Below are 144,179 nucleotides of genomic sequence, written 5' to 3' on the forward strand. Positions count from 1 at the left end.
GCATAGACAAGGACCGGTCGGAAGAGAGAACCTGGTGAGTCCAGAGCTTGGGAAAAGGGGAAACAAGGCTGTGCATTTGACGGCCGTCGGGTGGATGAACAGGCCCGGACTCCCACAGTGGAGGAGGGGAGAGAGTGCCTGCCTAGGCCTCACTCCCCTTCCAGTCCTTCCACGGCTGCCCATGCCTGGGGAGATCACCTGCATGGTTGGCCCGCGCGATTTTGGCCAAGTCCCTTCCCATCTTTAGGCCTCAGTTTCCCCATCTGCAAAAAGAACGGGATGAGCAAATGTGATCTCGCAGGACCCCTCCCAATATAAGCACTTTGCCTCCTTCAGAAGCACGCCATTCCCTGTGGAATATGTTTCTCTCCAGGCACATGTTCTGCCAGAGCCCCTGAGAACAGGCCTTTCCTCATCCCTCTTCTCTCCGAACCCGGGGTCAACTCCAGCCCATGTCATTTTTTGGTCATAATTGAGCCCCCACCTTCACTGCTTCCGGCATTGTGGAAAGCCTTGACCTTGGGCTAAAGTTCAGGAGGTGGGCCCCATGCCTGGGCAGGAGCCAAGGTGGGAAAGGAGGGGGCGGAGACTGGCTCCCCAAAGAAAAGAGCAGAAAAGGTCAGCAAAGGCTCCCTGGCTATTGGTCACATTTCTGTAGCCCAACAAACGTAGGCTGAATTGAACTAAATCCAGAGAGTTGATTAAACTGAACTGCGGGGATCTGGGTGTCTCGGCGGGAGTCATTCCCAGCGAGAGGCGCTGGGCTGGGTGTTTGCTGGGAGAACATCACCATCTAGTGGTCACTTCTGTCCTGAGCCCTGAGCCAGCCCTCCCAGGACGTGTTGCCTGGCTGCCTGGCTACCGGGCAAGGGGTTCCCTCAGGCCTCCTTTCTCTCCCACAGGTGATGGACAGCTCAATGCCCTTGATCGGAGAGCACGTGGAAGAGGACAGACAGCTGATGGCCGACCTCGTTGTCTCCAAAATGAGCCAACTCCTGATACCAGGGGGCACAGTGCCCTCGCCCCTGAGGCCTTGGGTAAGGTTCTCGGGAGCACAGGAGACTTTGTACCCGTGAGAAATGCTGGGCTGTCTGGGACCGGGGAGCCTCTGGATCCAAAGGAGATAGTCCTAGAATGGAACCAGCCTGGGGAGAAGGGAATGGGGTGTCGCTGGAGGCTGGGCATGCGAGCTTGCACCCCTGCTCCGGACAGGGGAGTTTGGGAGGCTCTGAGACCTTCCTCCTTCCATCATAGATAGAAAAACCTTGTCTCGACTGCACTTGCAGGCAGAGATTATTAATGTAAGAAGTCAGTTGTCCCTTCTGTGCCCTCCGTCCTAGGCCCGAGCAGGGCGCAGCGGGTGCGTGTGGGTGTGTGTGTATGGCCGTGTGCATGCACTCGTGGGCGTGTGTACGTGCACGCGTGCCCTTTGCGTGTTCCCAGGGCACCAGTCAATAGGGACTATTGTGTCTTCTGTCTCTCCATCCCCCAACCTCGACAAGCTCCCACATAGCTCCTCCCTTCCACGGCGCTCACCACAGATTACCAGATCGTTCTCCAAAGAATTTGCTAGCATGCAGCTTTCTGGAAAAGCAAGTCTCAAAACCTGCTCCCCCCGCCCCCCACAAGAACAAATCTATGATGATAGCTGTCGGAATGATGGTTATACTTGAGGGGGTTGCTGGCTGGGAAGGGCGTGGGGCAGCCTTCTCGCCTGGAATGCTCTGGCCTGATCTGGGTGGTGGCTACACAGATGTATACGCATGTAAAAACTCATGACGGTGTACTCCCACTAACTGTGCGCCTTAGGTAATACGTCTTACCTCCGTGATAACAAGATCTAAGTCCTGCCTTCCCACGCAGGAAGCGGAGGGCTGCGGCAATCACGACAGGCTTCTTTCCTCTCCTGCTCTAGGCTGCACACACTAAACCAGCGAAATCCCCGGGGCCGGCCCAGCTGGGGCCTCTGCTTGGACAGCCACAGTCACGGCCGCCCACACAAGGTAAGAGCCACAGGTCACCAAGGGAAATCAGACAGGGAGGATGCTGAAATGCCCTGAGGGGTCTATGGGTGCTCTCCAGAAGGCACTCTGGGAAAATCCGCCGCAGTGCTGTGTCCACAGAATACGTGCACTCGCTCTGTGGGCCGGATGGATGAGACTGTGATGTCTGTCACCCCCTTCAACTCAGGCAGGAAGGACGGGGAGATAGGTGACTGCTGAGCACCTCCGCCGTGCCAGGCACCGGGCAAGGGACTTTCTCATCTACCCCCCCCCCCCTTTATTTTTCTTCTTTGTCTCCCAAGCACTCCCCAGTGAAAGCATCAGTATGTCCTTTGTCCAGAGGTGGCCATGGCACAAGTACAAAATGCAGGTTTATACATGTGGCTTTTCAGATCTTTGAGAAAGTGTCTTGTTTCTTAGCCACTAGTGGTGCCTAATTATGGATTTATGAGCCAAGCAGCCAGACAGAGAGAGAAAGAAACACAGAACATTGATAAGACTTCGTCGATGGAAATTCTCCCTCAAAAAATATTCCAGCATTGCTGTGTAAATGCTGACACTTAGGAGAGAACGGATAAACTCGTGATGACAGGAGGGAGCCATGGCAATAACTAACTTTCTCATGGAACTTCGCCACCTCTGTGTTGTCCCGCGCAGGCCTGGCGGGGGACACCGCATGCCGCCGCCTCGCTCAGCTCACTCGCAGCCAGAACCTTCCAGATGCGCCCCCTGCTCTAGCACCAGCTTGGAGCTTCCGTGCAGCTCTGCATCAAGAGGCCCCACCGGCTGGTTTCATGACAATCTTCTTAAGAATCTCCTTAGAACCTGTCAGAAAGGAAAAGCTTGACTCACGTTGTGGCCTTTCCAGTTGCTTTGATTAAAGTGACATATTCATGGTTTCTTGGGACAATCCGGCCTTGGGCATTAAATGGCATCGTCTTCCACGGGTCTCGGATAAAGGGCCCAGTCCATCTTTCTTGTGTCTGCGTCTCTTCTCAGAAAAGCAGAAAGTATTCAAGAAAAGGGAGATTGCATAACTTCGTAACTGTGTGCATGGACGTCGGGATTCTTCGTGAGGCAGATAGACGTGTTTTTGAATCCTCCTCCTCATCTCAGTACTCTTAAGTCTTAGGCAGGTCTCGTCGTTTCTCCGAGGCTTGGTCTCCCCAGGGATATAACCGCTGCCCTGGGTAGTTATGGGGAGCTGTCCATGGGCAGCAAGGTGCCCGGCGCGGGGGTATCGCCCAGGAGGTGCTAGCTCAGTTTACTAGGAATAACTATCTATATAACTTCCACCGTTAAAAACTTACACACAATAACATGTGTCTTATTAACAATTAAAATATCCATGTTGTTCTTAATGATCATTACCGTTAACCGTCCTTAGAAATAAAGCAGCCCCACTACCCTCCTGCCTAGAGGTAATTCTATCATTATAAATGTTCAAAAATGATTTATTCATCCCCCTGCCGGGCTCCTGGCTGTGCCTCTGCCCTGCCCTGCCCTCTCCTTTCCCGCTCTGCCCCAGGACTTACTTTTTTAAAACACATTTGAACCGAGCACTTTTTAAAACAGAGAGCTACTGTATTCTGGTTTCCTCTCCGGCCCAGAGTACAGACATGCTTGATAAAGAGATATTATTTTAAGGGACACGGGGCTAAACACACTTTTTAGTGAGTTGAAAAACAATTAATTTAAAACCAATTAAGATAATTAAAGCAAATGCTCATTGAATTAACATTCAGATTAAAAAATAACAAGGCTAATTAAAAAACAATGCTTTCATTGAGTTCCCAAAATAACAGGATCACATTATTAACTTGTTTGTTTGAACTCACCATAAAAAGTGAAGTTTTCTTTTAACGAACCTCATAATTTTTTAGCACCAATCCTGGTGCTTAGGCAAATACTTTCTATATATAAGTTAATGGGTTTTTGTATGTGCTGAAATTAAAAATACTAAATTGTTTGCTTTGCCAAGACACTGAAAGAAATGAGTGTCTCTTGAGGAAGCCCAGGTGTCTAAGGGATTCGACAAATTGTTAATAAATAAATGAATGAATGAGGATCCAGATTTTTCCAAGATATTATTGGCCCCGGGGTAGGGGAGGAGACGGGAAGACTTGAGCTAAAAGTAGAGAACAGAGGTTTTCTTTGCCCGGAAGTGGGTTTAAGACACACAAGAGGAGGCCAGCATTTAGAAATCAGGAGCTTTGGCACAAATACCTCGATTTCAAGTTCTCTGGATAGAGCAGAAGCTCTGGAAGCCAGGGGCTCGGGCTCCTCCTCAGCAAGTGTCCTCTGACAGTCCCAGCGGCTCCCTAGGACAGCAGGACTCCGCCATTTGCCTCAGGCCCCGCTCCTCCCTATTGTCACCCTACTTCCTTTAGCTTGCACCTCTTTAGAGAAAGAGTTCTCCGAACTATGTTTTTATCTCAAGGGAAAATTTTTTTTTAATTTAAAGTAGCAGTCTGCTTGGGCTGCCATGATTTTTGGGACACTTGCCTGCTTCATTTATTTCGGCGTTTGGGTTGGAGATCACTGGGCCCTCTGAACCACCAGGACAGACCGCGACGAGGGCGGTGCACAGCAAATCAAGGCCATGTGCAATCACTTGCTAAATCTTGGCTGCCATTCAGTCCAGCGTCGGAAGTGCTGCCCGGGCTCCCAAGAACGTCCACACTGGGAGGGATGTGGAGGGTCTGCTCCGAGGGCCTCATTTTACAGACAAGAGTCCAGAAACCCCGAGAAAAGTGACTTACTCACTCGTGGCCGCAGAGCAAGTTAACGCGAGACTGGAGTTAAGACCTGGGGCTCCTGGTGCTGCCAGACATGCAGGTCGTGCCCTCTGCAAAGGTCCCGGCTGGGATGACGTTGGAGGGCAAAGGTCAGCTGAAGCCTCGGCCCAGCTCCTCTTGCACCTGGCTCAGGGCAGCCACCCCGGGAGGAGAGCACCTTTTCTTCATTTGCACAAAGATGTGAGGACTCAGGGCAGCCCTGCATGGCATAGTTTCGGGGGTTTGTTTTTTGTTTGTTTGTTTTTTAAGGAAAAAAGAGAAAACGAAACAGAGCTTTTGAGTCAAAGAGATGTAGGTTTGAATGTTGGCTCTCCCCCTTATTAAAAGTGACAGCTCGAGCAAGTCGCAGTATATCTGGGACTCAGCTTCTTTGGAAAAATGGGGACATTTGTGGGGATCATGCCTAACCCGCAGCGCGATGCCAGGCTGCCCAGCCCTAGGCTGGGGGTGTAGTGTGCTCAGTAAGACCCGGGGAGGGCAGATGAGCGGAAGCCGCGTTAGGAAAGGGCCCCGGAGACGGGCCCCAGCCCCTTTGAACTCCCAGTCTCCTCACCTGTCTGAAGTGATCTCAACAAAGCCAGGCGAGGACAACTGTGCTGCAGGCCCCCATCTGTTTGGGCAAAATGCAATTCAGTCAGCAGCCCCGACACTCGGGCTTCAAGGATGAGGAGAGAGCACCTTGCTTGCCCGGGGCCTTGGAGTTCCACTCAGTCATTTCTGGGCGGCTAAAATGTCCCCAAGTTTATGATGCCCCTTTGCTTGTTGGTGAAGGCCCACATGCTCTGTGCAGTGAGAGGGAGAAGCCAAGACCCCGTGAGCTTCCTGTGGCTACGCCTTCTAGTTGGGAGACCTTGGGGAGGCTCAGTGTGCACCTCTCCGTGATGAGAAGGATGGCATCTTCCCTACCAGCCCCTCTCTAGATCAAATGACATATATGCCTTTGAAAGTTCTTAGAAAAGTGTAAAAAGCTATTGAAAAGTAAGGGATAATCCATTGTTTTGAAAGGAATACATCTTCGGTGTGGAAAACATCAGTGAGCCAAAGGAAGAGAATTAACCCCACCACTTTAGTAATCATGAGCCGTGGCTCGTTACTCAAAGCGCGGAGAGCAGAAGCATCACCTGGGAGCTTGTTAGAGATGCAGAACCCCAGATCCCCCCGGTAGGAGTCTGTGTGGGCCGCCATAACAAAATACCATAGACGGAGCAGCTTCGACAAAAGACATTTATCCTCTCTCTGTCCTGGAGGCTGGAAGTCCAAGGTCAAGGTGCCAACAGGACTGAAATTTCTCCCCATGGCTTGTGGACATCACCTTCTCACTGTGTCTTCATGTGGCCTTTCCCCTGTGTGGCCCCTGGGGTCTCTCTCTCTCTCCTAAGGACACCAGTCCTATTGGATTAGGGCCTCACCCTCATGACATCATTTAACAATAATGAGTTCCTGGGGCGCCTGGGTGGCTCAGTTGGTAAGCGTCTGCCTTCGGCTCAGGTCATGATCCCAGGGTCCTGGGATCGAGCCCCGCATCGGGCTCCCTGTTCAGCGGGAAGCCTGCTTCTCCCTCTCCCACTCCCCCTGCTTGTGTTCCCTCTCTCGCTGTGTCTCTCTCTGTAAATAAAGAAAGAAAATCTTTAAAAAAAAAAAAAATTTTTTTTTAACAATAATGAGTTCCTTTAGGGCCCTATCTCCAAATGCAGTCACCTTGAGGGTGAGGACTTCTAAATATGAATGGGGGGGTGGGACACAGTTCGGTTCACCACACTCTCCCTCCCGTACCTCCTGTATCAGAATCTTTATTTTGACAAGATCCCCCAGTGATTCGTGTGCACATTAAAATTAGAGACACGCTGGTTTGAGGGGACAACTTTCCAGTCTTTATGTTTTACATAGCTACATACGTATGTGCTAAAATGGAATAAACCGGGCGCCTGGGTGGCTCAGTTGGTTAAGCGACTGCCTTCGGCTCAGGTCATGATCCCGGGGTCCTGGGATCGAGTCCCACGTCGGGCTCCCTGCTCTGCGGGGAGCCTGCTTCTCCCTCTTCCACTCCCCCTGCTTGTGTTCCCTCTCTCGCTGTGTCTCTCTCTGTCAAATAAATAAAATAAAAAATCTTTTAAAAAAAAATAAATAAAATAAAATAAAATGGAATAAACCTGTACGTGCTATTTTGTAAGCTGCCTTTTTGTTCAGCAGTATATATTTAGCACATATTGTCAACAATATTCTGTCATTTACTATGATTCTGCCATATCATATATGATGGCCACAGCATATTCCATTATATGGATGTATCTTAATGTTCCCGATCAGTTCCGCAATTGGGCATTTATATTGTTTTCAGCTTTTCACTGTTTAAAAAAACACTGTAATGAACATCCTTGAAGCAATATTTGTGCACAGCCATGTTTATCTTAAGAAAAACTTGAACGTCATCACTTTTCCCCCTCTAGGGGGCCCTCGCCAAACTCCGACTCAGCAGCCGGCGCGATCTGGAAGCCCGTCCCAGCAGAGGCTCTCCCCCCAGGGCCAGCAGCCCCTGAGCCCCCCATCTGGATCTCCGCAACCGCAGAGATCACCAGGCTCTCCGCAGCTGTCCCGGGCATCCAGTGGCAGTTCTCCAAACCAGGCCTCCAAGCCAGGCGCCCCCCTCACCTCCCAGCCCCGGCCCCCCGTTCAAGGCCGGAGCGCCTCCCAACAGGGGGAAGAGTCCAAGAAGCCAGCACCGCCCCACCCTCATCTCAAGTAAGTGCTCTGGGGTTGGGCAGGGTCAAGGGTGGAGTTGGGCTGGGGCAGAGCTGGGCTGACTCGGGACAGGGACTCGGAGACAAAGGGCCTCACCCAGATTTTAAATGGGTAGGAGGCCTAGAGGATGGAACTTGGATGACTGGCAGGGCTCAGGAGGTCAAGAGTATAGGGTAGATCCCACCACCATCCTCCAGATACACACACACCAGTTATCTCTTGCTGCATAAGAAACCTCCCTGAAACAGTAGCTTAAGAAAACAGCCATTTTTTTCGTTCAAAATTTTTTGATTCAGCAATTTATGCTGAGTTTGACTCACCTGGGAGATTCTTCGGCTGGTCTCTCCTGTAGAGTTCCCAGATAAGATACAGGATGGCCAGTTGGATTTGCATTTCAGACATGTGATGAATAATTTTGAGTATAAGTATATCCTCAAATATTGCATGGGCTATACTTATACTAAAAAAGTATTTATTTTTCATCTGAAATTCAGATTTAACTGGGTAGCCTGTATTTTTATTACTAAATCTAACAGCCCTACTCTGCTGGGATCGTGATATGGCTGCAGTCATCTGGCATCTTCACTGGCGTTGGATGGCCCAAGAGGGCCTTACACACAAATCTGCTGTCAGCTAGGCCTCTCTCTTTCATGGGCCACAACCTCCTTCAGGCTGGGCCCCACCTCCTCACATGGTAGAATTCCATCCCCAAAGAGCACAGGTAGAAGCTTCAAGGCCTCTTGAGGCCCAGCTTTGAAGGCACACAAGGTCATTTCATCCCACCACATGCTTTTGGTCAAAGCAACTCACATGGCCAAAGAGACCCTTGGTAGGAGGACCTGCAAAGCCACACTGCGAAAGGCTAGACCCCAGGCACAGGAGGAACTGTGGCCGTCATGCCATGTTTGTAAACGACCCATCACGATACACACACTCGTCCCCTTTCCTCTCAAGCCCATCTCTCGGTTTGAGGTCAGAGAGGTCCCAGATGTGTTTTCTTGGGAAAGCCCCTCCCTTCCTGCAATGCCAAGCACTAATATCGATAAGCATAGTCTCACTCCCAGCATCCCGTGTCCACTTACCATGTGCCAAGCACTTCACCTAGTTGGGGGTTTTCGTCAATTCTCACAAGCTTAGGAGTTAGTAACTATTATTATCTGCATTTTACAAATGAGGAGGAGATGAATAACTTGCCAGAGTTCCCACTGTTGGTGAGCGGAAGAGCTAGGATTGAGCACAAGGCATCCAGTCCCTGGATCGGGCTAACCATAATGTGTTTGAATGGTGATCCATTCACATGGCCCCTCTGATATCTCCTCCTCTAATATCTAAAAGATATTAACAATACCAAAGATACACAGTAAAAAACCTTCCTCCTGCCTCATTCCTATCCAGTGCCTTCCTGCCCCCCTGCTCCCCAGAGGTGACCACTCTTGTTAGTTCCTTGTGCAGTCCTCCAGTGTTTCCTTGCACAAATACAAAAATATATGTTGGTTCCCTCCCCCCACTTTTTACAAAAGGTAGTACTTACTATCCACCCCATTCTCCTTGCTTTTTACATTTAACGATAAATCCTGAAGTTCTTCCATCAGTTCACTGAAATTTTCTCCTTTTCACAGCTGTATTATATTCCTTTTTAAAATTTTATTATGTTAGTCATCATACATTACATCATTAGTTTTTGATGCAGTGTTCCATGATTCATTGTTTGCGTATAACACCCAGTGCTCCATGCAGAACGTGCCCTCTTTAATACCCATCACCAAGCTAACCCATCCGCCCACCCCCCTCCCCTCTAACACCCTCAGTTTGTTTCCCAGAGTCCATAGTCTCTCATGGTTCGTCTCTCCTTCAGATTTCCCCCCCTTCATTTTTCCCTTCCTTCTCCTAATGTCCTCCATGCTATTCCTTATGTTCCACAAATAAGCGAAACCATATGATGATTGTCTTTCTCTGCTTGACTTATTTCACTTATACAGCTGTATTGTATTCCACTGTATAGCTGTACTATAATCTAACTCATCCGCCACAAACAGAAATGTGGTTTGCTCATGCAGAGAAGGCTGCCATGAATAACCTTGCACACACACTCTTTCTCACGTGTGCAGGATCAGCTGTAGAGAAGATGCCAGCAAGGGTGTTGTTGGATCCAAGGGGAAAGGCATTGTGAATTTGATAGGTATTAGCAAGAGGTCCTCTGGGCAATATGGTGCCGTGGGTCAGAGCCCAGACTCCAGAGTCAGACCACCTGGTTTCAAATCCCAGCTCTCCCACTTAAAAGCTGGATGACCTCAGAAACATGACTCAACCTCTCTGTGCTTCTACTTCCTCACATGCGAAGTGGGGACAGGAGGACTTACCCCACAGGCTTCTTATGAGGATTAAAATGAGTTTATGCACAGTTAGCGCTTAGAATGCTACTGGCAATTTATAGGTGTATCTGAGACAACCTCTCCCATGTGAAGAGGTGCAGCCCAGCTCATCCCAGGTCAGGAGAGGGCTTTGGAATTTTGGATAGTAAGTACTGACCCTATAGTAATCCAGCTAGAAACACTTAAATCTCCTGATTTACTGCTTTGAAGTATTATGTGGTTCAGTTCAAGTAAGCAGGTGTTTATCAGATCCCCAATCTGCACCTAGTCCTGGATAAGGCCCGTGCGGAATAAGCAAGGGGTACAAGATGGTCCCCGTTTGGGAGAGGATTTGGGTTTTATGGTGATGACAAGACTGTGTGGGGCTTTCTTACACTTGTGGCCTTTTGACAGCATCTCTTCCTGTGTCTGTCACCTCCACCAGAGTGCGAGCCCCCTGAGAGCAAGGGGATTCATCTCCACGGCCCTGTCACCTAGCGCTAGGCCGGCTCAAACAGCGGGCGCCCTGAGGATCCCAAGGCGGGTCGGAATCGGTAGTAAAGGCTTCAGGGAAAAGGTGGGGATTGAAGCCCCGAGTGGGAGAGAAGAGGCCCAGGGGTGAGCTGGACCGGCCCGCCCTTTTACCGGTGAGGTGAAGGAGGCCCTAAGCCGTGACGCACTTGCCGAGGCCAGAGGGGGCGACAGCAGAGCGGGGTCCGGAACGCGGGCCTCCTGACTCCCAGACTAGTGCCAGGAAGGGCAGGAGGAGGTGCCACAGCCCGAGGCTGATACAGACTTCACAGGTGACCTGGAGGCAGGAGACTGGGCCAGTTGCCGGCCGGTAACGCCTGCCCTCTGAGCAGCCCAGCCTGGTGGGCACTCCCCTGTTACTTGGTGTGAGCCCCAATTTCTGCACCTAAAAATGGAGGACACCGATAACCACCGTGCAGGTGAAAGACTGTGTGTGATGCATTTCGCATCACGTAAGCATTGGGATGCCTGGTTTCCGGTCATCACATCCTCGTGATGACTGGGCTCGCCCTGCCGGCTTCCAGGCAAGCCCTCTCGACTGTGTCCCGGGCCCTGTCGCCCCCAACCCCCCTTGCCTTTCTGTTTCAGCAAATCCCAGTCCCTGACGAACAGCCTCAGCACCTCCGACACCTCCCAGCGCGGGACCCCAAGTGAAGATGAGGCCAAGGCCGAAACCATCCGCAACCTGAGGAAGTCCTTTGCCAGCCTGTTTTCCGACTAACCTGGCCCGGGCTGGAGCAGGGGGTGCTCCATTCCACTCTCCCTTCTCCTGCCTCATCTTCCTTCTCAGCCTTGGTTCCCGATGGGAACAGAATGGAGGGCCTGAGAATATACTCTCTAAATGCCTTTGACCCAGGAACTGAGTATCTATCTATACGTGCTCCCCCTCCCTTCACCATGACATTCCAGCTCATCCAACTCAGTGGTGGGCCTTTGACAGCCTCCGGGTTCCTCAGTTCAGGCCCTAAAGGCATCACATCTCCTGCCCACCCAGATGCTTGCTCCCCTGCCTCAGATAACCAAGTGAAATGTCTGTGTGTGGCTAGTTTTCACATTTCTTGTTAGTGTTTTGCTTGCCTTCGGGTGAAGGCCCCAAGCCTCCCCTCCATCAGGTGCAGGCACTGGGACCTCAACAACATTGGAGGCAATAATCTTTCGACAGTGTTTTGCAAACAGAAGGAGAAAAGCCCAGCCAGGGGCACCTACTACCTACCCATGCTAGCTCCATCTAGGCTCGAGATCACCCCCCAGGCCAGACAGGCTAAGCCCCATCCCATGTGGCCACCGGTGGGATCCTAAGAACCGTGGAAAGAAATCAGATCCTGTGTGAAAAGTGGGGCCTTCCAGAACACAACAGAAACAGAGGGGATGTCCTGAAGTGCTGCTCACGCCCGGACTGGACGGCCACGGGCAGACCACGGATTCTTTGACGAATCATCACTAGCTCCCAGAGGAGGAGGATGCCCTCAACTTCCCAAAGAGGGAGTCAGGTTAGGGCTCCTCCAGCCATTCTGGGGTGTCACCCCACAAGGAACTCTGAATTCCCACCAGGAAGTCTGTCCCCTCCTCCAGGACAGAGGAGGAGCCAGAGAGAGTCTGAGGCACGGGCTGAGAAAGGGCCATGACAGGGACTTCGAGGCTGGCATGCCACGGACTGTTGCCAGCAAGGCACGGGTAGGTTACTCAGTTATAAAAGGTTCCCATGGTCAAACATGTTTAGGAAACACTGTTTCTATTTCTTGTTTTGAGGTTGGTAGTGCGCATTACATGTCCAAGGTCCTCAGGCTTCCTGCGGTAAAGAAATGAGCTTTCACCTTGCTTAACCCAAACTTATTAGACGAAACAAGTTCCCTGCAGAGCTGGCAAATGTCCCGACTCCCTTTCCAAAGCCTGCTCCCTCCATCAGACTGCCTCCCGTGATCAGACAGGGTGCAGGGCTGCCCCGAGTCAGCACGCACCCGGTGCTAGAAACATTGTAGGTGCCAGAACCAGCCTCCTGGGCTCGTTTCGAGCCCAGGACGTTAGAACATAGCCACCACGCTCTCCCCTTGCAGCCATTCTAAGTAGAGGAGAGAAAGCTCCTAGGACAGGGTGTAACACCACGAAGCCCATGTGTTTGGGGAGATCAGGAACACAGAAAACACTCAAGGCAATCATCCCTTCTGCATGGGAGATTAGGATCGGAAAAAGTCAATCTCACTTGGTTCTCAGTAATAAAATGCAACCCAAAACACACAACAGAGCGGTCACAGGCCCGACAAAGTTTCTCAAAGTGTGGGCACAGCTAGCTTCATTTCAGACCAAAGGAGTCTGGATTTCTGGTCATAAGGCCCAGACCTGTAGGTTGGTCGGTCTCCCCGAGTATTCTGCGCGCATATTGAAGTCAGACCAGCCGCCCTGCGCTGAGCGGGGAGGGAAGGCCACGCTGCGAGAACAGTACTGATGTGGACGCTTTCCAGCCAGGGACCCGCTCCTTTGCTGAGCAAAACTAGTGGCTTCATAAACTGTGTGGCTGAAATGTTCCCACTCCCTATAATCCGTCCTAAAACATCTCACATCCAAGCTCCATCTCCCACATACTCCAGCTACAGTAGCACAGACTTCCTTCATCAGGCCAGGCATCCTGATTTCTGGAACCACGCACACGTGATCTATGACATAACACAATAACCGGCACATTGCAAGAAATGTTCCCACTGGTCTGCATACGAGCGTCGAGACCCAGAGTGGTCTTGCAGAGAGCACGGATCCCCAAAATGGACTGTTTTCTCACATGGGTAGCATGTGTTCCTTCCAAACATTTCACCTTTCATAGCTGTGACATTTTTGAATGGGAAAGGACAAAAAAGAAGCGAGGAAGGGAGTCACTCGGCAGAGGTTCTGAAGGGTTGTTTGTTGTTTTTTGCTTTGTTTCAACACAACTTCGACCCAAAGAAAGGCTAGCATTTTCCTTCCAGGCTGACTGGGTGAGGCTGAAACACGGTGAAGAGCCATTTGGTTTGTGCTAAGGTGGGGCACAGTGAATGGGGATTGAAGGATGTCGCCTCGGGGGACACTGCCACCCCGGTCTTCCTCCTGTCACCATGGTAAGCTGGTACCGTAGCTGAGCTAGGTGTAAAGTCAGCTTTCCAGGGACACTGAATATACATATCCTTCTCTTCCATTACCCCTGTGTTCTCTTCATCATTACCGCACTCCCTCCGAACGTTCATGCCCGCTGAGGAGGCAGGGAGGACGGGCCTTCACTCACATGGCAACAAATACCGGAGCGAATCCCTGGAGCGGCCTCCTGACGTTCCCCTTTGGAGTCTGCCGGGCAAGGAGCTCGCGGGGAAAGCAAGCTGGTGCAGGTCGCTCGTGGATGAGCTACGTGAGTCAAGGCAGTCTGATGGAGGGAGCAGGTGTTCAGGACGTTTTAGGAAACTAGGAAAATGTACACAAAGTGTGAAGACTGGAGGAAAAGCCTGTCTTTAAAAGAGTCTCAATGCAAGGAAGTCACTTGCCCAGGAACAGAATCGGAGTCTGAAAGGGAATGGGAGCAGATTCAGGGGGCCAGGAGGCATCCCCCGTGGGACACGGGGCCAGGGGGGACAGGTGGCCACAGGGCCACCAGGGCCGGGAGCCAGGGGGACGAGGTGCCAGCGTCAGGACCAGGCAGCAGAGGCTGTGGCGCGCAGAGAGCAGGACCACGTGCCGCACACCAGAGCCCCGCAGAGCCCCGCAGACGGCTGGGCCCCAGCTGAAGATGTCCCGCAGGTGCTCCGTGTCCCTTTGGAACCTGCCCCTCCCCGCCCCAGGGAGCAGACAGCTCGTGCTTTATTCGGCTTCGCGGAACAGGTCCGTGGCTCGTTCTGCTTCATGTGTTTGGCACCGGTGAAAGCACACAGGTCGGAGTCCGAACTGAAGCCGGTTAAGTCAGGTGGGCGGATGCAGGCAGTGACTGAATCAGATAGGGGACTAGTTCAGGGCCCAAGTGCACTTTTATAGCGCATTTTTCTTTATCCTGGAGAGCATGCCGGCTGATTACTAACTGTGCTGACAAGTGTCAAAAGCTGTCCCCGACTCCCACGCAGTCACTGGTAAAATTCAGAGGTTCGGTCTAGTATTTGGACTCTAAGGGAAAGCAGCATTTGGGGTTTGGTTGGAGACGAATTGGAAGTTTGGGCAACAAGCAAGTCAGATCGGTGCATTAACCAAACACAGAAAGGGCACAGAGGCTCCCTCTGTTTCCGCAGGCAAAATACGCAGCCAAAATAGATGAGACCGGGACTCTTAGATGCTGGGTTCAGAGCTCTCTTGACCAGCCAGAGGAAGAGGGGAATGGCCAGGACGTGATTTCTGAAACCGGGGAGTCATTCCTTTAAGGGAAAACCAATCAAAAACAAAACGTTCCTTCTACAATGCGTATGTGTGAATCCTTTAAATGCCCCTTTGCCTTCCATCGTTTGTGTTCCGATTGGTCCCCCCACTTGTGATTCCCATTTGCAAACTCTGATAGTGTCAGTATCTGCTATCTGTGGTCTTCCTTTGAGTCTAGGGCAGAAGCAAATTAGCACCTGGCAGCCACCGCCCAGGGAAGGAGAAAGGCAAGTCTTGGCGCCAGCCCCGAGCATAGGGAGCAAAGGGAGGAGAGTCCGGCTCCGTCAGAGTAAGAATTACTGAGATCTGAGGCTAAGCAGCGATCTCAGAATTGGAGCGCCAAGCAAGAGTGAGAGGTCAAAATTCAACCATTTTTACAGAGGGAATCACAAAACCTCCCATCAGAAGAAAAGGGTACCTCCCATGATTTGATGTCCAGCCATGCCAAACCATATCCTCCATTTATAAAGAGGAGGAGTGGGGTGGGGGGGTTCCTGGGTGCCTCAGTCGGTGAAGTGTCTGTCTTCGGCTCAGGTCATGATCCCAGGGTCCTGGGATCGAGTCCCGCATCGGGCTCCCTGCTCAGCGGGGAGCCTGCTTCTCCCTCTCCCTCTGCCCCTCCACCTGCTTGTGCTCTGTCTCGGTCTCTGTCTCTCTCAAATGGATAAATAAAATCTTAAAAAAAGTAAAATAAAACTCATTTTAAAAAGAGAGAGAAGGGGGAGAGAAAGCGTGAGCTCCTGTTAGTAAAATTAACAGTAGGGCAAAATACGGGGCCACAGAAAGTCGTGAAGGCTCCAAGCCACTGAAGAACTGAAGTGTTACCAAAACGCTTCCGGTCACGCTACCATCTCGCCTCTGTCCCAATATGAGCAAAGTGATGTCACAAAGTCACACAGTGTGTGCGCCGCCGCCAAACCATCATCTCACTCTCATGACCTACCAGCAATACGTAGGGCTCCGTGGTTTCGGCTGAATGAAAAGAATGTAGGATTTTACAAGCTTCCAACTATAAATTTAGCCATTCAAGAGGAAAAGCTTTGAGGCTGGTTTAAGAATTTAGAATAAACCACTGTTCGAGGACAAATTTAGGCGTATGGCACACCGCCAACATCCTCAACTAAGAGATCTGTCACACTGGCCGGGAAGTCTGATGGGGTGTCGGAGGGAGAGGAGCCCCTGCATCCCTGGGACACCAGCACCCTCCGCGGGCCGCTCGAGGACCCTTCAAAAATGACCGCGTTTTGCAAACTCATTGTTTTATAGTACTTGGTGCTTCTGGTCATCACGATGTCCTCCAGACACACACACACACTGCAGCCTGACACCACAGCCAGCCACAGAGAGGTGTGGTACACACAACACACACACCACAAACACACACACACACAGCCTCACACCACAGCCAGCCACAGAGAGGTGTAGAGAGAAGGGTGTACTTGGACCCACCAAAGCTTCAGGTAATTCTTCAGCCCAGACCCAACTAAAGCCACACTGCATCTAGTGGACACATTTTTTAAAAAGCTGTTCTATAGCTCAGATATCCCAAAATACCACAGAAAGAAATGTCAAGGCCCCAATCCTTTGCCCATATACATTGAGCTACTAGGGGTGGCATGGCCTCTAGAAAATCCTATTATTGACTGAATTTTCTTCACTGTGATGGAAATAAAGACTATACGTGTAGCAAAAAAAATATTTTCACATTTACGTAGGACTCAAAATATTCTTGCAGCATAGAACATTCCAAGCCATTTCCTTATATGCAAAACAGACTGTTTAAAAAAAGCAGGAAGACATTGGCAATATTCCTAAATATTGTCTGCATATACTAAGAGTGTTTTATTCCTGTGTTGTGATTCAGATTTTCATTTGTCACTATAGCATGTTTCTATAGTTGTATGATAAGACAGTTGTGTTTGGCCTTTCTCTTGTAAGACAAATAAATCCTGAATTCTGTGTATTTTAAATCTTAAAAGCAAAATGCTCTTCAAATAATAAGAGACTATCTTTGAAAACAAGTACTTGACCAGCACTTAAAAGCAGTAAAAATTGATGTTAAAAGATGTCATCTACTTAGATTACAAATTAGGCACCAAGTGTTCCAAACACAAGAAAAAAAATCATAACTGCACTCCAGAAGAAGCCAGAAACAAGACTCCCTGTAACCCAACGGTTGTCAAGAACTGCTGCAGAGCCCAGAAGTTTCACCAGAGAACCTGAGAACGAGCTGCAGGGAGAGGAGATGGACTGCGCAGGTGGGTGTCCAAAGCACCCACCCTAAGTCTAGTTCAACCGAACTAGCTTGGCTTTTATTCATGTTATAAGTCAGGCTTCTGCAAACGATTTTGTTTGAAGAAAGGGTGCCACTAAAAAATAATTTTTACAAAATCCCCCGCAACAATCTGATGACACTGAATAGGTTCTCTGATTATTCTGAAACCTCCAAGTAATGTTGTGAAGCTGTTCTATTCATTCTCTATCTTTCTGTAATAAAAATTAAGACTGCCATATGATTTATACTTAATTTTTTTTAATCTGATGCAGAACATTTATCAGTGAACAACCTTCACTCAAGAGGGGAACTCAGAGCGGGGAGGTCAAGAGCCAACTATGTCCCAGGCCAAGCCAGTCGTACAGGACCCTCTGGGCCCTAGCGCCCCTGGAGCTTTGAGTAGATTTACTGAAAGGCCAGTGTGAGTGCATTCCTCACCATCACAATCAGAAAACACTAGAGATCAGCACCCCGACAAGATGACAGCTGTGGTTTTAAAAAAGAAAAACCAAACAAGCTCCAGAAGTGAGATTACAAACCAATCACATGAACGGTAGCCGGCCGTCAGTTGGCCAACCCCTGCTGGGCCGTAGGGGAAATCTGTCACTTGGGCCACCTCGCCCTGGCAAGGTGGGGTCAGGTCCCGGAAGCGGGCCAATTGGATCAAAACGTGGTCTGAGTGGAGGGAACTGGCCTGGTGTCTCCCCAGGCCCAGGGATGAGTGAATTGATGGGGTCCCCAACAAAGGGAAGTGTTAATCTTTGATCATATTCTCCACCAATAATTCCTGGAGGAAGGAGAGAGCTGGGAGGAAAAGGCCTGGGGTGCCAGGGGCCGGGGCCGAATGGGGGGGGGGTGGGGCGGCGATGGCGGGAACAGCACATGGCGCCCTCTCTGAGCTTCTTTTCTTTGTTTGTACCTCTTCCTGTACAGCTGTAGAAACACAAGAACGAGATATGGTAAGTGATCTGGATGTTTCCCTGAAGTTCCAATTTGCCTCCACTACTCTCTCTACACTTTCCTTTTCCCACACTCTGGAGCAGACACAGGAACCAGTGCACACAGAGAACTGTCCCCAGTTTCCATGTGCACGAACAAGTCAGCAGCTGTGAAGACAAGGCCGAACACACATGTACTCTAACCACCGAGCAACTGTGCCGCCCTGGAGAAGCACTCAGGCCCAAGGAAGGACAGCTGAGTGACATGCACTTCCAAGACTGCAGTCTAGAGCTCTCGAACTAATACGCAATTTTAGGTCAGCTTTTCTTGAAAGTGGAAAATTTAAATATCTGTTGAGAATATCATGCCACAAAATATAAAGTTAAGGTCTGGGGGGGGGAGGAGGGACAGCATTTAAATCTACTTTTTCACCTAAATCATGTTCCTAATGGACTCCACTTAAACCACAACAAGAAGGAGATGCCAATTTCAGAGGCTGCCACATCTTCCTAAAGAGCAGTGCTGTGAGCGGAGGACCCAGCTGAGGACTCTTCTCTAGTGGCCGCCCCCCCCCCCCGCCCACCTTTCTCTCAGTCCTGTCAATGTCTTGTACGGTAAGCATCTGCGTGTCAAACAACAGTTATTCTTTTCATAACATATGAGTCTAACGAGCCTAAGAGCTGGACTACTCCACAGAAACTTAAATTTTTTTGCAACAGAGGAAAAGAGAATGTTTTATATTAAGTAAAGGCAAAAAACAATCACTGCGGTAATATCTCTTTTCCTATGTAATTAAGAAAATGAGGACTGAGTCTAAGATAAAAGTTAAAAACACTTTCATTTACTTAAAATTAGCAATAAATTTGATAAAAACAGATTTCATTACATAACAAAAGTGATAATATGCCTTTAACATACTAACTGATTATTTCTGTGTTATATTAACATCAGCCTCGATATCAATACCTACTTCTTTCCAATCTGTGTCTCGAGCTCTAACAGCACCATCTACAAAAAAAAAAAAATAAGGATTTAAAATGCTTCATGCATCCAGCATTAAAGAGCACTTTTGCTTTTGTCCTAAGGAAACTGAAGCTTACACATGAAGCACAAAAAGGAACACGAATCATTTGTTAACCACACACCAGAGGACCTGTACCTTGCACCTGACTCAAACCTCTCTCGCTCTCCCTGCCCCAGCTGTCCCTCACTGCGCCTCCTCCCCTGGTCTCATCTGGGTACGGCCGCTACTTCGAACCAGAGTCTCTGCGACACTGACTGGGTGACAATCTCTGGGTGCGCATTGCAGCCCATCGTTACTGGAGGCAAAGCTGACTTCAGGTTTTCTTCCATATCTGGGTTATTTTCTCCCAACTCGTAGAAGTATGACCGTGACGACTTAAGTATTTTTTAATATACTTATTTACTTGACATATGTGAAATGAGGAAAGAGGGACCCCTTCAACTTTAAGTCTAATGAAGAGTTCAGATAAAAGAGATGTCTTCTTGGGAAGCTATTACATGGGCACGGAAGGAAGATTTTATAAAACTCCAGTCCCATAACATTATGCCCATAGGGAAATTCATTATAAAATCTGAACCCCCAGCTTACAGATAAGCTTGTGGCCCACAGTCTGGAAATGAGATAGAGACGACTGCATTTTGTATCTCAATTTGAATATGTACGTAAAAGGGCTTTTTTGCCTATTTTTAGCACAGCCTGTTTTTCAGCTGGTTCTTCTATATACTTCGGTCATTTTGTCTTCTCTAATTTTTTTTTTTAATTTGAGAGGATACTTGCTGCCTCCTGGAACAAAATGACATTTTGAACTCTGGATTCAGGGGCATAAATAATGTAGAACAAGGACCTTAGGAATCAAGGAGGAGGACAAGGAAAAACCAGGTCATTCACTTCTTACATTCTGAGGTTTTAAAGAGGAAAAAAAAAAAGTTTATCAATCCAAACGACTCTACATAATATTCTCAGTATGAAAAAGAAGGAAGGGGATCTACCTGCTAGATTTTTACAGTTCCCAAGAGGGTATGTTATACATAGCACCATCATTCACTCTTTTTTTTTTCCCTAAGATTTATTTATTTATTTATTTATTTGAGAGAGAGAGAGAGCACAAGAGGGGGGAGCGGGAGAGGGAGAAGCAGATGCCCTGATGAGCAGGTAGCCCGATGCGGGACTCAATCCCAGGACTCCAGGATCATGACCTGAGCCGAAGGCAGTCGCTTAACCAACTGAGCCACCCAGGCACCCCCACTCTTTCTTGAGGGTTCATGAACCACAAATATTTTTTACATTGTAAACCAGTATATACCTACATATACACATACTGAAATAGAAATTTACAACTATTTTATAAAATGCATATGGTTTTTTTTTTAACGACCCATTACATTGATTTCATGACCCACCTCAGGGTCAAACCAGTTTAAAAAAAACACTGACATGCGTAAAAGAAATTCCACCATCAGGCTTCTGGACTTGTATCTGGAAATCTTGATTCACCAAAGGGCTTTTACATTTGGGGTAACGTCTCCTCAGCCCCCGAGATCCACTGTCATCACTGCTACAATCATCACCAGGTCACCATAAATGAGACTGTATGGAAATAAAGCTTCCCCAGCAACGTGCCCCAGGTTGTATACATGAAATGCACCAGACTGCTAAGTCATTCAGAGGATGGTCTCAAAAGAAAGAATAAACCTGAAATTTTTCTATCTTGAAATATTCTACTTCGTCTACTGGGCTACTTGTGTTATGAAGAACACAAAAAAAGACTGGGCAGAGTTTTCAGGATATAGGCAAAAGTAGACAAGGCTTAGAATCTCCTTCCAGCAAGGCTACAGGTTATGATTATTTGCAACTCTTAAAAAAAAAAAAAAAAAAAAAAAACCAAAAAAACAGCCTACAACTAAAAACTTTTGGCAAGCTAAATAATTAAGACCTCGGTAAGAAAGAGATTAACATGGCATCACAACAATCACCTCGAAAATCCCGCAGATACAAACACCTCCACAGCAGCTGGTCATTTGAAGCGATAAGGAGGTCACGACAAACTGCAGACAAAGAAAGAACTGAACGAACATCCAAAAGTCGGAAGATCCGCAGCTTCAGCTCCAACGGAAGGACTACCAACCCAAATACATCTGGCAGGTTCAGTGCTGTAAAGAAAAGAAGAACAGGTGTCACTGAGTAAAGAACATCTAGCTTTCCCCACATATTTAACAAAGTTATCAACTTGTTCCTAAGTGACAAATTAGAGGGTAGTCTCCACTACCCAAGTATGTGACACCTACAACAAACTTTTAACCCCAGGTTGACCAGATGGCTACTACTAAGTCCCTTATTCCCTCTGTTTTAGTGGAAAGACAAATACTTTTTAATACAGGCCAAATGAGTAACTCTGACAACTTCTAAATGTTAGCCCATGGTCTCCCTTGTTTCAAGCAATACTCAATGCAACAAAAACCTCTCTACTGAACTACAGAAAACGGATGATTTGTTGGCTTTTATAACTAGCTCCCAACACTCCCACTTATTAGCTGTGTACCTTTGGACAAGTTACTTAAACTATAATTCAACTTCCTTATCTGTAAGATGGGTGAATAGTACTGCCTACCTCCCTGAGTTGAGAATTAAATGTGTGAATACATACAGAGTGCTTAGAACAAACATTCAAGTGTTAGCAAGTACTATTATTCGCAGTCTAGCAGGCTAGAAAAAAGGGAAGTAGATAAATTTCAGAAGCACGCCAAGAAAGGAAAAGAATAACAACACCTTCCAAAGTCAAATGAAAATGATTTAGTATTAGCCCCTTTAAATAGATGTGATATTGTTCTCCACTCGCAAAGATAACTGAAACCCAATAAAGGCTTTTAAAATTCACATTTTTCTCTTTCATTACCACCACCTAAAGAAGAAAACTATGGTAACAGCAGCCTTGGCCCATGCAACTGGAGACCTAAAATATCTCAATATACAGACAGGAAGTAAAAGCCACATATCTATTTGTGTAATTCTGAAGTTATGTTCCAGCTAAAGGACTGCAGTAGATTAGGATTCTCATTTTCTAGCCTCTAATTACACTTCCCCACCACACTGCCACAGGCTTGGCCATTTTGATTGGTTTTGTGCAGTGAAATGTGAGTAGAAGTGGCATATCACTTCCGAGCAAAAGCTGGAAGAACCAACACGTGGCTGGGCTACAAGAGCATGTCCCGGGGAAGGACCACTTCTTCAGCCACAGCTAACCCCCACACAACATGTACGTGAGTGAGAAGACTAAGTGTTTGCTTTAAGTCACTGAGATTTTAAAGTATTTTTTTTACTACAACATAAGTAAGAGGTAGCTAATGTAAGAATTCTGAATGAATTATAAACCTCACTAAAATAGTTTCATCATCTATAAAATGAGAATAAAATTTCCTTCAAAGTTGTTAGCATAAAAAAAGAATGCATGTGTATATCCACCATACCCAGCATAGAACCCCAGTAAATCATGTTTAAAAAAAAAAAAACTTAAAACCCAATTTACAGGCTATCCATTATTTAGTATTTATTGAACGCCTATTATGGACCAGACCCTGCGTTGGGCCATGAGAACACAAAAGTGGACAAGACCTATTCCCTGATTTCACAATATTTAAAACCTTAGGTGGAAAGAACTCATGTTAACCATTATGATACAGTGGAAGGTGGGCTACAATAAAGATGCCCAAAATGTTGAGGAAATACAAAGAGAAAGTAAATAATGGTTAAGGAATTAACATTAAAGCTTAGTTTTAGAAGACCAGAATTTCACTAGGAGGAGAAAGAGGCAAAAGTCCTATGTCAGAGTCACAAGCATAGGATATAAACTTCTACTCTTCTTTCTAGCTATCTGACCTGTGATCATTTATCATCTCTCACCTTGTCGGGTAAAAGCCAGAAGAGGATACACCAGCTGGTCTTTGAAGAGACGAGAGAGCTTCTGAAGATCTTTGTATATCTTGGCTACATTTTCCCCTAAAATATATTTTTTAATGAAAAATCAAAACACAAAATCAAGTGGCAAAACCTGAAATGGTATTCTCTATTTCCGCCAAACCAAAGTGGTAAATTTTCACAAATAATTCTGACATAGACAGACATGAACCAGAGTCTCTAGCAGATGAAGAAATGCATAGTGTGTGGCTCTGAAAACTAAATCTTAGATGTAAAGCTAAAAATCTCACAGTTTCAAATAGGGCTGTAGGCAACCTATATAGCTCACAGGCTATAATTATAGTAGGAAGAATTCTGGGGTCAGAATTGTACACACAACATGATGTCCTGAGCACCTGCCCAACTGTCCAGGCACTGGGAGTGTCTAGTGGGGGGGCCGCTCTTCCGGTCCCAGCAGAAGGAGAACGGTATCTGTTACGTGAGGACCAGGTGTCAGCAACTTCAGGCTCTCTTTCACATCAGTAGTTCTCCCAAAGTAGGAGACAAATACTCTGACCCCCATTTTAAAAATAGGACAGATACTGAAAGCCCACCCAAGGCCTCACGGTAAGCGGCAGAGCAGGATACACACCTAAGTCTGGCTCCAATGCATTCATTTTAGCCGCTGCCACTCCAAAGTGTGGGTCCCGGATCAAAAGAACAGCCATCACCTGGAAACTTTAGCACGACTGAATCTTGGGCCCTACCACAGACCTACATTTTCATATCGGAACCTGCATATTCCTAAGATCCCCAGATGATTCACCAGCACGGGAAGCATGGCCAAATGCCACCCAAGTCCCCACCACGGTTCTGCTGTAGTTCCACCAGGCATTGAACCATCTGATCCATGCCTGTTTGCTCACCTATTTAAAGGAGATACTACCAGTGCACCAAAGAGTGGTTAAAACGTAAACCTCCACACACAGTGCCAGGTGTATTCCAGATCATCAGTTTATGCGTGCTCCCTCCCCATTCTGTAACTAGGTACTTCACTATCTATAAAAAATAAAACACTCTTGGGCGCCTGGGTGGCTCAGTTGGTTAAGCGACTGCCTTCGGCTCAGGTCATGATCCTGAAGTCCCTGGATCGAGTCCCGCATCGGGCTCCCTGCTCAGCGGGGAGTCTGCTTCTCCCTCTGCCTCTCCCCCCTCTCATGCTCTATCTCATTCTCTCTCAAATAAATAAATAAAATCTTTAAAAAAAAAAAAGTCACAGTTGACTGACATATAAAAAAAAATTAAAAAAAAATAAAACACTCTTTATAATTTGATTGATATCTTCCTTGCATGAACTACAAGCTTGACTTGAAATCAAATATCAAGATATTTAAAAAATCAATTTGGTTTACGGCCTTTTTTCAAGTGTGAAAACTGACTTTAAACAAGCTTTTTCCTGCAATTATCTATGATAGAAGTAATCAGGAACTTATCAGTAAGTATATATTAGGTAATCTACTATAAGCCACAGCAAAAAGTAATTAAAATGACTTGTCAAATGAGCAGCGTTATATAACCCTGCCCAACATAAAAGTACTATATTAAAAATACTTAATATAGTCCATAAACTTACTGTGATATTAATTTTCTTCCTCCCCTTTCACTTCCTTTCTCTTTATTTAACAGAAACCAGATAAGGAGTATGAATCTGAGCTACATTCCTATAAAAGTTGTCTTTAAAAAAAAAAAGGCTTAGGAAGGACGCCTGGGTGGCTTAATCGGTTAAGCGTCTGCCGTCAGCTCAGGGCACGATCCCAGAGTCCTGGGATCGAGCCCTGAATCGGGCTCCCTGCTCAGCAGGGAGTCTTGCTTGTCCCTCTGACTCTCCCCTTTCTTGTGCTTTCTCTCTCTCTCACTCTCTCAAATAAATAAATAAAATCTTTAATAAAAAAAACAAAACAGGCTTAGGAGTCAAATATATTCCAATCCTGAATTCCACCATTTATTAGCTCTGTGACCTTGAAGTAATTTTTAACCTTCTCTAGACCTGTCTCCTAATCTGTAAAATGGGCATAATAACCTCTACTACTGTGGAGTGTAGAGTATTTCTACTCCCCATAGCAGGTCCTCCCTAGTGTCGACAGAACTAAAGTGTTGTGGCCAAGGAATTTCAAGTTTTTCCGGTCCCAATGGTAAGACCATCTTTACAGATTTATCAGTCTAGTTTGTGCACCCTCAGCAGGGGCAGTGTCACCCACAATGGGACAAAAACTGGTTCTCAGAGGGCAAATTAAAAAACCCTAGCTAGACCATTGGTTTGTGACCCTCCAAAGAGCCACAATACACAAATGAAAATACACTATATCTACGGTATTAAAATTTCATGGAAGAGAATGGGTAGGGGGTGAATTTTCTACAAAGGCTCCTCAGGGGATTGATAATGCAAAGAGGGCTGAGAAAACACTGGTCTAGGGTGACGATAAATGTTCAGAGACCATTATAAATACATATCCGGACGTCCCCTTTTCCCATCAGTTTTGGTCTGTGGAAGTTCATGGACCGCAGGGCCTGATGTCTCCAAGGAACCAACAAGAATAAGTCTCTAGGCCTTCAAAGCAAAGACCTAGATCTAGGCAGCCTTCCCTCCAAGACACTGCTGTCAATGCCACCGCCCCACGGCAGCAGGCCATGCCATAGCTGGACTGTAAAACCCTCCCGAGTTTACTAGGAGGGCGAAATGGAATAGCGTCTGTCAAGGTGCAGGTCCAGCACAAAACCAGCACTTCAAGATGCGAGTCCCTGCTCCACCCATCTCCTCTCCTTCAACTGCCTACCTGCTTCTCATACTCTGGATTTAATTGAAAAAAATAAAAAAGAAAATCTGTCTCTGCATCTACTAATAATCTTATAGAACACAAGCAAAACCATGCCTAGAATGCAAACTTCTGATAAAGTTCCAATCTGATCAAACGGCCACCAAATCTATGTCAGTTGAAGCTAACAATTCTGAGTAGTTTTTCCTCCAATAATCTTCAATAATGAAGGCGCACTGTATGGTTTCCACAAAACACAGACCCTCTCCATACTGGTTCAATACGATGCTGGAAAAATCCAAAGATTAATTCAGAAATTAGGAAGCATCGGTATAGCATGGGATGAACTACATACTAGTGTCATTCCATAATGGCAGTACACATATCATCCAGCACTGCAAGAACCTAAGAAAAGCAGGAAAGAAAAAGATACTCTGCAACATATCTTAAATTTGTTTTAATCTCATTCAGAAATTTTCAGTCTCTCAGACATTACCTTTCAGGCTTTCTAAAGTGAACCTCTCAAAGCTTCATCCCCAAAGTTCAATCATGCTTTTCTTACCTGGTTCTGCTTTGCAAATAAATGATCCTGGCAGCAGCTGCAATCTTTTCACACTTCTGAGCTCACTGTTGATCTTTAGTGTAGCTGTAAATAAGCAAAAGAAGACAAATAACTCTTGTCAGTTCACCAATGGCCTTCATGTTTTAGCATGGGCGTGCATTTCCCTGCCCCAACATACAAAGGACGCTTATTTCCTTCCCTCGTAGCGAAGTGTAAACCTGCCACCACATCAAATAAAATCACTCTACAACACCTTTAAAAACTAAAGGATGCACCTTTATATAAAATCCACTAGGTATTACCAACAGCAGCTTATTAGTAATTGAAAGATATGCAACAAGGTTAACAGGAGATAGTTAAACATAATAAAATCATTATTTCTAACAAGGTCCCTAAAAACTCCATTTATTTTTTTTTATTTAACCCTTGGCAAGGAGTCTTCCCTTGTTCATTAAAAGAATCCTGCTAGTTTTCACAACATCATCTCTTTCTAGCCCAAAGGACCACTATCCTTGACATCACCAGAGGGTTCAATTTTAATAATATATACAAAGGCGCACTTCATCTCATTCCATGAAAGAGCCCGTGCTGTGCTTATGCATATGTGCACAGAGCAGGAGGTCCTGGGTGAAGGAAAGACTTAAGGACACACTGCTCCTTTTCAAAGAATCAAGCCTGGAATGGCTGGCTGCCATGCAAGTCTGTGAGGAGCCGATGTGCCGAGAACAGTAAAAAGAAAAAAAAAAAGAACAAGATAACAGAAACAAAGAAACCATCAAGAGACCTAGCAGCCATTCTCTTTATGCTATGTATCCTGAAACCAGTGAATAGAGGCTATTATACATGTTGTCAAAGTGCTTTTGTAAGAAACGGAGGCAAAAATGACCACCTCAGTCACCACTGGGTAGCTTCAGCCTCACGAGTTAGGATGTGATGGAGCAGAGCGACCGGGAGGGGCAGAAACGGCCGCCCCTGCCATGTGTAAGAACGCCCAGCTGGAAGTCTCACGTGCTCACTGAGAAGACAGAGCTAGTCCTTCTGCATCGGACAGCCGCATCCTGACAAACGTGGAATACCACCAAAGCCGTTAAAGCTGTTGAAATTTGAGACTTGAATATTTCAAAGAATCTAGTGATTAAAGGGAAGTAGCAGAAATCACATCACAGGGGACCTAGAACTAGCTTTCATTTCAAAGATCAAGACAGGGTAGGACGGTGGTTTTCAAAATAGATTTTTGCAGAACAAACATTTTCAAACAAAATTTTACAAGGGACCTTGATAAATGCAACAGACGAACATGGTACTGCTCCAGGTTTAAGTGGCAATTCGGGGTCTACTAAGCCTCCTCTTCCACCTCAGCAGAACCAGTAGCTGCTGAGAGCTCGGGGCTAAGGCGTATTGAAGCAACTGCCTTCGCTACACAAAAGGCAAGCTGTCCTGAAAAATCAAAAACGCAGTCATTCCAATCTCATCATACTATCTTATCTAAAGGGAGAAACCTCAAAAATCAAAACAGAGCAGAAAAAGATTCTAGTCACTCCACTGGCTCTCTAGAAGGTGTGATTATGGGACTATTCTGGAGACCACTGGTAGACATATGGACTTCTGGGTGACATCTGAACTAAAAATGAAACGGACTGCCATCCTTGTGAAATTGCCAATATGAAAGAGAAGTAGACAAAGCAACTATTCGAAGTGACTTTCCTGCGGGCGCAAACACGCGCACACACACACACGAAGGCAGTGCTCAGGCGTGTGTCCGTGCATTACCGTTCAGAGACGACGACCCCCGCTCAATCTCACCTCTTACCATCGCTCAGTTCCAGACTTTGGTCAAAAAAATAAACATAAAGTCATCTGCAGCACAAACAGCTCATATGTAATAGATCATCTCACTCCGATGATCGCAACACCCCCTGGAGCAAAAACATCACCAGGTGAAGACAGCTGAAGGGTACCGCTGCCTAAAGAAGCCTGCCGCCGGAACATCAACCCACATCGTCTATAACCTTTCCGACTCCTGTGATCAGCGGCCTAGGGACTAAGCAGAGCTGGGAAAGACTCAACTAGATCATGAGAGCCAATCACCAAAGCAGCTAGACGACATCTGGGGAGGCACAGGTCAGCTCTGGTAAACTGACAACCGTGACTGCGCCATCCAATTACCGTTTATGACAACCAGGGTTCCCAAAGGCACACAGGTGAGAACAGCAGAGCCACCCTCGCAGAGAGGGTGCGTGTACTGCAGCTTATACACACTGCCTGACTTCCAGTGCTCGGGCATGGACAGAGCTTTCGCCTCCGTCCCCTGGGGAAGGAAATCAAAGAGAAACAAATAGTGAGGAAAAGCATTACTCTCAAAAAGACTAAAAACCCAAGAGGCCCCTAACTTGTCTGGAAATAAGCATTCCATACGGACCCCTTAATAAAATTTGTCAAATCATTACTATCGTCATTAATAAAATTTTGACAGAAAAATGTTACAATATATTATCTTCCATCAAAATGTTTGTTCAAGTAGATATAATAATATCTGAGACAGGGATTGATTCTCTCTTCAAAGACTCACTTACTCTGTCCAGCAAAGCCATATCATTATTCAAGACCCATAGCTCAATTATCATTTTGCTTGTGAGGCCTTTTAAAAAAAAATCTCGTTTGGGGACGCCTGGGTGGCTCAGTCGGTTAAGCGGCTGCCTTCGGCCCAGGTCATGATCCCAGGGCCCTGGGATCGAGTCCCACATCGGACTCCTTGCTCAGCAGGGAGCCTGCTTCTCCCTCTCTCTCCCTCTGCTTGTTCTCTCTCTGTCAAATAAATAAAATCTTCAAAAAAAAAAAAATCTTGTTTGTCATTCTCTTTTATCCCCTAACATTCTGTTCATACTTACATTGTTACACACTTCTATTATGTTATAATACATCATAATTTTCTTTTTATTTGTTTCTCTCCCCAACTTACGGACACCTTGGGGACAAGGACTTATCCCAGTATCTTTATATCCTAATTTCTGGCTCAGGGCATGGCATGCTGCAGGTGTACAATGGTCACTGAACTGCTCCACATCTCTGTTACTCATAACATGGCCCAGAGACCAGTAGCATGTCTACGGTGTGGGAGCATGCAGTCTCAGGCTTCACCCTAGACTTATTAAATCAGAATCTGCAGGGGCGCCTGGGTGGCTCAGTCAGTTAAGCGTCTGCATTCAGCTCGGGTCATGATTCCAGGGTCCTGGGATTGAGCCCCCCGTCAGGCTCCCTGCTCAGCGGGGAGTCTGCTTCTCCCTCTCTCCGCTCACACTGTCTCTCTCAAATAAATAAATAAAATCTTTAAAAATAAATGAAATAAATAAATCAGAACCTGCATTAGTAAGATCCCCAGGTACTCTTAGGCACACCAAGGTTTGAGAAACTCTGTTCTCCTCCATGGCTCTCTGGCATCCCATATACATAGGCATCGCTCCTAGAATTTCACCAATACAGTATGACGGACTGTAGACTGTCTCCCTCCCCCACTCCTGGACTATAAGCAACCCAAGAGCAGGGACGAAGCACTGCACCTGTCACTGGTAAATACTTACCAAATGGAGAATGAATGAATGAGTGAAGGGAACAATGTCCCTCTTCCTAACTGAACCTTATTAGATTACTGGCAATTCAAAGCCATTACCATAAAAATCCAGTAAACTATCCATCTAGACATGCCCATCCCACACTCTTGACCACAGTTTACTACATATTATCATACATAATCTTTTGTCTTTAATACAGAAATCTAGAAAACCACAATATCCTAGTGATGTTTATCAATATGCCGTTCCCAACGGGAAACTGAAACCCTAACAAGATGTTTGATTTCTGCTTATAGTCTTACCTGAGGTATGTAACCTGACTCCAACATGAGAAGATGCACCGATACTATCAAGGCGTCATTGGCATTAGAACAGTCCGCTGACTGATACAGGATCTCTAATGAATGTGGCACCTGCCCTTCCACCGCCTCACTGCAGAGCATCGGTTCTGAGGGAAAGACACCTGTGCCCTCTTCCATATCCACAACATCTTGAGCTGAGCCAGCTTCCAAAGTCTGACTAGGCCCCGACTGAAAAAGATAACAAAAACCATGAATTCATTAAATAGACTTTTATTTTTATAGTTTACTTTGTACCCTTTGAACTCCGATTAGTGCTCAAAGCCAAAGCACATTATTAGTTTGTCCAGTATGCCAAAAACCTGGACGTCAACCTAGCCTTCTCCCTCCACCATCCTAAACTCCACCTTCCATGTGATCTGTCTTGCAAGTTCCACGGAATCTACCTCCTAAATATGCCCAAAATCTGCCCCTACTGCTCCCCAATGGTACTTCAGACTCATTTACCTCCTGGCCTCCAGTAATAGCCTCCCCAGGTATCCCTGACTCCACTTTGTCTTCTAAGACATTTCACTTACTGCTGCCAGAGGTTTTGACAATTAAGAATCCAACTATGTCCTATGTCCCAGCTTAAAACTTCCCAGTATTTCCCCAACGCAGATAGCAGCACTTCCCTAAATTGTGCCTTGGACTGCAACCCTAGACGTCCTCGGAAAAAAAGAGTTCTACAATCAATGAAGTTTGGAAAATGCTACTACATGCTCTAGCCACTGAACCCCACCCTCCATATTCACACAATACACTGAGGCATACCAGAGCTCTGAAATTTCAATAATAATAATGTGTGCATAACATTTAGCCAAGAAACACCACCCTCCTTCATCAATGCTCAGCATCCCCGCGTAACACCTACTTACGGTCTCAGAAAAGCAGTGTTTCATAGACAACATGCTGAGAAACGCAGGCCTAGAAAATGAAGTCCAAACTGCTAAACCTCCTTAGCATACAAGCCCTGTATCACTTCATCGGTTTCCTGACTCTGTCAAGCCCACTTCCTGCCAGGCCCTTTCTCCCCATGCCAGCACTCCCCACCTCTGCCGAAGAGGCAGCTCAGACTATCACCCTGCCTTGCAGAGGCCTTGACTACTGCACTTTATCACACTGCATTGCACTTTCCTGATTACACATCTACATCCTACCAGGACCGCAACCTTAGAAAGGAACAGACTCCACGTCACCTACTTTTGTAATCCCGGTACAGGACCTGGCACATAGTAGGTGCTCAACAAATGCCTGCTGAACCAATGTTAAGGATGGTATCTTACAATTTCCTAATGGTTTTGTTTTCAGTGTCTTCTCATTTGCACCATACAAGAATTCTATAAAACAGGCAAGTCAGATGATGTTGCCTTTTTATACATGTTTTAATTGTGACTCAGATTAAATAACATAATCAAGGTTACCAGCTAACAAAAACCTGAAATGAACCAACATCTCCAGACTCGCAGTTCAGGCTTTCAGACACAATACACTGCTTCAGTAAGACTATGTTACCTATACTAATTTTGCTCAGGTTTGTTTCTGACGTACGTGTTCAACTCTTGATGCAAAACACATGGTTCTTCTCTTTAAGTTCATATTTCCATTAAAGAAGGGACAGAGGAAATTAAAAATTATGTAGGACGAATGAAAGGGTGGAAAATATATAAGGGAGCAAGAGGCTGTTCTTCCAAAATCCCTGAGGACCTAGCCCTTATTGGCTTATGGAAAAGATCCAAATTCATTTGTTAAAACTTAGAGGCCAATGACAATTCGCACTCTCCATCATATTTCTGAACAAACAAAACTACCTGTTAAAACCATATAACAGCTATGGGGCGCCTGGGTGGCTCAGTTGGTTAAGCGACTGCCTTCGGCTCAGGTCATGATCCTGGAGTCCCGGGATCGAGTCCTACATCGGGCTCCCTGCTCAGTGGGGAGCCTGCTTCGCCCTCTGACCCTCCCCACTCTCATGCTCTCTCTTTCTCTCTCTCAAATAAATAAATAAAATCTTTAAAAAAAAAAAAACATATTAACACCTAAATTATGAAGTATGTAAGCTCTTTGCTTCTTATTTATCTACTCTACCTAACTTTTGGCTATTTACTACTTACTGACAGTTGCGTGGGAGACAATACATGTGGAAAAAATATTAAAAAAGAGCTACCCTAAACTGATAATGTCATGGAAGTTATCAGAATCCCCTGGTGAGCTTATCAAACCTTACTCCCACTCCATAAGAACCACTGACATTCTGAGCCATTCTGATATGATATGAATATTTATCATGTCCTCCATGCATGTGAAATGGGAAAAAAAATGTTCAGCACCACCTCTCTAAACAGATCATTTGTCACGTCATTTACAAATGATAGGAACAAGTAATTAAAATTCAGTTTAGAGCTAACATTAGGGTCTGTACCAGGTTATCCCCATTTTCCATCAAAGACTCAACAGGTACTAGGAGAATTCCCAAATATATGAAATAAGAAAATTAATTTACACTTAATTACAAGAGTGAAATTTTCCTGTTGTTTCCAGTTTTACCCAGCTATTTTCCCTAAGACTTCATTCTACATTTATTTAGCAGATCATACTGCTTCAAGCACTTACAGCATACTTAAGAGATTTCAAGCTCACCTTCCACACTAAGATTTTACAGTCACCCTATACAAGTCTTAGAATACAAAACAACATGCTTTTAGAACTGAAATGACTAATTTGAAGCAAAATTAATTTGTCAAAATTTTCCACAAGGAAACTAGTAAAGTAACGGTCACATATACTATGGAAAGTTCTTACTGGGCATTTTTACAAATATATAGAAGTAAAAGGATTGGCCCCTTCTACCAGAATCTCTGAATGAGTCTATCAGCAAAGAAGATTCAGAAATATAATTTAAATATGTGGCTAAATATTCTATTTCTTACTCGCTAGATTACTTTCATGAAACAAAAACACAGAGATACATAATAATTTCTTAAAAAAATCATAAAAATACTTTGACCTTTACAAAGCCTTTTTTAAATTGCTTAATCTCTTTGGATACTATTATTAAAAATCTCTGGGGCGCCTGAGTTGGTTAAGCATCCGACTCTTGATTTCAGCTCAGGTTGTGATCTCAGGGTCGTGAGATCAAGCCCCGAGTCGGCCTCCACACTAGGTGTGGAGCCTGCTTGAGATTCTCTCTCTCTCTCTCTCTCTCCCTCTGCCCCTCCTCCCATCCCCCTGCTTGAGTGCACTCTCCAAAAACAAAACAAAACAAAACAAAACTCGACAAAGGTGATTTTCATACTTTACCGATCTTTTAAAAAGCATTTCTTAGTACCTGTCTATACTTGATGTCATGACAGGCACAATGCATACTTACACTCACAAATGTTTAAGCCCTGAAAAAAAAGCTAAGCTGAAATGATATGTATAAACACAAAAAACAATGAACACAACGGCATATACATTAATATTAAAAAATTAAGTAATATATGTGATCACTTGTGCCATACAAGAAATCAAAAGGGTAATAAATAATGAGGTGTTTACAAGGCAATACAGATAATCGATACTAAGAAATTAAAGACAATCATTGGGCTGTGGCTGGCAGGGCCTTGGAAGACAGGCAGAGACAGGAGAGGCAGGAAAGGTGGTGCATTCCAGGCTGGGGGAACAGCAAGTGCGAAGGCATGAAGCAGTAGGTGGGCTGTGTGTGCGCGTGCACATGAGAACGTGTGAATGTGCCGGCTGGTACAGGGAAAATGATATGGAATCTGGTCTGACTGGAGATGAGAGTCTACTGGAGGGAAGAAAAGAAAGTAGCCCTGAAAAGCTTTAAAAACTAAGTACAGGAAGAGAGACAACATTTTCCTCCTCTGTAACATGACAGGGTTAAACTAGAGATAGCTGGTCTTTTTCAGCTCAAAAATTATAAGCACAGGTATATCAGTGACACAAAGTTACTAAATGGAACAACATAATCGAAAACGTATAGGAAATGATGAACCCAGAAAGTAGACGGAAGGACAGATATTGGAAGCCCGGAACAGAAAGGAAGAACTCACACGCCTTGTTAAGGGGTTGGATATAAGGAGTCAAAAATCATTCCAGGGTTTTAAACTCAGTAAAACAGTGGTGCCACCAACAGAAAGGGCAGCTGGCTGGCTTGGGAAGAGGAGAACATTAGTTCGTATTTCCAAATTTATGTCGGCACAGAACATGAGAAAGCAACGCTTAAAATCCAGGTATAAATGTCCTGCAAATAATTTGGAAATAACTGGACTCTGTATAGCCTTAATGAGAGAAGCAGACCAGAGAAGCTAAGCTGGCAATCACGAGCTTAGAGGCAACAGGAGCAGCCAAGGGACAATTTGTCTGAAGGAGTGAATGTCTAAACAAAATAAATACGTAAAAACTGGGTTCTTCAGAATGCCAGTCAAGTACTGGTCCAGGCATTTAGCAGTTTAAAAATTTCAACAAGAATATAATCTGCAATCTACTAGTAATAATTATGCTGACTGATAGAGAATTCAACTGAGGTGTTCAGTATGCTTTATCAACTACCCCATTTCTCATCTTGATATTAACACCTACCATATTGTCATCACTGCAGTCATCAGTTTGGGCTGCCTGTCCTTGGAATGAAGCACTGGGCTGTTCATCCTGTATGCTGGACTGATTGGAGCTGGCGGCCAAAGAGGGTTGGTCATTATTCTGGAGTGAGGAATGCTCTGAATCTGTGGATGAAGGTAAGTTAGGTGCTGGAATGGCATCTTCAAGAATCAAACATATCAAGTCCCCAGAAACAATCCCATATGAAGCCAAGGTCTCTTCATCTCCAGTGAGGGCATCCTTGTTGTTCAATGTGATTGCAAACCGGGTATCAGAACTGCCAAGAAAGATGGATAAGGACAGTAAGAGCTACCTACCATTACCCGCCACCATTTCCCTCAATAACACACTTAGAACATATATATAAGGTACATGGTGTCAGCCTGGAAGAATTAAGTAATGAAAACAAAACAAAAATAAAAAGGAAGCCAAAGTTTTGCAAAAACTATCAAAATTACTTGTTCTTATCACCGAATGCCTTGGTTATAGACTTCTAATGGCTACAATTCTATCCTGGGACGCAGGATACAGTAATTCTCTATCATTAACCCATGTTCTCACCAATTCTAAGGTACACACTTCACATCTTTTGTAATTCTGGTATCTTTGAAACAGGGATGCTTCTTAAAATTGATGACACATCACAGCTTAATTGCCAGCAACTTTAGTGTTACATAAAACGTGCATCTTAAGATTGACAGCAACTTAAGATTCAATGAAATACAGTCTTTTTAAAATACAAACTATGTCACATCATTCCTCTGCTGAAAATCCTCCAATGGCTTCTATTTGAACTCAGAACAGAATCTTTAACATGGCCTCCAACGCCCACCATTTGACCCTTACCCATTTGTCCTACCTCATCTACCCCATCCCCTCACTCACTGTTTTCTATCAATGTAAACTTTCTATCCCTTCCTCAAAACAGATCAACCTCACAGCAGCCTCTGGGCCTCTGCATTCGCTCTTCCTGATCTTCAGAGGGCTCACTCTCACCATTCCGGTCTCAATTCAAATGCCACCTCTTCCAGGATGCCTTCTGCCTGGCCTCCATCACTCTATTCCATTCTCATGTTTTATTTTATTATAACATCACTATTTGAAAATTCCATATTTATCATCTCTTCTCCACCCCACCACTACAATTTAAGTTTCATAAGGTCGGGTATCTTGTCTGTCTAGTTCAAAACTATATCTCCAGCACTTGTCAAATAAAAGTATTTGTGGGATAAATGCAACCAACAAACATTAGTTGGGAAGATGGGAGATGAAAGTGAAATCAGGGCTCCCTAGTCATTGTTTACATAACAGTCAGCTTATGTCTGTTCCAAAACACTAGATCCATGTCCTAGGTAAATATTCACAATCACAATAAGATGAGTATGTAGAGGATCAGTATAAATTCATCCCTCCCACTGTTAAATACAAGGTCACCTTTCTTACTGATGATGTGCGATGTCTTTTATAATGAAAACAGCACAAATCCAAAAACCCACTGCTAAACAAGTTAAGAGCTCAAATTAGCCTGAAGCAACGAACTCTCCCTTCCATATCACAGGCTCTCTGATTTGAGAGAATAACCATCACATAGTGGTGAAGAGTAATTAACAAACCATTGCACAACCTTTTCTAAGGCATTTAGACTCAGCAATGCTGACTTCATTAACTTTTTGAGAGGTCAACCAAGGATGAAGTCCTTTGAAAATCATGAATAAACAATATTCTTGCAATGCTGCATTTTCAAAAGTGCTCAAAATAATGTTTTCTTTCACATGTAAAAACGCTTTTTCTTACCAATTACAGTGTCTCTTGTAGAGAAATTACTGAAGTTTTGCTTATTAGAAAATCAATAGCTATGCTTCTGTTTTCAAACCCTCTGATAAACGTTGAAAATCTGCCAGATGCCCCCCAAAAACACCATCCCAACAGAAAAAGAGAGAAACACCTCAAATGTACTATGTGTTTATGGACCATCCGTCACAGCAAAAGGTTTGGTTTTTTTAACAGTATCTAACAAAATAGTCAAACATCTACCTGTAGAAAAGCTAAAGAATTACATGATTAATAAAAATGTTGGCCTTCCCTCCCCATTTAGAAAAACGGAAGAGCTATTTCTAAAGTAACATAGAGCTTTTCAGCAGAGGGGTTAAAAACTGGTTTTCTGAAACTGAAAAAAAGTTTTTTTAATTCATCAGAAAATGCCATCCTAGAAACACCAGGCCTTTTAAAAATACTTTCAAACCCAGATGCACTTCTCAGTGAAGACACTTTAAAAATAATAATGTCCTATGGTCATTTTAAACTGCCCATGTTTATAAAGTGAAGATACTTTCAGAAGAATGAATTTACTTTCAGAAGCTGAAGCTTACATTCCTTCCAGTTAACCAGCCTCAAAAACAAACCCAAAGGGGAAACTAACTTGGCCTCTTGGATAAAGTCCTTTCAAGACTGCCCCTAATTTAAAATATAATATTAATAAAATACATATACATATATATGAAAAAATCTTTTTTTAAAAAAGTTACTTTTGAAGAATTCTGGTGGGGTAATGGCATCAGCATACAAAACGCTTAGGTTTAACCCCAAGAGATAACAACAAGCATGTCACTTAATACAACGTTTAACAGTTACGTCAATACCCCATTTTTAATTTGGAGAAAAACAGGCTTACTTTTAATATAGTGCCTTAACCTGAAAAATGAAAGGTGAGTTCATAATACGGCCTCATTTTACTCTATTCCCTAAAAATAAAGTCAAGGTATATAAAAGTCTCATAAAAACGGTCCATTTAATTAACAGAAAGGTTTTCTTTTGACGAATTCACCTAAAAAGCTCCAGCGACCTTTTTTTTTCCTTAGCACACTCAGATTCCAAACTCGCTAGTTCAGTACGTGAAGAGGCCCACCCTTATCTCTGTCCCTCTACCCCCAGATTATTGTCCCCAGAAAATACTCTCTGTGGAAACAAAGCAGTCTCATTTGCAGCCCCATAAATTAATAGCGGAATCTGGTCCGTTATTTCTCAACGTCACTGCCCCCAAACTGCAAGCTCTCCAGAGTCATCCCACGGCCAACGTTTATCCTAGTTTTAGCAAAACAGCAACAGCTCGCCCAGGGAAATTGAAGGATCTGAACCACGCCGACACCCCCGAGCGTGTAATACTCTGCGGCGGGTAAGTCAAAGTGCTCCCCGCGGGCCGAGCACGCGCAGACTCAACGCGGCCCGCTCACAGGTGGCCTCGGATGGAGGGCCGGTTTCTAACTTCTAGTTCTAGAACTTTCCTTTTTCCATGGAATACTGCGACAGCTGGAGATGGTGGAGATGGAGAACTTAAATCCCACAGAGCCTGGAAAGGTCTACCCCCAGCCGAACCCCTACGCCCCGGCCTGTCCCTGGTTTCCTCTGCTGCGGAAACGGAAGCGACGGCTCACCCTGCAAAGGAAGGGAGCCCCCGGGACGCCAGGCCATGTCCTCTGCGAGTCGCGAGCCGGCGAGCTGCAGCCCCAGCGTCCGCGCCGCGCCCGGTCTGCGCGCGTCACAGTCCCTGGGACGCCCGACCCACGACGCCCCGCTACCGCCCGGCCTCACGTGACCGCCCGGGGCGGGCGCGCGCTCCCCCGCACTGCTCCCGGGCCCGCGGCGCGCCCCCGCCGCAGCCGCCTACCTGAAGCCCCAAGTGGGCAGCAAGGCCTGGCTCAGGTGCGCGCGTAGCTGGCCCAGCGTCGGCTCCGCGTCTGGCATCTCCAGCGGCCAGGTCCGCTTCTGTAGCCGGACCCGCAGCTTCATGGTGGCGGCGGGAGGGCCCCAGGGGCCCGGACCCGGAGGCGGCAACGGTGACGACGGCGCGGCGGCGGGCCCGGAGCGGCGACTACCGGAAGACTAGCGGAGAGAAGGACCCGCCGCGGCCCCTGCCGGCGGGTCTCTGGAACATGAGCGCCCCGCCCCTCTCTTGAGGGCGCCCCCTAGAGCCCACCCCTTGGGCGGACGGCTGCCCAGCCAGGCCGCTCGGCGTCTTGTGATCGATGGCTCGGCGCGCAACGGCGCCGCCTGGGAGTGAGAGGCGCTCAGTGCGCAGGTGTTGAGACTGCCGCGGGGGGCGGGGGGGCGCGGCTCTGTCGGCGGTGGCGGCTTGTCTGCGGCCGGGGCTGTGCCGACTCCTTCCAGGCGTGCTTAGAGAACGTTAACGCCGAGAGAGAGGCTGCAGAATATGTGACTTGCCACTCCGCAAGCCCCAGGCGTGTCTGGTTCTTAACTCATTTCCTCCGCGGCGCTCCGCTCCAGCCGCAGGCATCTGCTCTGAGAAGCCTTAGGTTGAGCCCAGGCTCTGCTAGTTTCCTCCTGTTACAGCAAAATATGAAACAGCTTGTAGTCCCTGATCTATGTCGGAGAGTATAGTAGTAGTCTGTTACATAGCAATCACCCCAAAGTTTAACGGCTTAAAACAACGAACGTTAGTTGTCCCACAGGTTCTGTATGTCAAGAATTTGGGCCTGGCGTCTCTGGGTGGTTCTGTCTTGGTCTCTCATGAGCCAAGGCTGCAGTTTTCTGAAGGCTTGACTCAGGCTGGAGAACCTGCTTGCTGGAGAGCTCACTCACATGACTGTTGGCGGGAGGCCTGTTTTTCAGGGCAAGGACCTCTCTATGGGGCCAATTGAGTGTGCCCATGACTTAGCATCTGACTTCTCTCATAACACGTGCTCCCAAAGAGACCAAAGCAGAAGCCACAGTGTCTTTTGTGATCAAGCCTCAGAAGTCACATACCATCACTTCTGTCATTCTAGACAACCCTTCAGTGTGGGAGGATCAACCCAAAGGCATGAATACCAATAGGGATCATTGGGAGCCACCTGGAAGGCCGGCTACTATAGAGAGTCTGACGATGATTACGATGAAGATGATGATGATAACTTAGATGAGAGAGGGAATCGTCAAATTTCACCCTTGTATGATAGCCATTGTCCAAATCATTATGAAAGAGTTGAATGAAGTTTCTCCCAGTAGGTGGCAGTACTTGTCCACATCCTGATCTTCATTGGTTAAATAAACATGTATTGAACACCTACTTTGTGCTAGGTATTATTCCAGGTGCTGGGGACTCAAAGATTGAATTCACAGTTGACTGAATCAACTCTTGTAGTAGAGTGTAATGAGTTTTTTGTTTATGACAGAGATAATAACAATTCTGGGGACTGGGGTACACAGAGAAGGGTGGTTGTGCCAGTAGGATTCTTTTTTTTTTTTTAATTTTTTTTATCATGTTATGTTAGTCACCATACAGTACATCATTAGTTTTTGACGTAGTGTTCCATGATTCATTGTTTGCATATAACATCCAATGCTCCATGCAATACGTGCCCTCTTTAATACCCATCTTTAGTGGCAAACAATATGAGATTGAGGAAGGGTGGCAGGACCAGGGTGGCTCAGTGTGGCCAGAGGGAAGGACACAGTGGGTACATCTCAGATAAAGAAGATCCTTGAGCTAAGCCAAGGATTTGAGACACATTCTAGAATGTGTGGGAAGCCAACGGAGAGTTTTAAGCAAGGGATTCTTTATCGGGTTTCTTAGTTCTGAGCAATAGAGACTGACTCTGGCTGACTAAGAAAAGGAACATGTTAAAAAGGATACTGGATAGCTCAGGAAATTCTGGGAAGGACTAAAGAAGTGGTTCCAGGCTAGTTCCGGGAATGAAACTCAGAACCACGCTGAAGAACTGGCCTGATGGGGAAACTAGCCTGAATGACTGGGATTGCCCCACCCTGCCCTGGAGGAGACTGCTGTCTCCCTGACAGGAACCACTGCGGAATGGCGGCCACCTTCAAATGCCACACGTTTTTGCGGCCTCTCATACCAACAAAATGCCAAGCTTCCAAAAGAGCCAGTTTCCTCACCTTGCTCACTTCTAAATCAAAGGCTCATAGGGATACATCTGATTAAGGGAGACTGGAGTCCAATGCCTGAGTCCTGGCTGCAAAGGAGACTGAGATTGGGGGATCTGAACTCCTTCCTTGGGAAGGCAAATATCCCCAAATGTAAAAAAAAAAAAAAAAGGGGGGGCCATTCAAAAGATGGTAGGAAGCCATGAGTCTGAAAGGACATAGGTCAGATCTGAAATGTGACTCTATCACCTGTCGAGTGTAGGGGATATATTAGATCAGGGTTCCTCAACCTTGGCGCTGTTGACACTTGGGCTTCATGAATCTTAGTTGTGGAGGACTATCCTATGCCTTGTAGGATGTTTAGCAGCATCCCTAGTCTATCCACAAAATGCTACTAGAAACCTCTCTCCCAATTATAAAAACCAAGAATGTCCTCAAACTTGGACACATATTCCCTAGAGGGTGAAATTGCCTTGAAAACCATTGGATTGGGGACCAGCTTAGTTTGGAGGCTCTTTTGGTAACAGAAGAAAGGAATTAGTGGAATGACGGTAAGAATGAAGATGATGGGTGGGCAGGGATGATGTTACAGAGGTAGAAATAATAGAAATTGGAAAATGGCTATATGTGGAGGTCTTATAAGTTAGAATATAGCTTCAGCTGCCCTAAGAGATATGAAATAATAGTGACCTAAACAAGACTTGTTTATTTCTCTCTGAGATACCATTCTTGGAGAAAGCAGTGCAAGGCTAATATGATGGCCATCTTTAGAGACCATCTACCCCAGTCTACCTCTCAGTACGTTGTAAACCTGGATAAATTTCCATCTATAAAAATGAAAATAGTAAATAAGAATGTATCAGACAGCTGTGTTGTAAAGATTGAGATAATACCTTTTCTGTTTTTTTTGTTGTAAACCATTAAATTTGTGATGATTTGTTAAAACAATAGAAAACCAATCTAACTGGGATCCTTGTCTCAATCCTTTGCCCATTAGGTATAACCATCGGCATGGCAGAAGTAATCCAACCACAGGGGGTTAGAAGGGTCCTGGAAGAGAACCAGAACATTCTCAAGGCACCACCAAGATTTAAGGTACTCTGGAGGGTAATTCTCCAAAACTTCAAAGATCCATGACAATGTTACATAGCCTCTCTCTCAACTACTTCCCTCCTTCATAATTTTTTTAAATTTCTTGCAGGATGTCACTTTAATGTCTGCAAGCAACAGTTACTGCAACTTTCAAAGAGTTCAGAAATTTGCATTTCTTTTTTTTTAATGGACCATTTTATAGAATACTAAAAGGGACAATATCACTTTTCTATGGGAATACATATACTCCCTGTAGACTTTTTTTAAATAAACATTTTATTTTAGAATGGTTTTAGACTTATAGAATGATTTAGGGGCACCTGGGTGGCTCAGTCGGTTAAGCAGCTGCCTTCAGCTCAGGTCATGATCCCCGGGTCCTGGGATTAAGCCCTGCATCGGGCTCTCTGCTCAGCAGGGAGCCTGCTTCTCCCTCTGCCTGCCACTCTGCCTATTTGTGCTCTCTCTCTCTGTCAAATAAATAAATAAAATCTTTTTAAAAAAAGATTTATAGAATGATTTAAAGACTTATATACCACACACCCAGTTATCCCTATCAGTAACATCACAGATGAGTGTAGAACATTTATCACAATTAATGAATTAATGTTGATATATTTGTATCAACCAAAGTCCATACTTAATTCAGATTCCCTCAGTTTTTTCTTAACGTCCTTTTTCTGTTCCAAGATCCCATCCAGGACACCACATTACATTTATTCATCATGTCTCCTTAGGCTCTTCTGGGCTATGACAGTTTCTTAAACTTCCCTTTTTTTAATGACCTTGACAGTTTTAATGATTACTGGTCAAGTATTTTGTAGAACATCCCTCAGCTGGGATTTGTCTGATGTTTTCTCGTGATTAGACTGAGGTAACATGCTCCTAGGAAGAAGACCACTGAAGTCAAGGTGCCATTCTCATTCCATCAACAGTGTATACTGGCAATATGACTTCTCACTGTTGCTGTTAATCCTGACCGCTTGGTTTCTCCACTGTAAAGGTACTCCTTTGTTCTCCTTTTCATATTGTAGCCTTTGGAAGAAAGTCACTATGTGCAGCCCACACCTAGAGTGGGAGTTATGCTATATCTTATTAGGGGTGGAGAATCTACATAAATCATTTGAATTTCTTCTGGACAGGAGATTTCTTTTTTAAAGATTTTATTTATTTATTTGACAGAGATAGAGAGACAAGTAGGCAGAGTGGCAGGCAGAGGGAGAGGGAGAAGCAGGCTCCCCACTGAGCAGGGAGCCCAATGTGGGACTCAATCCCAGGACCCTGGGATCATGACCTGAGCCAAAGGCAGATGCTTAACTGACTGAGCCACCCAGGTATCCCCTGTACAGGAAATTTATCTATTCTCTATTTATTCAATCCTTTATATCGGTGTGGACTTATATTTTATTTTATACTTTGGCTTATAATCCAATACTGCTTCATTTAATTTTTTGCTCAAATTGTTCCAGCTTTGGCCGCTGGGAAATCTTTCATTTGGCTACTGTATCCACTTGACATCATTGTGGATTTTTGTTCATCTGTCCTTTTTTTTTCTGTTTTTGAACACTTTCTTATTTTCTGGCACTGTAAGATGCTCTAGTATCATTTTGTATGTATCCTACCCCAACCCTAGAATCAACCATTTTTCCAAGGTGCACTAGTTCTTTTTACTGGAGAGTGGTATTAGAAACCAAGATCTGGGTGCTAGGTGTGCTCATTGCATTTGAGGTGTTATTGCTTCTAAGCCTTCTCAGCTAACACAACAGGGAGATACGTGTATGTACACACTATTTCCATACCTAACCATCTGTATCTATATTAAGCTGAGTGTGAGTTCATTCTGATGTTTCCAACTCTAATCCTTTACCACACAGTCATTCTGGTCTCCTCCCTTGCTTATCTGTAACTTCCCAATCCAACTGTGACAAATCTAGCTCCCCCCACCATCCACCATCCATTTACTTAATCATTCATTTCCAGAATCTATGTATAGTGGTTTCAGGATTCTTAACCCATACCCTTGTCAAAAACAACATTGTCAACCAGAGTACAGTGCTTCAACAACAGTTCCTGCTGCCCTTTGTCTTACAGCTTCCATTCATTCCCAAAAGACACAGGTCAGCACCCTGTTCCCCAATCCCCTTCAGCAAGGTTGTTTCATACATTTGTAATACATTTAGATTCTTTTCTCACATTCTGCATTCTTTCTTGGACCCCTCAATCTCCTATGTGATTTTTTAAAAATTTACATACATTAAGATTTACTCTTTGATCTGTAAAGTTCTATCAGTTTTGACAAATGCATAATGTCTTATTTCACTAACCTAAAAAATCCCCTGCACTTCAACCTTCTCCACCACAGCCCCCCAGCCTCTGGCAATTACTGATCTCTTTACCATCTCTTTAGTTTTGCCTTTTCCAGAATGTCATATGATTGGAATCATTGTATGGCATTTTCTGGCTTCACGACTAACTTCTTTTACTTAGCAATATGCAGTTGGGATTAATCCATTGTCTTTTTGTGGCTTCCTAGCTCATTTCTTTTTAATGTTGAATAACATCCCATTGTATGGATGTACTACAGTTTATCCATTCACCTATTGAAGGACATCTTGGATGCTTCCAGTTTGGGACAATTATGAATAAAACTGCTGTAAACATTTGTGATTGTGCAGGTTTTTACATGGACCCAAGTTTTCAAATCAGTTGGATAAACACCCAGAAACACCATTGCTGGGTCGTATGGCAAGACTAGGTTTAATTTTGTAAGAAACTGCCAAACTGTTTTCCAATATGGCTATACCATTTTGCATTCTCTTTAGCAATGAATGAGAGTTCCTGTTTCTCTACATCCTCACCATTGATTTGTATTGTCAGGTTGTTTTTAATTTTAGTCATTCTAATAGATGTATCTCATTGCTTTAATTTGCAATTCTTAATAACAATGTTGAGCATCTTTATGTTTATTTGCCATCTATAGATCTTCTTCAGTGAGGTCTCTTCAAATCTCTTGCCCACTTTTTAAATGTTTTTTTTTCTTATTGTTGAGTTTCCTGTAGTTTTCTGAATATAAATCAGATTTCTGTGCATGATTAAAAACCCTTCACAGTCCATCTGGAAACCACTTTCTTCAATCTGCCCAATGACCCCTATAGACTACTCATATTGCACTACTCCAGAATGCCTCTCCCCCTGCTTTACATCCTCTCCCACCAAGTAAGTTTGGATGTTCCTGTGCTTTTGTACATGCTGACCCTTCTGCCTGGAATACTTTCCTTTTCCTTCTTCCAAGGAAAGTATGTTGCTCCTTCCTTTTGTTCCAAGAGCACTTGGAACATGCTTTTCAATGTTATCCATCACATCATGGTGCAATTATTTGCCCATCAGGCTTTCTCCAGTCTTAGGTTATGAGTTTTTCAAGGGGAAAAGGCAGGTCTTAATCCATCTTCACAACGTTCAGTCCCCACCTCCCTTGTTAGGACTGGTTAAGCAAAATTTAAAATGGTTTAAAGATATCCATGCTTATCTCTGAGTTCTTGATATATCTGTTTGGAAAGTAAGATTTTCATTCTATCTCCACCAAAGAAAGCCAGGTTGGCCTTAGTTTGAGTGTCTACTTAAATCCAATCCATTTTCCTGAATCTTGAGCTTTAATTTACACAGTGTTTCTAATTTAGCCCTGGAGAAGGGCTTGAGAATTTGCATTTCTAATGATTTCCAGGTGATGCTACTGTGAAACCACACTTTGGGAACCACTGGTCTATACCATGTGGTCTTGCTGTGGTTGTTCTGGATTTTCTTAACACTTATAAAGCACGTTGAGGTATCTGCTATGCTTGGTGAGAAATTGAAATGGACCTTAAAAAGTGTTGTGAAATGAAATTAGAACCATGCAAGTTAGGAAAAGAATCTTCAGAAGTTGTTGAAATTATTAAAACCCTATTGAAGGACCAAATGAAGATGTCTGGAATCTATTGAAAGAAAGAAATAAAAATATTCTTGGAAAGCAAACTAGAAGGAGGCATACAGAAGACAGGGATAAGGGGTGGAAGGAGCATCAAGGATTTTCACATCTCGATATGTAAACCTCAGGGTTGTTTGAAACTGTCACCAAGAGAATGTATTCAAATATGTATTGGATAATTAAGAAAAATATTATTAGGGGGTGCCTGGGTGGCTCAGTCATTAAGCATCTGCCTTCAGCTCAGGTCATGGTCCCGGGGTCCTGGGATCGAGCCCCGCATTGGGCTCCCTGCTCGGCGGGAAGCCTGCTTCTCCCTCTCCCACTCCCCCTGCTTGTGTTCCCTCTCTCGCTGTATCTCTCTCTGTCAAATAAATAAGTAAAATCTTTAAAAAAAAAAAAAAAAGGAAAAATATTATTAGGAATATTAGAATCTGATCCTCCAGAGGCATGCCATTTTCTACAGCAAGGGCTAGATAGAATACTTGAATATACTTTATTTTCTTGGTTCTCAATCAAGGCCTGTCCAAGGACATTAGCCATAGTCTGGAGACATTTTTGTCACAACTGGGGTAGGCGAAAGTGGTGCTACTAACATCAGGGTAGAGGCAAGGGGTGCTGCTAAATGTCCTACAATGCATAGGATAGTCCCCACATCAAAGAATTACACGGTCCAAAATGTCAATAGCGTTGAGGTAGAGAAATTCTGGTCTGTCTGAACTGGGCTCGCACTGGTGGTTCTCAGACATTTCAGAGTTGTATCACATTATCTGTTTGCTTGGTTCCACAATATCTCTCATGTCTCATAAAAGACATGTATGTTCATTTCAAATTTAAAATGAATTTAGTTTTTTATTATGTTCAGTTAACCACTGTGTAGTACATAATTAGCCCTCAATACAGTGTTCAGCGATTCATTAGTTAAGTATAAAACCCAGTGCTCATCACAGCACCTGCCCTCCTCAATACTCATCACCCTGTTACTCCCTCCCCCCACCATCCTCCCCTCTGAAACCCCCAGACTGTTTCTCGGGGTCCATAGTCTCTCATGGTTCATCTTCCTCTCTGATTTCTCCCCCTTTGGATTTCTCTCCCTTCCCCTACATTCCTCCGTGCTATTGCTCATGTTATTCAGCCATCAGAAATGATGAATACCCACCATTTGCATCGACATGGATGGAACTGGAGGGGATTATGTTAAACGAAGTAAGTCAAACAGACAAAGACAATTATATGGTTTCACGCAAATTTAACATGAACTTAAATTCAGTTTGAACTACAAGTAATAAATTGTACTCCCTTTTAGACAACTGATAATAAGTGAGGTAAGTGAGTAAGTGGGTTTGTTTTGTTTATTTTTCAAAACCGGAAGGGAGTCCATGCTGTAAACTGTTCCAGAGTGTGATTAGCGGGAGAGCCACGGTCTGGTCTGTCATCACAGGCATCAGGAGAGGGTGGCCTGGGACAGAGCTGGGAAGAGAGGGGGAGATGCTTGCTGCCAGGTGACAGGGTGATTCTGCCAGATGTCTCCTCAGCCTGTTCAGAGTGAACTGTAGGGTCACTGATCTCTCTCAAGAGCCACAAAAGTTCCAGACAGCTTCCTCTGGGCTGGAATAAGCTAGCAACTTCAAACAGACACATCTATCTGTGTCACTGTCATGGATTCAATTAGCAGCTTGGAAAACCAGAGGTACTGCCTAGCAACAGCATCCTTCTCTCTCCTCACCTTCCACATCCCCTGGGCTGTGGGTTGCCCTTTAGCAACCTTCCTGAAGAGGCAGTTTGGCATAGTGGTTAAGGGCACAGACTCCAGGAAGCGGGACACCTGGGTCCTGAGTCCTGGCTCTACAACCTTAGCCGTGACACCTAAGCTTCAGCATATACTTAACCCCTTGGTTTTCTCACCTATAAGATTGAGATAATATTAGTACCTCACACAGTCTTGGTGGGGATTTAATAAGGTAATATATGGCTGGTGCCCAGAGCATAACAACAACAACAAAAAATGTTAGCTCTTATTTTTCCCTACCTCTTATGCCCTCTTCACGGTGTCCTTTTAACCAGATTTCGCCAACACAGAATGTTGGTTCATTACCCACCCCCCCACCGCAATATATAGATAATCCCTGTCCTCTCTCACTTTACTCTCCTGCAAAGAATAACATAATTTGTCTTCCAAGCTCAAAAAAGTCTGGTATTCAGCAGCTTTTTCCTATATGGGAATAGCCCAGACATTCCAGAAACCAAGAAGTATGATGCTCAGTTCCTTAACACTATATCTTGAAATTTTTCTTTAACGAACAATTATTCTACCTAGTTAATTATGATGTTTCTTTGGAGTTTTAATTAAAGGTGTCCCTTGATCTGCAGAGACTAACATGCTGTCAGCCATTAGTAAGTGAAATAATTAATCTTGCCTTCTAGATTGCCATCGTGGGTAGGCTGGATAAGCAGGAGTTCCCAGCAAATTTTCAGTTAAATCTGAAAAACTAAAATAAACAGTGAAACTGGACATAGTGCTACTGGCTTTTGTTGTGATGATGAATTCAGCAAATTTGCCTTAAAGACACTCCTTGAGCAGAAAGGAGGCTAAGGAGCTGAAATCTCAGGCCCTTTCTAGATGAAATAAAACAGACTAGCTGCCCTCTCTTCTTCCATCTTTTTTTCCTAAACTCGAATTATTTGAGCCTCTTTTTCTAGAATTATTCCATGTCCCACCTGAGCTGCACCATTATTTACTTTACTTTTCCCCATAAATCAGCCCACTTCTTAAACTGTATGTACATTGGTTTAGGGGCGCCTGGGTGGCTCAGTTTATTAAGTATCTGACTCTTGATTTTGGCTCAGGTCGTGATCTCAGGGTCATGAGATTGAGCCCCGCATCAGATTCCATGCTCAACACAGAGCCTGCTTAAGATTCTCTTTCCCCCTCTCCTTCTGCCTCTCTCTTCTTTCTCTCCCTCTCTAAAAAGCCATATGTACATTTGTTTAAAAAGGAAAGCTATGTAAAGGGAAAACTTACTAATTTCCAAATAGAGGGTAAATGTAAAAAATAAATACCATGGAAATTAAACTTTGTATGTTTAAAATAGAGAAACATAATGATGCATCTTATTAATAATGTATGAAAAACTATGTGCTAGTTCATTCAGTTCAATTCTCTCAGTGACTCTGAAAAGGATGGCGGAGACCCAGGAGTGGAATGAATTGCCCAGGGTCCTAGGTGGGGTGGGCAGGGCAGGTCCCTGTGAGGCAAGAGCCCAGCACTGCAGGACAGAGTCCCCGGTTCACTTTCTCCAGGCCACCCTTCCTGAGAACTCCCCTCAAATCCTGTGCCAGATGCCCCAGGATAGACAACAATGATTCAGGTTTCCACCAAGACTTTCAGGTTTTCCAGGGCAAAAGGAAAAATTAATATTTGTGTCTGGCAAAATACAGCTGTGTTACAACGATCAGCTTCCCTGTAAGTCTAGCAGATCCAGATTTTTCAGATCATGCTGGTTAGTGGATGGGAGAGGCAAATAGGAGGCTGAGCAGGACAGGGATCTTACTGACAGGGAGGAGGTCTGGGGCAATGTGGGAGAGTGGGGGAGCAGGGGAGGAAGGCGGGGCCAAGCAGACGCCCTCCGGCAGGAGAGATGGGGGTAGGCAGGAACTGGTACTGCCACCTAGGGAAGATTCTGAGGAAGGGACAGAAATATTTGGGGTACTTTATGAATTTTTTCCATGTGATTTGTGATGTCATTCCTGTTCTTCCATGTCTGGCTGTGTATGCTTTTTTCCTCATACACTAAAAACAATGACAATACAATTTCAAGTGTTTCTCCATCAAGCTCCTGAGATCACCCCACGGCCCTCAGTAGCACAGGCACCGTGGGAAACTGCCCCCCACACACCTGCCCGCCTCTGGGCTTTCATTGCACCTCCAGCATGATGACTTAGAAATTCACATTTCCAGGGCGTCTGGGTGGCTCAGTCGGTTAGGCGACTGCCTTCGGCTCAGGTCATGATCCTGGAGTCCCAGGATCGAGTCCCGCATCGGGCTCCCTGCTCGGCAGGGAGTCTGCTTCTCCCTCTGCCCCTCCCCCTTCTCATGTGCTCTCTCTCATTCTCTCTCTCTGAAATAAATAAATAAAATCTTAAAAAAAAAAAAAAGAAATTCACATTTCCAGCCAAACTTTCCCCAGAGCTCCAACTACCCACCGGAGACCACTGTTCAGATACCTAATGCCTGTATTTCTGTCCTTCGTACAGTACAGAGGTTTGTATCCCCATTCCCTTCAGAGCTCAGATCTCGGCTCCAGTACACCTCCTCAGAGAAGCCTTCCTGGGCCACCCCACAAAGCGAGCATGCCTCCCCCAGCGACAGCACCCCGCCAATTACAAGACCACCACACCAACACAGTCCCTCATTTCCTTCATAGCGTACATCACAATCTATACATTTTTATTTGTTATGCTGTTTGCTTGTTTGTTTTATAGCTTCATCTAATAAACTCCACATGGACAGGGATTCTGTCTTCTTTACTGAAGAGGTCCTTGCCCAATATTTGTGGATTGAATGAGTGGAATCTGTGATGACTAACAATAAATGATTCAGTGAGGAGAGTATCTTCAGGCTTGTATCACCATTGATAAGGACATATACTGATGAATAAAATTTTACAGCATTTTTCAGTTTTAAGAGCAAATTCTTCCAGGTTATTGCTATGGTCTGAATGTTTGCATCCCTCCAAAATTCATATGTTGAAATCCTAATCCCCAAAAGTGATGGTATCTGTGGGTGGGGCCTTTATGAGGTGCTCAAGTCATGAAGGTGGAGCCCTCATGAATGGGACTAATGCTGTATAAAAAGGCTCCAGAGAGATCCCTGGCTCCTTCCACCATGTGAGGACACAGTCAGAGGCGCTGGCTCTGAACCAGGAAGATGTGATCATGCTGGCTCCTTAATCTTGGACTTCCCAGCCTCCAGAACTGTGAGCAATAAATGTCTGTTGTTTAGACGCCATAACAGCCCCAACAGACTGACGGTTAACACTTTTTTTTCTACCAGAACCTATCAAGGTAGATACTATTTTTTATCCCCATTGTGTCCCTAAGGAAACACAAGTTAAATAGGTAAATATAACTGGAGGCGCCCTGGGTGAGAGACCTGAAGAGCTGTCAGGAGTGCGGACAATGCCAAGTGAGCGTGCCAGGACTGTTCTGGTTTTACTACTGAAAATCCTGCATCCTGAGAAAACTGACAGTGGGTTGCCCTATCTTACCCAGAAAATTGTAAATAAGACCTTAGATACTTCATGCAATCAGATCCCTGGCTGTGTAAAATGCAAAGACTAAAACATGAGGGACGGGAGGGTGGATAGGGTTTAGAACCTACCGGTGTGAAGTCACATAGGAGTTGATGCACCCACCCAACTGAACCTCAAAGAAATACTGGGAGCGGAAGGCACTAACCCACCCGAAGAGGAGCAGACACTTAGAGATACCATCTGTGCTCTGCTCCTATCCTGAAAGGTAAAGGTGGTAACTAGGTCAGCCCGGTTATAAAGCCTCATGCTTTCGGACTGAAGCCGATCCACCAAAAGTCCAAAAGGTATTCTGGGCAGTAGTTGGGCCATCCGCTACAGGCACCCTGACCAGGAAAAACTGGCTTATTGACCCAGAAGGGAAAATTCTTCCTCTTTCAACACAATGCAACTTGACACCTCTTTCAGTACATTGGAAGTCTTGAGTTAATCATTCTGGTAACGTAGTCATAATAGTGTGTGCGTGTGTGTGTGTGTGTGTGTGTTTTACAGGGAGTAAGCATTGCATGGGTGGCATTGTCTGCTCATCTAGGTAGAGGCTGGAGTGTTCGTTCATGCTATTGGGCAACTGAAGTGTAGCGACTAAGTAGCACATTTTGAAAGAGGCATTTTAAAAAAATCCACCACTAGATGATTCAGACTTAATTATCTTGTCTTTTCAGCAGCTGAGTTCAAGGCTCAAGCGGAGAACACGTAGCTTCAGAGGCAGAAGGAATCGAAGGTGCTCCCCAGCTTTGGACGCTTCCTCTGCTTGAGGTAAGAATCGTGAACAAACTTCTGGTCTCTGCCAGCGCAAAATCTCCCAGTGGGGACTGCCCCCTTGCTGGTGCTGTCCCGGCTCAGTCAGCCGTCAGGTAGCCTGAGTCTTTATAGTCTGCCTAGGTTTTTCTGTTTTGTTTTTTTGTCTTTTATGTCACTCATGCCCACCCAGAAGACAATGAGCAGGCCTAAGAAAGAAAAGAGAGTTGGTGTGGACGAGTGATTGACATTTGCATCATTTTGGCAATGTTAAGACAGCCACTCAATCTTCTGGACTTATTTTTTTTTAAGATTTTATTTGTTTGACAGAGAGAGACACAGCGAGAGAGGGAACACAAGCAGGGGAGTGGGAGAGGGAGAAGCAGGCTTCCCGCTAAGCAGGGAGCCCGATGTGGGGCTCGATCCCAGGACCCTGGGATCATGACCTGAGCTGAAGGCAGACGCTTAAGGACTGAGCCACCCAGGCGCCCCTGGACTTATTTTTGCCTGCATTTCAGGGGGGATCCCAGATCAGTGGCAGAAAAGGCTAACTTGTCTCTAACTTGAACCAGTGTGGATTTAGGAAGAAGGGACCGCGGTGATCTCTGTGCTTTGGGGCCAGGTCTTAAACCACATCAGGTGACCTACATCCTACCCTGCCGGAGCAAAGGGCCCTCCCACTTGCCGGAATTGTTTAACCTGTTTGTGTTAAGTATGGAGTTTGAGGAAGACTAGGTGTAAATTTTCAATGCCCTTGTAATTTGAGATCTTGGTAAAAATCAGATATGTGAGCTGAATCCCTTGAAATAGCCCATATTCTGCCACAGTTCTGCCCATATTCTATACCTGTTGATTTAGATGCCTTATACACATTTTGTCTTAACCATTAGGTTGGAATATTTGGCAATCCAGGCTTCTTTAAACCAATTGGACTTAATTTTTCAACTTTTGCCCCTGTTTTAAAGGCTGCATTTCATTCATTGATCACCTCCTTAAACTGGTTTTCCCAAAGTCTGTCAAAGTTCCCCTCTGAGAATACCAGTGGCAAGTCTACCTGTCTCAGGAATTTCCTAAGTTGTACTAGAGTTTTCTTTTTTTTTTTTTTAAGATTTTATTTATTGAGAGAGAGAGAGCACAAGCAGGGAGAACAGCAGAGGCAGAGGGAGGGAGAAGCAGAGAGCCCGATGTGGGGCTCAATCCCAGGACCCTGGGATCATGACCTGAGCTGAAGGCAGATGCTCAACGACTGAGCCACCCAGGCACCCCTGGTAAGAAATAAGAGTTTTCTCATTTCTGCTCATCAGAATGGCTCAGGCAGGGGCGCCTGGGTGGCTCAGTTGGTTAGGCGACTGCCTTCGGCTCAGGTCATGATCCTGGAGTCCCGGGATCGAGTCCCGCATCAGGCTCCCTGCTTGGCAGCGAGTCTGCTTCTCCCTCTGACCCTCCTCCCTCTCATGCTATCTGTCTCTCATTCTGTCTCAAATAAATAAATAAAATCTTTAAAAAAAAAAATAAAGGTCAGCTGTAGCAAAGCATTTAAAAAAAAAAAATAGAATGGCTCAGGCAAGGGCCACCTAATATGTTTATGTTTATATTTATGAAGTTTTAATTTTAATTCTGGTTAGTTAACCTACAGTGTAATATTAGTTTCAGGTGTACAATATAGTGATTCAACACTTCCATACAACACCCAGTGCTCATCAGGACAAGGGCCCTCCTTATTCCCCATCACCTGTTTCACACATCCCCCCCCCCCCCCTGGTAACCATCAGTTTGTTCTCCATAGTTAAGAGTCTGTTTCTTGGTTTGCCTCTCTTTTTTCCTTTGCTCATTTGTTTTGTTTCTTAAATTCCACATATGAGTGAAATCATATGGTATTTGTCTTTCTCTGACTGACTTATTTCACTTAGCGTAATACTCTCTAGCTCCATCCATGTTGTTGCAAATGGCAAGATTTCATTCTTTTTTATGGCCGAATGAAATTTCATTGAGTGTGTGTGTGTGTGTGTGTGTGTATCACACTTCTTTATCCATTTATATGTCAATAGATACTCACCTGTTTCTATAGTTTGGCTATTGTAAATAATGCTGCTATAAACATAGCAGTACATGTATCCCTTTGAATTAGTGTTTTTGTATTTTGGGGGTAAATACCCAGTAGTGCAATTACTGAATCATATGGTTATTCTATTTTTTTAACTACTTGAGGAACCTCTGTACTATTTTCCACAGTGGCTGCACCAGTTTGCATTCCCACCAACAGTGCACGAGAGTTCCTTTTTCTCCACATCCCTTGCCAACACTTGTTGTTTCTTGTGTCATTGTTTAGCCATTCTGACAGGTGTGAGGTAATATCTCACTGTACTTTTGATTTGCATTTCCCCAGTGATGAGTTATATTGAACATCTTTTCATGTGTCTCTTGGGCATCTGGATGTGTTCTTTTGAGAAATGTCTGTTCATGTTTTCTGCCTGTTTTTTAATTGGATTATTGTAAGGTTTTGGGGTGTTGAGTTGTATAAGTTCTTTACTATTTTAGATACTAACCCTTTATCAGATATGTCATTTGCAAATATCTTCTTCCATTCCATAGGTTGCCTTTTAGTTTTTTTGATTGTTTCCTTCAGAGTGCAGAAGCTTTTTATTTTGATGAAGTCCCAATAATTTATTTTTGCTTTTGTTTCCCTTGCCTCAAGAGACATATCTAGAAAAATGTTGTTATGGTAGAGCCATCTAATTTAGAAGTGTTATTCTGTCCATTTATTGGTATGGAAATGTAATGACTTCTGAGGCTTTGAATCATGGAAAGAAACAATTCCTTAGACACAACAAAATAGGTAACTTGTTGGCAGGGTTTTTAAGTCATCTTGGATCCCTTCTTTTAGCAGTCAACTCCTCCTGCCCTTTCTTGTCAGCCAAATTACTTAACCTTTAAGGACTCAGCTCCTTGCTTGACAAGGTTCCTTCCCTCCTCTGCCCATAAATTATCATCCTAACAAACAATTCAACTGAAAGTTACATACAATCCTTTTATAGCCCCATAATTTCATTCACTCATAAAACTTCTAGAGGAAAAATATGTTTTTCCATGTGAAATTTTGAGTTCCTGGATCTCCATCAGTGTAAACCATTTCAGAAACTTCCTTTACCCGAGAAGGGAAAATAGATTTTTGCTGCTGGAAGAGCATTTAAAATTCCATCTGTACCCAAGAAAATATGATAGGATTTGCACTTTGACACTTGAAAATATCCAGATGTTTAGATTTTTTTTTCCACATAGAAGATGGCATCAAGCATCTCCTAAAGTTCCCAGATGAAAATGAAAAATCTAGCACTTATCAAGTAATTCAATTCATAAACACTAGAATTGGGAACCAGAAGAGCAAGGTGTGGTTCCCAGGTGCCTGACTTACCATGTGGTCTCAGACAAGTTATTCAGACTCTCCAAGTCTCTGTGTTCACGTGCCTGGGAGGGAGGTAGGATTATAGCAACATCCACCTCCAAGGATGGTTGTGAGTTCTGTAAATGGTAAAAAAAAAAAAAAAAAAAAAAAAAAAAATATATATATATATATATATATAAACATATATAAACAAACACAAATTCATTATTTTAGTTGTTACTCCATTAACAAGTAATAGCTCTGATTTGGTTTATTATGCTTTTTCACTGTAGAAACAGAGAGTTATTTATATGATGGTTTAGTTTTCCCCTTTTTTTTTTCACACTTTTCTAGAACATTTCTTAGTTAACCAGAATCTTATAAGCCAGTCAGTTGGTCAGGTAGCAAATACTTCTTGAGGTCCTAACTACATGCCAGGCAGAGAGATCATTTCAACCTTAATTTGGATACAGTCTAATGTGTATAGACTTTTTGATCTAATATTTTTTCCCATTGCATTGCACTGTTATGAAAATGTTTTCCTCTTTTTAAAAAAATCCTTCTCATGCCTGCCTTGGCATGAGACATTCATTTACAATTCTTTTCCCACAGCAATTCAGTGTGACTGCACATCAGTATGGCCTCACCGTTTGTTAAAATGTGGACATACTTTTATACCAATTGGTGAATAGCAACTAATCTCAGCCCCAGGAGTGTTGCCCTGACTCCCATAGTTTCATCCATCTCTTCCTATCCCCCTCTCCAGGAACCCTTGACCACCACCCCCAACCCAGGACAACAAGGATCAAGGAGGGCCTAGCACAGATGGCAACTGGGCCTAGCTTCTGCATCCATTCTAACTGAGTATAAGATATTAATATCACCCTGCCCCTCGCTGCTTGTCCCACTCCTCACATTTCCTCCAACCCTGAGATCACTTGCTGCCTGACCAGAGACAGGTCTCCTACCCAAGTCCTGCCCCCTTGGCTCTTATTGTCATTGCTCTACGCTTCCCTTGGTGTCCTCTGCACCCAACCATTCCCAAGCCACCCCTCCATAGCCCTGCCCCCAGCACTGCTGCCCAGGTTCTTTTGTACATTGTCCAGTATAACCCAAACCAACTCTGTAGGGCTGAAACAATCATACTGAAGGTTAAGACCATAGCAGTGTTAAGATATTAAAATGTCTCCATTTCTAATAGTAAATAATCACTACTGTGAGTCTCCCACCCCACCCCCAGTACCCCAGCCACACTGGTCAGTCCTCCCAAGACTTCTCCTGTCCCCATGATCCAGTACCTAACCTCCCCAACCCTGTTCCTGGACTGTGGACAACATCTGTTCTAGTGGGTGCATGCACTCCACCAGTGTACAAATGCTTTGTTAATCACCTCTGCAAAGAACTGTAATATAATGCAGAGTGAGGTAAGGGTTCTTCCTTCATTTACAATTCATTCTACCAATACTTATCAATCACTCTATGTCCGAGACACTAAGCCAGGCCCAAGGACCTCCAAACCAAATGAAGACTCTGCCTTCATGGCACTTACATTCTCACAGAGGAGATGGCACGTGAGAAAATAAATATACACACATGAATAAATATCTATTTTGACCAAGGATTCAGAAGGAAATGAGATTAACTTAGGGAAGTCAGAAATGGCTTCAGAAAGAAGGCTGTATTTAAAATGAAGCTTAAGGATGTTCAGGGTTTCTGCAGGCCTAGGTGAAGATGAACAGCAAAAGCACAGATATTAGGCGGGAAACATGGTGAGTGTTTAGGGACCAGGAGTCCAGTTTGTCTGGACAGAGGGCTCCTGGGAGATCAGATGAGAAATGTAAGCAAGTTGACTGAGCCAGCCGCTTCTCACACCTGAAGGTGGACATATGCACCACAAAACAGACAGGTCAAGACCCCAATTCTCAACCTCATGGCCTTCCAGCAAAATACCCACATGAACATTCACTAATTTGAACATAGGCCCCCTTATAAATTGGGCAACGTGGTACATCAGACAAAATGCCAGCCCATGGGGCGCCTGGGTGGCTCAGTTGGTTAAGCATCCTAGTCTTGGTTTTGGCTCAGACCATGATCTCGGGGTCATAGGATCGAGCCCCGTGTCAGGCTCCATGCTCACTCGCTCTCTCTTGCTAAAATAAATAAATAAGTAAAATCTAAAAATAAAAAAGTGCTAGCCCAAGGGGTGAGTGGGACAGCCCTGGCTCTACCTACCAAGCTGGACACACTGGTATGGGATTTTCCTAAAACATTTTCTGCTTGCCCCACTTTGTGCCAGAAGGGGTGTATCTCCAAAGGGCACCTTCTCCCATTCCATACAAAAGGCCAAGATAGGCTAGCAACAGCCCTGCATGGATACTCCTCTCCCTGGTCAGACTGTTCTCTTCCTCTCAAGTAAATTCTCTGGAACACACTGTTGTCTATATCTATGGCCTTATCCACAAAGCCCACACAATCCGCTTTATCAAACCTCTTTCTTTTCTTGGCCAAGCACCGCATACACACCTCTTGCAATGATCTTTTCCTTCATCCAGACTGTGCCTGAATCCCAGCCCTTCTCTGAATCCTTCCCTGCCCTACCTGGCCTGACCCCACCCTTTGCATGGCTCCCACAACTTCCTCTTCCTTGACCACCCCCACAAATGCTTCCCTGATTTGTTTCATGTTTGTATGTTAACTCAGTGGGTATCTGTCACCTGTGGGTCTTTGGCACATATGAACACAAGGGTAGCTCACCCAGATTGTAAACTGCCAGAACTAGAAACAAGGCCTGTGACTGTATTACTCGCTCAGCTGTCATTAAAAGAAAGCCATGTCACTGTTGCTATTGGTAACCTGTGCTTCATTCATCAAGAAAGTGGGCTGGGGGGCACCTGGGTGGCTCAGTCAGTTAAGTATCAAACTTTTGATCTCAGCTCAGGTCTCAATCTCAGGGTCGTGAGTTCAAGCCCCACACTGGGCTCCATATTGGGTGTGGAGCCTACTAAGAAAGAAAGAAAGAAAGAGAGAGAGAGAGAAAGAGAGGCGCCTGGGTGGCTCGGTCGTCAAGCGTCTGCCTTCGGCTCAGGTCATGGTCCCAGGGTCCTGGGATCGAGCCCCGCATCAGGCTCCCTGCTCCATGGGAAGCCTGTTTCTCCCTCTCCCACTCCCCCTGCTTGTGTTCCCTCTCTCGCTGTGTCTCTCTCTGTCAAATAAATAAATAAAAAATTTTAAAAATAAAAAATAAAAAATAAAATATTTTTTAAAAAGAAAGAAGAAAGAGGGAGGGAGGAAAAGAAAAGAAAATGGGCTGGCATTAATTCGTTGAGTCCATTAATTAAACAAGCATACACTGAATATTTAATATATGCCAAGCACTAGCAATATAAACAGCAAAAAAGATGTGGTCCCTCTCCTTGGAGATATTTATTTCAGATTTTGTATGTGTGTATCTACTGTGTGCCAGGCATTATACTAGATTCTGGGGTGAGCCTGGCATGTGTGTTAAGGAAGGAAGTCTTCGAGGTGGTAGAAGTGTAGAGCAGGGCAGGGTCTTACAGCTGGGCTGTGAGCTTAAACCCTGTCCTATGGGCAAAGGGGAGTCATTAAGTGTCTCTAAGCAGATGAGCGATTGTCTCACATTCTCTGAAGCCACCTTTCTAAACTACTGACTTGTGTTCTAAAACTTTCAAAAATTTGGCATCCCCACCCCCTTACCCTTCCCAAGGCATATCACAAGTGTTATATTTACGATAAGGCGCTTGTGTTACATTGCACTGCATCGTATTGTAATGAGTCATAATCATCTGTGTGCGTGTCTGACTCACCTGCTGGTCTGTGAGAAGCAGAAGTCAAGGACACACAGCTCATCTCTGCATCCTCAGCACCTAGCACATTTCTGGTGTGTTCAATAAATGATTACTGGGTGGGTGGTGGATTGATGGATGGATGGATGGATATATGAACAGACGGGTGGATAGAGTGAGTTCTGAAAGTGAGCAATGAAACAAGAAATCATAGAAAAGCTGGATGGAATTGACCAAAGAAAAGTCAAAAATAATAAAGGAACCATAAATGTTGGTTAATTGCAGATGCGTACAAAGGCAGCCCAAGTCCTCTGGGGATGTTTCTTCCTGTGGGATCTCTACATCTCATCTGCCCAGACTGTTTACCCTGGAATCAAGGCCAGGGTTACTCAGCGGGCTCTGGACTATGGTGAGTGGAATGCTTCCAGAAGCCAGGCTACAGGTGGAGTTTATGACCCAAGCTCATATTGGACTGTCCCATGACTGAGGCAAGCTCTCCTGTGGGATGATCCAGCCCCTTATGTGGAGGCTGCTAAGATGGCTGGGAAGGAAGTGTTTCTAAAAAATAATCTCGTTGATGGTAGGCCTGTCCAAACATGGCCACAGATATTCATTGTCTCCCTGACCCCTGCCACCTGTCCCCCCTCATGCACCTACAACAAACACCTCTGCTCTAAAGGAGGATACGTCATAGGCTAGAGGGGAGGAGATGTGAGAGTAAAAGTAACACCTTAGAACTTCAGGAAGGGCTTAACTCCAAAAGGAACTTAGAGTCCCCTAAAATTGTGTGCCAAATTTAATGTAGATGATGATTGTGCATTTTTCTTGAGAGGCTCCATACATCCATTAGATGCAAAAGGAGCCTGAGACATTGAAAGATTAAGAAAAACTCCTTTAGAGGTGTTTATAAACACAGGGAGAGAAAAATGTGGAGCAGAGCTGGGGTGAGGGCAGATTGCATATGGGAAAGATACTGCAAAATCAAAGTGTGTGGGCCTAGTTCTCTCCTGTAAATCTTGGCCCAAGATTACAGAATACAGGCAGATAGATTCACTCCAGTCCCTTCTTAACTAAAGCAATCAACTCAAGTACTGCTAGTCTAACTCAGAAATACCTAAGTGTGACCAGGAAACGCCTCACCTGCTACACCAAAAAAGAAAAACAGGAAGGATGGAGGGAAAGGGAGGGATGGAGGAAGGGAAGACTGAGTTTTGGGCAACTCTTTGTCCTTCCCCCAGTTCCTCTTGTGGTACAGGGAATCTAAAGTTGATCCATCTTGCACAATTGTCATATGAGCTGGCTATAATGAGAAATACATACCAGGAATGCACATGTGTATCCACATGTATATTTGCATGTGTGTGTATCTTGTTACTATATTGATACGCTTATATGCACAGAAATACATATCAGAAATAGACATCTTGTAACAGTATTAAAGTTGTGAGAATAGCTTATTCCACCCTCAAGATCAGAGCAATTTAAAGAACAGATCTAGTCAGTTCACATGGGTATGAATCTCAGTTCTGCCCCTTTCCTCAATATGTAGGGTTGGGCCAGTGGGTTTTCTCATCTGGAAAACGGGGTGAGGAGAATGACAATAATGTGCCCCGCCTGTCGTGATGTGAGGACCAGATGGAATCATCTGTAGAGATATGGCATGGGGTGGACACACTATAAAGTCAGAACCATGCCTTGACTGAGCATCTACCATGGCCATGCTCTTTGATATGTGCCTATGGGCTCTGGGTTGATTTAATTCCCACAACAACCCTACAAAGAAGGGATAGTCATTTTACAGAGGAGGAACCTGAGTCTCAGAGGGGCTGGACTGAATTTGCCACATCACATACCAGTAAGGGGGCGAGGCAAGATCGGAGTTCAGGTCTGCTCTGCCTGATTTCTGTTCTCTGCTCCCTGTTCCTCCAAAGCCTCGCTGATGACACGCAGTAGCTGTGAGCTCTCGGGCAAGTCTGGGAATCTCTCTGAGCCTCAACTGCCTCCTGTGTGAAATAGGAATAATAATATATATGTCACTGGGTTGCTCTGAGGATAAAAGGTTAGAATACGTGTAAAGTGTAGACAGTCCTGGCCCACACAGACACACAATTATCATTATCTCATGACAGTGTTAGGATTCGAAACTAAGCTGTCTGATAGTGCCTTTGGTTCCACCTTTATATCCTTTACATCCTATCCCTGCATCCCTGTATTATAATATTATTCATGGTATTATAGAGGATAAGATCTGCTCTGAATCTCCACAGGGATAGCCTAAGTGGAAATGAACTTAAGCTGCAAAATAGGGAGTAAAGGCAAAGCTTCCTCCTTAAGAAGGTTAAAATGAAAAGATCATTCTTCATTACTATGTCAGTTACTTTTCTCAAGCTCTTTATGAGAAGGAGGGCTCTTTTTCTCCGTGAACTCCGAAAAATGTGTTCTGTGGTGTTACCACATAAAGACAGATTTATTCCTGAATTGCACAAAAGCGGAGCTTACTAACCTTTTTTGGAGTCCTGGGTTTCTTTGAGAATCTGATGCAAATGTGGCCCCTCTCCCCTGAACAATGAGACCCAAATGCACACGCACACACATCCTACTCACAGTCTTTTACTAGGATTTCAGGAGGGTTAAGAGTGCCCAACAGTCCATGCACCTCAGGCCAAAAATTGCTGAGCTTAAAGAATCTAGGGGAGGGGCGCCTGGGTGGCTCAATCCGTTGGGGTCTGCCTTTGGCTCAGGCGTAATCTTGGGGTCCTGGAATCGAGCCTCACGTCGGGCTCCCTGTTCAGTGGGGAGTATGCTTCTCCCTCTGTCCCTCCCCCTACTCATGTGCTCGCGCTCTCTCTCTCTCTCTAATAAATAGATAAAATCTTAAAAAAAAAAAAACTAACTAAACTAAAGAATCTAGGGGAAAGGGGAGAATGTGGAATAACTTTCTAATAAGGCATGGATTCTGGAGCCAAATTGCCCAGATTTGACTATGGGGCCCCCAGTTCCTTGCCGTGTGACTTAGGTAAGAATCCATCTCTTTGAGGTTCAGTTTGTTCATCTGTAAAATGTGGATAATGATAATATTTTGTACTTCTCCTATCACAACGTCCTGTAGTAGTATCCTTTAGCCTTGGCCACATAATGAGAATCTCTCGTGCTGTTAGTCCTGGGGTCCTGGGGTCTTCATTAGCCTCTCTGAGGACCAGTGTTTTCTTCTGTGAAACAGGGAAAACAGCACCACTTTGTAGGGTTGCTGCTTTCTAAGTTTCTAAGAGCACGCCTTGCTCAGTGAACTTCACGTGTATGTCTAATGATGCCATTATCATCTTCATCATTATCAGTAAACGCTCTCTTTGGTTCCTTCATAGGCGTTCTAGCCGGGGTGGAGATGATTGAGCAAATGGTTATGGAAAAAAATATCCCAGACCTAAAAGGTTCTGAATCTCTGGAATTTCTGAAGGTTGATTATGTGAACTACAATTTTTCAAAGTAAGTAAAAGAGTATTTTTAGCAGTGAAATTACTCTTTAAAACCTTAGGGTTGTGGATATGTCACCCTGTGTTCTGGTGTAACACCAGGGACCTGCAGAGTAGAAGTTAACACAGAGTTAATCTTTGGTAAGGGGCTTATCAGATGAATGACCTCAAGAAACAGGGGTCATAAAGCTGACAAAGAGTGTAGGATTGGGGTCAGAACACCTGGGTCCAAGTCCTATCCCTGCTACACACTAGTTGTATGCACCTGGGGAATCTGTTCAGAGTCTCGATGTCCTTGCCTCTTCCCTAAAATGAGAATACCTTGCCCCTTGAATTCTAAGAGAAATTTTTGTCCATCACGTTGTTGCCCCCACACCCTAACCTAGATGCAGGATTCAGTCACAGTCTCAGAAACAAATCTACCCTCATCAAGTCTTTCTTTATTTTAACAAAGTTTAGTTGAGATTTTAAAAGTCATAGAAATGGGCCACAATTAAGAAGCTCAAAAGAGGGCGCCTGGGTGGCTCAGTCGTTGGGCGTCTGCCTTCGGCTCAGGTCATGATCCCAGGTCCTGGGATCGAGTCCCACATCGGGCTCCCTCCTCGGGGGGAGGCCTGCTTCTCCCTCTCCCCCTCCCGCTGCTTGTGTTCCTGCTCTCACTATCTCTGTCTCTGTCAAATAAATAAATAAAATCTTTAAAAAAAAAAAAAAAAAAGAAGCTCAAAAGAAAGAGTAGAGGGGCGCCTGGGTGGCTCAGTCAGTTAAGCGTCTGACTCTTGATCTCCGCTCAGGTCTTGATCTCAGGGTCATGAGTTCAAGCCCCACAAAAAAAGAAAAGAAAAGAATAAGAAAGAGTAGAGGGATCCTATGGAAGCCCCACAATTTTATCTGAACCCAGCCTTTTTGTATCTCTCTGCCCTGCCGTCCTCAGTTCTGGCTTCTGTCCTCAAGGTTGTCTCATGGTCCAGTTTGGCCACGGCAGCTCAGCCATCAAATCCATATTTCAGGCCCAAGAAGGAGTTAAGAGGGCTCTTAAAAGCTGGGTTAGTCTCTTCAGTGAGTTTTTTTTTCTGGAGCCCTGCTCTATTAGTATTCGATAATGGACAGATTTCTCTTACGACCATACTTACTATTATTAGCAAGGGAGACTGGAAAATTCATTTTCCAAGCAGACATCTTTGTCATCCTGAGCCAATTCAGGGATGTTTGGGAAAGAAGAAAGGGAAATGGATGTTCAGACAGCAGCAACCTGTCATATTTGCCAACAAAAGCCCCAAAGGCGGTATAGGGAAAGGACACCTTTGTCCATCTTGCACCAAATCTTGAAGGTAAAGCAGAGAGTCAAGATTTTATAAGGAATTATCTGTGATTCACAATTTGACCCCAAGGCTTTATCAATCCAGTGATAATTCCCTGATGCTCTAACCCTTTGGAGCAATAATTTCCCTGCTATCAAGGATACCATTCTATAAAACCATGAGTTTTGGGGGGGCTTGGGGGGTGGGTAGAAGAATGGTGATCTAGGAAAAGCTCCTAGCAAATGCTCTAGTTGTTAATAAAGACAGCCATTCAACAAGTATTTATTGAGTACCTACTAGGTACCAAGGCTTTGTTCCAGGCATGGGGGATATCGTAGTGAATGACACAGATATATTCCCCTGCCCTTAAAGTCCAGTAAGAGAGATGGACATTATATATTTACAAAATGAATTATTTAATTACAATGACAATAATGTTCCAGCAGAAAAATCCGGGGTTAAACATATATTATGAAGTGTAGGTGAAGATTGCTAGTGAGAGTAGAGAAACTGGTACAGTACTTTTTGACCTGAGCTGCCCACACAGGAGCCACCTGTCACGTGTGGCTACCGAGCCCTGGAAACGGGACTAGTACAACTAAGGCACTGAAGGTTTACTTATTTAATTTTTAATTAATTTTAATTTAAAAACTGGTACTCACTCAATTCAGTTTTTGAAAAGCTTTTGGGGCACCTGGGTGGCTCAGTCAGTTGGGCGTCTGCCTTTGGCTCAGGTCATGATCGCAGGTCCTGGGATTGATCCCCACGTCGGGCTCTCTGCTCAGCTGGGAGCCTGCTTCTCCCTCTCCCTCTGCCTGCAGCTCCCCCTGCTTGTGCTCTCTGTGTCAAATAAATAAATAAAATCTTAAAAAAAGAAAAGAAAAGAAAAGAAAAGCTTTTAAGTATGTGTGGAACAATTTGAGTATGGAAGTGTACTTTTTCAGTTGAAAAATTTATCCGATCTAAATATAGGACAAGTATTTCTGATGAAATTCAATGTCCAGACTGAGTCATATTATGAATGTAAAAAAAACAGACCATATGTTGAAGACTTATTTTGAAAAAGAGAAAACAAAATATCCCATCAATAATTTTTATATTGATTGTATGTTGAAATGATACTATTTTAGATGTATCAGGTCGAGTAAAAAATATTAATAAAATCACTCTCACCTGTTTCCTTTCCCTTTTATAAATGTGGTCACTAGAAATTTTTAAATTATGTATGTGGCTCACGTTCTATTTCTATTGGACGGTTCCATTTCAGAAAGTTATTTACAAGGACTTTGTTTTTTTAATGCATGCTCTTTGACCTACCAATCCCACTTCTCAGCATCCTCACTAGAAAGACATACACATAAACAGCATATATGAGGATGTTCAGTGTGGCATTGTTTATAATACAGAAATAACTGGAAACGACCTAGATGTCCAGCAACAAAGAAATGATTTTCTTTAATGATACATCCATAGCTTGAATACAAGGAATGCATTAGACCTATATGTATCAAACCGAAAATATTTCCAAGATCTGTTAAATGAACCTCTACCATCTCCTTCCCACAGTGGGACTCAGGGTGTTTGACAAAGACACATAGGAAAGGATGCAAAATGGAAGAAATCGTAAATAAGCATTTGTTATCAGCTATCACATTTATGTTTTACGTTTTTCCTAATCTTAGCTCATAACAATGCCTTTCTCCCATGCCACAGTTATACGCAGGTGATCTCATTTTGTCTTCCCAACCTGCCCATGAGTAACCCTTCCTTTGAGTGACTGAAAGAGGTTAAGTATCATACCCAAGGTTGCACGGCTAGCACAAAACTCAGCTCCAAGTCAAGTGCCCCTTGCACAATACATGAAGTGGCATAGCCTACTGGCTAAGAACACAGTCTGAAGACAGATTGAGGAGGGCTCCAGGTCTGGTTCTACCACTTATATATGACTTCAGCCACGTTCCTTATCTTCTCATCTATGAATTGCAGATTGCAAAACCAGCAACAACCTCATGGGATTATTGTGAGGATTAAAATGATCCAATGCATGTAAAGTGCTTACCCCAGTGCCTGATAGGGAGTAATCACTCAATACATGAGCCATCTACCTATAAGGATTACATGCAGCCCATTGCTTCCTATCTACCCGTTGACAGCTCAGATAATCCTAGGGGAAATTAATACTCTAAGTTTCTAAACTAGGGAAGATACTGTCCACATAGAGGGCATCTGAGAATAGAAGGAAGGTACCCTTGCGACTGTCCCAATGATGGGGGAGGGGCACTGCTGGCATTTAGTTGGCACACACACCAGGTACCCTGCGATGTGTATAGCAGCCCTGTACACAAAACAGTTGTCATACCCAAAATACTAATATCCGCCCCCATTGAGAAGCACTGGAACAGCTGAAGGGAAAAATCACGATGGCAGTGTTGTACCTCATACTGTCTTTAATGAAACTAGAAAAATTGATTATTTTCGAATCTGTTTCTATACTTGCTCATTTCCCCCTCAATCAGACACCAGGGGCTTCTTGGTAAGGGTTGAAGGGGCATTAGAAGGCAATGCCCAGAGGCGCCTGGGTGGCTCAGTCAGTTAAGCGTCCGACTCTCGATCTCAGCTCAGGTCTTGATCTCAGGGTCGTGAGTTCAAAAAAAAAGGCAGTGCCCAGAGGCAGCACCTCAGACCCGAGGTTCCTTCCTCCACAGGAATTCACAGTTGCCTTCGGGAGTTCCACAAACCTCCTTTCTGATTTTGCCTTACTTAGAGATGTGCTAGAAGACATGCGCTAACCTCTCTGTTTCTTGTTTTACAGCATAAAAATCAATGTCTTTTCATTTCCAAATACTTCATTAGCCTTTGTGCCTGGGGTGGGAATCAAGGCCCTGACCAACCACGGCACTGCCAACATCAGCACCAACTGGGAAATCAAGTCTCCGCTCTTGTGAGTATTCCACTCAATGCTGTCTGCGGCTCTTCTGGGGAGAAATGGAACCAAAATTGAAAGTCCAAAAATTTGCTGATGTTTTTGACATTAGGCTTCTTTCCCTCAGCCACTAACAGTCTTTCTCGAGAGTACTTTTTTCCAGGAGAGATTTAAATCAGGATATCTCTGCTGGGGGCTGGGCAGGGGAGGAGGAGGGCTGAAAAGCATCCTTCCCTTAAAGGCAGAGCAAAATGTCATTTAAGATTTCCTAAGAGCTGGAAGTCCCTGACTGTTGGAGGAACGGACTCGTGCTCAACATTTTAGACCTTCAATGAGTCACTGTATGATCTTGGGCCATTCCACACGCTTCCCCATCCTCAGGGGCAACTGATAGGAAATGGGCCTTCCTACCTCACAAGGAGATTAGAGGATAATAGTCAGCTGGAGCCCAATTCTCTCCCCACTAGAAGGCTTTTGCACCCTCCTAGAGAAACGAGGGATCAAATTCAAGTCACACTTACAGACCACCTACTACGTGCAAGTCACTGTCCTGGGTGTAATGTTTAGGTCTGCCTCAGTTGGTTCCCCAGAAAGCACATCCACTCATCCACTTGGTCATTCAACAACCATTTACTGAGTGCCAACCAAGTACCATTTATCCCCATCTCAAGAACTCCAGACCTGTACACTGTAGAGAAATTATATATTCTCCCATAAATAACACAGATTCAGGTATTCATTCATTTCTTTGCTGACTTATCAGCCACATATTAAGTGCTTACACTATGTGCTCATCCTGGGGGTGTGGAGACAAACAACAGACACTCCAGTCCCTCAAAGAGTTCACAGACTGCATCTAAGTGTCTCGTCCCCATCTGTGCCCATCCTAAATAAGGCTACCCCATGTTCTCTCTCCACGTGAGCATCGCATATGAATGGTGCTTAATACATGCTCGGCCACTATGGGGGCCAGAGCACTCAGGATAAAAAAGCTAAGCTAAAGCTGTCACCTAGCCACATACTCATTGCTTCATTTGTTTGGTAAACACTCAGCACGTACTCTGCTCCTACCTCTTGTTGGTGCCAGGAATCCAGAGGTGACAGAGTTCTTGCCCTCCAGGAGCTTATAGGCTGTGGAGAGTCAGAGAAATGATCCATCTCACCCCTGCCCAGGCCTGGGTAACCTTGCACTTTTTCCTCTCAACAGTCAAGACACAGGAGGAGCCAATCTGTTTCTCTCTGGGGTCTACTTCACCGGTATCATTGTCCTGGCCCTCAATGACTTTGGTCACCCAATCCTGAAGCTCCAAGACTGCTACGCCCAAGTGAGCCATGCCCATGTGTCATTTTCGGGAGAACTCAGGTGAGTGGTAGCGCCATGCTGGGCAGTTGCTGGTCTGGGGCTGGAGTCTCCGGCAGGGCCCGAGGAGGTTCACGACTGGCAGATACAGTTCCTGAATAAGCCCGTTTCTTTCTCTTTTTTTCCCCAGTGTCCTGTACAACTCCTTTGCTGAGCCCATGGAGAAACCTATTTTAAAGAACTTAAATGAAATGGTAAGTCTTTAGAAGTGATGCAACCACAGTAAAATGCTCAGTGGTTCTGCCATGCTTTACCTAGTTCTTAGTCAGTAAACATTTATTGAGCACCTGTTGTATGCTAGGCATCATCCAAGGCACTTTCACACACATTATCCTTTGCAACTTACTAAGTTTTGCAAGTGCCTGCCATGTGCCAAACATTCTGCTAAGTGCTGGGGATGCAGAGATGAATGAAACAGCATTCCCTACCTCAAGTGCTCAGCACAGGATGGGCAAACAACCAACAAGAGTTTATTGCATACCTACTACATGCCCAGACCTAGGCTACAGGCTGTTGGGGATATAAAATAGGAATAAACTTATTATCTTTTTAGGAAAACCCAACTCAGGCTTGTGGAACAATAACTGAATGAGTATTTGAATTTAATGCATAACTACATGATCATTAGACTGAACCGAAGGGGTTCAGAGAAATGGAAAGATTCAATCAAAACGGCCTAAAATAACCCAAAAGGGATATTTTTTAGAGGATGTAGGACTTGAACTGGGCCTTGAAGTATAAGTACGACTTTGATAGGTAAGAAATGGGGGAGAAGAAAGGATGTTTCCAGAAACAGTATAAGTTAAGATAGCTTCCAAAGTTATAAGTGTCTCGATTCCAGAAATCAGTGTTTGAGGAAGGGGAGAGATGGATTTGGCTGTGCGCCCTCTTTCCAGTCCAGGCCAGACCATCGCTGGACGCCTTACCCATATATGGGGGGAGACAAGGAAAAGGATGAGGAGTGGAAATGAAAGGGCAAGAACAGTATCTGGAAGCCTCCATCCCCCTCATGCTTGGCAGGCAGTGCTTGATGAACGTCAGCGTCAGTGAGGAAATCAACACGCAAACACACTCAGCAGCTTGTCCGAGGAGGTGGCCGGCTGGTCGGGGGACACCAAGGTTGCACGGACTTTCTCCATCCTCACCTGGCAGGTGCTGAGGGCCGGTGCACCTGCGTGTCAGAGAGTGACAGGGAAAGCACTGTCGGCTCGGGGACCCCACACTCGCCATCGCTCCGCTGCTGGAAACCAGGCGTGGTTCTCTGGGCTCTGACAGGAAGCCACTAGCTAAGTTTGCTGGGATTGTGTATGGACTTAGAGACCATGGACGCTTTGCTTCTAGTACTACCTCTGTGCCTTGGGAAAACAGAAAAGAGTGCTCAGACCACAACTATCTATTCTAAGTCCTGGTTATATAACTCCTGGCAACTCGCTAAAGCTCTCTAAGCTTCAGTTTTCCCATCTGTGAAGGGGGGACAGTGGTGCCCACCTCTCAGCGCCGTCGTGAGACCAAAATGGGGTTAAAATAGACAGCTGACGTTTACTGAATGCTTGCTATGCGCGGGCAATTTTACATGGATTACTTCTATTTCTACTCACAACAACATAATGAAGTGGGTACCGTTATCCTCCTCATGTTGCAAATGAGGAAACTGAGAACAGAGTACAAATCACGTGCCAAGTCAACCCGAGGCAGCCAGGCTCCCAAGCCTCTGCTAGTAACCACCATGCCGAGTGCTTAGCACACGCCTTGCACACGTTGGCCCACCCATGTCGGCACGCCTCCTCCTTCCTACAGACAAGCTCGAGTCCAATCAAGATTGCTTTTCTAACTCCAAAAGGGGTTCTGATCTAAACAGATGTCTGACTACTGGGCTCTCAAGCCAGCCGAGGGGGAGAGCGAAGGCCCGGCTTGCACCTTCCCAGCAGAGCATGGTGCCGCCACAGAGGAGGCGGGAGGCGGTGGCGTCCCCAGCCGGCAAGGGTCCAGCAACAGGTCCTCAGGGGTGACCGCACCAGATGCACCGGGCACGTGTCCTGTCACACCACAGAAAGAGAAGCCGAGGGCTCCTTCTTTCATGGGGCTAACTGGGTGTAGTCCCGGTTGCTCTGAAGTTTAGCCAGCATTCAATGACACACCACCCATACGTACAGAACATGGGGCCCATAGGCATTGACAAATTTCAGGGAAAGTCCTGGTGACCAAAGGGAGAATGGCTCCTAACCAGAAGGCCTTTGTTTGCAGGTCTAGGCCCCTAAATAGAGGTTTCAAGTGCAATGTGATAACCTGCAATTTTTAAAAATTCTTTTTATGGCCAGCTCTGTCCCATTATCATGAGTGAGGTGGAAGCCCTGAATGCCAATCTCAGCATGGTAGAAGGTGAGTCCTAGAACTGCCCCTTCAGGATGGTTCTCTTCCCGCCTTCAAACTCTGGTGCTCTCTAGGTTTGCTTTTCAATGTGAGGTAGCCCAGCTCTTCTCCCTGCTCTACTCTCTGCAAACTAGAGCCATGGGAAACACCAGCTCTGGCACTAAATATATCCTCTTCGGGATGATTCATGCTAATCTCAAGCAAGTTAGCCCCTTCCTCCCCCTGTTCTAACCCCTTCAGTGGCTCCTTGCTGCCTCAGGATCAAGCCCAAATGCTTTCTCATGGACTACGAGACCTGCCCGCCATGCTCTGGCTCAACTCACCTCTCTCGGCCTCATCTGGCACTTTTCTCTGCCCCAGCGGTGAAACTGCTTCTGCTGTCCCCACACCCGTTGCTTGGCTCATGCTGCCCTCCCTGCCTAGAAGAGCTTCCCCTCTCCTCCACCCATTTATCCATTTAATAGATACTTATTGAATACCTATTTCTTCGCCAGCACTGTGCTAAGCCCTGAAGGGTCCAGTCCCTTCCACTTCCTACCCCTGAGCCATCCCTTGTCCTGTCCACTCCTCATTATCTTTTAAGACTCAGCTCCGGCATAGTCTCATCCAGGAAGTCTTACCTCATAGTCTGCACCCCAAAGTTTTGCCTCCTCTGTGCTCACCTGACACTTTGGATGTCTCTCTCTCTCTCCATTCCATTCATTCATTCACCTAAGGTGTGCTGACAACCTGTAAGAGGCTTGGTGCTGGGAATGCAGCAGTAAGCCCAGGAGACAGAAATCTCTGCCCTCATGGGACTAGTCAGAGGAGACAGACAGCAAGCAAGATAACAAGTAAAATCTATGATACTGATGTGATAAGTGGTAAGAAGAAAGATAAAGTAGAGAAGAAGCTGGGGAGGTGTTTCTGTTAAAATAGGATGGCCAGGAAAGGCACCACTGAGCAGGTGACATTCCAGTATGAACTTGAATGGAATAGGGTGAGGGGCACTCCTAGATCTGGACGAAGAACACTCCAGGTACAGGAAACCACAAGCTCAGAGGCCCATGTGGGAACATGCCAAGTATATTGGAGGGACTATGAGGAGGGCATCCTGGGAGCAGAGGGTGTGAGGGGGAAGGCAGCCGGAGATGAGGTCAGGGAGGAGGAAAGCAACAGTCAGATCTTCAGGGCTCTGCAGGTCAGTACGAAGGCTGGCTCTTAGTCTGAGAAGAGAAGTCTTCAGAGAGTTCTGAGCAAGGCTTGCATGATCTGACTTATGTTGTAAGGAGATCAGTCTGGCTTCCATCCGTTAACAATAGACAGAAAGGGGGCAAGGGTAGAAGCAGGGAGACCACATAAGAGGCTACTGCAATGACCTGTGCGAGCAGTGATGGCAGTTGGCCTGGATGGAGTGATGGAGATGGCAAGACATGCTCAGGTTCTGGATGGACCTTGAAGGGAGAGACAGTGTTATTTGCTGACACACTGAATGTGCGTCATGAGGGAAATCTAGGATGACTCCAGGTTTTCACCCGAGCAACTAGAAAATTGGAAGAATGGAGTTACCATTTACCAAGATGAGGAAGACTGTAAGACTGTAGAAAGACCATCAGGAGCTCAGTTTTAGACCTACTCTTATTACACTGTATTATAATTTCCTGTTCATATGTCTGACTCTTCCTCAGGCTATGAGTCCCACAAGCACAGGGCCTTTGACCATGTCCCCAGCACCAGGCACAGTGCCTAACCCACACTAGGTGAATGAATATTGGGTCGATGAACGGTTGCACGGTGCCTGGACAAGTGGATTGGGCTGGGTGTGGATAGATGAAAAAAGAACAGATTGGGGAGGTAGGGAAAGAGAAAGATGTAGTAAGGAAAGAACTGGTCAGGGAGTCCTGAGTTCTAGGTTGCCATGGGCAAGTTTCTCTACCTGTGGGAGCCTCCCTCGCTCACCTGTAAAACGGGCGCGGTCCTGCTCCCCTCACAGTATGGTGATGGGATCTGTTCAAACTGTGAATTTGAAAGCATTTTAAAAACTATAGTGACATGGGGCAGTATTGTTCCCTCACCTGGGCAAGCCCCTTCATCTCTTCTTGTTCCTTATCACCGTCTGTGGAATAAACCAAGCATGGCGTGCAAGAGGAGAAGGTGTGCTACTCAGATGCTTTGCTCTGGAACAGCGGGGAGGTCCTCATATCACAGAACACATGGCGCTGGTTGAGAAAGCAGCTCTCCCAGGCCGGGTTGGACTCCTGAGCACTGCACCCCTGCACGTACAACCTGCCTCAGACTCTGAAATCATGCTTCCTGCCAACCCCGTCTACTGTCCCCCGGCCCCCTGGCCTCCTGCTGTGCTCTGAAAATGATAATACCAAAAGAGAATTGAATTAATAGACTGTGCATGAGAATTTTCTTGGCCTGTTTAACTTACGGAATTTTATTCCTGTCTGTCTCTCTCAACATTTCTTTTTAAAAATTATTTCTGGGGCGCCTGGGTGGCTCAGTCATTAAGCACCTGCCTTCGGCTCAGGTCATGATCTCAGAGTCCTGGGATCAAGCCCCATGTCGGGCTCCTTGCTCAGTAGGAAGCCTGCTTCTCCCTCTCCCACTCCCCCTGCTTGTGTTCCCTCTCTCTCTGTGTCTCTCTTTGTCAAATAAATAAATAAAATCTTTAAAAATAAATAAAAAATAAAAATTATTTCTAATTATAACAGTAATACATACTCACTGTAAAAAATTAAAGCTCTAACTATATAGAAGGCCATAACATAGAGCTTGAAAGTGTCTCGTTACACCAATCTAATATATATGTGGTTTATATGTGGTTTAATATTAATATATGTGGTTTAATATTAATATGTGAGTTTTGTTTGTCTAATTTTCTTTTTAAAAAAGTATATATGAATTGTGTTTGTGTGTGTGTTTGTCTATACATAAAAGGCTATACAACAAAATGTTATTGATGTTTCCCTCAGTGTAATGTGATTAAGAAGGGTTTTTAATTTCTTCTTTTGACTTACCTACTTATCCTGGGTTTTGAAAAGTGTATTATTTATAAAATAAGAGTAATTGTTATTTTAAATAACAGAGAATTAAATTATATTGCTCTGCATAGATAATAGTCAGATGCTATACTATGCCTTTAATAAATACAAATTTTCATTTTTATTTATTTGTTATTTAGTTTTAACCAAGATTGACAACTATATTCTGCTGGATTATTCCCTGATCAGTTCTCCAGAAATCACTGAGAATTATATGGAGCTGAATTTGAAGGTAACTTTATCATCACCAAATTCTCATCCTGGCTATCAACAGCCAGTATTGGAAGAACAAATATTAGATGCAGAAGGAAATATCACTACGTACCCTTCAAATAATTTAATGTCCTTTCAAGCAATTCCCTCATGCTTATGCTCTTTGAAAAGACCCTTCAACATTTTCTTGATTGGTAAGGGATGGTTTGGATTTGCCCAACATAGGACTGCCTTCCTCAAGGAAAGTATTGTGATAACTGTGTCTCTGGGGATAGGTCTGAGGCTAAGAGGTAGCATGGCTCTGCATATATTAGAACTTAACACATCAGTAGATTGTCCATATCGATACTCCTGTTCCTGTCAGATTAGCCAATTTAACTGAGGGCTGTTGACCTCGGTCAGGGCCATTTGCATATGAAAATGGTGTTCGCTTATTCTGGAAAAGAGATTAATTGTCTTTATGTTTAGTTTTGCCCCGAAGTTATTATCATTGTTTTTTTAAGTGCATATTGACTTATATTTCTTTTTTTTTTTCAAGATTTTATTTATTTATTTATTTGAGAGAGAGAATGAGCATGAGCTGAGGAGTGGGGGCGCAGGGGGAGAGAGAGAGAAGCAGACTTCCCGCTGAGCAGGGAGCCCACTGCAGGGCTCAATCCCAGGACTCTGGAAACATGACCCGAGCCAAAGGCGGACACTTAACCTACTGAGCCACCCAGGTGCCCCTGACTTATATTTCCATCAATTAGAGTCTTTCAAATCAGTTAAATATTACTCAAGACACCATTTTGTAATAACACCCTCTAGCCACTGAGGGCAACACAGATGCTCAGCAGCCACAGAATTTGAAGATTAAGGGTTTGGCATCTCTACATGGCACCTCAGGAACTATGCAGAGCTGTGTGTCCAGTTAAAATGCACCTGCCTTCTGAGAGGTTACACCCCAGGGTGGACAGACACGTCTACATATGCTCAAGAACTCATCCGAGCTGCAAAACCACAGTCCCTGGTCAAGGAGTCAGAAGGCCCTGTAGCCTTTTAATCCCTCCTGAGCTTCTGGTATTTTCCTGATTCTGACATGAGCAGACCCACCTACGTAGTGCTGTACACCCATGCCTTGATCTGATACACTGATCTTTGTTTTCCCACAGGGCGTATTCTACCCACTGGACAACCTCACCGATCCCCCCTTCTTGCCAGTTCCTTTTGCGCTGCCAGAACGCCATGACTCTATGCTCTATGTTGGAATCTCTGAGTTTTTCTTTAAATCCGCGTCCTTTGCTTACTTTACATCTGGGGCCTTTAACGTCACTCTCTCCATGAAAGAGGTGAGGAGAGTTCATGGATGGAACAATCAGCACCAGCATTTAGTCTTATTATAAGTAGCCCATTATGGGAATTTTATGTCATAGTTTCTATTTCCTGGGCCTTTTTAGACTATCAACCCCAGCAGGACATGAATAAAGGAATTGTGAACTGAATGCTGTTATTAGCTGGGGAGTTGTTGGGTCTCTGGGTCTGCTAATTTCAGTTGTATAGGGTACTGGGCCACTGTTCTAGATTGATCTTAAGTAATGCCAAGACTTCCCTCCACCACTTATGACCTGTGACTTTGGGCATCTTCAATTTATTTAACTTCTCTGTGCCAGAGTGTCATCATTTGGAGAATGAGGATAATAATTCCATACTCATGAGGTCGATATGGACATTAGAGAGGTTTAAATATATGTAAAGCATTCAGAGCAATGCCTAGCACAGAGTAAGTGTTAAGTGTTGCTTATTATCATTATTATTATTATTATTATGCCTTGTGTTATGCCAACACAAACATTTCTCCTGTTGGTAATTGCAACTGACTTATCTACAATGACCAGTAATAGGACACATAGTCATGGATTCTCTTGCCACGCCCCTCCCTTTTATGATGAGAACACTCTCTCCAGCCAGTCAACCAACAACTTTTATTAAGCATCCCCTATTAATCTTTCCATTCCATGGATCTTAATTATACAAGTGGTTATAAAATGTAGGTTCAAATACGAGGTGCAGCAGCACCAGCTACCATAGACTGCCGAGAATTAGAAAGGTCTAGCTTCAGATTTGGAAACCATTCATCTGTGAAGATAAATTACTTAAGCATCCCTTGTCTCAGTAATCTCTGAAAAGGTGGGCAATAATGCAAGACTTATTGTTAACCACTGTAGGATGGTTACACATGGATCATACGACATACACAATATTGCTAGGGTTAAAAGGCACTTACTAAAAAGGAAGGTATTTCCTGTGTGACTTTGGGCAAGTTACTTTACTTCTCTGGGCCTCAGATTTCTTATGGTTGGGCTATAAAATGATAGGCCACCTTTAAACCCTAATTGTCTGTTGGTGTAACAACTTCATGATTCATAAAAATATAAGGAAAGCTAGGTTTTCTCTGAAAAGAAAGCCCAGGTAAAAATCTTACAGTGACATGATGGTCTTGATTTTCCAGATTTCCAACCATTTGGTTCAAAACTCTCAAGGCCTTGGCAACGTGCTCTCCCGGGTGAGTACTGAGGGTTTGACTGCTTGATAAGTGTATCTGGATTCATTGCAATTACTTCTGGAAGATTTGTGGGTTTTTTCTACTCCTTTTTGGTCCAAACTTGAGTCCATCTTTCCATTCTAAAGAGATTTTTTTTTCTTTTTCTTTTTTTTAAGATTTATTTATTTTAGAGAGAGAGAGAGAGCAGGGGGGAGGGATAGAGGGAGAGGGAGAGGGAGAGAGAATCTTAAGCAGACTCCGTGATGAGCACCAGCCTGATGTAGGGCTTGATCTCACCACCCTGAGATCGCGACCTAAGCCGAAACCAAGAGTCAGACACCTGACTGTGCCACCCAGGGCCCCAAGATTTTTTTCTTTTAATAAAATAGCCACAAATATTTACTAAACAAGTTACTATTAAAGGCATTTTAAGTTTACGAAATAAATCAAGTGTCCCTTCCCTAAGGTTCCACCACACATTTGAAATAATAAACTTCCATGGGAAATGGGAGAATAGTGCCTATGTTTGTGCCTTTAGTGAAGCAACTATTAATGTCATGCCCTCACAGCACCTGAATATTGGACAGTGTCCTGAAAGGCTCAGGTTTGCTCTCGAGGACAGAGAGATGCTCACTGAGCATCCTGGTTTTAGAGCAAGGATCTAGAGTCAGACAGACCTAGATTTGAATCCCAGTTCCTCAACTTATTCACCCGGAAGTGAAGGAAATTATTTAACCAAAGGACTCACTGTCTTCAGCTGTGAAATGGGGATTCTGATAGAACCTGCCCACAGGGATTTGGTGAAGATTAAACCAGATAATTTGGATACGGTCAGTGAATGTCAGCTGCTGTTATTTTTTGTCTTGTGTGTGGTGGTGGTGTTAAAATGGCCAGAGAGCTTTGTTTCTATTCTGACCGCACGATGTAAGGTTTAATCACACAGGCCACCCCAAATGTGTGATTTCCCCTCATCAACTCCCCTTCCTGGACTCCACTTCTTTCCCTGAACATCGCAGATTGCAGAGATCTACATCTTGTCCCAGCCCTTCATGGTACGGGTCATGGCAACGGAGCCCCCTGTGATCAGCTTGCAGCCGGATAGCTTCACCCTGGACATCCCTGCCTCCATGGTGCTCCTCGCCCAGACCGAGAACTCGACCGCTGAAGCCATCGTGTCCATGGACTTTGTAAGGCCTGTGGGGGCAGGAGGGCACCCTGTGGACACCAGTCCTGTTCCCACAGCGGGCCACTGGCTAGCAGTGCTCAGCTCAGTGTCTGGGGGTGTGAGGTCTGATTCGACAATTAGTGGTGCGGACGGGGTGAGACTGGGGTGGGGGCGGTATGGGAGGCCAGTGCTCATACCCCCTGCGTGGTAAAATTGCTCTCCCCTCCTCCCTTTCCTTTGTGCCCTGCCCTCGGCTGCAGCTGCATTGATAGCTGACTTTCTATTTCTTTCCCCAAAATAAGTCAGTCAGGATGGAATTCAAGGTTATTTGAGCAGATGAAGGCCAAATGCAACCCAATGGAAAGGGATTAATACAGTGAGTCTAAGCGAAATGTCACACACACACATACACACACACATGTACACACACACGCATATACACACATACACACACACACAGAGTACATGGAGAAGAGAGATTAGGAAAAAATAGAAAAATAATTTAAGGGAGATCCTTAAAAAGTCTTTATAGTTAGCTTCCCTACCTGCAAGAGAGCATTTTCAGAGCTATTTCTTTCCAGTATCTCTAGCAATGAGAGGGAAAGTGGAGCTTATGGTATTTCCAGTGTAAGAAATTATATTTGTGGCCAAAACAGACAGATTCAGTCCTCTTAGTAACGAGTGCTATTGTTGTCTGCAGGTTGCTAGTACCAGTGTTGGCCTGGTTATTTTGGGACAAAGACTGGTCTGCTCATTATCTCTGAACAGGTAAGTTTAACTGATTTGGCTGTTGGAACCCTCAGCAATAAGTGATTCAGCAGACCATAGAGACAAAGCGAACATTAACAGAACAGGGGAAGTTACCACTGGATAGAACATGAATCACTTAGGTACTCCTCCTGTAATGATCCAGATGATTTCAAAGTATGGGCTTCACTAAGAACTGTGTTCTGGAGCTTTATCCCATTAGATAATGTTCAGATAAAATGGGCAGCCAAATAAGTGTAAATATAATCCTATAACAAATTCACATTCTAATGGTACCGTAATATAAATTAAAGATCCTCCTCAACAACTTCCAGAAAGCATGCTATTGAGGAAAGAGCATGAAACTTTGAGGTCGAGGAACAAAGTGTCAAATCCCTGGTCACTGCTTCCCAGTCTGGGAACCTCTTTGTGCCTCAGTCTCCTTGTCTGTAAAATACTGAAGTTGGACTGGGTCATCTCTGAGGTACCTGCAGGCTCAGACACTCTGACTCCATTACTAGAACATAGAGTTTAACAAAACCATGCCCCTTGGCCTCACTGGCTCTCCAGTGAACGCCGTGCACTGTTAAAGGGATCGAGGAGGTCACATAGGTAGACTGTCGGACAGTGATTGCCATTGAGAAGAACCGTCTGCAAAGCCCGTTTTCCTTGGTCCTGTGAGGCCGAAAGTTGAAGCCATGAATCAGACTACCTGGGGGATGATATTCAGAATGACCAGATGGCCCAGATGAAACCCACAGAAGGGGGAAGAAAGGCTATAAAAAGGCCAGAGAAAGCAGAGTCTGGGAAGGACAGGAAACCAACAGAGGGGAAAAGTAAGTCAATCACCGTAAGTCAGCCAGATGGTTATGAAGACTATTGCAGAGACACGGAAGGTGCTTTCAATAAAATGACATTAAATGGGACAAACAGAATGCAAAACTGCATAAACACAGTAGGCAGCTGTGCAAAAGAGCTTTCCATCTGGACAAGGGAGCAAATCACAGCTGAAGAGCACTGTTAGGATATGGGATGGAGGGCGTTTCTCTCCTTACAATTTTCTTTGTAACTGTATTGTTTTCCCAATAAAAGGAACAACAACAAAAAAGGTAGTATGGTTTCCCAGAGGGGAAAGATTTCAAGGAGGCTTTATTACGTTTTCCCCAGCTCTGCAACACAGGACTGATTCCTCCATTAGTCTCAGCAGGTACAGAGCCTAGAGACCACAGATACTTTAGGGACCCATGAAAGCATTGTAATATATTTTGAAATAAGAATTAAAAAGTGAATACAATCCAGGCTGGATTGTACTTATCTTTATAACAACACAGTCTTCAAATATAATTTTTAATATTTCTTTATGGAGGAAGGACTCCCAGAGGCAAAAATGGGCCCCTGAAGTCATAACGTGGCCCAACCTCCACAAGGTCAAGGCTGAGGAAACTCTGAACCTTGATGGGTCATCTTGGAGAGGACAGTTTTAATAATTGAGAGGATGGAAGCCAGAGGGCAGGAAGCGGGTGGGGAGGGTGGCAGGTGAGGGAAAGGCAGCATCAGAGCGAGGCCAGAGGGAAAGGAGAGAATTTGCAATGCAGTTTGCCTGAGCAGCCCCTGCACAAGCACTAGTGAGCCCTCCATCTGCAGCTGATAGGAAAGGGGGGCTGGAAATCTGGAGGGATGGGGGAGAAGGGGGGCAGGGCCGCCGATGGAGGCAGCAAGCTCTTGAGAAGGGAGAAACCCTGTGTGCACTTGAGCAGGGCTCTGGTTTACTGGCAGGATGCAAGGAAAGATTTAGTAAGGGTGGGGCTTCAGGCTTGTGGCCGGCCGGTAAGAGAGACCTTAAGGAGCGGAGAGACCAGGTTCACCTCTCTGCTTAAGTCGGGCGGACTCTTCTCTCCAGGGATTCTCCTGGGAAGAAACTGCACATTCAGAGGGCGTTAGGTTTATTTATGGGAGTAACCGCAAATACGATTGCAACCTGCTCAATTCACATCACCCAAAGAAATGTGTGGATCCATTCTCTGACTGCCTACAGCCCACAAGCATGTTTTGACTCCTGCCTTCCTGGAGTCTCCTTTAGAGTCTCATGCTGGGGAGGCTTCCTGAGGCCTTAGTGGGGTCTGAGCAGGACCGGCTACCTAACTCGCAAGGCCTACTGCAAAATGAAAATGCAGAGCACCTTGTTCAAAATCTTATGAAGAATTTCAAGATAGAGACAGCAGGGCATTAAGCCAAGCATGGACCCTTCTGAGCAAGGCCATGTCCCACTGCACAGGTCACCTGCGTGGAGTCTGGGGTGGCTCCTGCTGGCGGTGCTATGGCGGACCTTGGGCAGTAGGAGGATGGGAGGCAAGGCGGATGGGCCAAGCATCACTCAGTCCCAAGGCAGCCAATGCGAGACTGCGGAAGAGCAGCGCTGTGCCAAAGGAATGGCAGCCCCATCTCCCACATGACTGCCCCAGCCGGTGCCTCCACTCCTGGTTCTGCAAGCGCTGCTTTTCCGGATGGACAGCCAGCTTTGGTCTCGGGTGAGGTAGAGAGACACAGCGCGGAGAGGTGTAAAGGGAGGTGGGGATCAGTGAAGCATCCCTGAGAAAACCTTGGGAAACAAGGTCTCCAAATTAGGCTCCCAGAATACTAACCCCCCCAAACACCTTTCTAAATATCCCCTGCCTGAATGTGTCTCTTTCTGGAGCTGCTCATGGCTAGCTACACAGACAGGAGATGTAGAAATCAAGGTGAATCCAGGGTTGTGAGTTTAAAGAGGCAGTGAGATCACAGGCTTTAGAGTCAGGACTAGCTGGTTCAGATCCCCGCCCTGCCATTCATTAGCTGTGGGGTCTCAGGCAAGTTACTTAACCTCTCTGGGCCTCCATTTCCTTCTCTATAAAATGAGGCTATAATACAACCCACTTCAGGGGGTAATTGTAAGGAATACTTGAGTTAATATATGTAAAGTGCATGATAAGTGTTCAAGAAGGTTGACTATGGCTATTATTTAAAATTTGGGGCTGGCCTTATCCAGGGGAAGAAGGTATTCAATCATACAAGATCATTTCAAGAGTTTCCCTATACAGAAAAACCCTGTTCAGGAAACACCTCATTCCCTGTGTCCCGCTCCGTGATGGCTATTAGAGAAATTGCCTTTTGTTCTACTATTTATGACTACTTTATTATTGAGCCTTTGGTGTCTCCTGGTCCCGTGCCAAGAACTTCACATATATTACTTCATTTAAACCGCACAACCCTGTATCTCCAGGACCTGGCACGATCTTCAATCAATGTCTGTAGCTTGAGTGAATAGACCTGGAAGTAGCTTATTATCCCTGTTTTACAGTTTATAGAGAGGTCAAATAACTTGCTCACATCACAGAGCTATTGAATGGCAGAGCCAGAACTTGAACCTGGGTGAGCAGTTTTCACAGCCTTGAGTGTTCACTTAGGACATTATACTGCCTTTGATGTGGAACATAGCCAAGACTTAGAAGATTTAAACAGTAAACACCCTTGCCCAGAAGAGGAAACCCATGAGCGTGGAGTCACATGAAATTGAAGCAGGCAGCATGTCCTTTCTTAATGTGAAGATTTGATAGAAGAAGAGAAACCGCAGGCAGAGGGTGACCTGCAGTGGAAAAAGCACACGGCCCTTTCCACACAGCTGCCTTGAGAAATGGAGGGAAGGAAAAAATAAAGAAAGCAGAAGCAGGGAGTACGAGTAATCAATGTGACCTCTGTGAGTATGTCTAATTAAGAGCACGGCCCCATAGTCAGGCATATCTGATTTTGAATTCCACCCCTGTCGTTTGCTAGCTGTGTGACCCTGGGCAAGTCAATCAACCTCTCTAAACATCAGTTTCCTCATCAGCAAAACAAAGCACCTATCCACAGAGCTGTTGTATGGGTAGACGAGGTAAGGTCTGGTCACTACCAGCAATAGACTTTTATTCTCGTTCCCTCTTCTGGGCTCAAATTTTAACCAAATAAGAGGGAGAAATTGATCCCAAGAAACATGACAAGTCAGGATGGCCTTAAAAGCCTTAGAGTTGGCCCTCAAAGTCATAAACCAGATTCGTACTGGTCCATCTACAATTGCGACTTTTGTTCTAAACACAGTTCTATTGGGAGGTAACCCCAGTGTAGGTTGATCCACATAGTAGACATTTCTGAGACCAAATTAAACAACACTTTCCCTTTTTGGGTCACCATACAGATGACTAAATTCTAGCCCTTTTTCTTAATTGCATGCAAAGCTCAAGACAATCAAATATACAGTATTGTTGGAACAACAATTGTTGGAACAACAACTTTGGAACAACTTTGACATTGCCATGAGTGAGGCATTGGACACTCCCAAACTGCACCCCACACCAGTAACATCAGTGCGTACACACACACACACACACACACACACACCCTACAACCCCCACAGGCAACACCGTCAGAGAATGCAAAGAAAGCTGGCTACAAGCGGAATCACCACCCAACTCTACTCCTCGCAGCTAGGGCAGATAAGCATTTCCCAGTGTGAGCCATCTGGAGAGAAACCCAGAAAGGAAAACAGGTCTGGGAAGATTGGTTTCAGTTTCTGTCAGAACAGTGCTTTAGACAGGCCGTCAGAGCCCGGGCTTGGCACCTGGGCTGACCACCATCTCCGCCCTCCCTCTGAGCTACTGTGGAAGCCAGGGCAGAGGAATGCCACGGTGCGAGGCCCCCATCAGAGGAGGAAACCCCAAATGACTTCTTCCCCCTCTCCCTGACTTGTTGGGGGAATTTCCAGACTGCAGAAGGCAATGAAGATAAAACACTGGGGAACTCTTCCTCATCAAGAGGGTCCTTTAATACTGGAATGGGCTCAACACATTCCTCACATGAAAACCTTTCATCATTGGGGGCACCTGGGTGGCACAGTCGATTAGGCGTCTGACACTCTTGGTTTTGGCTCTGGTCCTGACCTCATGGTTGTGAGATCGAGCCCAACATCAGGCTCCACACTCCCCACGGCATCTGCTTGGGATTTTCTCTCCCTCTGCCCCTCCTGCTCATTCTCACTCTAAAATTCTCTCTCTCTTAAAAAAAAAAAAAGCCTTTCATCGTGGATTAAATGCACAGCCTGGGGTTGTCAAGCTCTTTGACTACCTTCCAAGCAAGCCAATCTTACCCCTCATAGCTCCCTAAAATGAACATTCTGCTTTAGGCTGGCTCCCTCTCAAAGTGACCCCAATTCCAATAAACACTTCCCCACCCATCCTTTACTCATTTATCCATAATCCATTCAATGAGAATTTCTTGAGCACCTATTATGTGCTCTATACTGTTCTTGATACAGATAGTAGAGAGAAAGGCAATTGTTTCTACCTTCCAGGCCCAGAGCCTGATAAGAGAAACACTCAGATTAAAAGGCAAAAACTGGGTGCTAAGGGAAATGGTGGAGTGCTTCTCTCAAAGGGCAGTTTATCCCCTCCCATATCTTACACACCACACACACACACACACACACACACACACACACACACACACACACACACACACACACACACACACACACACACACACACACACACACACACACACACACACCCCTACCTCCAACCCACGCTGGTTTCTTCACCTTTTCATACATTCTTAGAATTCCTGCAGCAAGTCAGTGTAAAACCCACAAAGGAGTACTGAAGACAGCTACTTTGTATTGTTCTCCAACTCCTTCCTATACATACAGCTTCTGTCTGTCCATCATAAATACAGTTATAACTAAAGTCCTTCACATTGCTTAGAGCATTACTGGGCATAGAAGGGGCACCTAGGAAACCTCTCAGCCTGTCCATCTTTTCTCCATACTGCAGCCAGAGTGATCTTTACAAAACAGACATCATCTCCCTTTTTAGAAACCTTCCATAGATTCCTTGCTCTTAAGATAAATATAAAAATTTTGACATAGCCTGAGAAACCCAGCCTGGTCCACCACTGTCTGCCTCTCGAGCATCGTCTTGCTGCACTCTCTAACTGGCCTCTATTCAGCCTCTGCCAGACCCTTCCCTCTTCCTTCCCCAATTTGCCTTTTTAATCTCACTCACCCTTCATATGTCAGCTCAAGGACGTATTTCCCTTCCTCGGAAATCTTCCTGCACCTGCCAGTTTAGATCAGGTTCCTCTCTTATTTACCTCCATGAACTTTTCCTTTCCTTCAGCGCACTTATCTCAATCTGTCATTAAACTGTCACCAGTGGGCTTATTTGATTAATGTGTGCCTCCCCACGAGACTTTAATCTCCATGTGAGCCGTGGCTGTGTTTGGTTTCACTCACAGTCGTGATCTCCAGCACCTGTCGCAGGGCCGACATGTATTAGGTGTTCAATAAGTATCTGCTGGACAGATAACTGAATGAATACTAAGTGTCTAAATGTGCCATGCTCTGAACTCAGTCAAGTTCATAGTCAGAGGGCAAAGAGATAAACAATTATTATGCAGTATTGAGTGAAAGGTATGATTTTCAATGTCTGCTATGGCCACAGGGTTAGAAGAGTGAGTGGCACTGTGAGTTCCTGTGCCTTGGTCCACTTGAACTTCATTATGCCGTATTTGCTATATTGACCCAGATCATGACCCCACCATCATTTGACATGATTAAGTGTTTGTACTTTTGTTCTGGTTTTCAATCAGGGCAGTAAACCTTCTCCAAAACTTTTTAAATAAGCTAACTCTTATATGTCTGCATGGTAGGGCTACTTGAGCTCCCTTTCTCCCCAACAACCCTGTGGTTCTGTAATAAAATTAGTTCCCAATAGTTGTGTTTTAAGAAACAGGTTAGGGGCTCTGTTGGAGGATGAGTCAAAAGACTGAACTCGGTCGTCACCTAGTGGTCAGAGTTGTGCTTGTGTGTTTTTCAGAACAAGGACCTCGAGTTTGCTCTTTGCTCCACCTGGATTTGTAAACTGGCGTAGGTTACCCGTCTTTAATAAAAGGCAGTGTGGCCAAGGGGAAGAATCCCCCTCACATTTCTCCAGCAGTACGTTCAAGTGTTTGCTCAATTGCTCAGCTTACTTCCTTTAAAGAAACCCTAAGGATTCTGGTCCTCACGTTCCACTGAGCTCAGTTTGAGCCACAGTGCCACCAATACCACCTCTGATCCTCGTCAGGTTTAACTGTCTTTCTGGTTTTTACTCTTATGTTTGCTTATTATCAGCAATTAAGTTTTGAGACTTAATTCGTATTAACATGATATTGGCTAATAATAAGCAAACTTACCTCTTCTATTAATATCTACCTGCTCCTTAAATGTAATAACAGAAAGGTACTTGGAAGAGGTAACACCTGAGTTAAATCTTAAACAATTAAAAGAAGCTAACCAGTCAACAAGACAGGGGAGGGGCAATTTCAGGGGCTGTTGAGCTTTTTGCTCAACAGCATGAGCAAAAAGCATGGAGGCCAGAAGTGTCATGGAATATGCAAGGAAATACTTTACAGTTGTTTTAAGATCTTTATGACCACTCTAATTTTGGAGAATCCAGCCCCAAATATATTGGATATATTCAAATGCATTCCACATTAAATATAATTTAAATTTAACCATGAGTGGAGTTGAGTTAAAGTGACTAGTCCACCATAATGTTACTTGGCGTGGGCATGTATTAATTTTAATTTTTCAGGAGTTTTTTGTTATGTGTTTTGAAGCCAATACATTTTTTTAACCTCAGATATATAGTGCCTGATTAATAAAACAGCATAGCGGTGCCCAGGTGGCTCAGTTGGTTAAGTGTCCAACTCTTGATCTCAGCTCAGGTCTCGATTTCAGGGTCGTGAGTTCAAGTCCCGCATTGGGCTATGGGCTGGGTGTGGAGCCTATCTAGGAAAATAAAATAATAAATAAATAAATAAAACAGCATAGCACTAAGCAGTTCACGGTTCTTGAGTATAAAATTCAAGGTAGAGAATAAAAAGAAGTGAGAGTAAACAGGCAACTGGACACCAGAATACAGAAAGGCTTGTGCACCATGTAAGTGACTTGGACTCAGGCCGTTAAAGAATTTTGAAGAGGAGCGTGTCCTCATCAGACATGCTTGTCATATAGCTCACTCTGGGAATGGTGTAGAAGACGGATTGGAGAAGACCAAGACTGGAGACCAAGACTGGAGACAGGGAGAGCCATTAGAAGGCTGGTGCAGAAGTAAGGCTCTACACCTGGGCTAAAGTGAGCCGTGGAAGGCTAAGGGGGAAAGCAGGATGAGGCAAGATCCTACAGTGGAAGGGAGGTTTGGGATGGACATCAAGAGATCTGAGTTTTGGTCCTAAATCTGCCATTAATTGGACCTCAGTTTCCCCATCTGTGAAAAGAAGGGATCCTCCCTGTTGATTACTACTGCTTCATCTTAACTATCACTATGTATGAAAAATCAAGTGTGTATTCTGGGAGTTCAGACCAAGACCTGCAGACTATTTCTCCCATCCAAGTACTAAGCAAGCCCACCCTGCTTAGCTCCAGAGATCAGATGAGACCGGGCACATTCAGGGTGGTATGGCTGGAGACTGAAACTGTTTCTTAAGATTCTTCTGCATTCGAGTTGCCAAAGTAAGTCCCATATAGCAAATGCACTTGGGGAACCCATCCTGGTTACAAATCCAAGGCTTCTGCTAGGGAGCTCTGCTTCTTAAGCCGCAAATATCGGGGGAAAGATGTACTAGAACATTATATCCTTACCAGTCTGTGTGGTTTTTTAAAATAGTGGCTTATGGATCTTTAAAAAAAAAATCCCCTTTCCTTTTTGTTCCTTTCTGTTGAGATGGTTGTTTTTAAATCTTCCATCCTTTAAACTTTTCCTGTTGACGTTTGTTGTGTTGTTTTGTTTCAGATTCCGCCTCTCTTTGCCAGAGTCCAATCGCAGCAATATTGAGGTAGGAATCCAAGCTCTCAGAGTTCCCTGTCAAGGGAAAAATGATAATTTTCCTATATAGGAGCTGGATGACTGTTTTCTTTTCTTTTTTTTTTTTTTAGATTTTTTGTTTATTTATTTGAGAGAGAGAATGAGATAGAGAGAGAGAGCATGAGAAGGGGGCGGGTCAGAGGGAGAAGCAGACTCCCTGCCGAGCAGGGAGCCCGATGCGGGACTCAATCCCGGGACTCCAGGATCATGACCTGAGCCGAAGGCAGTGGCTTAACCAACTGAGCCACCCAGGCGCCCTGGATGACTGTTTTCTAAGCCTCTAAATACTTGGTTTCCCCATGAGTGTAGGTTTTAACTTTAAAATTCCTTGTGTAGCTGCCTGTCCACCAACCCCATAACTTTTAAACAGGACAGGAACTCTCCAATTCACTTTTATCTATTCAGAAAGACTTTTAAAGGAATTTTTTAAAAAAACTTAAGACCTATGTAACATTGGCATTTTCAGGGAGATTTTCAGGGCGATTTCATTTTTTGGATAAAATAATCTTTGAGAATTAAATATAAGGCCCAGACTCCCAAAGGATGAGGCTATCTGCAAATTATTAGGCCATGACTAAGTTTGCCCTTGAAAGCCTTTCTAGCCATCTCCTAAAATCGCGTCAAGGCTGGTTGTGCAGATACATTTTAGGGGGCCCCATCCCAGTGACCTCCTGATGGGAAGAGTCTATCCCAACTTGGATATACTTGGAAACAAACCCCTCCCCCCAAACTGCAGGAAGATCAGCCAAATCACTACTTGGTGTCCCTACCCTTGTGGCACTTATATTCCAGAACAGTCGTTCTCACCAGTTTTGCCCCCCAGGGACATTTGGCAATGTCTGAACATATTTTTGGTTGTCACAGTCTGGGGGGGGTGCTATAGGCACTTAGTGGGTAGAGACCAAGGATGCTGCTTACCGTCCCACAGTGCGCAGGACAACCCCCACAGCAAAGAAGGATCCATCCCAAAATGTCAATAGTGCCACCGTTGGGCACTCCTATTCTAGAGAGTGTGTGTGTGTGTTTGTGTGTGTGTGTGAGTGTGCATGTGTGTGTGGATGTATGTGGCAGACAACAAGCAAATATATATTGTATGCTGAAAAATATTATAGAGAACGATAAATCAGAGCAAGAGAACGGGCAGTGCAGGTAGGGATGGAGCTGGCCATTCCAGCCTTGGGGTTGTTGAGACGATTAGCTGGGATCACATATGAAATTCATTTAGCATATTGGATACATGGTAGGTATTAAATAAACAATGGCCATTGTTTTTATAAAAATTAATTTCAGTTATTGCCACCTCTATGTCAAGGGGCAGCATAGCATAATGGTTACATACACAAACTCTAAGGCCAAGCTGCAGGAGTAAACTCCCACTTACTGGCTGGAGGGCCTCGGTCAGGGCATTTGACCTCTCACAGAGCAGTCCTGGGACATGGTACTGAATTGATTACCGTGTTCGACAGAAGCAGCTATTAAGAGAGGAATAGATCTGAGGAAAACAGCAAAGACGCCCAGGAATTTTCCAGGAGACCAAACAAGATGTTTGTTTCTTTGTTTAATTTTATAGGAACTTCCTGATTTTCAGGTTGGGAAGATTAGAAGCCAGTGGCATTAGTCTCAACAAGCTGGAAAATAAGTTACGTCTCTCATGCCAGATATTGAAATATAAAATATCCGTAGTGTCTCATGCACTGTGGGTTGGCACCTCCATGGCGTAGCCATTTGGTAGATGACAGACTATAATCAATGAGAATGCACAGCTGACTTTCTCATAAATAATATTTCCTGAACCTAGAGGAGGCAAAATGAGTGCAAGTCTTCTAGGAAGACTCAAAGAAACTGCTTAGCATCAACAACAGAGTGTGTTAATAATGACATTTCTGGGGGAGAGAAAATGACAGTGGTATATATTGGGCATTTTACATACTATTAACATGTTTAATCCTGAGACCAACTCTACGACATTAGTGCTGTTATCTTCATTTTACAGTAGAGGAAATGGAGGCACAGAGATTAAAGAGCTTTCCCAACATCATAGAAGTGGTAAAAACAAGGAAGTCGGCTTCAGAGCTCTCCTCACTAAGCAGCAAAGCTTGCTAAGCATGTAGGATATTCAAAATATATTCATTGAGTGAACTGATGTTCATCATAGTCCATTTATTTTTTAAAATATTTATTTATTAGAGAGAGAGAGCGCGCATAGTGGGGAAGAGCAGAAGGAGAGGGAGAGAGAAAATCTCCAGCAGAGTCTGATCTCTGAGCGAGGAGCCTGGCCCCACCGATCCCATGAACCTGAGATCATGACCCCAAGATCGTAACCAAGCCAAAACCAAGAGTCGGGTGCTCAACCGACTGAGCCACCCAGGCACCCCATAGTCCATTTGTTTTTAATACCCGAATCTTCCCAGGAACTAACACTTTGCTAAGATTTAACAACTACTGTAATTTATTCTGGGTAAATTGGATGTTCTGGTGATACTGTTAATTATAGAGCATAACATAATGCAAAGGACCTCCATTAAGGAAAGACTACTAATTGGGATACTTAGTAATTATTTAGATCGTCTTACTTGGTAGATACCTAAGCTGCCATGTTTGCTGCCACCATGTGGTCCCTCTGCATTTGTTGTCACCATGATCCAGCCTCCAGGGAGCAGAAACGTCCAGCCTCCAGGGAGCAGAAACGTCCACCCTCAAGGAGGAAAAAAGATTGGGAAACCGTATAATAGGGTTTCCCGCAAAATAGCTTTCAGTGTCTGGAAAGCTAGATTATCTCCATGGGGAGATTCTAATTATCGCCCTCTGTCGTGATAAGGTCTGGGAAAGCGCACGTTCAGACCAGGCATGGTACTTTCAAAATGCCCTGACTTGGCAACTGATTTAGTATCCCCTTTCATTTTAGGTCTTGAGATTTGAGAATATTCTGTCCTCTATTCTCCACTTTGGAATCCTCCCACTGGCCAACGGTAAGGGATTCTTAGGAAACATGTGACTCTGACATTTGCTAAACGTTGGGGATTGTTTGGGTACTTTCCACCCCAAAGCCTGTACTTCCAGCATGTGATTGTATGAATCCAGGCCCATGCCAGAGTTTACAGAGTTTGTACCATCAACGATGTGGTTGCAAAATTAGTTATCGCAGGTCCAAGCCTTGTTAGCAACACTACCTACAGACTCAGCAAGAACAGCTAAACTCTGGTTGAGTTAAGGAGATTGAAACCACTCTCCTTAGGCAGTAACAAGTCTCCTTCAGGTCCGCCAGAAAAGAGATTCATCTCCCCAGAAGGCATCTCTGTGGTTCTTATGCACAGACCACCATCTGGATAGACAGTTTTAATGAAGGACAATTCTAGGCCCTCTCCCTGTATGCAGTCATTCATAACCTACTGCATCTTGAGTTTGGCTTGGTTAAAATACATTTTGTATCAGAGACCAAAATGTTCTCAGACCCACTAATTAAGGTATTTTCAAAATATAAACTGGACAAGTTGCCAACATTTTTCTGCCATCCAAGTGTACATAATTGCTTGTGCATTTTGATTAAGTACTTCATTAAATAATTAAGCATTCATAGAGGAAAGTGCAAGGAACATAGAATGAAAATACAGAATCAGGAAGAAGGAAAAGACATTTAAAAACTGCTTATTCATCTTTTACTAAAAAGTTTTCCAAAACTTCTGTGTCTGTGCCTAGCTATCTTACACCTCGTTCTGTTTTTTAGCAAAATTGCAGCAAGGAATTCCTCTGCCCAACCCACACAAAATCTCATTTGTCAATTCAGATATTGAAGTTTTTGAGGTAAGAATGTGAATATTCTCTTCACTGCCCCCATTTCTTTTCATAGTAGAATAAGCCTCTTCCTATTTTGCTTACTCTGTTTTATGCTACTTTGTTCTGCTTTGTTTTTCCAGCCCAAGGAATTTTATAGACAAAAGGCTTAGCTCTTAAAGCTTGCAGTCAACAATGAAAAGCATTGAAACTTGAGTTTGAAAATCAGACCAAGTCTGATTTCCCTTCACAGCCAGACTTACACCACAGTACGAGAAGGCGCACCGTGGTGTGCTTTATTTTATTCATTCCACAAAACAACCTTGGAGGCCCGGATTGGCAGTCCCATTTAAAACAAGGAAAGCGAGGCCTGGATGAGACTTGACTGGCTCTTCTGAACTTTTGCCCGAACCAAAGACCCTCCTCAGATCCCTCAAGGGATCTGTTGTGAGCTGTTTCCTCATTAATCATTATCAACAAACTTCAGAACACCTTTTTTCTACCATTTTGGTGCTTTTTTTTGAGGGAGGGGGAGTAAGATTCCTAGGGAATTCTCCAATCCCATACACTATCCTGCCCTCCCGCTTCCCTCCCCACCTCCCCTTCTAGAGCTGCTCAAGTCACATAAAGAGACAGTAATCCCAAGTGGCCTGTTCCTATGGCTGAGGCACTCACAAGGGGACAGTGGCGGGGAGGGTGTGACACAGGAGGACCTGGGAAAGAAACCATCTCTCCCTCACCCCTTAGCAAACCCCAGAGGCCTATGGTGGCCGGTGTCCAGAGTGTGACATTATCTTCACCCTTGCCTCCTTTTCAGGGATTCCTTTTGATTTCCACCGACCTGAAGTATGAAACATCCTTAAAGCAGCAGCTAAGTTTCCATGGTTGGGAAGGTCTGAACCTCATAAGTGGACAGTGGAGGGGGAAGCCAGTCGCCTGATTGCCTGTTTGGAGTCGACTCCAGGAAGTAAATGGCCCTTAATCCACAGCTACTGTAAGCCCAGAGGGGAAGACAGTGCACACTGGATTGTAAAGCCCTTGTGAAGTGCTTAGGCTGACAGTTTTCTTTCTCAAGCCCTCAGGGTCGGAGGGAGGCAAACTGAGTTAAAGAGCTAAATCAGGGTGTGTGTCTGTGTGTGTGGAGGGGTAGGCATTTCAATGTGTGTTCGTGTTCGAATGCACATTGTGTGTTCCTGTGTTTATAAGGTGCTGGGGCCGAGAGCTAGCCATGTGCCTCTGAGGAGGTGCATGAGAAACTCCGAAGTACAGATTTGCATGAGTTCTTGCTGGAGGAGCTCCCTTTAGCTCTCTCTGCAGCCCAGGGTTTTCCCCACTTCCCCGCATATTAGATTTTATGTTTTATATTTACTGATACTGTCCCCTGTATTTAATTAAACCTGTTTTCTATTAATGTCAACCTTGTCTTTTTATTTGAGAAATTCTCTGCCCTGGATTTTTTTTAATAAAATAAGACAAAGATGAGAGAATTTAGCCTCTTTAAATTGACAAAAAGTGAAGGTGAGCGGACTTCAAGGCTTGATTTAAAAAGGGAATACCTTGGGGCACCTGGGTGGCTCAGTTGTTAAGCATCTGCCTTTGGCTCAGGTCATGGTCTCAGGGTCCTGGGATCAAGCCCCCGCATGGGGCTCCCTGCTCGGGAGAGCCTACTTCTCCCTCTCCCACTCCCCCTGCTTGTGTTCCCTCTCTCTCTGTGTCTCTCTCTGTCAAATAAATAAATAAAATCTTTAAAAGAAAAAAAGAGGGAGGATACCTTGCCTCTTAGATGTTTCTGGTGAGAAACTCTGGAAATTATATCACTTCCTTAAGTTCTAGGGTCTTCCCTCCCAGATGAAATGAAATGGCAGTGCAGACTGCTAAGCCTAGATCTATTGTAGTTGGTGATATTAAGTTGTTAGAGCATCTAGTTATTGGGGTGAAACTGGGGCAGAAGAGGAGGAAAGGAGACCCGTATAGATAATGTAAGAATGACTAGAAACCAAAAACTCAGCCTTTGTGGCGCTCACAATCTAGTGGGCAAGTGGATGCCCAGCCCGGTGCTGGTAACTCCATGACTGTCACTCACCTAATGCTCACAGACACTCTGAAGAATTGTGATCCCATTTTACAGATGAGGAAACAAAGGTGAAGAGAGATGAATCATACAAGGCTGGTAAAGCAGCCTCTGCACACCAGGCAGAGGTAGAAATTGAATCAAAGTCTTCCCGATTCCAAAGTCACCGCTATTTACATGAGGTGGGACTAGAAGCCGAAATCACGAGAAAATCGCTTACTACTGTGAGCAAGAGACAGGCGTATAAAAGAGCGTGACAGCACGGTTCTTAGTCGACCAAGAAGGGAAGTCTGGGAAGCCCCGCTGTCCGCAAGGACTGTGATCTACATCTTTATGGCGCACATCTGGCCTTAACAACCACCCCCATCAGTGTTTGTTGGAATAAATGATAAGCTGTCACATTCATTCTTTGGAATGTTCTTTTCTTTTCTTTTCTTTTTAAGATTTTATTTATTTGACAGAGAGAGACAGCGAGAGAGGGAACACAAGCAGGGGGAGTGGGAGAGGGAGACGCAGGCTTCCCGCTGAGCAGGGAGCCCGATGCGGGGCTCCATCCCAGGACTCTGGGACCATGACCTGAGCCCAAGGCAGATGCTTAACGACTGAGCGACCCAGGTGCCCCTGGAATGTTCTTTTCTACAGAAAAGTTATTTAATGTGCATCCACAAATTCATTCTGAAACATTACAAATGTCCAGTTATATTTATTTAAACATGTTTCTTGGCTATCCACATCTTTTTTCCCTCACTGTTGGGAATGTAAACTCCACGCAGATTTTCATTACAGCAGTTGGACCTGATCCAGATTCAGTGTGTTTTTCAAGTGCTGAAAAGCACTTCCAAAACAAAGGACGACTACATCTCACTAGAAACGACTGCATTTAGTTTCGCTTTAAGCCTGGAAGAGGACTTAGTAAATATCCGAAAGATAAACACTAGAGGGCAGTCTAACTTACCGAGATAAAAGCGATTTTGGTGGCAGGAATTTCGAGCCTCGGTGCTTGCCGTCGCCCATCCTGCGGCGGAGCCTACCGCGCTTGCGCGTTGACTTCCGGAAGGCAGTACTTCAGGCAGCGGGACAGCGCGGCAGCGTCTCTTCAAAGCGGAGCGGGGAGTTTTTGCTACCCTTGTCGCCGCCATGAGTCGTAGTTATAATGATGAGCTGCAGTTCTTGGAAAAGATCAATAAAAACTGCTGGAGAATCAAGAAGGGCTTCGTGCCCAACATGCAGGTGAGGCGGGGAAGCGGGAGCCGGTGGCGGGGCCTTCCCCGGGGGCCCGCGGCACCTCCCTGCCCACCGGGCCCGGCCTTCCCCCTCGCCCTCCCGACCCCTGGCTGGGCGCGGGGACCGTCCCGCCCCCACCCTCCGGCCGGCCCCACCTCCCGGCGCAAAAGGTCCCCGAAGCGGAACGTTCCTGGGGAAGCCAAGTGAACGCGAAATTCGCGCTTGCAAAAACGCTTTCGCGTCGAAGTCTCAAACACGCACCGTAAGACGTTTCGTTCCCGAGCTTTAGAGACGTTAGTGGTTTTTCACATGGTGGCCCAGCCAGGCAGTCCAAGGTGGGGTTGCTGGGACGGGAACCCCGTTCCTGAGTCATGCTGGCCATCTGGGTGACGTTTACGGACCTTCGTTTGCTGAAGCAAGTTATTAGCATTCACTGTTCAATAAAACGTGTTTGCCTCTCGCGGCTGTGTAGAAAGTTCACAGGGCAGGGTGGCTTGTTTTTAATACTCACTTCGCTGAGGATGGGTTGGTGACACAGTTTCCTCCAGCCGCCTAGTAAGAAGCTCAGCCAGGACTTGATACCCATTTTACTTCTCTTTCCTCTGACAGAATGATGTATTCCCGATGGAGACTTGGAACCCAGTACCAGGGAGTGTGAAAGCCTGGGCTCGCTATCTCTCTCGGGCTTCATTGCCATTTGTGCCTGTTATTTTCCATTAAAGTGAAGAAAACAGTCATTTGTAAGGTTTTGGGGACATATGTTAAGTAGCTTTTGAACTCCCTTAAGGTGCCCTGTAAGTGTATTGGAGGTTTGTGAGTCTGTGTCTTGGTAAGAGTTCCTGACAGCCACTCCACTCTTTTTACTCAATATCAAAACTTACTGAGTGTCCCCCATGAGCAAAGCTAGACACCGAGAGGAGGAAAGGGCCATGGTCCTAAGATTCCATTTTGCTGTTTTCCGTTTAGCCAGTTTCTGTTTATGGAATCTGGTTCCCTGAATGAAGGAATAGGCAATAACCACGACATGATGGTCATGATAATACACTGTCAGTGTCTGGGAGTGGTTCTAGCTGCACTTTTGACACACACACTGCTGCTAATTCTGCCTAAGAGCAAGTCTCATCTTGCGACAGGCAGTTATCGTTTAACTCTTTGTACGGCACTTTACTATCATTTCTCCCCTAAGAATGGAGAGTTGAAATCTCGATATACTGCTCTTAAAAAGTTGCTGACCTTTATGCTAAGCTTGAACTGAATTCCCATTCTTGAGAGATGAGTGAATTTCACAATAATTACTGAATCTGTCCTCCTTAATCTTTATTCCTCCCTTAAGACCCACATGCTGCACTAAAAATTCCTCTTCCTAAAAGACTCCCTTCCAATTTTATGTCATTTTTGTGTCTCCTTTGTATCTCCTGAATGTCTTGCAGCTCCAGTGATGTCTCTGGTCTTTGAAGAGCTGGTTAAAACAGTGAACACCTCTCAAGCCTCCTCCAGCTCCCTGGGCTACTGAGCCACTTCATCAGTTTCTTCCATACCACTCTCCTGTCATAGTGCTTGCCTCATTACCTTCTTAATTTTCTAGTCTGGGCTGCATCCTGGGTTGGAAATTTCCTCAAAAACAGGATCTTAGGGACACCTGGGTGACTCAGTTAAGCGTCTGCCTTCAGCTCAGGTCATGATCTCAGGGTCCTGGGGTCAAGTCCCACATCGGGCTCCTTGCTCAGTGGGGAGCCTGCTTGTCCCTCTGCCTGCCCCTCTCTCTCTGACAAATGGATGAAATCTTTAAAAAAAAAAAAAAAAACAGGATCTTATATATTCTTTGTATCTCCCCTATTGCCCACTACAGTGCCTAAAGCATAATAAGTCCTCAGTAAATGTTTGGTGAATTAATAAAATGTGGCCCTTAGAAAATTGTACTGGAGACATTTTCCGTTTTCAACTGGTGTTATTCAAGCAGAAGTCCTCTTTCTTACAAAAGAAAGAAATTTGTCCAGGTGATTAGTGTTAAGTCTTTGCTTCTTCAGTGGGCAGCTTCTTCATTATCTTTGATATCTGATAAAAATGTTCTGGCCTTTGGTGTTACATAATTACGTCTTCCATTGCCTTTTGTATTTTTTTGTCAAGCTCCTTTATCCCCTTAAATTGTGTAGATTCTAGAACTAAGCACACAGCTGTGTAGCTACATGTTAAATTTTTTTTACTCTTTACCTAAGTATTGATTTATAAATCAGCATAGGACAAAATAAAGTGTAATGTGCTGTTGTCTTAGGCACAGAAAAAATACACTAAGATCAGATGACTGCATTTTTATGTTTAGAATTTTACTCTTTTGATTCATCCATTTATCAAGACCCACTGATTTTTAGAAGCACAAGAGTAGTAGGACTTTTGGCCTTGGTGAGAGCATAGTTGGAAGTCTTTTCTTTCTTTCTCTCTTTCTTTCTTTCTTTTTGGTTTTTTTTAAAGGTTTTATTTATTTGAGAGAGAGAGAGAGCATGTGTGTGGTGAGGGGCTCCATCCTTGGGACTCCAGGATCATGACCTGAGCTGAAGGCAGATGCCTAACCAACTGAGCCACCCAGGTGCCCCAAGACTTCTTTATCACACATGCAAAAAATTCCTGTTGAATTCTTAAGTGTTTTTTTAAGAGTAGGAGAATAAACAATTTGAGAACATTGCAAAATACATTTTTAATACATATTTAAAGATAGGAGCATCTGGTAGTCTTTGTTAGGAAGTTCTGTGCTTGCTTAAGGTAATGAGAAAGTGTTTTATAAGGAGTAGAGTAAAATAAATATTACATATATTATGTGTGTTCTATCCAGTGCCTATATATCATAGGCATGTGCTCATAGTTTTTCCTTTTTGTTCGTACCAGGTTGAAGGAGTTTTCTACGTGAATGATGCTCTGGAAAAATTAATGTTTGAGGAATTAAGGAATGCCTGTCGGGGTGGTGGTAAGTACATTAGAGTTTTACATGTGGCCATATAAATAATATCTTCCCTGTGGCATGATAATGCTAACTCAATTATAATTTAAAAATTCAGAAGTATTGTCAGGTAATAATCAAGACTTAAATGAGACCAAAAACCTGTTACTTATTTGTGATCACATTGTTAGCCACCTTGCTTTGTAGAAACTGTTTGGAGCTGGGTAGACCGGGTTGATTTTGAAGCTAACCTTGAACAGTAATAACGAGCTACCATTTATTGTGCACTTACTATGTGCCAGGGACTTTGCTAGGTACATTACGTAGATTATCTCATGTAATTCTTAGAATAATTTTAAGAGGAAAATGTTATATCCATTTTACAGACGTGTAAGGCAAGGCTCAGTGATGTTAAGTAGTTTTATTTATTTTTTATTAACATAAAATGTATTATTTCAGGGGTACAGGTCTGTGATTCATCAGTCTTACACAATTCACAGCGCTCACCATAGCACATACCCTCCCCAATGTCCATCACCCAGCCACCCCATCCCTCCCACCCCCCTCCATTCCAGCAACCCTCAGTTTGTTTCCTGAGATTGAGTCTCTTATGTTTTGTCTCCCTTTCTGGTTTTGTCTTGTTTCATTTTTCCCTCCCTTCCCCTATGATCCTCTGTCTTGTTTCTCAAATTCCTCGCATCAGTGAGATCGTGTGATACTTTCCTTTCTCTGATTGACTTATTTTGCTTAGCATAATACCCTCTAGTTCCATTTACGTCTTTGCAAATGGCAAGCTTTCATTTTTTTAATGGCTGCATGCTATTCCATGGTGTATATATACTACATCTTCTTTATCCATTCATCTGTTGATGGATATCTAGGCTCTTTCCAGAGTTTGGCTATTGTGGACATTGCTGCTATAAACATTGGGGTGCACATGCCCTTTCGGATCACTACATTTGTATCTTTGGGGTAAATACCCAGTAGTGCAATTGCTGGGTCGTAGGGTAGCTCTATTTTCAACTTTTTGAGGAACCTCCATACTGTTTTCCAGAGTGGCTGCACCAGCTTACATTCCCACCAACAGTGTAGGAGGGTTCCCCTTTCTCCACATCCTTGCCAACATCTGTTGTTTCCTAACTTGTTAATTTTAGCCATTCTGACTGGTGTGAGGTGGTATCTCATTGAGGTTTTGATTTGTATTTCCCTGATGCTGAGTGATGTTGAGCACTTTTTCATATGTCGGCCATTTGGATGTCTTTGCAGAAATGTCTGTTCATGTCTTCCACCCATTTCTTGATTGGATTAGTTGTTCTTTGGGTGTTGAGTTTGATAAGTTCTTTACAGATTTTGGATACTAGCCCCTTATCTGATATGTCATTTACAAATATTTTCTCCCATTCTGTCGGGTTATCTTTTGGTTCTGTTGACTGTTTCCTTTGCTTTGCAAAAGCTTTTTATCTTGATGAAGTCCCAATAGTTCATTTTTGCCCTTGCTTCCCTTGCCTTTGGCAATGTTTATAGGAAGAAGTTGCTGCAGCTGAGGTCGAAGAGGTTGCTGCCTATGTTCTCCTCAAGGGTTTTGACGGATACCTGTCTCACATTTAGGTCTTTCATCCATTTTGTGTCTATTTTTGTGTGTGGTATAAGGAAATGGTCCACTTTCATTCTTCTGCATGTGGCTGCCCAATGTTCCCAACACCATTTGTTGAAGAGACTGTCTTTTTTCCATTGGACATTCTTTCCTGCTTTGTCGAAGATAAGTTGACCATAGAGTTGAGGGTCCATTTCTGGGCTCTCTATTCTGTTCCATTGATCTATGTGTCTGTTTTTGTGCCAGTACCATACTGTCTTGATGATGACAGCTTTGTAATAGAGCTTAAGTCTGGAATTGTGATGCCGTCAGGTTTGCTTTTCTTTTTCAACATTCCTCTGGCTATTCAGGGTCTTTTCTGCTTCCATACAAATTTTAGGATTATTTGTTCCATTTCTTTGAAAAACGTTGATGGTATTTTGATAGAGATTGCATTAAATGTGTAGATTGCTCTAGGTAGCATAGACATTTTCACGATATTTGTTCTTCCAATCTATGAGCATGGAACGCTTTTCCATTTCTTTGTGTCTTCTTCAATTTCTTTCCTGAGTATTCTATAGTTTTCTGAATACAGATTCTTTTCCTCTTTGGTTAGATTTATTCCTAAGTATCTTATGGTTTTGGGTGCAATTGTAAATGGGATTGACTCCTTATTTTCTCTTTCTTTTGTCTTGTTGTTGGTGTATAGGAATGCAACTGATCTCTATGCATTGATATTATATCCTGACACTTTACTGAATTCCTGTATAAGTTCTAGCAGTTTTGGGGTGGAGTCATTTGGGTTTTCCACATAAAGTATCATATCATCTGCAGAGTGAGAGTTTGACTTCTTCTTTGCGGATTCGGGTGCCTTTTATTTCTTTTTGTTGTCTGATTGCTGAGGCTAGGACTTGTAGTGCTCTGTTGAATAGCAGTGGTGATAGTGGACATCCCTGCCGTGTTCCTGACCTTAGGGGGAAAGCTCTCAGTTTTTCCCCATCGAGAGTGATATTCGCTGTGGGTTTTTCATAGATGGCTTTTATGATACTGAGGTATGTACCCTCTATCCCTATACTCTGAAGAGTTTTAATCAAGAAAGGATGCTGTACTTCGTCAAATGCTTTTTCTGCATCTATTGAGAGGATCATACGGTTCTTGTTCTTTCTTTTATTAATGTATCACATTGATTGATTTGTGGATGTTGAACCAACCTTGCAGCCCAGGAATAAATCCCGCTTGGTCGTGGTGAATAATCCTTTTAATGTACTGTTGGATCCTATTGGCTAGTATTTAGGTGAGAATTTTTGCATCCATGTTCATCAGGGATATTGGTCTGTAATTCTCCTTTTTGATGGGGTCTTTGTCTGGTTTCGGGGTCAAGGTAGTGCTGGCCTCGTAAAATGAGTTTGGAAGTTTTCCTTCCATTTTGATTTTTTGGAACAGTTTCATAAGAATAGGTATTAATTCTGCTTTAAATGTTTGGTAGAATTCCCCTGGGAAGCCATCTAGCCCTGAGCTCTTGTTTGTTGGTAAGTCGTTTTAATTAGTCCAGTTGCATAACTTCTCAATGACAGAGGCGGAACTTACATCTAAGAGTGTCTGATTCCAAAGTCTGCATTCTTAACGAGTACACTGATTAGCCTCACTGAACTTCAGCTAATCTCATCTGTAAAGGGGAGTTGATTACACTTACCTTGCAGAACTGCACCAATGTTTAGGGATAAGTGTATAAAGCTCTAATATAATGCTCTAATGATTACAGTGGAACCTGGTTTTAACCCATTTATTTTTAGCTCAACAATCTAAATCCCACCCCTGTACCCACCAGGACATCCTGACTTGCCTAAAATGACACTGGGACCAAGTGATAGAGCAAAACTAGAGCCCCATGTCCCCTGCCTTTCAGTCCAGTGTTGTCCCAGCTCTTCTGCGTTGCCCTTCTTTGTCACTTAGAGTAAAACCAGTGTTGATTTTTTTTTTTTTGCATAAATAATATAACTATTGAAAGAATTTTTTTTTTTTTTATTGGCAACATAACGTTTATTAGTTGTTTCACATTTCTCAGTACTGTGTTTGCAAGGAACCTTCCCGTGGTATGCACAGAACGCTGACAGCGTGTCTGTGATTACTCCGGTTGCCCTCGCTACCGTCCTGTGCGTGTGCTGCCGCCGCCTTCTTCTTCTTCTTTTTTTAAGATTTTATTTATTTGACAGAGAGACAGTGAGAGAAGGAACACAAGCAGGGGGAGTGAAAGAGCGAGAAGCAGGCTTCCCACTGAGCAGGGAGCCTGATGTGGGGCTCGATCCCAGGACCCTGGGATCATGACCTGAGCTGAAGGCAGACGCTTAACGATTGAGCCACCCGGGCGCCCCCGTGCTGGCTGCCTTCTTGATGAAGCCCCCTTCCCACTTCACCCCAAACATCCTCTCCTGCTTTGTTGTTCTGGTGGTCCTGACCACTACCCCTTCATTTAACGCAAGCAGGAAACCTATGAATGTACTTAATGCTAAAAATCACCTGCGTCCCCTTTTCTAATTCTGAATTTTTGTCTTCAGGTGTCGGTGGCTTCCTGCCAGCCATGAAACAAATTGGCAATGTGGCAGCCCTGCCTGGGATTGTTCATGTGAGTCCATGTTCAGAGTTTGAATCATTTATATTTTGTCTTAGTCTCAAAGTTTGCGAGTGGATGAATGGCCAGGCCTAACTGATAGCGGTGTCACTTAGATAGTGACCTTCAAATATCTAGAAATAACCATGGAGCTTAAAGAAGTAATTGAGTCTAGATAGCATCTCAGTTTCTGGTTACTTTTTGCTAGAACCTGTAAGCATTTGAAAATCTTTGAAGTAGTTTTGTTTTCTTGTTTCTTTGTCACAGTACAGCATTATTCCTGGATCAGGGTGCCACCACTGAAAGTTTCACTCTGGTCCCATTCAAGGGGATGATTGGAGAAAGAATGGACAGAAGTGTAAGGGTTAGACCTGTGGGGAGGGAGAAAGGACAGTACAGTTGTTGTAGGCATGATTGGGAAAGGAGGATGGTGGCGATAACAGGTAGGCCTGGGTGGTGCAAGTGGGGCCCCTCCACAGTCTAACATTCAGGTTCCACCATCACAAGAAGGTATGAAGTCTCTACAGCAGACATTTTTTGAGGTCTTTATACCATTTATTGTGCTGGCACTTGGGAGGAAAATGAACAGAAATGGATTGTGCATGTAAGGAACTCTTAGGTGTCTAGGTGTCTGCATTGACCTGCATTCTTCCTGGGTCAGGGCCCTTTCCTAGGCCCCAGATGTAGAAAGTGTACAGTATTCATACCAGCAAATGGATTACATTTGCCTATGATGGCTTAAACACTAAGGACCAGTATAAATCAGATATTTCCCTTCACTTAGCCTGATGTGACCACAATTTGTCCGTGTCTGAAGATTATCTTTAAAATGTAATTCTACTTCGGGTGTCTGGGTGGCTCAGTTGGTTGAGTATCCAACTCTTGATTTCGGCTCAGGTCATGATCTCAGGGTCACGGGATCAAGCCCTGCTTTGGGCTTCACACTCAGCGGAGAGTCTGCTTAAGATTTTCTCCCTCCCTCTTCACCTCCTCACCCCGCTCTCACTCACTCCTTGAAATAAGAAGTAAATTTTTCTTTTATAACAATAAATATTTAGAACATAATACTACCTTAAAGTTAGTACGTGGCCCTCCTATAGCATGTTATACTGAGGCTTTTCTGTTTCAGTTTTCTTAGTTAATGGTCAGACTTTATTAAAAAGGTTTTTTTCCTTGCTATTTTTAATTTTATGATTAGAAGTTTTTATACTTAATTTTCACCAATAGAGAAGGTTTCACAAAAACAGAATCTTGATTTGGGGAAGGCTTCGGCCCACAGCCCACTTGAGAATTAATATGGTCTTGTCAGGTTGAGAAAGCTGTATTTCATTTTCTAATTCTCTTTCAGCGGTCTATTGGGCTTCCTGATGTCCATTCAGGTTATGGGTTTGCTATTGGGAATATGGCAGCCTTTGATATGAGTGACCCCGAAGCAGTGGTATCCCCAGGTAAGGTCACTGTGCACATCTGCCGTCAGGTGTGAAGCACAGTCCTTCTGAAATAGAGTATGGACGTTTCTTAGTCTCATGTCTATCATTCCTTGTCCCCTAGTTTACTGAGAGGATTAATTGTGGACACTCGGAGGCTATTAAAATATCAAGTAAAGTGTACATTTATGGAAAATTATTTGGGCTCCTACTATATGCCAGGCAGTTTTTAGACATTGGCTACAAAACAAACTGAAATGCTTCGCTAGCAAATTATGTGTCTTCTTTGTGTCCCAGTTAATTCTTGGGCAAATTGGAGCTAGTAATGTTAACTCCACGTAGCATTACTATGAGGAGTAAATGAGCTAAGCTGTGAAAAGTACTTAGCACAGTACGAGGCACTTAGGAAGTACTGGGTAAGTGATTGCTCTCATTATCATTATTACGATTAATTTCTAGTTGTATATATCTTTTTTTAATTTTTAGTCTAGATGATACTCATCATTACGACTAATTTCTAATTGTATACATCTTTTTTAATCTTTAGTCTAGATGATACTCATTGTTTATTACCGCCTTCCTGGCCCACAAAGTACCTGTAGTATGTACATTACTTTAAGTGTTTTGATGTCATCAGACTACCTACTTTGTAGGCTACTTTTAAAAAGTTATCTTTAAAAGAAGAGCTGTCTGGGGCGCCTGGGTGGCTCAGTTGGTTAAGCGACTGCCTTCGGCTCAGGTCATGATCCTGGAGTCCCGGGATCGAGTCCCGCATCGGGTTCCCTGCTCAGCAGGGGGTCTGCTTCTCCCTCTGACCCTCCTCCCTCTCGTGCTCTCTGTCTCTCATTCTCTCTCTCTCAAATAAATAAATAAAATCTTTTTAAAAATAAATAAATAAATAAAAGAAGAGCTGTCTTTCAAACCCTATATTAATGGTGAGAAACCACAGGTAGCATTGCCCAACTACCTGGTTTTGCTAATCTGTGACTGACTTCTCTATTTTGCAGGTGGTGTTGGATTTGACATCAACTGCGGTGTGCGCTTGCTAAGAACCAATTTAGACGAAAGCGATGTCCAGCCTGTGAAGGAGCAGCTTGCCCAAGCTATGTTTGACCATATTCCTGTTGGGGTGGGATCAAAAGGTGTCATCCCCATGAGTGCCAAGTAAGAGGACAAGATTCCAATAAACAGATTGGGAAAGAAAATAACCACGTGACCCTCATATTCATAACCAATGTAGGATGCTTAGGGGATGGGGATTGTTCAGTCACCTTTCAGGAAGTGGTAATGAATTGTTCTTTTACACATGAGGTGCCCCCTGCCCCATTGATTAGAGAGATTAGTCAAGTGATGTTCATTAGAACAGCCTTTGACACACAGAATTTATAATAGAGAAATACCCCTGAGAGTTACTGAGCACTTCCTACATGGAAGGCGCTGTGCTATAGTATACGTCTATCATGTCATTTTATTTAGATAATAACCCTAATGTTATTCCCAATTGACAAAGGAAAGTGAGGTTTAAAGAGGTAGTAAGCTAGTAAGTAAAGTCAGGATTCAAACCAGAGATCCTTTGGTTTCAGAGGCTGTATTCTGAACCGCCTTTTTTCAGTGAGCCTCTATTTAGCCATGACCTTCCTTTTTGAATGATGGCACTGAATGTTGTATATTTAGCGAGGATGTTAAATATTTCAGCAGTAGAGAATGAGATTGAAAGCCACAGCACAACTGCCTTTTCGATGGCCAGTGACGGTACCGTCATGGCTCTTGCAAAGCTGTGCGTTTTAAACTTTGCGGAACGTGTGCTTAACTAGAATGTTTCTTTGGCATCTTCTGTTTTATCTTTAAAATTATGTGACTTTGGCATTCTAATTACATACACGTACGTACGTTAATACCAGTATGTTTCTGGCTATTAACAGTTCTGCAGCTGCCCTCCAGCCAAAAAACAAAAACAAAAAACTTGGAGTAAACTGATAAATTGGAGGATCTGTGATTTATGTGGTCCCTGACATGCAGCCCTGGTTTGAAAAGCATACCTAGAACAATATGAATTCTAAGATCTTCATAAATATTTTTTTTTTTTAAGATTTTATTTTTATTTATTTGAGAGAGAGAGAATGAGAGAGAGAGAACACCTGAGAGGGGATAGGGTCAGAGGACGAAGCAGACTCCCTGCCGAGCAGGAAGCCCGATGCGGGACTCGATCCAGGGACTCCAGGATCATGACCTGAGCCGAAGGCAGTCGCTTAACCAACTGAGCCACCCAGGCGCCCCGATCTTCATAAATATTTTAAATAGAAATCTTGTCCTTTATCATAAATAATGTTTGAAATGGGCTATAGTGGGGAGATGACCTAGATCATTTAACCTTCCAGATAGTGTGTTGGGAGGGCTGGACCTTAGATGAAGATCAAGGCTGTTTCCTTCTAGGGATTTAATGTATGTGCCCCTTCAAAATGCATGTGCACTGAAGCCATGTAGTATTTCTGCAGAGATACCTTAAAATTTATCCTGTGCCACCTGAAGGCATTTACATAGGTTTATTATTTGGCTGTAATTGTTCATAAATTATTAATGAAGGTGGGTACCTGTGGTAAAGTTAGTGGTAGATGGTGATATCTGATGACAGTTATAAATTTTCTTTGCCTTTCAGAGAGGCAAATCTAATGCAAATAAGATTTGAAGAGTACAAGGGACTGAATAAATGTCTGAAGAACTATAATTATCTCTCACATGGTCCTTACTGTTTTATATCGCAATTATTTATGTAGCTGCTTTCCTCAAAAAGCCTGGAGCTGCTGAGAGCATAAAGTGTGCATCTAGCACAGTGCCTGGTACACAGGCGAGAGTAAATGGACCGTTTCCTTCTGCCCTTTTGAGGTGTGGTCATCTTAGCTTTTGCTCTGCCTTGGCTGTGAAATGACCAGACCTTATTATTCCCTCAGAGACTTGGAGGAGGCCTTGGAGATGGGTGTGGACTGGTCCCTGAGGGAAGGCTATGCCTGGGCTGAGGACAAGGAGCACTGTGAGGAGTACGGAAGGATGTTGCAGGCTGACCCCAACAAGGTCTCCGCAAGGGCTAAGAAAAGAGGCCTTCCTCAGGTAACACGTGGGAGGGGCAACGTTCTTGGGGCCGGGGGGGGGGGGGGGGGGTCGTGTGTTTCTATTGAGGGGGAAATGTCTTCTATGTAGCAAACATATCCCCAGGTTTTTCACAGTATATCAAAAAGAACACAAATTTGTTTATGCTTCGTTCTTACTCTTAAAAAACTGTTAGGAACTTGCAGATGTTCATAAAACAAAACAAAATGTGCTGAATTAGAAATGGATGGGAGAAAAGTGAGATATGATTATAAGGCTTAAAAATGTATGCCCAAATTACGTACGTACATACTTTGACAGTCCACAGATGTGGCTGAGTTTTATGGAGTCCAAGATGAGAAGACATACCTTGTCAGTTCATAGCATCCATGAGATAAGAATATACCACATGTTTGACATCTACAGCTAATGGCGATGGTTTTGCCATTAATTCTCTGTGACTGTGAGCAAGTCTCTTTTGCCTGAGTCTGGTTTTCTTTTCTTTTCTTTTTTTTTAAGATTTTATTTGTCAGAGAGCAAGAGCACAAGTAGGGGGAGAGGCAGAGGGAGAGTGTGTTGGGAGGGCTGGACCACTGAGCAAGGAGCCCGATGCAGGACTCAGTCCCACGACCCTGGGATCATGACCTGAGTCGAAGGCAGATGCTTAACCGACTTGAGCCACCTAGGTGTACCTCTGAGTCTGGTTTTCTTACCTGAAAACTAGTTAAACTAGTTAAATCTAGGCAGCCTCTAAAGACTCTTCCAGCACTTCTGTGCTGTGGTCCCTAAATCATCTCTTAACTTCAGTTACAGGATACATTCTTTCAGTGGCGGATAATGGTAATTGTCACTAAACTTATAGATGTTTTAAAAATCATTCGAACTTAGACCTTGTGTAAGAGTCTGCATTCACCAGAGTTCATCCCAAAATTTTTTTTTTTTTTTTAAGATTTTTATTTATTTATTTGAGAGAGAGAGAGAATGAGAGACAGAGAGCATGAGAGGGAGGAGGGTCAGAGGGAGAAGCAGACTCCCTGCCGAGCAGGGAGCCCGATGCGGGACTCGATCCCGGGACTCCAGGATCATGACCTGAGCCGAAGGCAGTCGCCCAACCAACTGAACCACCCAGGCGCCCCTAGTTCATCCCAAAATTTGACCCTTCTGTCCACAACGTTTAAAATGTTCTATGGGCCATTTAATGGTCTGAGTTTTGGTTTATGAAGTTTTTAATACATATTTGTATATACCTCAAGCAGATAATGATACAGTAATCTTCAAGAGCTACTCTACCATGTTTTTTTATTGTGTATTGCTTTAAATGCATGAAGCATTTCTGAGGCTCAGAAATTTCTTTGTTATATAAAACACTGTGATTATTTATCTACCAGTTGATTTTACCAATTTGCTTTTTAAATGATTTTTTTTAAAGCAGAATAGAAGCCTGGCGCCTGGGTGACTCAGTCAGTTGAGTGTCTGACTCTTGGTTTCCACTCAGGTCATGATCTCATGGGTTTGTGAGATCAAGCCCCGTGTCAGGCTCCCCGCTCAGTGGGGAGTCTACTTGAAGACTGTCCCTCTGCACCTCCCCCGACTTGTGCATGCACACTGCCGCACTCTCTCTCTCAAATCAATAAATCTTTAAAAGCGAAATAGAAGGTGTTTTATCAGACATTCTTACTTTTGCAGTTGGGGACCCTGGGAGCAGGCAACCACTATGCAGAAATCCAGGTTGTGGATGAGATTTTCAATGAGTATGCAGCTAAGAAAATGGGCATCGACCATAAGGGACAGGTGTGTGTGATGATCCACAGTGGAAGCAGAGGCTTGGGCCACCAAGTAGCCACAGGTATATTCTGGATCTAATTTTTGACTCAGTGCTCAAACACGCATTTATAGGGAACCAAATAGCGATTTCAGAGAGAAAGCTCGAACTATATTGCATAAGTTTTTACTATTTCACATGGTATTGTCATAGGAGATTAAATACTTCGCATTATACTATTCCATTTATACAATTATGATGTATGCAGATGTGTTTTACGTACCTATAATGCAAGATTAAGTGTTATAGTGGATTCGGTGATGAAATTGGCAAGGACCCGCCCTCAAATTGTCTCAAGAAAGAGATGTCACGTTCATTAAAATGAAAAGGTAGTACTTGATAAAATACCAAAGAACAGTCTCTATAAAGCGTTTAAAAAAAAAGATACTGGAGGTGGCGTGGTGAACACATACTGTTTGCAGTTTGGACAGTCATGCACAAAGGACATTCATGACCAAAAGACAGCATGAACAAAAGCAGAAGGCAGGGGAACAGCAGCAAGGTCACTTTGGATGATTGATAGGACGTGTGAAAGGATTTATGAATTTATGAGAAGGTATATAAACACATGGAAATTTTTATAAACCTTAAGTTGTATATTATAATAGTTCATCCTTGTGTGTACATTTCATCCTATGGGAATTTAATAATTTGGGCCAGCTTGACCCATTAGAATATTTAATCTAGCAAATGTATGGAGCACTGACTAGTAATTCTGACTGAGTACTTCTCTACACTTTACCATGGATTTGATTTTCCTGCTCTTCTAGCAACTTGTCTCCAAGTCACTAAAAGATTATTTTTTAAAACCATGACAGTAATAAAATGTACTTTACTATTTCTATTCATTCATTTTCATGCCAGGAAAGGGGAGACTAAGACCATGTTGTTGCTATTTGTGTTCACCTCTCATTCCCTGTCCAAGTTCCTACAGGGAAGGTGTTAGCTTTGTAACCCACATACTTTGTGTCACACAGCGCTGACAGAAGATCCTCAATAACCATGTCTTGACCAAGCGAATAGATGAACTTAGAAACATGTCAAAGGAAAAGTTGTATTTTATTTGCTTTTTAAAAAATGGGTTTGAATGTAGCCTACTTTTCTGCAATAAAGCTGAATTATAAAGGTAAAAGCGGCCGATTTAGACTTCTTCTCTCTGGTCCAGATGCACTGGTAGCTATGGAAAAAGCCATGAAGAGAGACAAGATTATAGTCAACGACCGGCAGTTGGCTTGTGCTCGGATCGCTTCCCCAGAGGGTCAGGACTACCTAAAGGGGATGGCAGCTGCTGGGAACTATGCCTGGGTCAACCGCTCCTCCATGACCTTCTTAACCCGTCAGGTACAGTTGAAGTTGCTCTTCTGTTACTCATGGTAAGGTTTAAAAAAGAGCCTATAGAATCCGGTTTTCGAAATCTATGTAGTAAATCCTGGAAATATTGGCAAGGTGTCCAGGCTCTTGATGTCTCCTTAAATCAAATCAGCAGAGTATCAGGTGTGAGGAATGAGAGAAGAAGAGAAACCAAAATTGTTCCTAGAATTTGCCTTGAGCAGCAGATAGGATAGAAGTGCATTCACGAAGATTAGAAGGCTGAGGAAGAAGCTGTTCTGAAGGGTGGAATCAAGAGTAGCCCAGCAGCTTTTCAACCAGAGTTGGAATTTATGGAGTGAAATTTGCAATGTGGTGTAAAGGATGGTTTTTGTCTTTTATGTGAAGATTAATAATACTGCTATATTTGAGCTCTTAAATCCCTCACTCCCTATAGGAGCAGAGCAGCTGAAATCAGAGGAGTTCTGAAGAGCTGGTTCTGGCCGCTTTTAACATAGGCTTTTCCTTTTAGGCCTTTGCCAAGGTCTTCAACACAACCCCTGATGACTTGGACCTGCATGTGATCTATGACGTTTCTCACAATATTGCCAAAGTAGAGCAGCACGTGGTGGATGGAAAGGAACGGACACTGTTGGTTCACAGGAAGGGATCCACCCGAGCTTTCCCCCCTCACCATCCCCTCATTGCTGTTGATTACCAAGTATGTACTAAGCCATTTGTGGTTTTAGGCCATGGGGGCATGGTTTAGGTCGTTCTAAACATGGGTGAATTTAAACAGAGAGGCAGTGGTTGTGTAAAGAAAGTCTGTCCTCCCTGAGAACAGTGATTTCCAGTCTTCTCTGAAGCAGTGACTCCCCCCTCTGTGCCTGCAGTGGGAAGTCTAAAACGTCCTGCATGGAGACTCTTTTACTCCATATAGGTGATCTCTTCAAGGCCTTTGAATGATTGGAAGGCAAGATTAAGATTAAACTCAGTCTGTTCACCTCTCCTCTCCTCTTGGTATCTGGTTGTGGTAGAGGTAGAAGGGCCCTTAGCAGAACCTGGAGAGGTCAAGCGCCTTGCCTAATGACGCTTCGCCAGACATTTGAATTTGGCTTCACTCCTGCATTGTCTGTTTTCTGCTGCCTTCCTGGTCCTCACATTTTTCCCTCCCAATTATCCAAGAATTAAAATATGTCCTAGTAAGTTTTGAAAGCAGTGTATTTGGAGGCCCAGGTTTCTCCCACAGTCCTGCACTGCAAGAGGAAGTATAAATCTCAGGCATAAGAAGCTCATTTAAAGCTTTTCTAAATTGTAATATGTTGGATTGGTGTTTGCATCCTCAGCTCACTGGACAACCTGTGCTCATTGGCGGCACTATGGGTACCTGTAGTTACGTTCTTACTGGCACTGAACAGGGCATGACTGAGACTTTTGGAACAACTTGTCATGGAGCGGTAAGGAAAACAGAAACTTAGAAATGGTCTCTTCAGTTTGCCATTTTGCATTTTGACAGGTTAATGTATTTGAGCATTAACAGAGTTGAAGTTTGGATCCATCTTGTTTTCTACCTGAATTTCTTCCCATAATATATGCTGTCTAGTGAACCAACTAAGGTCACTTAGTAATCTCTACCTTAGTGGAGTCATTGTAGAGTGAGGGACTGTTTCCCACCTCTGCAAGTCCACAAAATCCAGACTGGGAAATTCCCACATTGGCATAACAGATAGAACTTTAACTGATGCAAGTTCACATCACAGCTTATCTCAGCCATTCACAGACCTAGTCATTTGCGGAATTTGCTCCTTTCTAGGTAGGTCCACTCAAGATTTGGGGGATTTGCACCTCAGAGCCCAGGCGTAGACAGCACACCTATTTCACCATATCGCCTCTTATCTTCTAAGCCAGGGGTTGGCAGACTTTTTCTGTAAAGCAGCAGACAGTAGATATTTTAGGCTTTGGGGCCATATGGTCTCTGTAGTACCTATTCCATTGTGCTATTGTAGTGAAAAAGCAGCCATAGACAATACATAAACCAATGGGAATTACTGTGTTCCAATAAAACTTTATTTACAGAAACAGGTGGTGGGCCAGATTGGCCCACAAACCAGTTTGCCACGCCATGTTCTGAGCCATGAGAGTGCTTAGCTAGTGATGGAGTGGAAAATTGAAACTCTAGAGTATCTTCTTATAGGACAGACCCTCACAAATGTATTTGAGCCTGCCTTTTTCTCTGATCCCTTCTCATTTCCAGCTGCCTCCCAACTCCTCATTTTTAACCCAGTGATAACCAGCACAACATCGCATACCACACATTAGCAACACCTGGAGGCATTGTTTTTTTTGTTTGTTTATTGTCACGGTAAGGGAGGGGAGTTTTGTTCCTGGCATCTAGTAGAGGCCAAGGATGCTGCTGAACATTCTATGTGACATAGAATTATCCAGCCCAAAATGTGAGTAGTGCTAAGGTTGAAAAACTGTTTTAAATCAAAAGGCACAAGGTTTTTGTAATGACAGACCTACTGTTTGTGATTAAAATCAATTTATATTGAATTGATAATTAATTACAAATACAAAACTAAATCTTTCAATACTGAATGTTCTGTATAGGTGGAAATTTGTTTTCTGGAAGGATATGATGCGATTTGTAACAAAAGACTAAGGTTGATAAAACAGAAAAAGATTATTTTCTAACTCTAAAGAAGTCAGGGAAAAGGCATATAATCCCAAAAGTTTAAATAATTACTGGAGTTGAATGTAAATTTTAGCTCAGAATTTTTAAAGTTCATTCCTTTCCTAATCTAGGGCCGGGCACTGTCCCGAGCAAAATCTCGTCGTAATTTAGATTTTCAGGATGTCTTGGACAAACTGGCAGATATGGGAATTGCAATCCGCGTTGCCTCACCCAAATTGGTTATGGAAGAGGTAAGTGAAATTTCGATAAATGCTCCACATAAAACTGTCTGTGATTTATGCCACTACACAGAGAGCATAACTTCCGGTATTGCTATCAGATAACTATGTTTGTTTTTAAATAACCTCAATTACAATTTATCATTGTCTTTTGTTCGGAGGTTAATTACAAGGCAAGTCCACAAGAATGATTCTTACCTTTCTTTTTTTTTAAGATTTTATTTATTTATTTGAGAGACAAAGATGGCGAACGGGGAGGAGAGGGAGAAGCAGGCTCCCCGCTGAGCAGATTCAGTCCCAGAACCCTGGGATCATGACCTGAGCTGACGGCAGATGCTTAAACGACTGAGCCACCCAGGTGCCCCATCCAGCTGTTTTTAATAATCAGACTGAAGGGGTGCCTGGGTGGCTCAGTTGGTTAAGCGTCTACGCCTTCAGCTCAGGTCATGATCCCGGAGTCCTGGGATCGAGTCCCGCATCGGGCTCCCAGCTCAGCGGGGAGCCTGCTTCTCCCTCTGACCCTCTCCCCTCTCATGCTGTTTCTCTCTCTCTCTCTCTCTCTCTCTCTCTCTCAAATAAATAAAATCTTAAAAAAAAAATCAGACTGAAATCCCAAGAGTAGACTTACTGAGTCACAGAGTACGACAAAGCCTTATTTCTTAATAACAATTTTTTCTTTGATTTTAAGAATAACACCTGTTTATGGGGTGGTGGCTCAGTTGGTTAAACGTCCGATTCTTGGTTTCAGCTCAGATCGTGATCTCAGGGTTGTGAGATAAAGCCGGGCTCCACTCTGGGCATGCAGCCTGCTTAAGATTCTCTCTTTCTCCCTCTCCCTCTGCCCCTCCTGAGCCCTTCCCTCTCTTAAAAAAAAAAAGAAAGAAAGAAAGGAAACACCTATTTCATTAAGAGATTTTGGAAAATGCAAAGAAGAAAACAAAACATCTAAAATTACACCAACCAGAGATAACCTTTATTGATACTTGGTATTTCTTTATGTGTATGTTTTATGTATGATTTTTTCATTCACTCAGAAAATACTTATTAAACATCTATAGTTAGGTGCTATTCTAGGTGTTAGGGGTACTGCAGAGAACAAAACCAACAAATCCCTTTCTTGTGAAACTTAGCACAGAGTAAAAGATGTAGTGTTAGATGACAGACATTAAGTGTTACAAAGTAAGAATGGGACAGGGATAGGGAAAGATAGGAAGTGGGTGCGGTTTTAAATAGGATGTAGTGGAGTGATACTTGAGTGAAGACCTGAAGGGAGTGAGAGAGAGGACTGTGTAGGTATCTAGGGGCAAGCTTTCCAGGCAGAGAGAACAGCCACGTGCAGAAACCCTAAGGCGAGATTATGCCTGGATGTTGGAGAAATAGCAAGAAGGCCACTATGATAAGAACAAGCAAGAGGGAGCTGAGGTCAGAGAGGTGGGAGCGCCAGATCGTGTGAGTCCTTGCCTTTCCTTTACAGAAGGACTTTTGCACTTACTCTGAGGGAGGGGATGGGAAGACATTGGAGAATTTTGAGCAGAAGAGTAACATGATTTGGCACACTGATGAGAAGAATCTGGAAGAGAAATTGATGCAGAAAAGAGGGGGGAATTATTGGAGTAGTGTCCTTGGATAGATGAGAGTGCATGGGGTTGGTCTTTGCTAGGACCTCAGATAATGAATCCTTAATAAAAGAGAAGGTAGGATGCAGGTAGTCAGGGAAGAGCTGGTGAGATTTTATGGAGATTCTGTTCTGGTGGTTTCTCTTTTTTCAGTGTAGTAGAAAGTGGTACCAGCAACTTAAGCGTGGGGATGCAGGAGAAGGTATGAAATAACCATTGAAGAGAAAGAGTAATCAGCCTGGTGAGATTTGGGGTGGGTGCCAGGACAGCAGCAAGGGCCTACTGGAGCTCAGTTTGGTGACTGGGTGTTTTTCAGCTACATTCAGCTGTACACGTGCAGGCGTGAAATAGAGGGTGAGTTAACTTTAACCAGGTCTGCAAGTGTGGTGCCGTGGAAGAGACGCAAGGTTGTTGAGGGATTGCAAAGAGATTGTACATCTCACGGGGTTCAAGGATCGTTGGACATGGAGCGCAGGAGGGCGTGAGCTGGAAACCTAGCTGTGGTCAGCAGCCTGACATGCTCCCAAGTGGAGATTAGGGAGGAGTTTAATTGCTGCTAATGACAAGTTGTGGGGTGTGGCCCTGGCTGGGAGTGAATGATCCGGGTAAGCATTGAAGGAGCAAAAGTCAAGGAACTAGAAGCCAAGATACTGAAAGCGTCCTTATCCTAGATATTGAAACTACTTGGAATTATAGCAGAACAGAGTGACAGTGAGCCAGGAGCGAGAAATCTTCAAGTAATGCTACGGAGTGCTTCCGGGTCTAGCAGGTAACTGCAGCAAGAAGAGGGAGTGAAAGATGACCAGAGACTCAGAAAGGGAAACGGGGATTACTTAGTGGGGAGGGAGTGCGAATGGTCTGGAAAGAACCAAGATGAGCAAGGCCACCCGTCACCGTCCTGGGCCTAATGACAGGACCCCGCTTAGGAGGGAAAGTAACTAGTACTTCAGAAAGTTGGAGGTGGAAGTTACATCCCTGGAGGAGATCTGTGTTTCCTCAAGAGCAGGAGGGTGAAGGGAGTGTTCAGATCAGGGGGGACAGGGAGAGCATTCTGCACATGACTAACTGGAAGGAGTCCAGAGGCTGCAGTGCGAAAGTTAGAGATTGGAGGGGAATGAGCTAGCACGGGGTGTGTACAGAGCCCTGTGGGAATCCACTGGGAGGCCTGAGCTGCTATGCTGCCATCACTGGGGAGAGGGGGTGTGTGATGAGACTAGTCTGAATGGCAGGACAGTGACTGAGGGGGAAGGGAGGGTCGAGGTCTTGCTGCAAACTCAGAAAGAACAGCGAGCGTGTCCGTGTGTATACACATAAACATATACACGGTGTTAGTAATACAGGTGCATTGAATAACTTTCCCTTGTTGTGAAGGTAATAGCTGTTCATTCCAGAAATTTTGACAACTGTGGAAATAAAGTCAGAATGGCCAATAACTACCAACCAAAGATAATGACCGCTAACAGGATGATTTGGTGCATTTCCTTTCTGTTGTGTTTTATTCAGTTAAACATTTACTGTTTTTCCTAGTTATATAAGTAATATACATTCTATGGGAAATTATGAGACAGAGAGGAAAAATATAAAACAAGGTGAAAGTGTTTATCTTATTAACCTCTTGCCAACATTGAGTTCAGTCATCATCTTTGTTTGATACACACACCAAAAAGAAAACTCAGTATTATTTTAATGTGCATTTCTTTGATCCCACATGACGTTTAATGCTTTCAAGGATTACATTTTAAGTAGATTTTTACAGTTTTTAACTCCTCCCCTGCAGGCTCCCGAGTCCTATAAGAACGTGACGGATGTGGTGAACACCTGCCACGATGCTGGAATCAGCAAGAAGGCCATTAAACTGAGACCGATTGCCGTGATCAAAGGATAGAATGCTGACCGCAGTCGCCAAACGCCACTGCCCCCATGGAACGAAGGTGGACGGAAACGCTCCTCAGACACCAGACTCGAGACCTGACCGGCTCAATGTGCACAGCTGTAACTGCCCATCCCCGAATGGCTGGCGGGCAGCTGCTGCTCTCGGCAGCCAGGGTCGTAACGTTACCTTCCGGGAGGAGTCCCACTGCCCTCGTTTGGAAAGGGATGTCTGTGCTTCCTCCCTGATTGTCCCACAGGTTTTAGGAAAATCTATTAGGGGGTGGGGATAGATCAAGATACTGCCTAAATCACTCATGGAAGCCTGTAGTCATCAGAATGAACTTCTTTACAGCAAGCCTGGTTTATAGTCTGAGAGGTGTCGTGAAGCGCGTTCTAGTAAATAAGGTTTTTAAATGTTTCCTTTCCCTCCTCCCTTTGTCTGTTTGTCCATTCATCCACCCATCCAGCCCCTTCCCCTGAACCCAGCAAAACCCTAAACACCACCCTCACTTGGAAAGTACCCACGGGGTCCTATCCGGATGTTAGATGAATGGATAATGGGACACGTTGAGGAGGGAACGTGTATGGAGGTATAGGAATAGGGGCTCAAAAGCAATTTTTCATAGACTTGCTACTTTGCTTATCCTAAATATGAGGCAGAGTTTTGCCTGCACATGGCATCTTTTGGGACCTGTCATTAACGAGGCCTGGTTTGGTAAACTTTGTGGATGAGGTCTTGCAGCAGCAGAAAACCCCCACATGATACTGAGTATCTTTATGTTTGTGATTGAATTATTATAAAAACATTACATGACCACAGCTGTGATGTTAACGGTTGTTCTGTTCGACAGGTTGACGGGTGCCATCCAGTCAGATTTTGTGTTCTGTACGGTGACACCTGAAGATGTTAAAGTGACAGGTTACTAAGGCCTATGTTGAGTCCAAACAGCCAGTAAAATAGAAAAAATCTAATAAAGTTGCAATATGTTGTTTTATCTTTTTTTTTTTTAAGATTTTATTTATTTATTTATTTGAAAGAGAGAATGAGATAGAGCATGAGAGGGGGTAGGGTCAGAGGGAAAAGGAGACTCCCCGCCGAGCAGGGAGCCCGATGCGGGACTCGATCCCGGGACTCCAGGATCATGACCTGAGCTGAAGGCAGTCGCTTAACCAACTGAGCCACCCAGGCACCCTATGTTGTTTTATCTTGTGCCTAGTAGTTTATATCTCAGGACCATTAGTATTTGTGCTTGATTCACTTTGGTTAGTGTTGCTATTGCCTGCTTTTCTCCCAGGTTGCTTTTAGTGACTCACTCTAAAATATTCTTTCCTAAAACCTCAACTTACAGTAAAAACCCTCCTTAGAGTACCTTCTAGATGCTGCCGTTTGGAAGGGCTGGAAAAGATAGACTTCCTCTGAAAAATGGCCGATAGGAAACGGCATGGCGTGTCTCGACGTTGAGCACCCAGTCACCTAAATATTTTGATGGTAGAGTTTGAAAATAACCAACAAACCAGTTAGGACTCTTGATGTAGTAATTACAGGCCACTCATGCCTTCAGACTGGACCAGCCACTCCTGTGCGCACATGACTGAAGGATGCATGTTACCAGCAAACGCTGCAGGGCACCTCGAGATGAACAGGCTTCTGGCGGGCACTAGCTTCTCCAGGGGTGAGCAACGTTGGAGTGGAGACTCCCCCTAATAACCGGGCTTGCTGAATGACGTGTCATTTGAAACTAATGCAAAGCAAGGTCCCCTCCCAAAACTAACTGATGGCAGTGCAAGAAATGCTGTGTATCATCTTAAATACATATGTTGAGTTTTATTAGAAGCTTTGAAAGTTCCTCCGGGGAGGTACGAGGAGGAGCAGGTGAGAAGAAGAGACAAAGACAATGGTTTAGGTGGTGTTTCTGCGCTATGAGCTTTTCTTGTACATTAGCGTTTGCAGTGAGCTCAGCCCTATTGATGACCACAGGAAGTAATGATTAACATTTTGAGTTCAAAAAGAAAGGCACAAGCATTGTTTTCCTTTCTCTAGAGATGTTATTTTCCCATTTGAGTTACAAAACCACTTAAAAATAAATGCTCAAATGAAGCGGACATTATCGGCTGTTTTTATTGCCCCGAGTAATAACCCCCTAGGCCTCTGCACACACACACAGCTAGAACACCCTTCCATAAGCCCCATCTGGCTCAGTATGGATAAAGAGGAGTCCTTAACACTGCACATCTTGGTCCCTTTTTAGGGCCTTTAAGTCAGTCCATTTATAATTAATAATATTCTCAAAACCTCACACTAATGATGGGCTGTATCATCCCTGTCATCAGCATAGGGATGGGAAAACCAGTTGATGAGACATAAGCAAAATAGGAAGAATCACTAATTTTCTAATTTGATAACTTTCCTGGAGCAGCAAGGAAATGATTTAAATACTGAATTAAATCTCGCAAATCCCATTGTGATCTCCAAATTATACTTCATATAACTTTCAAAGACTTAAGCACAGAATAACTTTTTTTTAGCTTATTTTTTCTGCTTGAGACTGCCAGTTTCCTCGTGTTCGTTATAAAGTTTTTTTGTCTCCCATTTCTGAAAATTCCCTGCAGACTTCACCTCTGTTGCTGAGAAATGTACCATTCCTTGTGCTTGGAATTACAACACACAACACAACCCATCCTATACTTATTTCTCACATCATTGTTTTTGCATCTGCGCTAGTGCTTGACTATGTGGGATTTTTATATCCAGAGAGCATGATTTGTGGCCATCTGGATTTGTTCATGATGACAATGCTGTTAATTATCAATCAGGTACATTGGAGTATGCCACGTCGTTTGAATAGATCCGGATCTTTAGAAGCTCTTGCCCTAGAACTGGTATCTGGTATCTGACACACCAGTGATCCAAGGAGAGGAGAATGTTATGGGGGAGGGGTGTGTCACAGAGAAGTGAGTGGTGATTTAAGTTGTAGCTTGTGAATATGTAGTGAATAAACAAAGTGCCAAGCATATAGTAGTACTTAACACATTAAAAATCACCATTCCCGCTCTGTAGTTTACCCAGTATTTTTACATCCAGTTTGAGTTCTTAGGAGGGAAGGAGGATTCTGTGAGCCAATTCACTGGAGTTTAATGAGGTTGGCAAAGTAGGTATTACCCCTTATAACAAATAAGACTACAGTCTCAGAAAGGTCCAGCAGCTAGCCCAAGGGCACCCAGCTAATAACATAAAGGCATAGAGAACTAGGTCTTTCGGCTATTGAGTTTAATGCTGTTTTCCTGATGTCACACTACCTCATATAACCATTCTGTGCTGCTTTTCCTATTCAGTACAAGAACCAGCCAAGTCCAGTCTGGAACTTTTACTGCTCTAAGCACTCACCAAAATTTCTTTTAAATGGGATTGTTTGGCCTTGCTGAGGCAGGCCAGATTCTGACCACCGTTAAGGATTCTGTGATGAACTGTTAAGGTTTTATTCTGCTTGATGAATGTGTGTAAAGCAGGCCTCTCCTTTTCCCTTGTTTTATAGTCCACAGGTCAGTAAATTACAGGTAGCCCTCAAAACACCAAGGACCTCCAGGGACTCAGCACCCTAGAACCATTGCCCACTTGTAGCATGTTAGTTTGAGAAGCTATTCTGGACTTTGCCTCAGCTCAGTTGCTACACGTTTATTTCCCAGAGTGGGACAAAAACTGGGGAGTCAGGTACCAAGACACTTGGCCGGGTTGCTGATGTAAGGATACCCTTTACTCAGGCCCCAAATCCATGTTTTATCAATCATTTTATTCTTACTGTGGGCAGCGTACTGTTCTCAGTCTTAATGAAGTTCACACAGATAAAGTCATTTGCCACCTTCAAGAACTTAGAGTCTATTTGAGAATGTGGAACAGACGTGCATATGTTTAAAACAAAAGCTAATGAAAACAATTGAGGGGCGCCTGGGTGGCTCAGTCGTTAAGCGTCTGCCTTGGGCTCAGGTCATGTTCCCAGGGTCCTGGGATCGAGCCCCGCATCGGGCTCCCTGCTCAGTGGGAAGCCTGCTTCTCTTTCTCCCACTCCCCCTGCTTGTGTTCCCCCTCTCTCTGTCAAATAAATAAATAAAATCTTTTAAAATAATAATAATTGAGGTGTTGACTGATAAGCACAAAGAATACGTGCTTTAGGGAAAAGACACTGTATTCCGGCCTATCTTCCATCTGAGCCTCCTTCAGAGGGATGCCTTCGCCCTAAGCCTGTGCTTCCTCAGCTCCCAACCCATCCTTGATTCTCCTTAATCCTGGCTTGTGCCGTTACCATTCCAATGAAACTACTCACCAAAGTCACCAGTTACTTTGTAGTTGCTAATTAGATGGACCAATTTAGCTTTTATTTACCTTCTGCAGGATTTGAGGCTATTAACCACTCTTGGCAAACTCCTTAAAACGTTTTCACTGGGCCAGATCTTGGCCCTCTTTTCGTTATGCACATTAATCGTGGCTCATTTTCACCCATTTCCGTGACTCCAACCATCACTATGGCTGGTAACGCCACGTTCATTTCTAACCCACATCCGCTGGACATCTCTACCTGAGGATTCATAAACATCTCAAACTCAGCATGTAAACTCAGTCATCACCATTCCTCCTTTAAATCTCTTCTCGGTCTCAGAAAAGGCTCTACCACCCACCAATCATCAAAGCCAGAAATTAATGTCATTTGGCTTCCTGCCTCTCTCTTACCCTCATTCAAGTCTTGTCAATTCTAACTCCTGGGTATCTCTGAGATGCTTCTCTTCATTTTCTGTACCTACATCACCTACCTGGTCAGATCCTTGTCTGCCATCTCTCGGACTGGCAGGTGTCTCCTTAGCTGATATCCTGCCCCACGTAAGTCCTCTTTCCTCCTGGTGATGGAACCCATATATTTCTTAGACAACCATTCCACCCCCATTCTCTGTTCATGTGGTTGGGGTGAATCGACTCCACCCCTAGACCCAGACCTGGGTACTCAGCATCACTTCCTCCACCTCAAGCTCCCAGCCCCAGAAACTGCTTGAGGAATTGGCACCTGATCCAGTTAGAATAAAAGCTAATCCAGGGAGTTTTTCTATTATTACCTGAGAACAGGGTGCTCTCTTGCCCCTGGTGTTGCTGAGGATATGATGTAAGCCTGGACTTGTTGGCAGCCATCTTGCCACATGAGCAAACTTGCCTGAGAATGGAGCCCACATAAAGGAAAGCAGAGCCAAGGGAGAGAAAAGCAGGAGAGTCCCTGTGATTTCAGATTTGAACTGGATGGACTCATCTGTGTGTGGAAGCAGAATATCCTTGGATTTCCCAGTTATGTAAGAAAATTTTTTATTTGCTCCTAAGTCAGTTTGAGTTGAATTTTCTTGCAACCCGAGGATTCGTAGCTTGTAGAGGAGGTAAGACGGTGGAAGTCTAGAAAAAGGAGTTGACAGTGAATCCAGGACTTTGTGGCTGGGGTACTGAACACAGGTGGTCCCCTCTCAGAAACCAGAAAGTGCAGGGGGAAACTGACTTCTGAAGGGCTGTGAGGAGTTAGCCCTGTTGAACTGAAGGTGCCGCAGGACATCAAGATAGCAGCTGAAGTTGTTACAGGAGCTCAGAAGAGAGACTCTAAACAGGTGATTAGATTTCAGAGAAAATGAGATTTGTGAGAGAACCAGGTTAGAGAGGAGGAGAGGGCTGAGGGTGCAGCTCTGCTTACTGATGAGAGGAGAAATAGAAGCCAAGGCCAGGACACAGGGCCAGCAAAACCACCTCTACCTTGGTGGCACACTCTCAGCCCGTCAGCACTTCCTGAGAACCACAACGAGCCAGGATCTGTCCTGAATGCTGGGGCTAGGGACCCGGTCCCTGCCCTCAAGGCTCACGGTCTGCTGCGACTGAGCAGGAACAGATGTATAAACTATTATCATCCAGTGTGGGCACAGAAATGGGAGCATGTTTCTCCGTTAACCTCGTTCAGTGCTGCAGAGAAAAGGAAATCTGAGAAAGATCCATTGCACTTAGTGCCCAGCAAATCACTAGTGCAGTTTCAATAGGATATTTGGGCGAGTGGCTATTTTAATAGCAAAACAACAGCTACCATTACATAACGTTTTCCGTGTACCAGGCACTGGCCTCAACTTTTCACATATCGTGACTCATTTTAACCTCAGAACAATTCTCTGAAGTAGATACAATTATTCCCATTTTTCACACTATTCTCATTTTATTACCCACTTGCCCTAGGAGAGTAAATATTCTTCCACCAAACTTTTGCAAGAGCTTGTGTTATAAAGATCCTCAAGGGCGCCTGGGTGGCTCAGTTGGTTAAGCGCCTGCCTTCAGCTCAGGTCATGATCCTCGAATCCTGGGATCGAGTCCCACATCGGGCTCCCTGCTCGGCAGGGAGTCTGCTTCTCCCTCTGACCCTCTTCCCTCTCGTGCTCGCTCTCTCTCATTCTCTCTCTCTCAAATAAATAAATAAAATCTTAAAAAAAAATTTAAATTGTTTAAAAAAAAAAAAAGATCCTCAAGGTAATGGTTATGTGATTCTCAAATGATTTATGCCCTTAACAGATTTCATGTCAGTACAAATCCACTGAAAAACCCCCAGGAAGCTTACCTTGCTAAATGCAGTTTCAACTAAAGAATGCTCTTTGAATATTTGTACTCCTTATTTCTTTTTTTTTTAATTGAAGCATAATTGACATACAAATCCTCTTAGTGTCAAGTGTACATCAGGGATTCAATATTTCTAGACATTACAAAAGGATCCCAGTAAGTCTAGTTACCATCTGTCACCTTACAAAGCTATTGCAATGTATTTTTAATTGCAGTATGGTTGACATACAGTATTAGTATTAGTTTCACTGTGTTCAACATAGTGGTTGGTTCGACAGTCATATACATTTATACATTCACTACATGTGAATGTATAATGTAGTGAGGGAAACTCACTGCCATCGATGTAGCCACCATCTGCCACCATACAAAGTTACTACAATATTACTGACTATATTCCCTCTGCCGTACTTATCCCCTACTTATCCCCGTGACTTACTTATTTTTGACTGGAAGTTTGTACTTCTCTTTGTTTTGTCTTCCCCGGAAGAAGGTGGGCACCATGAGAGCAGGACGGTGCCTGCCTGCTTCACCATGTCTGCTCTGCGGGAATACTCTTCCAGGTCCTGGGAGGACGAAGGGAGACAAGGTCCCTTCTCGCAAAGAGGAAACAGGTTTAAATGGTGCTCTTCATGTATACTTGGAAACAGGGTAAACAAATGAAAAGTCAAAAATTACAGGAACTGCATAAAATGGAGTTACATAACACTGAGTGTGACAGCGCATCATCCAGCCCAGCAACTTGTCCAGCATTGCGCATCAAGTTGCTGAGGAGGTGGGGCCGGAGGGAAGGGCTCTCACTTTTGGCTGAGAGCTTTTCCTACATCTCACATTGTCTTGCAATTAAAAAAAACCAACAACAACAACATTCCTAGTCCTGCCTACCGGAAGCTTCCAGCAAATATTGTGTGAAGTGAGATAAAGGGAAGTGAATGCCACAAAGCGCTTCACAAGGCGTTGAAGGTAACATCGCACGTGCTCTGGCCTCTCGGGAAAGAGCGAGCGAGATCATCTTGGGTGTGACATGGCTGGACCAACATGTATTTCCCGCCTTAACTGGAAGACACTAACAACTGGCAACCTGGGGGGCGGGGAGGGAGGACACTGAAAGAGGCAGGACCCTCCCATGATTCCACCACACGCCTTCCCATCACAGGGCTGCCCCGGGGCTGTGCTCCTCGGTTCAGAAGACCTGGGGCAGCAGCAGGAATCACCTGCCTCCTCGCTGCCCAAAAGGTAACACCTTTGTGTTGTTGTTACCTTTATTTCCGTGAGTTCTACAACAAGTTGAACTGGAAATTCCACTCAGATACTCAGGACTCAGATGCTGGCGGGTCCAGGCGCTGAGCATGAGAATCCTCCCTTACAGTCTTAACGGCTAACATTCACTGAGCATTTCCCATAAGCTGGAGATTGTTTTAGGGTGAAAGTCATTAAGATAGCAATCCAAGCTACCCAATGTAAGAAACCTGAAAAATGACTGATCTGAAAGAATAGCTAGAAATTCCTTGAGGTGTTAGTGTCCTTAAACTTTCAGAGGTCAGGGACCTTCTCTGAGAATCTGATGAAAGCCAGGCTAGGGACGTCTGGGTGGCTCAGTCGGTTAGGCGTCTGCCTTCCACTCCAGTCATGATCCCAGAGTCCTAGGATGGAGTCCTGCATCCGGCTCCTTGCTCAGCAGGGAGCCTGCTGCTCCCCCTGCTTGTGTGCTTGCGCTCTCTCTATTGCTTGCTCTCTGTCTGACAAATAAAATAAAAAAGGAAAAAGAAAACCAGGCTAGACTCCCCCCAGAAATGTAAAATCACACAAAAGTTTACATGTTGTTTGTGGGGTTTAATCCCTGTTGTGTGTGTGTGTGTGTGTGTGTGTGTGTGTGTGTGTGTGTGTGTGAAAGAGAGAGACGAGAGAGAAATCTTGTGCCAGAAAATAATGAATGCTCAGTGAATGACGGGACATGTCAAAAGAACCAGCTTGAAGGGCTCCTCCCCTCCTCCAGTCAAATTAGAAACAAGTTCAACAATTAAGAACATTTATCAAAAATAATAAAATTAATAGGTTACAACCAACTGGAATGAGTCCAAACTGATAAAAATAAATGAGTAAATTAATAGGAGAGTAAGGGAAGCCCCCCCTTTTTTTTAAGTAGGCTCCACACCTAGTGTGGAGTCCAACATGGTTCTTGAACTCACAACCCTGAGATCAAGACTTGAGCTGAGATCAAGAGTCAGATACTTAACCGACTGAGCCACCCAGGCGCCCCAAGGAAGCCCTTCTTTTTGGAGAATGCCAACTAATGAGTATGGAAGGACTAATGGAAATAGAGAATCAGCATTTGCCACCACTCTGGAGGTGACTGGGGCAGGTGGGAGTTATCAGTGAATGTCAAGGCTAGTTGGTGGGAGTCTGATGAAGAACAAGAATATTGCCTTAATGTCGGACTACCTCTCTCTCCCCCCAATACTAATCAAAGGGGAAAGTGAATTTAAAGTAGAGAAACCAGGCAAACACCACCATACGTAGGTGGTCATGGTTAACATGGCCAATGATGGGACAAGTCATGTCCCCTGCTGTGGGGCCCTGGGAAGGGCACAGCACCGTCTCTGAGAGGTTCTGTCATGCACCGGACTCCGACCATGCGCAAACATCAGATGGACCCAGGCTGAGGATCTTCCTACAGAATGAAGGCATGAACCCTCAAAACTGTCAAGGGAATGAAAGTCAGGGAAAGGCTGACAAACTGTTCCAGACTGAAGGAGTCTGAACGACATGACAACTAAAGGTAATGTATGTATATTCCTGGATAGGATCCTGGACCAAAAAGGAAAAACTGACATCATTGAGACAGTGGTGAAATTTGAACAGAATCTGTAAATTGGTCAGTAGTGATGTATAAATGTTGATTTCTTGATCTGGTGTTTGTGCATGTTAGTATCCTTGTGTGGTATGGTGATTTACAATAAGAAATACATATTTGGTCTCCATTTTGATTTCTGGCACAAAGCTCCTAAAACCTTTGGAATTTCCTAAGATAACAATAAAGGTGTCTGCTATTCATAACAAGTTGCTTTCAACCACACCTGAGTGTATGTTAAGGAGAGAACTTTGGAAAGCCCCTAAGGATGGGGGCTTGTTGCCGGGGAAACCAACCAAGTGATTAGAGGCTTGTAACTTTCGGCCCCGCCTCCCATCTCAGGGAGGGGAGAACAGCTGGAGATTGACTTCAATCACCAATGACTGATGATTTAATCAATCATGTGTTATGAAGCCTCCATAAAAACTCAAAAGGATGGGGTTCAGAGAATTTCCAGGTTGGCGAACCAGTTTGCAACCACATCCCGGGAGGGGGTGTACCTCAAACTCCGCAGGACAGGCGCTTCTGTGTTCAGGACCCTTCCAGACCTCTCTGAATTTTTTCATCTGGCTCTTCATTTGTATCCTTTAACAGCCCTTGTAATAAAGCAGTAATCTAATCAGTAAACTAATTTCCGGAGTGCTGTGAGCCGCTCTAGCAAATTAATTGTACCAGAAAGGAGGGGGGGGGTCCTCCTCTGAAGGGGGCAGAGTCGTAGGAACTTGTGATTTATCACCAGAGAGTCAGAATTGATGCGGGAAACAAAGGCAGAAGGAAATGTAGGTGAAATTAAATGTCCTCATAACTGGCAGCCCATTGACAAATACTTGAGATGGGCAGATAATAACACTCGTCCAGGATCCCGAGTCTCCTTTAGCATATGAAAGTCCTTTTGGAACTTCCCTTATCTTCACTCCTCCCACCCCCAAGGTGTAATCACTCGCTCCTCACAGTCCCAGGGCAGCCGGTAGCAGTGACAGCAGGGGTTTCTTCTGCCCACGGGTGCCGGACCCGTGCTTTAATAAAACCACGTTTTTGCACCGAAGACGTCTCAAGAATTCCCTCTTGGTCATCGGCGCCCGGACCCCACCAACCTCACCAACATTCCAAAAAAAACTACATCAAGAATCACAGGTAACAAAGATACAAATGTAGTGATCAGAAGGGGTACGTGCACCCCAATGTTTATAGCAGCCATGTCCGTAATAGTCAAACTGTGGAAAGAGCCAAGATGTCCATCGACAGATGAATGGATAAAGAAGATGTGGTATATATACACAATGGAATATTATGCAGCCATCAAAAGGAATGAAATTTTGCCATTTGCAATGACATGGATGGAACTAGAGGGTGTTATGCTGAGCAAAATAAGTCAATCAGAAAGACATGTATCATATGATCTCACTGATATGAGGAATTTTTTTTTAAAGATTTTATTTATTCATGAGAGGCAGAGGGAGAAGCAGGCTCCCCGCTGAGCAGGCAGCCCAATGCGGGACTCGATCCCAGGACCCTGGGATCATGACCTGAGCCGAAGGCAGACGCTTAACCATCTGAGCCACCCAGGCGCCCGATATGAGGAATTCTTAATCTCAGGAAACAAACTGAGGGTTGCTGGAGTGGTGGGGGGTGGGAGGGATGGGGTGGCTGGGTGATAGACATTGGGGAGGGTATGTGCTATGGTGAGCGCTGTGAATTGTGTAAGACTGATGAATCACAGACCTGTACCTCTGAAACAAATAATACATTATATATTTTTAAAAAGAAGAGGATAGTAGGAAGGGTAAAATGAAGGGGGGGGGAATCGGAGCAGGAGATGAACCATGAGAGACTATGGACTCTGAGAAACAAACTGAGGGTTCTAGAGGGGAGGGGGCTGGGGGGATGGGCTAGCCTGGTGATGGGTATTAAAGAGGGCACGTTCTGCATGGAGCACTGGGTGTTATACGCAAACAATGAATCATGGAACACTACATCAAAAACTAGTGATGTAATGTATGGTGATTAACATAACATAATAAAATTAAAAAAAAAAAGAATCACAGGTAACAAGATGGACTTGCAGTTGACATCGGCATTGGGGGCAGTCTTGCAGGACTGAGGCCATCTCCAGGTAGATCGTGTCAGAATTGAGTTAGATTGTAGGACACCCGTTAGTGTCCATTGAGAATTGGAGAATTGCTTGGTGGTGTTGATAAAATACACATCAGATTTTGTTTGGGAAAAATACATACTGGAGTGCTGAAGGGTGATGGGACATCATGTTTGAAGATCCCCAAAATGACGAATGATTATTAGTACTTAATTAGAGCGGGCAAAGGAACAAATGCGGTAAAATATGAACAACTGGGGAATGTGGGTGAACGGGGGTATGGGAGTTCTCTGTACTGTCCCGGCAATGTTAATGTAAGTTTGAAATCACGTAAAATTAGATTGTTTCAGGGACGCCTGGGTAGCTCAGTCGATTAGGCGGTTGATTCTTGATTTCGGCTCAGGTCATGATCTCAGGGTCGTGATCAAGCCTCGAATCAGGCTCCATGCTGGGCATTGAGCCTATACTTAAGATTCTCTCTCTTTCCCTCTGCCCCTCCCCCATCCCTCTCTAAAAATAATAAATAAATAAATAAGGTTGTTTCAAAACAGAGAATGACATATAATATTTGTGGTAGGTCAATTGCCAACACGGCCACAGAAATTTCTCCTATCTTGGACACCGCTTTGCAGTCTCTCCCACCAAGAGGTGGAGTCTATGTTTCTTCTCTGAATCTGCACTGGCTTCGTGACCTGCTTTGGCCCAAAGAATGCAGACATTGACTCGGGAGCCTTGGCCTCCAAAGGCTGGCAGCCTCCATTCTTGTCCTCTTGCTGTTCTGAAGTCATCATAGAAAGAAGCGCAGCCCTCCTCAAGGATGAAGGACCACACGGAGAGAGGCCATGTCAGGCCATCGGGCAAGTCTAGCTGCATTCGGACAGCAACTGTGAGCCTCTTGGAGAGCCGCAGATAAACCTCCCAGTCAATCTTACAGTCTCAATTGTGAGAAATAACACATTGCTGTGGTTGTTAGGTTTTGGAATGGCTCATTATACTAATGAGAAAACCTAGTATGTTACTATTTCCATCATGCTACTTGAGAATTTAATCAGCTGACTTCACATGGAATAGAATTTCCCTCAGATTGGATAGAGTACTTGTACTTCTCTGCAAAGCTATCCCTATCTTCCAGAGAACTGATGTGCAGTTGGGTAGGAGTCTTTGACTTAGGTAGCCTCGTTTCCCCTTTACCACAACCCCAGGAGAAGGAACAGGTGTTACTGTCCTTAATTTTACAGATGAGGAAATAGGTTCAGAGAGGTAATGTCTCTTGCCCAAGGAAACACAGCCAATAAGCCCTGAAGTTAGGACTGGAATCCACGTTCTTCCTACATTATCAAGGTGCAGCTGAAGTCAAGGGGCTTCCATAGAGAACACTTTGCTCTCCCTTCAGATGTCAAACTAATAGATACCAGGAAGTGTTCTGATGTCCTGCATCAAGCTTGGTTTGCTGTGAATGTGAACGGGGGTTGACTGCGATCCCCTAATCAGCCAGGACCCCAAATACACTTTATTCTACTTGTCCCTCATTTTTTTTTAACATGGATATTCAGCTGTATGGTAACTGTGGGTCTCAAACAAGAAGAGCTTACTTAATGTCAGTCTTCAAATATGCTGTTATGATTCAAAGTCATCCAGTTGTTGGAATCTGCTCAGCGCTGCTTCAGAACTATGCAAGAAGAGATATTTGTTGACCATAAGGATGAAAAGTAATTGAATAACAAAAATCTCTGCTTTATTTTTCTTCTTAGCCATCATCACCACCTGAAACATATATGTATGCTCGTTTATTGACTCTCTTCCTCTTCCTAAACTTAAGCTCCATGCAGGCAATCAATAGTTGCTGATTGATGAATGGATGGATGAAGACCAACCAGACGTGGTTTGCTACCACCAATCTGTGTATGTTACTTAGCCTCTCTGAGCCTCAGTTCATCATATATATTTTTTTTTTAAATTTTTTTTTTTGACAGAGAGAGAGAGCGAGAGCAGAAACACAAGCCGGGGGGGAGTGGGAGAGGGAGAAGCAGGCTTCCCGCTGAGCAGGGAGCCCGATGCAGGGCTCGATCCCAAGACCCTGGGGTCATGACCCAAGCTGAAGGCAGATGCCCAACGACTGAGCCACCCAGGCACCCTGAGCCTCAGTTCATCTTTAAAATGGAAGTGACATATAATACATACCTCGCAGGATAGCTGTGATCAGATGAGAATACTACCTATAAAGGGTTAGCCTGCCAGCTGGTAGGCTCTCAGGAAATGTTAGCTGGTGGAGAATTTCTGTCATTAGAGGTCTTTCAGGAGAGAAGAGATACGCTTCTACCCTGCACAATTTAATCCTTCACTTCACTAAAACCCCCAGGGCTGCGTCAGGTCAATTTTCAAGGCTCTTTCTAGTCCCATGACTGTGAGATAGGATTCCTCCTTCAGAGATGTTTTTTTTCCCCCACTGTCAGGGAAATGAGAAATGTCAGGAGTGGCCCCCTCGAGGCTTGCTCTGTAGGCAAAAACCAGTTTGGAGAGTTTTATTGTCTGGACACATTTCCCTCTGCAGCATCTGTGGTTTCATTTTGGCATGGTTAATGGCAGTGAGTAACCCAACATGAAAAGGCTGCTGACAGGTTTGCACCAAAGGACGCAGCTAAGTAACTACGGAAGGATTAAAAACCCATCTCACCACCCAGGGAGCCTGCGAGTAGCGCACACACACACACACACACAACACGACGATAAGAATCAAAGAGCTGGAAATGGTTCTCTGGTTTCGTGGGCCAGTAAGGAGGAGGTCAAGTCCTTCTAGGCCATCTGCTCTCCCCGAGCAGCCTGTCCGCCTGACGAGGAGATGACAGGCTTGGCGGTACTGATAGAGAAGGGTCCAGAGAGCTTGCCCAGAGATAGAGTTTGCCTTTTTAGTGATCACTCTGCAGACAAGGATTCCACCAGTGCACATTTCCATCAAAAGTCTCGTTCTCAGGGCACCTGGGTGGCTCAGTCAGTGAAGTGTCTGCCTTCGGCTGAGGTCATGATCCCAGGGTCCTGGGATCAAGCCCTGTGTCAGGCTCCCTGCTCATCAGGGAACCTGCTTCTCCCTCTTCCCCTGCTCCCCTGCTTATGCTCTCTCTCTCACTCTATGTCAAATAAATAAAATCTTAAAAAAAAAAAAAAAACTGTTAAAAAAATCTCGTTCTCTGGGCAACAAGTGGGATTGCTACCCATTTTTGGAGATGACAATGATAACTTTGGGGGCTTTGAAGAACACCTTTGTCTAGACAGAAACAGCTCAAAAGCTTTTTGAAAGGCACCATCTGAAACTCTGGTTGGCTTGGTGATAGCTGGGTAACACTGACTCATCCTATGAAATGTTTTCCTTGGCCTTGTGGGACTTTGCTCTCTCATTCAACTGAGAATTATAACCCCTGGAGACAAGAGGATGAGAGTTAAGTTCAGGTGTCCAGGGGTGATGTGATGTTACCTGCAGATCAGAAAGTATTGACAAAGGAGTGGATACTATCTGTCCACATCTGGATGACTGAAGGACATCCCATTTCTACTCTCCAAGCCCTGTTCCTTTTCCCTAGGATACTTTATTCTCCTTCCCCTGTCCCCAGAAATTCCACAAAGGGAAGAAAATAAGGTACTATTTTCTCTTTCTCTCCAGCCCTTGATCCACTGCATTTACTCTATATTGGTTCCTCTGCTGAAGTTTTTCTACATAAGAAGAGTATCTTTTTTTAACCTCAGAAGCCACAGACAAAAGGAAATTAATAAGTTATTGAGCATCTATTCTTTGTTGCCAGACTCTTGGGTAACATATGTTGTATACATTATCATTATTTCATATACTACATGCTGATGAACTTCCCAGAGTTACATATGGTCACAAAGTGATAAAATATAAAATAAATACAAATATCATTTAAAGTGTGGTGTCATCACAGAGAGTTTTATGCAACTTTTTAATTAAGCCACTGCACACTATTAACTCAATGCCTTTGAAGCCAGGCAGTACCTAAGGAACAACTCTTCTCATGTTCATCGTCATTGTCTACACCTGCTCCATCTTCTTCAGTGACTTAAACACCTAGCTTAGTCTCAACTGGTTCCCTTCCAACCCGCTGTCCTTCCGATTCCTTCATCTCCCCAATTCCTAAGACCCTCCCCTCCACCTGACTTCAGACTCCTCGAAGCCTTGTCACCGATGAACCTGTTTTGCCTGGAAGACCTCAGGCTCAGACCTGCCTTGGATGTGCCATCTTTTCCTCCATTGGGTTTCCCTTTACACCATGCCAGCTCTCTTGCTCATTTGCTGCAAAGCATCTTGAAAGGACAGGCTTCAACTTCACCTCTGCTTTCTCCTCCTACCCTTTTTATGCCCTTAAAAAGGTTTCTAGTGATCTTTCAGTGGCCGAATCCAGTGGGTTCCCCTCACACCTAAACTCCCTGACACCTCTGATTTATATGATGCTGTCAGCCACTCCCTCCTCCCTATAAAATAATGCCTGCTTGTAATTGCCATGATCTCACAGCAGCTTAGTTCTCCCTCCTTCTTAGTCCTCTTCAAAGCCATTTCTTCACCTGCCACTCCTTCAGGGAGGCCTGCCCCAGCTTTCTCCTCTTGTTCTCCTCAATATGTTCCCCGGGAGATCTGTGCCACTCCTATTACTGCCCAAAGGTGCATGACTCTCCAGTCTCCAGCTGTCTTTGACCTCCCCCCTGACCTCAACATTGGCATTTCCAGCTGCTTGTGGACAGAAGTAGCCTATCTGTATTTGTAATCCACCATCTCTAACACACGGCTTTTACCTTTTAAATCTGCTTGTCTTTCTGTGCTCCCGGTTTCAGCTGATGGGAACTCATGAGAGTTGTCTTTAACATCTCCCTCTACCTCTTCCCCCACCTCCAGCCTCTGAGTGGCCACACCTGTCAGTGATAGACCCACATCACCTCCCAGCCCATCCCTCTTCCCCATTTCCAGGGACACTGCCTTGGCTGAGGTCCTCCCTCCCTCCCTCTCTCTTCATTACTGCAATGCCCTGTAGGTCTGCATCTTCCTGCCACAGCACTGAACAGTTCACTCTTTCTCCAAACCAAAAAAAAAAAAAAAAAAAAGTCAGTAGTTCAAGTTTTTTTAACCTGGCTTTCAATGCCTTCTAGAATCTTGTCTCAGCCAGCTTCTAGTCTCCTGTATCCCAGCTTCTATTCTCTAAACATAGTTCCTGCCTTCTAGGCACCTGTTCCCCGCCCCTGGATCTTCTGTACTCCTCATTCCATTTCACCTTCCAAATACTGCCTTTTCTCTTAGTTTTCTACCCACTTGAGGCTGGAATAACTCCCTCTTTTCTCTGTATCCTGATAACATTTTTCGTTTTGGACATCAGTTATAACATGTATACCTTTTTTTTTATCATACTGAGGTGAAATGGGTTAACTTTCCCTCCAGACTGGAAGCTTCTTCAAATTCCATCCAACAAAAAAATTATGTAGCTGGCATTTTTTTACTATTTTTTTTAAAGATTTTATTTATTTATTTGACACAGAGTGAGAGAGAGAGAGAGAGAGAGCACGAGCAGAGGGAGTGGCAGAGGGAGTGGGAGAAGCAGGCTCTCCGCTGAGCAGGGAGCTCCACATGGGGTTTTTTTCCCAGGGCTCTGAAATCGTGACCTGAGCGGAAGGCAGACACCCAACCAACTGAGGCCCCCAGGCGCCCCAGCTTGCATTTTTTAAAAAAATGAAGCATTGTAGGGGCACCTGGGGGCTCAGTCGTTAGGCCCCTGCCTTCTGCTAGGGTCCTGATCCTGGGATTCTGGGACCCAGCCCCACATCGGGCTCCCTGCTCAGCGGGAAGCCTGCTTCTCCCTCTCCCACTCCCCCTGCTTGTGTTCCCTCTCTCGCTGTGTGTCTCTCTGTCAAATAAATAAATAAAAATCTTTAAACATAAAATAAAATAAAACGAGGCATTGTAACAGCAACTAGACGCAAAAAAAAAAAAAAAAAGAAAAAAAGAAAAGTAATTCCTGCCCTGGAATTGGATCTCTCTAGTGGAAAAAGATGATAGAGAAACAGAGTTGCCGCTCTATGTGGCAGGAAGCGGGCTTGTCTTACCGACGTTCATTTCCTCGAGTCCAGGATGGGACACATGTGAGGTGAAGGGCGTTCTAGAGCTGGAAAAGCCTAAAAGATCATGCAATCTAAACTTTAAGTGTCCTAGCATAGAGGACCACCCAGACCACAGAAATCGGGGGACTGCCCCAGGTCACCAGGCCAGTGAATGGCAGTGCTGAACCAGGCCCTATCCAGGGCACACCCCGTTACAGCCCCTCCTCCTTTGTAGCCTCGGAGAGGCGTGCTATGAGGTGTTGCTGCCATTAGTCAGAGTTATGAACCACAGGGAATATTCCAATAAGCAATACAGGATAATCTAATGGATGTGTCTGGGCTGAGTGGCCAAAAACAACAGGGAAGATCTTAAAGGACATGTGAATGTTTCTCCTGTCATGAAGCACCGTTTCCATAAAACTCTGCTCACCACGTTGTTTCTACATAACTTTTTGGTCATTTATTTTGTTTTTTCCAAGAGTCAAATTGTCTAATGGTTAATTAAGCATCCAACCACAGGAAAAGGGAAGATTGAACATTTTAAAAGGTCTCATTCCTGAATTAGTGCTCCTCCGGTAGGCCATCTGGAAGGTTCCAGAAAAACTGCCTGATTTTTTTTTTTTTCCAAAAGCCTTCTCAAAATCATTGCCTTATTTTTAGTAGGGCTTCAAACAAAATCACATGAAAAATCTCAAGGCATTTTTATCCAGAATAAAATTCTCTTTTAAAATTTTTATTTATTTATTTTGTTGGGGAGGGATAGAGGAAGAGGGAGAGAGAGAATCCCAAGTGGGCTCCATGCTCAGTCTGGGCTTGATCTCATGACCCTGAGATCATGACCTGAGCCAAAATCAAGAGTCAGACGCTCAACCAACTGACCTGCCCAGGCACCCCTGGAATAAAATTCTCTTTTAAAACTGCCTTTGTCCTTTTCTTTATAAACCACTCATCTCAAGGTATATTATATTTGTTCACACATTTTATGCATTTATTTTAGAGAAGTAAATGAAGAAAAAAGTCTTTATTTCATTTTCTTGCATTTAAAAGCAACCACAGTATATAAACAAAATATAATCTTTTGTTATTATTCCTACTGTAGAAAAGAGAACGTCAAGGTGCCGACCATGGCTGGAGCAGAAGGAGGGAACTATCAAAGACCCCTAAAAAGTTTCTCAAGGTTCTCAACAACTTGGTGAATTACTCTCTCCTCCAATTCAGCCAGGGAGGTAACATGGGTGTTTTCCTTCCCGCGCCCCCCCCCCAATAGTAAATATATCTCACAGAGGCTTGCTTCACTGAAACCTCCATAGGGAATAACAACCCGCCTGGAGACCAAAATGGATACATGACAGATGTTGGTAAGGCTGTAACCCAGGAATGGGAAAGAGCAAGGTTACATCTTGCTCCTTCAAACCAAAAGCCTCTGCCCAGTTCTTAAAAAAAAGTAAATATTTGTTGTGAATCATTGTAAAGCATTTATCTGCGCTGCCAGAAACACAGAATCCATTATAACTCATTGTTCCAAATATTAGTAATTATATGTCTTAACAGGGATTCAGCTTCCACGGGTCAAGTCATGTCCCCTGGAACCTTACAATAGAAGGTAAACTCCGAATGCCATGTGATTACTCTGTCCTCCTCCTAACACACTGAAGAAATCACACTAACTCTACCTAGAGATAATTTTCAACCAGGCTTTCCTCCCCATAGAACTGAGTAGTAGTATTTTCTCCAAAGGATTAAAACCTAATTTACCATTGAATAGTACCTTGCAGATTACCATGATCTTTCATCTACACTTCTCCTGTGAAACCTACAGATGAGGAAATGGAGTTGCTGAGCAATTAAGAAATGTTTGCTCTGTCACTTGGCTAACGGAATTTCCTTATTACGGAAAGGGTAAGCAAGGGAGGACAGGGTAAGAGACACAGCAAGTCTGGGCTTTAGGGTCAAACTCAGGATTGAATCTCAGCTCAGCTAACCACAGCAATACAAACCCGCGCAAGCCCCCCCACCTTTTTTTAACCACAGCATATGTGTAATACCTCACTAGGATGAATGAGAATGAAATAGGACATGTAAAAAGTACACAACAGAATTCGAGGCACGTAAAAGATATTCGTATCGCATATTAGCTTCCCCCAGTTGACATATCTGTAAAAAGGAGGTACTAAAACCTAGCTCATGAGGCCCGTGTGGGGATTAAATCATGCACTGAAAGGGCTCACCATGAGTAGTTTTCTCTCCTTGCCGGTGTGCTGGCCCCACTCCCCACCCCCATACCAGGACTGCCTCTGTGGAAAGGTCAATTCAGGGTATTAGAAAACCTCTTTAGAGAGAGGAAGTTTATCTTCATATGTCAACAAGCATTTGACTTATCTACTGAATTTCATAATTGTCTCTAAGACAAAATTGACTAAAATTAAATGTTTTTCAAAGACCAAGAACAAAGCCAAAGTCACTAGATAATTTCAGCATACCTAGAGGCCCTCATGATGATGAAAGTTCGAGAACATACCAACTTCAGTCCACCGTCTTCATTTTTTTTTTTTAGATTTTATTTATCCATTTGGCAGAGAGACAGCAAGAGAGGGAACACAATCAGGGGGAGTGGGAGAGGGAGAAGCAAGCTTCTCCTTGAGCAGGGAGCCCCATGTGGGGCTTGATTCCAGAACCCTGGGATCATGACCTGAGCCGAAGGCAGACGCTTAACCTACTGAGCCAGCCAGGTGCCCCAGGCCACCCTCTTCAACCATCTACACATTTCTTCTTCTTTTTTTTTAAATCAGGGGTGTCACTTTAACTTAACCAAAGGTTAGATGGAGTGAGACCTACAGAGAGAGATGGAAAGAAAAGGAAAATAAAAAAACAGCGGACAGAAACGACTGAGAAGTTTTCATCCAAATCTGATTACTTCCTCAACGCTATGAAATGTCCAAACAGCCACTTTTGGATGAAGCTGGCAGTATCAAAATACGGCCCTGGTCTTCTTGAGCACCGCGGTGCACGTACTCAGCCAACGGCACGCGCTGGTCCAGCAGCAGGCCCTGGCAAATGGGTGTTTGCTCAAGCGGCAGCTTGGAGTCACCTTCACCCAAAGTGACAGTGTCAATTAAATTTCAAATGCAATTCTCAAAGGAAAGCATGCAGGAAAACGTTCCTCTCGTCCTAAGGGCTGTCATTTATTTATTTATTTGAAAAGTTCTTCGTTGGTTAAGGTTGGATTTAATTCGATATTCATGTACATATTGTACCCACACCGCGGGCTGTGGGAAATTCCTGTCGTTGTCGCCCTCTTGAGTTTTTAGAATAATGAGGTGCTCAGAATCCGGTACCGTGTGCACTTGAGAAGGACCGTAGAATTTCCGTAATAAGCACCCTTGAGTTTGCAGGCGCATAACCAATAAGGGGGGTGGGGGGAGGAGGGCAACCAGAATGTCAAAATACACCCCACCCCGTAAAACACGCATTTCTTCTTCCTAAGATTTAGTTCTGGAGAAAAAAGCGAGAGCAAAAAAATGCAAACCACCCTCGGAGAGACTCTTCAGCCCGACTCCTGGGGCGCGCAGGCGGGGGGCGCGCAGGGGAGGGGGCGCGGGGGGCCGGGCCGGGCTCTCGCTAGCTGCCCGCCTCCTCCGGCTCGCTGCAGGGCGAAGGCGCCGACGAGGCCTTGGACTCGCCGTCGCTGTTGCACTCGGCCGGGCGCGGAGTGCGGGCGCCGGCGGGGCCCTCCTGCCCCCGGCCGTGGCGCTCCAGCAGCTCCTGGAGGTGCCTGATGTAGCCGATGGCGGCGCGGAGCGTCTCCACCTTGCTGAGTCGCCGGTCGGCCAGCTCCCGGGGCAGGTGGTCTCGCAGGCGCGCGTAGCCCTCGTTCACGCAGCGCACCCGCTGCCGCTCGCGCTCGTTGCGCCGGCGGAGGAAGGCGGGCTCCAGGGCGCCCTCCAGCGGCAGGGGCCGGCAGGGCGGCCTCGCGGCGCAGCCCCCGGGCGCCCGCGGCCCACACGCGGCGTCCAGACGCCGGGAGACCGTGAGCGGGTCCCTGAGAGGGAGGCGGGGCAGGGTCCCCGGCAGGTCCGGGGGCACGGTGAGGAGGTGGTACGGTGAGGGCAGCAGGCCGGCGGGTTTACGTTTCTCCATTCCCTCGCCGAAAAGCAAACAGATCAACCCAAGAGACTAATCTCTTAGAAGATGAGACTTAAAATCTTCGAAGCGTAGATCATCTGCTGGTCCATTCAGATGGACTTTAAAGAAGTGTCTGGTTCCAGGACAGGCTTCAGGGAAACTCTGCATGATTCCCTAAATTCATTGCACTCCTCGATCATTTATAAAGCTCCAGACGGAGGTGATAGGCAAAGATTTGGAACCCCCTAATCCACACTTCAAACCCTGTCTTCCCCTCTGATCTTCGTATTTCAACAGATAACAAAAGGGATGCCTCTGCTCGGCCCCTTAGCCTGGAAATGTGAGCGTACACCAAACAGGGTAATCTTTCAAAGTCACCCAAGCTTTTCAATTACTGTAATCCACCGCTCTGGGTCTTCAAGAGTATAGGAATCTTCCAGGTTTCAAAAGAGCCCCTCCCAGGAACCCACAGATCTGGCGGCTGAGCGAAAGTTTACCAGAGGCTTTCTCCTTGAAAATCAAAACTTGACTGCCCTTTGTGGTTTCCGGCGTCCAGGGCTAATGGAAAGAGCTTTCAGACTGTTTGCAAACTTACCCTTGCTCTTCCATTTCTGTGGAGGTGGAGGGAAGACCTCATCAAAGGAAAGACTGCTCCCTTGTGGTTATAAGATGTGTCAAGCAAAAGGGGACCTCAGGGGAGGCTTGAGGGTTTACTTCTCCAAAACCCAATCTTTTAAAAACCCCATTAGACGTTTTTCGAAGAGACGAGGAAAGGAATATACCGTAGCAACGAAGATAAGGGTGAGAGTATTACGCTCCTGCGTATGGGGAACGCAGGACGTTTCATGTGTGTGTGATACTTTTATTTAAGAGCACATCAAAAGGTTGAACAGTAACAAACACTTTTAGCCAGTCATTTCTCACAGTGCTTACTGTAAACACAGGTTAAACACTGCTTCCCAACCTCTTCTAATCCCACCCAGGGTATAAGACCATTTTTCTATAGTGCAAAAAGTGTATTTCTATTGTATTCTTCTTTTTGTCTTAAAAACAAAGATGCAATTTATTTTCTCCCTTGGGGGCAGGTGAAGAGCCCCAATTCCAGGGATAAATGATGATGGCTTTGAAGACTTGTCTTTTTAACACACCACCAAAAAAAAAGAATAATTAATCCATCTGTGTTGGTGAAAGGCTTTGAAGATGAAAGTGTCATTAAAAATCCAACAGTACTGGTTAATGTCAAAAAATGTGTTATCACACTGAAAATCAGATTTCTTGTTCTGCAAACCCAGCACATTAAAGGCAACTTCTACTTTTAAAAGTCCAACTTAAAAACAAGAAGCAAATACCCCTGACATTTATGATCAGACTTTCTCCCTATTCCTCAGGAGTCAGGGTGTTGCCCTGACATGTTTTTTTTTTTTGACAAGTGCTACCCTAAATGATCTGCCCGAAGCACCTGGAAAAACACCTCCATCAAGGCAAATAAAATAGAAATAATTATTCCTTTTAGGCATAAGTTAGTCACATTTTAAAAACTCCCTATGAGGTTTGTACCAGCAAACAACCTAAGGTGTCACCTTGATTTCTCAGTAGAGTTGAGAACAATCCAGAGAAAGCCCTTCTGGCTGGGAGACAAGCCCACCAGAGAGGTAGAAAGACTATTAGACCACAAGGTGCTTTGGACCATGTTAAGGATTTTGGCCTTTGTTCTAAGAGTGATGGGAAATTAATGAGGTGTTTTAAGCAGAATGGTGACAATGTAAGATTTTGTTTGTCAAAAACATCACTCTGCAGACTGGAGAGTAGACAGGAGAGGGAGGAAAGGGCAAACAGATAAGAGATACCATATTTCATCCTCAGATTGGAAAATGTAAATGTAAAAATTGCTAACATCAAGGGCAGGCAGGAATTTGGGGAAGAGGCAGAAGCATAAATCGCTACAAGCTTTTGGGAAAGTAACTATTAAAATTAATACTGTACCTCACATGTCCTTTGACTCAGAGATCCTACATAGATAAATGCACCGACGTGAATTTATATGTACAACATTATCTACTGCAGCATTGTTTGTAGTGATTTTTAAAAGGAAAAAAAGGAAACAGCCTGAATGTCCATCAATAGAGGGCTAATACTTCAAGAATATGTTATTATTAAAAATAATGAGTTAGGGGCGCCTGGGTGGCTCAGTCGTTAAGCATCTGCCTTCGGCTCAGGTCATGATTCCAGGGTCCTGGGATCGAGTCCTGCATCGGGCTCCCTGCTTGGCAGGAAGCCTGCTTCTCCCTCTCCCACTCCCCCTGCTGTGTTCCCTGTCTCGCTGTGTGTCTCTCTGTCAAATAAATAAATACATAAAATCTTTTTTAAAAAATAATGAGTTAGAGCTATATGTAAGAACTTTGCAGAGCTGTGCATAATGTGGCAAGTGAAAAAAAGCAAATTGAAGAGTAATATATATATGCAGTGTGAATTTAAAACAAACTATTCTACATGATCCATATGTCTTTATATGTATTAATGTGAGCACAGGGAAGGAAGTGGAAAGACACACAGTAAATTTCTGTCATTGGTTGCTTTAAAAAGGTGGCTCTGGGGAGAAGGGGTGTTGTTCATTTTTCTTTATAGATCTCTACTGCTTAATTTGTTACAAAAGGCACATACTACTTTTGTATTTTTTTAATCTAGTGAGGTTTAAAATAATAAGACAAAATGTACAGAAAACTCGAATGATAACCTGATTTGACCCAAACCAACAGATTTATCATTATAATGTAAAAGTCTTGGGCCGGGTTTTCTGGCTCCTATAAATTCTGTCTCTGAGGAATAAGTATCTACAAGATTTTTCTTTTCTTTTTTTTTTCCTCTACTAAAACCACATCAGAAATGGTCAGACCCTGGTTCTTTAGTCATCTTTTTATAGGGTCCGAGTAATGTTACGAGATATCTACATGGTCACAAAGGATGTTGTTAGTATTATGCTTTTTGAAGGTGCAAGGGCATTAGAAATAAGTAGCTTCTTCAGTGAGAGCATTGTTTTGTTACATAATGTGTGGGCAGAGGCTGCGTTCTTGTCACATAAGAGATCAAAAGAGGAGGTTCTGACTCCTGATTTCTCTGATTAGTTTTAACCCAAACAAATGTTTTCTCCAACTTTAAAGATGTCTCCCATCCGGATCAGGTCTAGATATGTTACAGATACGTCTAGAACAAGTGACAGATACGCTAAGCCTCCAAGGACACTTGGGACTAGGTTTAGTTGTCCTTTTTGGATCTGCTTGTAAAAAGGGAAATGGGGATTCACTGAAGATTGGGCTCAGTAGATTAAAAGATATCTCTAAGGCAAAGGAAGACTTCCACCTCTAAAACTCAGAGAGGTCCCTCACCAGCTGCTTGAAACATGTGAGATGGGGTGCCTGGGTGGCTCAGTTGGTTAAGCGTCTGCCTTTGGCTCAGGTCATGATCCCAGGGTCCTGGGATCGAGCCCCGCATCGGGCTCTCCGCTCAGCCGGGGGTCTGCTTCTCCCTCGCCCTCTCCCTCTGTGATCTCTCTCGCTTTCGCTCTCTCTCAAATAAATAAATAAAATCTTTAAGAAAGAAAGAAAGAAACATGTGAGATGAAGACTTTAGATTGGTTCTTCTTCCAAAATATTTGAAATCACATTATAGATTTTGGTTTCCTAGGCTGGTGGCACAGAGGTGTACATCCCTGTCTGGACGCCCCCATACCTGCTACTTGCATCAGCTGTCACAAGGGGAAACAGGAAAACATATGTTACGACCTCAGCGTAGAAATAAGATTTCTCACAGGTGTAGATAACTAAATCTCAAACTGAATAGATCATACGATTCTATTCTATTCAGTTAGTCCTTTTCTACCTAGCTCAGGTATAAGCTATCTATATTACCATGTGCAACATCTCCTAGGGGTCTTTGGGGTACAACTAAATACTGAGACTCAGTAAGACTACCGGGGGCCACATTTGGTGTCAGATTCACTGGGAAGGATACAGATCAAGAACAATGCTTGGAGCAGGGCTGAACTAGGCATTGCACCTCCCTGGGAGTCCTTGCAATACTCTGTGCGGCAATCCACACAGGTGCTTCTCCCAAGCCCCCTGGAGCCAAGTTACAGCTCAGGGTGTGGAAAGAAGACTCACGTCAGCCCCACGTGGTAGCTGTCCTGACTTAGAAGTCTCATACCCCTCAGGAGCCAGATCATTCTTGGAACGAACCCACACGCATAACTTCCAGGGACCCCACTAGGGGCCAAGGAAAGAGTCTTCCCCCTCAGAGAAGCCCAAAGCTAAGTATTTAGAGTTGTGCCAGATGCCATTGCTTTGATACGAGTAAGGTTGCCTAATGACATAGTTGACATTCTATCTTTATCAGGTTTCAGAGGACCAGAAAACAGAAAGTTTAAATGAAGGTCGAATTGTCACACAGAAGGGTGAAACCTTCGTGAATCCTTTACCAGCACCATTCCATTCTATTTTTTTAAAAAAATTTTTAAAGATTTTATTTATTCATTCGAGACACAGAGATACAGAGAGAGAGAGAGCACGAGTAGGGGGAGAGGCAGAGGGAGAAGCAGGCTCCCCACTGAGCCAGGAGCTGGACGTGGGGTTGGATCCCAGGACCCTGGGATCACGACCCGAGCCGAAGGCAGATGCTTAACCATCTGAGCCACCCAGGCACCCCTCCATTCTATTTTAAAGATGATTTAAAGAACCACAAATATTTAGGTACAATGTATTACTAGCTTTTCTGTCCTTCTCAAACACTGCATGCTAACCCCGTCTCTGCGGTCTTTTGTCATACAACAATGTAAAATTTTGCTGTCATCAAACACATTCATCCTTTCCTTGTGGCTTTTTGTCTTTTCTCTCTTCTTTAAGGCTGTCTTCTCCTGCCACAAGTTTTGCAGGCCTTTTCCTTGCCTATGTCTGGCACCTTGGTGTGAATTAGAGAAAGGCACCAAACTCGAGGCTTGGAGATCGATGGCTGACTGCACAAGTCATTTGGAGGGACAATTCTTGAACAAGGACGTCTAAATCTGGAGAAGAGCAGAGAAGGTAACATGCATGCATTTTTTTTAAAGATTTTATTTATTTATTTGACAGAGAGAGACAGTGAGAGAGGGAACACGAGCAGGGGGAGTGGGAGAGGGAGAAGCAGGCTTCCCGCTGAGCAGGGAGCCCGATGTGGGGCTGGGTCCCAGGACCCTGGAATCATGACCTGAGCCGAAGGCGGACGCTTAATGACTGAGCTACCCAGGCGCCCCCATGCATGCACTTTTAATTTCTGTAAAGAAACAAACAAAATTTGGGATTCTAATTGGGACTGTGTTAAATATATGGATGGATTTGGAGAGAGAGTTAGCTTTTTGAAACATTGAATCTCTCCTGTATGAAATGATAGAATTCATTCATTCAAGTCTTTTTTTTTTTTTGCCCTTTAATGAAGTCTCACAGGTTTCTTAGTGTAGATCTTATGTGTTTCTTATTACATTTATCTCAAGACGTCTCATAGGTCTGGTTGCTATTGAATAGAATTTTTTTTCTAGTTTTTGAAGCTAATGATTTAGCGCATGTTAATCTTTAATCCAGTCATTTCACTGGCTAGTTCTATTGCCTTTTAATGGAGAGAAAATCTACATGCTGTGAAATGTACATATATTAAATATATAATTCAGCACACATAGATAGTTCTAATAGTTATTTTCTAATAAATATTTTCTAGGATTTTTAAAAAAGATTTAATTAATATATTTGGCAGAGATAGAGCAGCAGAGGGAGAGGGAGAAGCAGACTCCCCGATGAACAGGTAGCCCAATGTGGGACTCGATTCCAGGACCCTGGGATCATGACCCGAGTTGAAGGTAGATGCTTAACTGCCTGAGCCACCCAGGTGCCCCAATTTTCTAGGATTTCTTAAACTATAATCATATTGTCTACTAACAATGATAGTTTTGTTTCTTCCTTTCAATGTAACTCATTTATTTTTCTTATTAAATTTCACTGCTTAAGATACCCAGTCCAGGGGCGCCTGGGTGGCTCAGTTGGTTAAGCGACTGCCTTCGGCTCAGGTCATGATCCTGGAGTCCCGGGATCGAGTCCCGCATCGGGCTCCCTGCTCGGCAGGGAGTCTGCTTCTCCCTCTGACTCTCCTCCCTCTCATGCTCTCTGTCTCTCATTCTCTCTCTCTCAAATAAATAAATAAAATCTTAAAAAAAAAAAAAGATACCCAGTCCAGTGTTAATTGTAGTAGTAATAGCTAGCATTCTTGCATTTTTTTATGAGAAAGTTTCTAATGTTCTACTATGGAGGAGATAGTCTTTATCAAATTAAGGACATTTTCTTCTACTCTTAATTTGCTAAGAGTATTATTAATATTTAATGGCTATTAAATTTTATCAAATGTATCTATGAAATCATGTGTATTTTCTTCTTTAATTTAGTATTGCAGTGAATTGTGATAATAGAGTTGCTATAGTTGAGCTGTCTTGCATTCCTGGGTTTGAATCTTATGGAGTCATTATGGAGTCATGATTCTTTTAGTACACTGCTGGATTCAATTTGTTAACATTTCATTTAGAAATTTTGTTTCTAGTATCCCAAGTTGTATTTGTTCCTAGTTTTATATTCTTGTACTCTCCTTTTCTGGTATTAGGATTATTTTGAACTCTTAAAAATAAGCTGAGTAGCTGTCCATCTATTTCTAGGCTCTGGAACCATTCACAAATGGTAAACATTATCTATTCCTTGAAGATTTGGTAAAAACCACATAGAACTTCTTGAGAGCTAAATTTTCAGTTACTTTTAAAATTTATTTTATCATTACTGTTGGAATTTTTGGAGGGCATTACTAAGGTTCTTACCAACTGCCTCCCCCCCACCACCACCAGTTTCCACCCTCCTTCAATGGCAACTACTATTCCTCTGTGTATCATCCTAAAATCACAATCTAGTTTTGCCCCATAAAAATCTGTAAAATAGATCAGAATGATACTTTAGTTAAATGAACCCCAGAACCTGGTGGGCTAGGCTTAAAAACTCATTCCTGATTCTTTTCCTTCCTCTAATGAAGACCATTTTAATATAGCTGGCTGGAGGTTATGTAATCAAATAAATCATCAAGAAAGAATACTGCAAATTTAAAAATACGCCTCCCATTATCAAATCGCGGTAAGTTTAAGCCCAAAGTTTAAATAACCTTAG

The 144,179-nt window shown here is 44.3% G+C and overlaps 5 protein-coding genes across 7 annotated transcripts in view; 3 read left to right on the forward strand and 2 right to left on the reverse strand.

Moving 5' to 3' along the window:
• SYN3 (synapsin III) overlaps positions 1-11,143 on the forward strand; it is a 415,136-nt gene extending 403,993 nt beyond the window's left edge. For both annotated transcript variants that reach the window (XM_021687386.2, XM_021687385.2), the window contains 4 exons: positions 903-1,037; positions 1,916-2,003; positions 7,249-7,540; positions 11,011-11,143. In XM_021687386.2, the coding sequence (XP_021543061.1) occupies positions 903-1,037; positions 1,916-2,003; positions 7,249-7,540; positions 11,011-11,143 (648 nt within the window). The remainder of the gene's footprint in view (positions 1-902; positions 1,038-1,915; positions 2,004-7,248; positions 7,541-11,010) is intronic.
• A 6,151-nt stretch (positions 11,144-17,294) lies between these two features.
• FBXO7 (F-box protein 7) lies at positions 17,295-38,695 on the reverse strand. Its single transcript, XM_021687611.2, is given in 10 exon segments — positions 17,295-17,883; positions 17,885-17,989; positions 18,966-19,003; positions 20,993-21,169; positions 22,917-23,012; positions 26,286-26,369; positions 28,452-28,593; positions 30,157-30,384; positions 34,777-35,071; positions 38,459-38,695. Coding segments are annotated over 10 exon segments (1,572 nt in total). The 5' UTR covers positions 38,581-38,695; the 3' UTR covers positions 17,295-17,598.
• A 12,970-nt stretch (positions 38,696-51,665) lies between these two features.
• Positions 51,666-92,352, forward strand: BPIFC (BPI fold containing family C). Of its 2 annotated transcripts, XM_021687383.1 has the most exons (16): positions 51,666-51,789; positions 59,242-59,365; positions 62,319-62,439; positions 66,537-66,665; positions 67,855-68,010; positions 68,138-68,201; positions 70,326-70,386; positions 73,547-73,638; positions 74,771-74,947; positions 76,108-76,161; positions 77,157-77,327; positions 78,006-78,073; positions 86,896-86,938; positions 89,873-89,936; positions 90,692-90,768; positions 91,556-92,352. In XM_021687383.1, exons 2-16 carry the CDS (start codon positions 59,242-59,244, stop codon positions 91,676-91,678), a joined length of 1,524 nt encoding a protein of 507 aa, XP_021543058.1. In that variant the 5' UTR covers positions 51,666-51,789; the 3' UTR covers positions 91,679-92,352. The 2 variants fall into 2 exon arrangements, with proteins under 2 accessions (XP_021543058.1, XP_021543059.1); XM_021687384.1 differs by lacking the exon at positions 59,242-59,365.
• A 1,515-nt stretch (positions 92,353-93,867) lies between these two features.
• RTCB (RNA 2',3'-cyclic phosphate and 5'-OH ligase) lies at positions 93,868-116,181 on the forward strand. The gene is made up of 12 exons (XM_021687382.1): positions 93,868-94,039; positions 96,914-96,992; positions 101,094-101,161; positions 102,495-102,594; positions 103,581-103,737; positions 105,522-105,678; positions 107,344-107,503; positions 108,645-108,820; positions 109,320-109,508; positions 110,134-110,244; positions 111,593-111,712; positions 115,094-116,181. The coding sequence occupies exons 1-12, from the start codon at positions 93,947-93,949 to the stop codon at positions 115,199-115,201; spliced, it is 1,518 nt and encodes a 505-aa protein (XP_021543057.1). The 5' UTR covers positions 93,868-93,946; the 3' UTR covers positions 115,202-116,181.
• A 19,606-nt stretch (positions 116,182-135,787) lies between these two features.
• Positions 135,788-136,988, reverse strand: ASCL4 (achaete-scute family bHLH transcription factor 4). The gene has a single exon (XM_021687609.1). It carries the CDS (start codon positions 136,975-136,977, stop codon positions 136,459-136,461), a length of 519 nt encoding a protein of 172 aa, XP_021543284.1. The 5' UTR covers positions 136,978-136,988; the 3' UTR covers positions 135,788-136,458.
• Between the last annotated feature and the right edge of the window lie 7,191 nt (positions 136,989-144,179).

This window comes from Neomonachus schauinslandi, chromosome 5, assembly GCF_002201575.2.
Source record: "Neomonachus schauinslandi chromosome 5, ASM220157v2, whole genome shotgun sequence".
In the NCBI taxonomy this organism is placed as follows: Eukaryota; Metazoa; Chordata; class Mammalia; order Carnivora; family Phocidae; genus Neomonachus; species Neomonachus schauinslandi.

Coding starts and splice junctions, on each gene's coding strand:
- BPIFC (XM_021687383.1), top strand. CDS start 59,242: ATGCGTACAAAGGCAGCCCAAGTCCTCTGGGGATGTTTCTTCCTGTGG. Junction 66,666..67,854: donor GAAATCAAGTCTCCGCTCTT/GTGAGTATTCCA, acceptor TCCTCTCAACAG/TCAAGACACAGGAGGAGCCA. Junction 68,202..70,325: donor TAAAGAACTTAAATGAAATG/GTAAGTCTTTAG, acceptor TTTTATGGCCAG/CTCTGTCCCATTATCATGAG.
- ASCL4 (XM_021687609.1), bottom strand. CDS start 136,977: ATGGAGAAACGTAAACCCGCCGGCCTGCTGCCCTCACCGTACCACCTC.
- RTCB (XM_021687382.1), top strand. CDS start 93,947: ATGAGTCGTAGTTATAATGATGAGCTGCAGTTCTTGGAAAAGATCAAT. Junction 102,595..103,580: donor CGAAGCAGTGGTATCCCCAG/GTAAGGTCACTG, acceptor TCTATTTTGCAG/GTGGTGTTGGATTTGACATC. Junction 109,509..110,133: donor TCATTGCTGTTGATTACCAA/GTATGTACTAAG, acceptor TTGCATCCTCAG/CTCACTGGACAACCTGTGCT.